The following is a 121,896-nucleotide window of genomic DNA, read 5'->3' on the forward strand; positions in this document are numbered from 1 at the left end:
CAATAGCCTAGGCCAGTGATTCTTCAGGGATTACTAGAAATTTTGGATGCGAAGGCGTCTTCTCAGAGTAGGGTTCGTTATGCAAAAGTGTTGCCAGATATTTTTAGTTGAAAAGCTTTTTTGGTCAGCTTAAGAATAAACCTAGCCTAAGACTTTTAAAAGCTTTCAAAAATTAATCCAATGCCATCTTTCATACTCATCAACTAGCCTAGTTGTAAGACTGGATACAATAGAAATAATTTATGAAAAAACAATTCTCCTCCCCTCTCTCGTAGCCCCTGACAGTGAGTATTCCTCAGAGATCTTTATCATCTTTGGAGAAATGAGAACAAATAAATCAAGTAGCTTACTGGCTTTTTACACTAACCCAGAATTTAACTAAACACAGACGATTCTTTCCTCCGATCAACGACAAAGAAATAACTGGTGAAAAAACTCCCGCTTACTTTGATGTTCCCCCGCACAAATTGCCTGAGTTGATCAAGTCAAATCTTCCAGACGTCAAATTACTGCTCATAGTCTGTGAACCAACAAAAAGGGTCTTCTCTGATTACGTTCATGAGGTAAGTCAATCATCCGTTATTCGTAGCGACACCACTTTGGTGAATATAGAATTAAAGAGTTAAAATATATCTTCAAAATAGGCTTCTGTGCTGGGTTGCCAGATACTCAAGCTATAGTAAGGCCAAATCCATTATAAAATAAGGCCAAAAAAAGGCCAAATTGTTTATTTCCTTCTAAGGTTAAATAAAAGCTAACAACTTTATTGAAATAATTTTTTGAAAATGCCATTTTACGATCAAATATGACAGATAATAATTTAGCACTGTCAGAGCATAATGACCGGTTCGTTTGCATAATTTGATTAATGAAAAATTACTGTAGTAGCAGATAAACTAGAAACCACTATTACAGTAGAACTCGGTTAATCCGGATTCGATTTGACCGGCGATTCCATTCGGATTAGGCGAAGATCCGGATTAACCGATGACGGTTCTATCAAGCCTGACGTTACCTAGATAGAAGGGTATCGGTAAAAATCACCGAAATTGAACGCATTAGTGTGGTCATCTGTCAATTCCGAGACGCGCGATCACCATATTAGCGATAGAATTCTTTTGAAATGCAGTATGCATGTAAAACGAATGTATTTGTAGACTCTGCGTTTAACGCAAGAACACACTGGCAAAAGTTATATCTTTAGGCATGCGTGTCGGAATAATCTGTAGTCACTCAAAACTTTTGAAAACAGTTACCGAAGACAAGTTTCTTTGGAAAACTTACAAAAAATCAAACAAAGTCTTCTATTGGAAAAACATCACCGACATACCGCCGAAAATTCCACCGACATCTTTTCAAGTGACAGTACGAGTTTGGGCATTTGCGCACGAATTTTGTGTTAAGAGGGATTACTGTTCATGAAAACAAGAAATCCGCAATGATTTATTGCGTCACATTAACGGAACAATTGATAAGAAATTTCTCGCAATAAGCCACGTTACGTTTTAGCATAACTGTCGGAAAATCCGGATAAAGCGATAGAGAAAGCGCAACTTTTGTCCGGAATAGGCGAAGATCCGGATTGAATAATCCGGATAATCCGAAGCCGTTTCTCAAGAAAAAGATTACAAATCATTTGTACTTCCAGTTTCATCCGGATTAGGCGATGATCCGGATTAACCGAATCCGGATTAACCGAGTTCTACTGTACTTCAATTCATGAACAGTGCTATTTGGAACATCTAGCTAAGCAATAAGCATGAATTTGTCTTATTGAGTATAATGTACCAGGGATGTCTACAACTACAGGATTGGAAACTATTTTCAGGGCTATACATGACTACAGAAGAATTATTAAAATAAAACACTGTTTGTATCACCTAAAGAATGTATAAAATTCAATTTCGCAATAACAATATAAAATATAGCCTTCACTCACATCAAAACTTATTTTTATTTGATGTATAGAAGTTTAAAACCACGAATCTAAAAAATCAAAAATAAACGAATGCAAAGATTTTCTGTCGTTCTGTAGCATTTTGCGTATTACAAACCGGATCAGAAGTAAACGTGGAGTGTTCAAAAATCAGTGAAATGTGTTGTCCTAGGCTTTTATAATAAACGTATTCACAGATCAACCCAGTACGAAATCAATACGTTTAAGATGTCATAAGAACTAAAACTAATACTCGGTTTTGAAATTATTTAGCAGCAAACAAAATACGACAAAATTGCACAAATGGAATGCAAACATATCACATTAACAAACAAGGCAAGTGTATACGTTACGGTTTACGGCAGGTGCAACTTAATAGAACCGCCCTGTCCACCGCTGACACATTCTCTACTCTCTACCAAGTACCAATGTCTCTACTCACTAATTAAAATTAAAACGAATATAGGTCAGGCTCTAAGTGATGATAAGTGATACTTTTATATTACAATTGAAATTGAATTTCCTTAAAATAATACTTTCTAAACCGGTCAAAACTTGCAACCATAAAAAGGGCCAAATAAAGCCAGATTTTCTGGCCTTATTTGCATCAATTTTTGTAGGCCAACTGCAATTTAAAAAGGCCAGTTTTCTGGAATTTGGCCTAAAAAAAGGCCATCTGGCAACTCTGCTTCTGTGCGGTAAGAAGGGTTGCCATACCGTCCTTATTTCTAAGATTTGTCCTTATTTTGAAGGGCCAGGTCTTAGAAAACTTAAATGTTCTTATTTCTAAGAAATGTCCTTATTTTCGACTTGCGTCCTTATTTTTTCTTATTTTTAACAATTACAGAACTTCGATCGTTTTCCTCTGGTATCCGGTGTTGCATAATATTCTAAAATTAGTCTAATTAGTTTCCTCTAGTCATCAGATTCTTCAACGCCAAAGTTGTAGTGCGAGTGCGTCTTCTTGACCTGCGGTCGATGCCAGGCAAGACCTCGCAAAGATCACGAACTTTATTCTCTCCTCTATTCAAGAGAGTGGCCTAGACATGAAACAGCTGTCATCCTTTTGTGCCAACAATGCACCAGTGAATTTTGGAGAATCACAGCATAGTGGAAAAAACAACGTTTTCTCTCGTCTCAAAGAGCAAACATTGCATCTGATCCCAGTCGACTGCCCTGCTCATATTTTGCATAATGCAGCAGAGAAGGGATCAGAGCACCTCACACTTGACATAGAAACAATCCTACTGAAGATTGGTAACCACTTCAAAAGCCAAACTGATAGAACGATGAGGCTCAAGCATTTCTGTGAGGAGAATTGATAGCAACTGCTCGACTCTACTAACACACACGCCGACTCGATGGACAACACTTGATGCTGTACTCGAGCGAATGATCGATTCTGGGAACTACTCAAAGCGCATTTTCTTTCGTTGAAACATACACCAAGAATATTGGAGGATTTCTTTTAATCAGAAGAGTCACTGATCATCGTATCATTCCTCCACAGCGCTCTCTCGCTCTTCCATAAACGATTGTTACTCCTGCAAAAGTCAACTGCACTGTTTCTAGAACTGGCAGAGATAGTTGAATCTTCAAGATCAAAATATTGCAACGCCAGTGTTCAGGGTTTTTCGGAGCAACAACACACGAACTACTAAGAGCAGTCGATGAAGAGCATGTCAAGGGTCTCAAAGCGAGCTTCCAGGAGTTCTACACCATTACTTTGGAATATATCAACAAGTGGTATCGATTTGAGAAGTATCGAACGCACATCAACTGGACCCTGCTGAAAGATCAAACAATCGAGTACGAGAAAAATTCAAGGGGTTGGCGAAGCAAGTTGATCCACTAATGGCGATGAAAGATGAGCTGTTCGATGAGGTCTCGGCTGTTAACGCTCTGCTCAAGAAGATCCCAGATGATGTGTTCAGCAAGGTTGAACCTGAGGCCAAGTGGATGAAGATCTTTACCGGAAACAACTCCTTTCCGCTGCTCTACATGCTGGTTAGCATCATTTTCTCCCTTCCGGTCAGCAATGCGCTTGTGGAAAGAGTGTTCTCTCTTGTTTCGGCGCAGTGAACCAAGGAAAGGAACAGACTTAGTTAAATGACAGTCAAATCCCAGCTACAAGTAAAGATAAACTATACCTGAGCTGCCGTGAAATCCATGAAGCAATTTCTGATAACAAGAAGTTGCTGAAGCAGATTGTTTCTGGCAAAAAGTATGGAATGTGATATGACAATGCTCGTATAAAAACAAAGTATGTCCAAAAATGTTTTTTAAATGCTAATCTAATTTTTCGGTTGTCCTTGTTTTTGGGTCGATGTCGATGGCAATCCTGGCGGCAAGCTATTTTTATAGCTGGAAGTAACTGACTAGAAAGCAAGGAAAACTGAAGCAAACTTAGCTTTATAGCAATAGTGGTTTAAGGTTCTTTTGCAATGTTTTCTGTATTTCAGCTACAAGATATTTGAACATCAGCATAGGTTCCAATGTCGTATCATAACTGTTGCAAAAGAACACAAGTAGTCTATTTGTATGATTTAATTTGCTTCAAAAATGCCCTATCTGCTGTCCCAGCAAACAGAGTGCAGTTATACGACCACAACGTGGCTATAAATGTGACATGGTTGCGACTTGGTAACTACAGGTTACTAACGTAACAGAAACGTTGCCACCAAAGTTGCACTTTGTTACAATTTATTATTTTACCGCATGTGATTGCATCTTATATAGCCAAGCCTAGGCCTATTGTTTGTAATACCACTGATGCCACCACAATTTAATGAGAAAACATCATCACTGTTTTAAGGTGGGCTAAAAACACTGTCAACGTCAGTTACTCAGTGGTCACAGAAATGTGGCCAGGAAAAGTCATTTCAACAATATTTCAGCAGTGTAACTGCGACGTCACTCGCGTTTCAAAGTTATAACGGAATAATGTTACAACGTTAATAAACATTTAAAATCAAAACGGAAAAGACATTACACATTGTTTTGTTGAAGCACAGTTTCTATATTACTAGAACCAGTACTATATATCTAAGTCTCTCCAAAATCCAATCTATTAGTCAGGCCCGTAGCCAGCCGTGGGCCATGGGAGCCTCGCCCCCCTGAAAAAAAATTTGCCCCCCTGGAAAAATCCCAACATTCTCGAGCAACAGCTACAATTATAATGATTTTGCACATCTTTCCCGTTGCAGAGCTACAACCAAGGCCCAATTAACTACAATTGTTTTATTTAGTTAACAGCAAAGATGATTAAACAATTTCGCCCCCCCCCCTCCTCCCACCTTCTCCTCTGGCAACCTCAACATGTTCAATTCAACCAAGGCCAACACGTGTTAAGTTGGTAGAAAAATTGTCAAAAACTGTGCAAAATGAAAATGTTTTGGGAAAGAATGATAACCTAACAAAGAGGGAATGGTTTTCCAGCAGGCCTACAAACCGGAACAAATTAGGCTATTTGATATCAGCTGTCGCTATTCTCGGTACCATACCTAATTCTAAGGGTCAGTGATAACCAATTTGTGCAGTGATAAACCAAATTTGTGCAGTGATAAATCGCAAAATGTGCAGTGGTAAAGCAAGTGGTTTTTGAAGACAACGCATAACTTACAAAATATAAACCCGTAATCTTGCAGTGTTTATTTTTTCTCTTCAATCCAATCAGTGTAAATAAATTTTGTTTCTAGTTTTCTGATCTGTGAAGTGTTTAACCTTGCAGCAGATATTGCTACATTTGGATCTAGCACTGCCGTTTGTGAGTGTGGATTCTCAGTGTTAAAGGCCTACTAAATCAAATTTTCAAACGGGAATTAAGCATTAAAATGCGTAAACTGAACACTCAAGAATACATTTCATAAAAAATTACTGAAAAAAAATTGTTTTCAATGACGCTGGCAAGGCGCAAAGTCCAATGTTTCATTTATTTTTTATTTTTTTGCAAAATCACCAAAAAGTGGCAACAATTACGTCACCAGCGAATAGCAGTAGCAATATCAAAAGTCTTTTCGCGCGTTGGCTTGGAAAGTTCAAACGGGTTGCGTTCGAAGAATTTTCACATTGATTGAAGGTCTGGACACGTTGAATCCATGTAAAAAATGATGATTACTCCACGCCTTCTGAATTGCCTAACTGAAATTGTTTCACATGCCTTTGTGGAGTTTGCCTTCAAAAACTTGTTTTTTTACATTTTCATTTTACATTGATTAAAGGCCTGAATACGTTGAATCTATTTAAAAGAGGCTGATTTACTGTTCGGAGAACAAGATCTGCCATTTGAAGCCCGATCAGCTGATTGCTAGTCGCTGGTGACGTAAACTGTATAATCGCACGCTTCGCTACTCACGCCCATTCCGGTTTTGAAAGCTCTGACAAAACGCTCGCGGAATGGTGGTCAGCCCGCAATGGGGCAAAATTATATTGAAAATCGTTTCATGGTAGCAAGTTAAACACAAAGCGTGTATAATCGCCAAGTCAGGTTTTTCATTTAGTAGCCTATGACTTTAACAAGGGTTGACGCTCCCACTAAACCAGTGTTTCTTAACCTTTTTAGCACTCGTATCCTTTGAGCTTTCATGAAATTTTCTCGTACCCCCTGTCTACAATGGCCGACGGAAGCATATAAAATTGTAATAATAGGAATTAAACTCAGTGTATTTATAACTTACGTGTTGAATGTATGCATTAAAAACAGTCTTGTAAGTTCAACAAGATTTATCAGTCAATCTACGAATGGCTTTTTTGTTGCTGCTTTTCGTCAATGATTATGTTGAAACGAGGTACTTTCTTTGAGATAGACACACGCATAATATCTCTTGGATCCAAACGATTGCCCGACTATGTTTTGATGTTTACAATTAAGAGTTATCCCAGTTTCACATGGGTAGGTAGTCGCAAAAAGCACAAGGATTTCTAAAGCTTTTTTTCTAACTGGGGAAATGTGCTGAGTTGTGCACACCAGAAGGCATCCAACTGCATTGGATCAAACTCCATTTTGCTTTTACTACTAGCTTTCATTTCAATAAGATAGTCTTTCATTTGGTTATTATCATCCATAGAATGTAGGCTGAAAATAAATGAGTCTTACATCCATCTCTGAGAAGTAGAAACCTCTCCAGTATATAGACATATACAAAAGTGACTTGTTACGTATTCTTCACACATATGCCTAAATAGCGTATAATTCCACACTGCATGTGGTACCCCCTGCTTTGGTGCTTCGTACCCCTGGTTAAGAACCCCTGCACCAGACGGAGCATGTTACAACCAAGACAGGCAAACTTGGTGCTTATGGCCTTTGAACATTCTGTATCGAAACCAATCGATTTAGACTTGTTTGTGAGACGGTTTGCATCCAAACATCCGCGGCTGCAATTGCAATAGACTAGCTCACGGGTGTATAGGCGGAATGTATTCATATATATCAAAATCCTCGGCAGTAGCTTCTTCGAGCCAGTTAAAGTTTTTGCTCATAACAAGTACCGCTATTTATACAACAAGTCAACAATTGTTGTGTTATGTTGGTCATTGTAATATGGTTGCCGTGATTTAACCAGCGAATAAAATAAAAGACCAGTGTTGGTCTTAACACTAGTCTGATATATTGCAATTTTTGTGGATACCGGTATTTAAGAGGTTAAAATGCCAAAATCATTTAAATTTTTTCGCCCTCCCCCCCCTCCCTAACAAAAAGTTGGGCCCCCTTGCTCTGCGGTCTGGCTACGGCCCTGCTATTAGTATTAAGTTGCTTTTCTGCTTGCTGGTGCTTTGCTTTCATAATATACTCTACCACCACTAAGGGCGCTGTTTCACGAGCGACGACACTGCCTTTTTCGTTATCCTTCCAGACTAGTAATATAGAGACTGTGGATGAAGTCTCAAAGTTACAGCGTAGGTAGGATAGGATTTTTTCCGGTTCATGTGAAGAATGTCGCTTTAGCTTCTGATTCTAAATGAGAAATCAAGATGGTGTTTATTTTCTATTTGCAGAGAGCACGCTTCAAGTTGTCCAATGCTCAGCTGGTGGCAAAGTATCCAACCTTTGAAAGTTTTTTAGATGTTTACTTCCCAAAAATACAAACAATAATGGCAACTCTACATCAAGCTAAGGAAGATGATGATGTCATTGGAAAAAAATTGACCAATCTTTATCGAGAAGACCCAAGACTGGGTTTAATTGCTGGAAGTTTGTATACGTATCATATTCAGCGATGGAACAGACTATTCAACGATACCAACCTTATGATAATAAATGGAGACGAGTTCTTGAAATCTCCAGGACCAATACTAGAAAAAATGCAAGATTTCATTGGAATACCAAAACTTTTGATTAAGCAAGATTTTGTGAAACATCCTAAAACTGGATTTTATTGCTTTAGCAAATTTACAGAAAAAAATTTAAATCAATCCATAGTTGTTGGGTCGGAAAATCTTAACAGAACCTTGCATTGTCTTGTTGACACAAAAGGTCGCACTAGAAACGGAGCAAAAGCACTTTTAGAATCCAGTGCTTTAAAACTAAGGAAATTTTTTAAACCCTATAACAAAATGTTTTTTTCCAAAATTGGGCGAAATTTTGAATGGAATTCTGATTCACTGTAAAGCTTTTGTAGCTTGGAAAGACAGGATACACAAAAACAAGTTATTGTAGTCTTAACGGAATGCTTTATTGTTAGTTTATTTTTTGCTGAGCTTTGTCTTGTCTTAACTATGTATCTAAAGTAACGTATTTGCAGTAATGGTTACCTGATAATCTCCAACAGCACAGCCCACATACAGACAATAAATATGTGTTATATTCATGTTTTCGTTCTTGCACTGGGTCATAAAAAGTTTATTTGCAAGATTTTTCTTGATATTACAGCATACTTGCAGAGACTGTGAACAATTGAAACAGGCCTGGTCATCCAAGTAGAGTTTCCGCATATTGAAGTGTTGGAGTCTGCGAATTATTTCATCTACCCTGTGCTACTGGAGGTTTCTTGAAGCGCTTTGTTTAAGCGCATAACTCAAGGCTCGAACTTTCGTCACTTGGTCTTGTCGTTTCTTTGACGCAAAGTCAAATGTGTGTGGTTGTGATTTGAAAGACAAAAATAAGAAAATGTTTCACTGTAGTTTAACAACAAACGTTTTGCTATTGCATTGTTATTTTGCTGCACTTATTGTAGCCTATATTAGCCTATGCACAATTGCACAATAACATCATATTTATATCAATGGCAGTCTTTCTTTCTTAAACAACATATTCTTACTTAATGTTATTAAAAGTACCGTAATTTGTGTTTTGTCAAGATATTTTAAAAGCAACTTATTGTTCTTCACCTCCATACATTTATAAGTGCATGCAAAAGCTTCTTTGTAAACATGGAGTAGGCTAACCAAAACTGATGACATGCTTTCACGTAATTTGAAATAGATTTTCATAAATACAAACATAAAATTATACGTACAATTGTGATTGAATTACTTGTAAAAGTAAATGTAAGTATTCATTGCTTGAAAACAACTGAAGAGAAACTACATTTGTAGTTTGAACAACCAAACCAACATCCAATCGCAATGTGTATTTTTATTGCTTGTTTTTCTGGCCTTAATCCCACGATGAGGATTGCCGTTTCAAATTTTTGGTTTTCACACCAGCCTGCTGTGCGCATCCTCATCGTATTTATATCTTCTTTTCATCTGCATTTCATCATCCATCACCGAAATCTTCATCAATCTCTTCCTCAGTGAATCCGGTACTTCGGAATTGAATTCAAAATGGCGGATGTTGCTACCCCCTTCTAGATCGAATGTAAACATTTTCGATTTTTCTACTGCAGTAGAAAAGTACGGCCAATTTTGCACTACCTAGAAGTACTGAAAGGGGTCAATTTGAATCCTAACGCAAATTCAATGGTTTCATAGAGGAAAAATAGGCACGCTGGCCTTGATTTTGATTAAGCAAAAAACTGTTTTTTTGGTTTTGCGTTCATTAGTGCATGCTTTTGCACGCATAAAGCTCATTTCTTCAGACTAAACTTCAAACTTACGTCAGGAATTCTCTGTTGTAATGTAATTGTTCAAGAAGCTTTTCAAATAGGCTATCGCTACGCAACTACATCAATGTTATGCAAAATACTCTCCATTGTAATATTAACCGCACAGGAAAATCAGATGCAAAATACAGATCATCCATGATAATAAAATGACGCGTTACCACTGCAATTTTAAAATATAGCCTATCGTGGGAAAGTTTTCTCATTAGCAAATCTTTCATCAACTAGGTGCTTTGTTGGTGCCCTGCAGCTGCATCAAATTCTGGTGCAACACTGTGACTCTCCAGTTGTTCTCCTTCTATTATAGTGAGCAATTTCCTGCCTCTACTATCCCTAAATGAAACGGACGCTTTTTTCCGGTTTATTGCTGACGGCATGATAATATAGGGTGGGCCAAAAAAACCGACTTTGGAATTTCGTTCCAATAAATTGGTAAAAGTTGCCATTTTCTATATGATTAGCGATGGTAAAAAAATTTTTTTGATTAAAAAACTTTTAAGGGTCCCGCAAACGCCCCAAAGTGTTCCAGTTTTGTCAAATTTTGCAAAAAAACGACATAAAACGCCAATAAGACCTTCTAAATTACCACCAATCTTCCTCATATTTGATACGCGTATGAAGCAACTGGATGCGCAGCATATTAAAAAAATTTGATGAATATGGCTCAAGTACCTTGTGAGATATTCATGCGGAGAAGATGTTTGAATATTGAAAATTTTAACCACATGGTGGCGCTGTAGTTTTGTATTTACTTAAGCTAGCGACACATTCAAGGTAGGCTATCTATGGAAAGGTAATTAGCAAGGCTAAGCGATCATGTATTAAACTTGGCTAAACTAATATTTGATGACGTCACTATGACGTCATACTATTTAAAATTGCCTTTCTGCAATTAATCAAATAAAATGTATTCAAAAAAAAGACTATGGCTAATTGACGAATCACCTTTGCTAAATCTCAACGCTGGTGTCCATAGACTTGGATTTATTGGAAAGTATCCACCATGTGGGAAGGAAGTGTTGCTTCACTTCCATGGTTATCACACAATTAAGCAAGAAGAATCTAAAGGTACTTCCCCGAAACGAAAAGCAATAATTCTAGTTGTCGCAGATATTAAACAATGGTGAAGAAAACAGGAATCGATCTTAAAACCACAGATGCTATAACTTACATGGTCAAGAAGTTGACAGACCGGTATGAAAATTTGAAAAAATGCAAACACAGAGAAGGAAAAGAAAGAGAAACAGAAAGAAATTTTTAGATGATCTGCAAGATGCGTTATGGGTTGTTAAGAAAAACGTAGAAGACGATTTGAGAACGTCTACCAACCCTAAGAAAATGGAGGACTGGAATTATCTTAAAGCAATTCGGGGTGAAAATCGAAAAGCCACTTTGGGTTCTTTAGATATTCAAGAGCAAATAAAAATGAAAAGAAAGAAAACGAAACAAGATCAAGGTAGGCTATAAAACGTAAACTTAAAGATGCTTTAGATACACCACTTCCGCAAGATTTGTTGCAATCCAGTACTTCTTCAGAAGAAAGTGGAGAAGATCCGGATCAAATCTATGTGGGGGATTTGTCGGCAAAAACAAGCAAGACAACGGAAACCAAGAAAAAGAAAGTTCTTACACCCCAAGTTTGCAGCCTGGCAGCCAAATATTCTTTGTCGAACAGGCAAGTGTTTGAAATGGTAGGTGCCGCGACTGCAGAAAATAGTCTTAATAACAAAATTCTCTCTGTAAATACTGTAGGCCTACGCCGAAAGCGGATAAAATTTTCTACTGAAGCAGAAAGAAATCTCTTAGCTAATGAACTTGCTGCAGCTACTGATTTTTTCACACTTCACTGGGACGGGAAAATATTCAAAGCTCTCACTCACTGTGCTGACAAGGAGGAGCGAGTGGCCGAGCCACCAACCACTTCTGAGGGAGACGAGATATTGCTCGGAATAATACCTGTGAAAAATGGATCTGCAGCTGAAGAGCACTCCAAAATTCTTAATCTGCTAATAGAAAAGGGCATAGAACTAAACAAAATAATCACATGCGTAAGTTATTTGACACTACCGCAGTTAATACTGGTGTAAAATTTGGCATTGTGAAACGCTTGGAAACTTCCTTATCCCATGCACTGTTGGAATTAGCTGCCGGGATCATGTTTACGAATTGCTTTGTGGTGCAGCAAGTGAATCCGTCCTCGGAAAATTGTCTACAACTGGAGATAAGAAGAAGACCACAGCACCTTATGAACCACTTTTTAAGAATCTGTGTTCTGCTTGGAATGATATTAATACAGATACACAAAATCTCGAACTCTTGGATAAGAAGAAACTTTCACGCACTTTATTCCGCCACATTGAAGAAGCTAAACAATTTTTGAAAAGTTAGTTGGAAAATGATACAGTGTTAAGGCATGATTATTTAGAAATGGCCCAACTTTGCTGCGTGTATCTTGGTGGTATTCTTCCACGAAAATATATGCCATTTAAGATGCGGGCAGCGTCTGCCTACCATCATGCAAGATGGATGTCTAAAGTTCTGTACGTTATGAAGTTAGCAATGCTTAAGCCATATTTTGGCCATGACATAGACTCCGGAGTTTGACAACATTTTACAGCGTTTACTATGCCAAAGCGTGGCTAACATGCATGTTTGCTTCCAAAGCTCCCTCAAATTACTTGGCTTTCATCAAAGCACTAGAGGAAATCTGCAGTGCTAAAGGAATGTTGCCCTATGAGTTTTTAAAGATTGTCCAACCTGCTCTAGATGAGATTTGAGATCACACTTGGTACTTGAGTGAACGGCTGGTAGGTCTTGCTCTTTTCGATACATCAGTGGATAACTCAACCAAAGAAGCAATGCGCTCAGCTTTGTTGAAATACAAAGGAAAACCTCTTCAAAAAAGTCAGGAGATGCCACAATGCTCTTCATTTTCGAATAAGCAATTGAAAGATTTTGTTGGGGCCGACACATATAGACTTTTTGATCTTCTACATTTCAATGAAGAGTTGCTAAAACTGTCAGCGTTTAAATGGCCTGAATCACCAGACTATCAATATACCATATCTGTTGTCAAGAATCTGTCAGTGGTAAATGATTGTGCCGAAAGAGCACTTGGCATGGCAACATCTCTTCATGGTCATACAAAGCCAAAAAATGAAAAGCAGCTACAAGCAACATATAAAGTGATTGATGCAGTTAGAAAATTCCAACGATCTGCAGCTACTGCATCTGAACCAGTAACCAAAAAAACTTTGGCTGATTTCTTGACTTACAGTATAGTGTTGTGCAATGTGCATTAGTATCACTTACTGTCTGTATAAGTGTATAATTACACACCACGTACTTCCGATCACCTGCATCCAAAAGAAAATGTTACTTTAAACTGGGAAGAAAATATCACTAATTAAAAGTTGTACTTTAAGAATTCGATATATTGTAAAAGGCAAATGAATCGTTCATATGAACTCAATTTCCAATATATTACGTCATAACGACGTCATCAAACATTATCATGACCAAGTTCAATACACAATCGTTTAGCCGTGCTAATTACCTTTCGATTGATACCTTGTATAGGTCGGTGGCTTTAGTGTGTCACCAGTTATTAAAGGAAATATAAAATTATAGCGCCACCATGTGGCTGAAAATTTTAAAACTTTAAACATGAATATCTCACTAAGTATTTGAGCCATGTTAATCAATTTTTTTTACATGTTGTGTATTAAGTTGCTCCATATATTTGTCAAGTATAAGAACAATTGGCGATAATTTAGATGGTATAATTGGCGTTTTAAGTCGTTTTTTTGCGAAATTTAACAAAATTGGAGCACTTTGGGGCGTTTGCGGGACCCTAAAAACTTTTTTATTCAAAAAAATTTTGTTGCCATCGTTAACCATATAGAAAATGGCAACTTTTACCAATTTATTGAAGCGATTGAAAGATAAATTTGAAAAACGATCAATTTTGGCCCACCCTAATGATAAAGGAATGAATGGAATACGGAAAATATCTGTTCTATTCCATAACACACTTCGACATCTTCAGTCCGTCCAGCATGAATCAAACGTTATGAGCTTATACATAGGCCTACAGCCTATATTTTAATATACATGAAACTTTGTATGATATTAGCCTCTTTTCCTTTGAACTCTCTTTTGATCAAAAGTTATATGTGATCTAATGATATAGGCTACCTTGATGAATTTTTTTACATGTGAAATATTATGCCAGATAGGCTATTTATTTATTGTGGTTCAAGATTGTGTACTGTATTTGCGTTGATCAAAAGTTGTATTTGATCTGCCTTTAGCCTACATGTAATTTTGTCGATGACGTCATTTTAGTATAATCGATTTTATATTGGAGGGACATTCATGAATGCATTAGAACTACTTTCATTAATTAAAATATCTGTGAATGTGTGCTCTACCATACGTTCATATTTAGCTTTCAGTCTTGAATGCTGAATTATATCATACAATTTCTATGGTCCCAGGTTTCTGAAGTGCTACCTTACATTACATTTAGGAATTGCAAATTCACACAGGAAAAAAGGAAAATGATTGGACAAGAATACAATCGTGAAATTAGAAATGCCATAGAAAAAGTTCAAGAATAAACTATAACGATTTAAATACTTTACTGCTCTCATTGACAATGTAACAACAAAACCAAACTGGAATCGGAACCAAAATCCGGGAAGGAAAATACCAAGCATCTCGTGTGCATGCAGAAATTAGCAGTAAGTGGTTCTTACTGCTCAGAGAAACTTGTTTTGCATACATATCTACCCGCGACCTAGTTAAAAGGCATAGCCGAAAAAAGAGGTGATTGGTTGTAAAAACTTTGAAGTCAGTCAGAAACAGATATCTCATGTCTCAGCGTACTTTTTTGTCTGTTCCGTTAGAACGTCTCTTTAGAAGCTTAAGCATGGCACTATTGCATACTTACAGTGTAGATCACTGACGCAAACCCAGTCATTTTGACTGTCAGAGCCACAGCTTGCTTTTAAAATGCTGCTATTTGTGAATTATTCCATTCAATAGGTGGTGCTGAATAGGGTTGTTTGTGGAATGCGACGCTCAGGCACACACCGCGAGAGTTGAACCAGCGTCCTGTGTTGCCCATTGTTTGATCACAAAGTCGGTGCTTTATCCATTGAGCTGTCGGGGTAAACATTTTGTTGCTTGTAAAGATTGCAAACCAGTTTTTGAATGCTCAACCTTCTTGTGCAGACTTCACAATGTCGATTTTAACGACCTGTTTTGCAGTGCAGAGTTTGAGTTCCACCCGGAATCTTGCTTGTTATACAAACGCTTGAGGTTTCCATTTGGATACAGTTGGAGCTCTATCACTAATAAATGACCCCATCGTTTTTTTCATATTTTATTATGAACAACTTTGTAAACAATTTTTTGAAAAACATTGCACACGTAGAAACCGCAAATGTATGCAGATGGCAGATCACTCATACGTTTGATCTGAATGTGAAAATGTCCTACTGATGTGAAAAAAGCAAAGAGATTTTAAAACGACACAGTGGCGATAGTAGAACGTTCAATACAGAGCAAGTAGCAGTCGCTGTTGTTGGTTTACGTAACTGCGGTAAACATAAATGTCCACGTCATGGCAGCTGTGTTTTTTTTACGTAAACACAACACAACTTTTTTGATAAAAAAAAATGTAAAGCTAAATGATGATGCTGCAGCTGTCGGATACAAAAAAAAAAACTAGTCAACTTTAAAAAAATGTAATGTTTTCATTTTTAGTTCTGGCTGTGCGATTTTGTTTTAACATTTCAAGGAAACACTGTTTTTCACAATTCGCTTTCATCTTTTTTTGACATTGACATAGTCACATTATGATTAATGTTAACAAAATGATGTCTTGTGTTATTTTAACGTTATTTGTGATATATTTTGGTTAACCATTGTATGACACGAATACAGCACATTCTTTTGATTTAGTTATATGAAGTGGTGTCTCCTGATTAAATCATGGAAGTAAAAGTTAATCAAAAGTGACACTTAAAAATTGTTACAATGTTCTCTGCTTGGTAAAATGTTAGAAAAACTTCACTGCTGTTACAATCAATTGAATTTCATGAAAAGCTCGAAAGTTTGCAATGAATTTAAGCACTTTAAACTTGATCAGCGTGCTTTCACCTTAAAGGTCACACACAAAAGGCATCGCAGCGACAAAAAAAAAACTATTCAAACTACGGTATTTGTTTCCCGCACGGTGGCGCGCCGGAACGGCGTGAGTTTTCCAGCAACACTGCTGAAAAAGCTTACAGAATGTTTCTCAGGTGGTGGATTGACTATTTGATGGTTCGATGCTTGATTATTCTCCTGCGATACTTTGTTTCGGTAACGAAAAGACTGAGGTGCGCGAATATAGCCAAACTCTGCAAAAAAACGTAAATATGTTGCCATTGCGATAAAGAATACACAGTGCAAGATAGCCTACGTCTTCTGGCTCAATTAGTGACAGTCGTTTTAAGTTAACCATGCAAAAACAACACAGACAATATCGTTGATAATACGTATGTACCAGTGATGTATGGTGACCATGTTTTTTTTTGGATGCTACCTTTTTTCCGCAAGCTCTAAACACGCATTAGGTTTGCAGTTTGCTGAGTAGCTGTTTAGATCATATTAATATAAACTGATGTGATATAAAGAGACACTGTGCAAATCAAACGTGTATTTCAAACTTTCTACGAAATGTAAACACCCCAAAAAACAGTCACCATACACCCCTGCAATGTTCCTTGTACAGCAATTCTCGAAATTGTAGCTACCATCATATGCATTCAGTTAATCTTGCTAGTGGTAGTAATTTTCCAAAACATGAAAGTTGAAAAAAGTTGTATCTTGGACTGTCAGTTACCTTTTGGCTTTCGTGGTGCTGTTAACGATGGTTTTTGTAGATCTTTCATTAACTCCTTTTTCATATCAGCATCACGACTTGACAAAGTACTGAAAAAACACAAACCAATCATTACAATAAATGCTTACAGAAAAACAAAAATTGACTTACAATTGGTAGGCTAAAGATTAGGGATGGGCAAAATAGAATACCGAATATAGAATAACCGGTTGTAGAGTCTAACCGGTTTCAAAATGCATATGAAATCGGATAATTGAAACCGCTTTAACGATCTACTTCGTAATGGTCCGTTTGATCGCAACGAATTCGCTGCAGCGAAAGTAGAATTGTTTATCGATTCAGTGCGATGCGGCGTCGGAAAAACGCACGAGTTTCATTGTTCGCATTAAAGAGATCTTTCTTGTCAAGCGCTTTGTAGTCCTCACAGTCTTGCGGAAGTGTGGTACGAAACAGCTTAATCCGCTTTCAGGATTTTTCTCGATTTCGGTACCACAAACCTAAGTTGTTTCTGGTAGAATACAAGAGTCGGCTTGCCTTCGCTAAGCTACCCACTCTCGTGGGCTCCCACTCCTTCCTCTATGGAATCTTGAAGAAACTCGGAGTAAAACCAATAATGATGAATTACCTGTCATTAGTTTACCACAAAACAAAAAGCAAGATAGAAATCAATGGAGCTTTAACAAAACGAATAAACGTTAAAAGGGGCATACGACAGGGTTGTCCCCTCAGCATGCTCTATTTCATAATCTGTGCTGACGTTCTCACCCGACGCATAGAGAAAAACCATCTGATCAACGGTTTTCGCTTTTCCAAGCTGACAATCAAAATCCAGCAATATGCGGACGACACCACATTCATCACAAGAGACATTCCATCTCTCAAGGAAATCAACAAAGAACTAGCCACCTACCAGACGATGTTCGGCCAGAAAGTGAACCAGGGAAAGACCCAGATCCTGGCGTCCAAACCTGACCTGGCCCAAAGAGCTCAGCAACTCTTTCCAGAAGCTGCGATCTTGAACAACGTCAAGATCCTGGGCATCTGGCTAGGCACAAACAAAACACAACTTGACAAGATGAACTGGCAGACCGCCATCAAGAAAACTCAAACGATCGCCAACATCCACAAACCACGAAGACTCTCCCTCTATGGAAAGATCTCGATCATCAACACTCTCTTGGTACCCGTCACTTTGCATCTCATTAGAGTGCTGATGCCAACGAAACAACACATCAAAGAACTAAACAAAATCCTCTTCGACTTCCTCTGGTATCCTTCACCATTCGAACAGCTCCAGAGAAGCAAGACGTTTCCTCCTGTCAAAGATGGAGGCATCAACATGGTGGACATCCAATCAAAATTTCAAACAAGCCGCATCGACAGAATTCGCCACCTCTTCTCACTAGAAGACGCCACCGAAATCTGGCACGAATGGGCCATGTTCAATTTGAGCTACAGAATGAGACACATTAATCCTCATCTGTTCTCCAACAGCATTCCGCATGCCCCAATTCCAAACGAAATGTATGCGGACATCTTCAAGTCCTTTTGCAAACTCAAAGGCTTGAAACACGACTGGGAAAATACTTCCTACAAAAATATCTACATCAATCTGAAAACGCAAAATGAAAAGAAAATTGACAAGATTGATGAAAACGGAAAGAAGATTCCTTGGAATGAGATCCTCTTGAAAAACAAGGGAATCAAACTCTTCCTTCCACCTCACCTATCCTCCATGTCCTTTCGGATTGCACATGGAGGATACAAATGGGGAGATTTTAATAGATCAATACACTCCGACAGAAAAACAAACTGCAAATTCTGCAGAAAACCAGAAGACAATGTGGCCCACGTCCTCACCAAGTGCTCCTTTGCACAAGGAATATGGGAGCGCCTGAAACAACAATATCTTGACCTAACCAACGAAGACATAGAAATAACAAAGGACATGATCCTTTACAACCAACTCCCTGGAGGACAAAAGAACAACCCGATTCTTTTGACCATGATGAATGTCGCCAAGCACACCATCATCCAAAAGAAGAAATCTCTGGACATAGGCGACACATATATACAGGACACAAAACGGTCCACCATTCAAGCCCTGTGGGTGATCATGACAAAAACGAAAGACATAACACAAAAACATAACATTCCTTTGTCATCTGACATTTCTACTCCTTCTAAACCTCCTCCTACGGTCAGAAGAAAGAAGAACCAGTCGAGATCCACTCTTCAACCGCCCTCTCAGTCGTCCTTGGTGGTAGGGATGACTGATTGCAGTGGTGGATCTCACTAGCACAGTACGGTCGTAGATCATCTTTGAAGAAGCTTAGACAGCCAAGGGCGTAACAACCCACCTTTAACCCGTCCCTCTCACTCATCTACAACAGCCTGATGCCGGAAGAGTGATTGCAGCGGGAGATCTTTAACCGTCCCTCTCCGTTGTCCCACTCGCTCTGGGATGACAGGATTGCAGCGGCCCATTCCAAGACGACTCTGGGGTCAGCGAAAGCTACCCTCTCTCTGGCCGCTCCTCTCTGGCATCTCCGCCAAATGAGGTGTCAGACTGCAGTGGCCCGTCTCCCACAAGCAGGTGCCCTTCTTGAAGCGGGCAACAAGAAGATACACACACATAAACAATTACAAATAAAATTAAAATTAACTCTCTACCAAAACGCGCTAGTTCTTGAACCTGACCCGCCATCTCCTAGACTGCTCCAAGATCAGCAAGAGGAAAGTTGAGACAGGCAGATCAGCTTGAGGCAGCCACTAACCAAACATTTACATCCACAGATTACCATCTACCGCGGTGGGTCCCTTCGGTCGTAGTGAGTCCCTCGCCTCCCTGGTAGGTATCTTCCATGTAAGTATGGTGTGCCTGCTGAGTGTTTGGGTGTGTGGACGGCTCCCGGAGCGGACGCACTAATGATGAGACAGGAAACAAATCCGTTCCATATGGACAATTTGTAAACCTGCAAGATGTAGTGGTATCCATCTTGAACTCTGAGCGTTGCGCGAAATAAAAAAAGAAGAAAAAAAAAAAAAAAAATCGTATGCAGGGCAACGTCGACCACAGGGTGTGCGAATTAGCGACCCTTCCTGCTGAAGTACGTACGGGGGCTTTGTCTTATTACTGTACTGCCGCAGAGCAAGGGGGGGGGGGGCAATTTTTTTTTAGGGGGGCCGAAAAAATTTAAATGGACAAAATCATTATAATTGTAGCTGTTGCTCGAGAATGTTGGGATTTTGCCAGGGGGGCAACAATTTTAGGTGGGGGGGCGAGGCCTCCCGGCTGGCTACGGGCCTGTAATACCGTACATGCCAGTACAGTGACATGGACGACTTGTTGAGCTGTGGGATTGAAGATGCTGCTTGCAGTAGTGAAGATGAATCAGCAAATTTGGCTTCCCCTGCTTCAGAAATTGATACATATCTCACGTTGTTGAAAGCATTCACTACATCTCTTCAAAACGCCCTTGTTTGATGGAAAGCAAAACAAAAACCAATTTTCTTGTTTCTGTCAGTTAGTTTCAAAATATTTTTGTGTACCTGCTACATCTGCTTCTTCAGAGAAATGTTTTTCAAGTGCAGGTTTAACTGCCACCAAGTTGAGATCCCGTTTGACTGGTGAAAGTTACACTGCGATAAGCAATTTTTGTGATGTTCATTGTTTTTGTAAAGTCATAAAAATCATTAAAATGTGTCGATGGTAAAAACTGTCAATTATTCTAGAATACATATCTGTATTCTATATTCGGTTTCAGTATTCTAGAATATTCTAGAATAGCTAATTATTCTATTTTGCCCATCCCTACTAAAGATAATGACATTAAAGCAGCAAAAAACAATCAACTGTTTACAGAAAACACATTAATTCTAAATACTTTGCAAAACTGTTTAATATTTTCGGTCTATGAGTAGTGTGGATCTAAGTAAGTACAAACATCGTTACAAAAAATAACAGATTCTGACGAGAAGACAAAAATAACGAAAAGAGCAACAAGTCATTTGTATTTTCTTTGCCAAGGCGTCACTTACATCTGACGTTCTTGTGTAAATGCGTTCATCCACTTGTCAAAAACTTTTTCATGCTTGCACATCATCACTGATGATTCCCCGGACACACTGTTTGTGATCTTCCATCCACATTGGGTGTTCGTGCTTCCGGAAGATGACCAATCTCCGGACATATAGGTGGAGGAACGCGGAGACGATTTTTCAACAGGAATAATATCATATTGTTGAAGACTGATTCTGCTCTTGTAATGGAGCAAGTCTTTCCGTAGAAGATCCTGGGTAAAGCAAATATAAAAAATTATCACATGATTCATTTTTCAGGCCTTTTATGAGAATAACCGACATACGCGATTATCTGCAATATCTTGCAGTTTTGTTGCTTGAGATTTAAATATTTTATTGTGATACAACGGTTGCTGCGTTTAAATAGTAAATAGAAAAGCGTTTATATCTATGTGCAGATGAATAAACTTACTTTTTTGCAAACAATTATTTGCTTGTCGAAGAGAAATGCCATTCTTAGTTTTGGTTTATTTTTCAATTGTGATGAGGCATACACCTCCCCGGAATAAACAAGTTCGTTACTCTTCAAAAGTACATCTTCACCCTGTCGTGAAATGGCACAAATTAGAATAAAGTTGTAAAACTGTGTATAACGCCACAGTTTCCTACACAAATACTAAAAAGCATAGTATTTATTGCAATAAAAATAAATTCTAAATACATCGTCGCTGGGATTTAAATATTATCATTTTTTTAAGTGTCATTATGGATAATAAAAACGAACTATCCATACAAAAATAAAGCAATACATCCGCTAGCATGTTCCATCAGCATCGGTTGTTGTACTTATTTTTTTATGGTGATATTCCACTATAGTTGTATATCAGTTTAAAGCGTCTACCTGCCAGTTGAATATAGAAGATTGCCAGAGAGAGATCTTGTTAATATTTTCCATCATTCTCTTCCTCTCATTAATCATCCTCGCAACGTCTTTCATCGCATCCAAAGAAGATTGAACTGGCTTGTGATCCGGATGATCAGGTGAAGTGTATTTCAACAATTCTGCGAGCTGTAAGCAATAAACTTTGATCATTTTCTGCAACGTTTGAAGATAGTAGGCTAGAAAACAAAACAAGGTGCCATACACGAACATACACATTTCGCCGATCAATTTTTGTCAGAACAAAGTAGTTTGAGATTTAATAGCATTGCACTATACCCGTTGCCTTTAGTCTATCACTAAGCTTAACCAAAAAAAATCTTTAAATTTTGGCAACCCTAAAAAAACAAACATTGTTGAATGAAACCGGTTTGTTAATAACAGTTGAATTAAACGAACAAATCTTGAATTACACATCACTTACTTGAAGAGGGTACTTGCATATTTTTTGAACAGGAGTCAACAGAAACCCGTCCAATGGAATGTCAATCATTTTTTGCAGAAGACGACACGCCTCGAAAAAATGAACGTATTTTTTTACTACGAGAAGTTGGGACAGCAGAGCTAAGGCTTGAGGGTGGTTATTGCAATACTCTGAGTATATAGAAAACCCGGATATCTAAAACATATAATTTGAAGATATAAAATAGGGCTAAAATGTGGTTAATAAGCTCATTTCAAGCATATTCAGCTTCATATTAATGTGTCGCTAAAAAGTGATTTTTATTAGATTTTACTTACGTGATTGAGAAAGATGTTTCCAAGTTCAGTTTTGTGAATTGAAGTTTTGTTCATTTTGGCTTCTAATTCTGAAGCAAATTTCTGCTGAAAGTCATAAATTTCTTGAATATTTCCGAATAGAATTGAAAGTTGTTCTTCACTGAACATATCAGGTCTTTTCTGACACCGAGTAAGATAACCCTGTGAAAAAAACATTTTCATGTTATACAAATTTAAAAACAGCTTTAGGTTCAGTTCAGTTTTTTTATTTCTGACCATCACATCAAAAACAATACACGTCAACATAGCAATGGTGGAAAAAAGGTAGAAGAGACAAAACACGAAAGTTAAAATGTTTTTCCAACTCAAACCAAATTTTAATATGACGAGTGTATTTTGGATCAAATGCATCAACAGCAAACCATCTAGCAATTACAAAAGTTTTCCGATTTATCAGCTTAATTCAAGAAGTACTTTTTCCTCATCCACGACAACCCGTTGATCCACAGATCAATTTCATGCAAACTGGTATTCGATTACCTAATCAGACGATAAGCTTAATCAGCCGATTAAACTTTAAGTCTTCCTAAAATCTTTATGAATCAAGTGACTTCACCAAATAACGTAACCGCCTTTATAAAAAAAACATTCAAGCTTTGTTTGTTCAAGAGAGCAGAAGTATCATACATACAGCACTTGCATAAAACAGGTTTAGATTCACAAATTGCTAATTTTGTACATTACGAAAGCGTAGCCTACCTCAATGACATCCTTCAGATGGCCGGCAAAGACCTTTTCTGAATTAACAATTTCTTTGATGACATTTTTGCGAATGTGGTCACGATTTGCTATGTTCTTTTTCATACTGTTGAAATTCACAGCAACTGTTGATGGTTTTCGGTTGGTTATCTTGATTGGATTGCGGTTTGTTGGGGATAAATCTACCCCTTGAAATGGACGTCCGCACTGCGCGCAATGCACAGATGATGTCGAACTTTTTTCTGTGCATTGGCAAATATCATCCCCGAAATTAGTCACTTTGAAATACTCATGCGATGACGTAGAAAGGGTCTCGTCATCGCTATGAGGAATGACATCACCGATTTCTGATTCGTCCCGATGTTGATTCACGAGAATCTACAAATCAAAACAACACGATTTCATTTTATTTGCATTTCACTTCAGGGGGTCATAGCAGAATACGCATAGGCTACGTCACTTCCGCAATAATGGAAAACCTCCAACTTCCATGAAGGGTTGATGGCCAAATATAATGAAAATGGTGTCGTTAAAATAGCACATTCAGGATTTCAATTTGTAATGCTCTTGTTCCATCACTTTAAAAGTCAAGTCTGAAGTTTTGTCAGCGACTGGGCGCTTTTATTTCGCGTTGCTTGATCTTAATAAAAAGTCTACTAAAATGTGTTTCTTCTTTCTTGTATGATCACGTGATGCGCAAAACTTGCTTGGCCATATCCAAAACAGGAAAATCCGTCATTGTTACATTGATTCAACGTTTTCAGACGTTGAATCAATTTAAAAGTGACGGATTTTCCTGTCTGAGATATTGTAGTGACTCGTGTGTAGCCTGTACTTGCGGTAAAATCGTGTATCCAATTTCCAAAAATATCAACGGGATTCCCCAAGGAAGAGAAAATAGCAGTAAGAATTACCGCGGAAGCGATTTACGTCACACATCGGCGAAACGTCAAACTATTCGGTCATGTTATTAGAGAAGTAGTCAAAACTTTTCAAACTTAATTGTTTGGCTTCATTCGAACGTGATTGAGAAGAAACCAACGATTCACGTTTATATTGCTTTTACAGGCTACACCAGCATTTTTTAATCGGGGGTGCTTGAATCAACTTTACAAGTTTCCGTAAAGTAGCTTGACTGTAACATAGCAAACTATCTGCATTTCTACCATGAATGAACGTCATTAAAACAACACTAACTGTAGTAATCGGGTTTTAATAAAAGGAGTGTTCGATTGTTTAGATGTATCTATAAGGCTGCTTGAGTATAAAAAAGGTTGAGAAATTCTAATTTATGCCCACATGAATTAGAAATGCATCTAATAAAACTTAAAATAATCATCTATCATTTATGAATTTATTAGCTTCTGATTGACAAGGATCAGCGTTGAAATTACAATTTAAAGGAAGTAAACTGGGAAATAAAGTGAAAAAAATATGATTTTTAAACATTTTTTGTTGAAAAGTTAAAATAGCAGATACGGACATAAAAACCGGAAAAAAAGCGATGAGTAGTTCGTAGTTGAGTTGTTGTTGTGTTGGTTTCGTGGTTCGTGACCAACATCAATTAATCAGGCATGGCGACTGAGGGCATCGAGCATATGAATAATTAATTAGTGTAGGTCGTTAGAGTTAACGTTTAAAAGACAGTTTTTGTTCACACGTTCTTGCAAGTTTGTCACGAGTGCGTTGTGTCAATTAAATAACCACAACGAAACAGAAGTGATTTCTAAAAACAAATGTGACAAAACAAAATTTAGCTGTAAGTACAGAGACAAACATTTTAACACAGAGGTTTTCAACAGTTGATAAATATACGAGCAGGGTGTAACGTTAATGAAGTGGCGATTATAACCTGCGTGATAAATGCCTATTTTCTGATCAGAAAGTAGCTAATGGGAACTTTAAAAGGCCAACATGAAAAAATTAGAGTAAAAAGTTTAAAAAGCTCTAACACTTTCTCTTTAAAGTTTAAATGCATAAATTGCAACATGAGTCGTCAATACCTGCGGAGTAAACTTACCCTGACAAATGTAGCGGGAAACCACCCCTCGTACGAATCTAACTCTCCCCACCACCAATCAGCATTCGACATGTCGATGACGCGAATGACGTCGCCCACTTTGAAGCCAAGTTCGTCGTCGTCCATTGTCACGTGATCCCACAAGGCTTCCACGTATAAACCGTTTTCGTTGGGAAAGTCGCCGTTGCTTAACTAGATATTATCAAAAATAGCTCATGGCAACACTGATATGCTTTTTCAACATAAAAAGCATAATTAAACATATAAGAGACAAGATCGGATAGTTTCATAACTGAGTTGAAAATGGTTCAATGCTACTGGGATGCAGCAAAATTTGATCTGTACACGTGATTGCTCAATGTGCTGTTTGCAATGCAGGTTATTTTGGACTCAGAAGAATCAGATCTAATTATGCACAGGCTACTTATCAATAGTGATTGCACAAGGCACGAAAACCTGATAGGATCAAAATACCAGATCGTGATATTTCTTCAAGAAGTTGCAAAACGTGCAAAAGTTTGCAAACAAAAGTCAAAAGTTTAATTATTAACACATTCAACAAATTACAGTAAAACAAAACATTAAAACAAAATTAACAATGAGCTAAGTCAATTTCATGTAATTTCATTATTAATACGTTATCACTTGTTGAAAGAAATATTTTTGCTTTGAAAATACTACAAACCATGGGTTCGGGCAAAGTCCCTTTATCACTTAAATTATAGAAGATCATTAAATGAACACACAGACTAGCTTAAAAAGATTCCAGTTTTATATTACTTAATACTTCTAGCCCATGGCACAGCCAAAATAACTGATGTCATAACAAAAAATCACTTCATTTTTAATTATTTTCAAAACGACACTTTTTGAGTCAAAAAAGGTGGTGAGAAGTAAATTAACAACACACTTTAAACACATGCACTTTCTAGGCCCAGTGGCCCACACAACTTACCCTTGCAGAATTACGCTGAGCAAAAACATCATCATCACTTCCATTGCGTGGTCTTAGGGTAGCACCCGGTCTCGTCATTGTTCCATAACCGCTTTCGTTAGAGATGCCTGAACAGCAGCGGAAAATGGTCAGTCAATGACAAAACTTAGTTTGATGGTATTTGATGTGAAATATGGTGGTATGTTGCATATGGAAACAAACTACAAAACTCATGAATAAATAATTATAATCAGTGGCTAAAACGTAATATTTCTAAGACGATTCTTACAGCCAGCAGACGACACTTTCGGTCTCTGTATTGGGAAAACCCCCATACGAGAGCTTGGTTTCGGGGTACTAGGCACAATGGCTGCATCTGTTTCCGCATTACTTGCATCCTCGTCAGAAGAAAGAACTTCTAAAAGTACGTTGCTGGATACTGTTCTTTGTTTCTTTATTTTTCCTTCTCCTCGAAACCATTTATAAGCTCTGGAACATTGGGGAGTATAGCGGTAATCTATAACAGATCTTTTCTTCTTTTCTAAGTCCCTCTTCAAGCTAAACGTACGTAACATATTGACTTCTAAATCACTGGGTCGTTTTGGCAAGGTAGATGACCAAGTGGTGTTTTTGAATTCACCAGCATCGTTGTTCGAACAAACAGCAGAGAAAGATAGGTCTATTTGTTTCTTGCTTTTTTTCCACTTGTTTAAAATTGACAATGAACTGCCTCGTTTCGAAGATGCAACTTGGTCAGAATTTTGATCAACTTTCTTCTTACTCTTTTCATGACGCTTGTTAATCATAGTCGACATGTCGGGTTGGTTTGTATTGACAAATAAGAAGCAGAAACTGAAATCATTCAAGACGATGTACACCACCAAGTATCCTTTCTATAATGTAAGGTGGAACCAATGACGTTAGAACTCTCATAAACTGCTGCTTTTTGCAGCTTATCTTTGTTGTTGAAGACAGTTAACAAGACATTAGGAAGGGTTTTGCTTTTTTACAAACTTCTTTTCTAAATGACATTAACCTTTCGTGTTTTTTTAATTTATCTGAAACAACACACAGTTATGACATCACAATGACTGACGTAGGCTATAAGATAATCAATCTTCGTCTGACATGACATGATTTAGAATTAAATCCCAGTGCTGCTGCTGTCTACCAACGACAGTGATCTTTGCCACTGAGTTTGCAAACCTTGCGTATGATGCAATTGTCATTAAAATTTATAATGCGAGTGGCAATTGATTGCTTTTTAAACTGCTGCGAGCTGCTTTTCTGAATGCATTTATGAACAGCAATTGTTGAAATTTTGTAGCCTACTTATCGCTGTCTAACCTTCATCCTGTCTAATCTAAACATCGTGAGAAAAAATGGAACAGATGTTGCAGCGTAACCTACAATCAAACTGAATAGATCTTAGAGTGGGACGTTTTTCCTGGTGACCTGAAAAGAACTGCAACTTGTCAAAGATTGTCCAACAGAGATACTGAAAACTCACAATGCACATCTTTCAAATGACCTAAAAACAACATGATGTCTGGCAGCTACCTGAATAGCAATTACTCTCACAATAGGATTTCGGATTAGGCATGCAGTGATTGGCACTGCGGGAGAACGCGTGTGGCCCAAAGCCTGTTCGTTTCATATTTAAATCCAAATGTAAATACATTGTCCACTGGCGTTAAACCGACAAAAGACGATCAACTTTGACAAGTTGAGCAATGTTTTTTGACAGGGTAACTTTTGATCACGGATGGTCTTTTCACCAGTTGTGAATTTTCAAGGCTAACAAACTATAAAGTTGCTTTTTTTCTGCAACTCACTTGCTTAATTTAACGCTGTTTGAGCACCATCACAAATGAAAACAAAAGAACAAAACTTAAAGGAAATCTTTGTGCTCGATAACCACATTTTTACATTAATGTTGTTTGGTAAAATGTTGTGGAAGTACGTTTAACAAAGAAATGTAATATAAAGAGATTCTTTATGCTATAATGACTGATTGCTGTATTTAGTTCCTTTTAGCAAACATAATTTGTACACTGAACCACTGAAAATTAAAATACGGATCCACCGCATGCGTTGTTCATAAAACTAGAAACTTATTTTGTGATAGTGCTCGTAGTTAGTCTCGTCAATATTTTAGCATGATAGTGCCATTTTCTTGACAACATGTTGACTTATACCATAAACAACTTTTGTCCGTTGAAATATCATCTTTACATTCTTCACCAGATGTATTTCGTGAGGTTTTATGAGAAATAAATAAAAAGAATGCCTGTTTTTTTGCTCAAAAAGTGCATTAAAATCACAAAAAGGGGTTCCTGTTGGTCAGTAATGAAAAAACACCTTTTTGTGGTTTGATGCCTGAGTCTCTCCTGAGAGGTTACACGTATGTTTGTCACTGCTGCATGAAGACAAGCATGACCTTAAAAACTTAAAATAAAAAAGCAGAAGTTTTTACTTTTTGTAGATTCGTTGTTGGGAGGAGTTTCAATCTCGTCTTTTCGCAGCCGCTTTTTACCATCGGAAACTTTATAAGCGCTCTTTGCTCTTCTAAGTCTTTTCATGCTGAGTCTTTTAAAGCTTGCTCTGGATGCAAAGCGATTAAACTTTGTGTTTTCTTTTGTTTCAGAATCGGAATAGTCCTCGTTCGGAAGCGAAGGCATACTCGCTGTGTTTCGTTTTGTTGATTGAGATCGCAGCATAAACACAGCCCGGTTTCGGCCAAAAGGAGAAAATAACTTTTTCATTTTTTCTTCCTGTTTGCTAGCACTTTGTAAAGTTTTAATCAGCTTATAAATATTGGTTTTCAATATCTCTGAGAAAATCAAAATATATTTGAAAATACTCTCACAAACTCTTTAAAACATACTTAGCTAACTTTGTTTTGCAAAAGCTTTGAAATCTCAACCAAACCTAGTTTGTTTTATTTTTAGCAAAGTCTACCATTGAAAATTGTTTTTATTGCTATGTCACAAAACTAAGATAAGTGATTTCTAGTATTATTCTTGTAGGCTACAATCCCTTTGAGTGGATCTGCATCTCTTCTGCTGCAGCTCCTAGTCAAAATTATATAAATGTTTGTCAAATAAAAGCTAACGTAATGACTAAAGTGTGACATAATAATTTTTCTGATTCACTTCAACAACATAATTGTTTCCGCCATCACCACATAAAAACATCAGTCAGCTATGCTTCTGAAATCGAATCTAAAATGTGAACCGAGCGTTAAATAAAATGTTAGTTTCACCTTGCATGATAGTTTCTTTTATTACTACTGTATGCTATCGCTAAACTTTTACCAGAAGTAGTCTACTACACAAAACTGCAGCATGCTCACAAAATGCAAGGTGATCCCACTCGCTTTTCATCGCTTTTGTTTACTTAATTGCTTCCACTGCGCTAAGTTTGAACTGAGTGGTCTTATGAATAAGTTCGTGCTTATCAGAGAAGCTAGATACTGAATCAGTGCCATGACAAAAAAAAAGCGTGACAAAAAAATGCACGTTCTACGCTAACCGCTTCAGCAATCTCCAGTAATAAAAGATTTTGACGTCATTTTAAGAGAAATCAAATTTCTATTAACACGTAAGGGCCTAAAAAGTTCTTTTTAAATGCTTTAGTGAGAAATAGATTTATCCAACACAAGTAATGCACAGTACACCACCGTCCTTTCTTGTATAAACAATTAGGCCTGCTCTATTTGGCATTTCAAATAAACAATACCAACATCGTTAAACTGAAACGGTCTTTTGTTGCAAGATAAAATAATAATCAAAACACAGAAATGAGTAAAATTATCAGCTATCAAAAATGAAGAAAACAGATATGAAGATAGAAGAGATAAAAATTTGAAATCAATAACCTACTTTCGAAGCAAAGGTGACTACTCGAAATTTAAATGCAACTAACAAGGTGAATTCAAACACGTGCACACCATATTTGGGTTTGGAAATTATTGGTATTGCACAAGGTTTACTTCTCATTAAAGGCTTTCATTATAGCGATTTAAATGCAAGTGATAGCCTACTTTTCCAGAAATGAAACCACCTGATAAGATTAACACGATTCTGGCAGCAACTCGAGCTAACGCTAGCTGCAGAAGCATTATCCAAAGGCCAAATCTTTTTAGCCCAAAAATAGTCAAAAAAGGTGTGCTGTAGAACGGTGCAAAAAGCATCTGTGCACGAATGCAGTAACTTAAGCAATCTGGGTGCACAGACAAAAATCTAAATAATCAGATTTTTGATTCATTTATTTTATCAGTTACGTGTCCGGAACGAAAAAGAAGTACCAGCTGTCACATGAGATCTATGCTTCCAGCATTTCAATCAACATATCAAGCTTGTCAATGAACTTTCGGCTGAGTGGTGCGAGGTTGTTAGCGTCTACTCAACGCTTGACAGAGTAATGATGCAACACTTATCGAGACAATGTTTCCGTGTCCTGACTCTACACATGATGACATGTTCAAGTTGACTTGATAACTTGGACGAACAAGAGAAATAAGACAATAAGACAGAGTACGACAATAAAAAGAATACTGATTTCCTTGTCATTCTACTTGAGCTAAATATTCCCAACCCCCAGACACCAGCCTGGATAAGTAAAAAATACGAAACAAAGAAAAGTAGCGCTTGTATGGTTCACAGCTTGCATATCAGATTAAGAAAGGTAGACTGGAAATTAGAATGTAGACTCAGGAAGCAAACTGCGCTTTCGTCTTCAGCTAACACGGACTAGAAAACAACCTTGAAGATTTTATTAATATAGCTACTGCGTGAAAGATTGCATTTGTTGATCTTGTTTCGTGAGCGCAATTTGCAAAAGTAGTCATCTGTGTGCAAATTTAAATAATATTAGGCCTAACGTGATTATTTATGTACCATATGCTCACAGTTGAAGTTGTTTAACATTTTTTTCGGTTTTTCTTTCTGTCGTTACCATATCTACAATAATGTCCGCTCACCATCATCCTGATCCATGCAAGCACTTTAAGAATTAGCCTACAACAGAGATATTTCCAATTTTAAAGTAAAACAAAGCAATTGCCCATGCTAACTCATCGTATGAAAAATCATTCGAGCTATCGCGTCTAAAGATTTCTGTGAGCAACTTTAAATCTTACGACGGATTTAATATGCAGTATTTTATTTAAAGTTTGTCGCTTCTACCTTTTTCTTTACTTTTGCTATGTTGCCATGTATTGTTTTCGCTGTGATGGCCAGAGACAAAAGAAACTGAACTGAAAAAAATTCAAGTATTTCCAAGCAACGAAATGTTCAAAAATTTGAATTTCCGAGGTTGTAATAGCCTGTAATTCTGTAATAGCCTACGCGACCTTCCGTTCTTTTGCGTTCGCTATAGTCTCATTGACGATACTGGCGGTAACAACACGATATGTAAATTTTTCCTAAAAGCCACGACCGGTTGCAAGATGATTGATTGGTTGGTCGAAAATCAACTCACGATTTTCCGACACCTTTTGTTTCAGAAAGTTATACGTAAATGTTACCGCAATAATTCTTGTACCAAAGCGTTTTCAAGAATATAATGAGTGCAATAAGTTTTAAATGAAATGGTAATGACCCGTATTTGAATAACGTGCTCAGTAGCCTACGTGCTGTAAACTAAAGTTTGCAAGCGCTAACTATCTGGCAATTGACTCTGCTACTGCTATAAACCACAAGCACAGAAATCAAGAAAAGTTCTGATGTACTTCACGTTGATCTTGTAATACAGCATGGATTGCCATTTGCAATGAATTGTAAGTTATTCTAACGCCATTCCATCACAACGCCTGCTCTATTATCTTCACCAGACAAATTATTGCTTGGAACAGATTGCAATCAACAACTCCAAACTATTTTTATTATAGCCAAACGCACTCAAAAGCCCACGTTAAATTGGATTAGTTTGCCTTAGTCACGAAATGATCTAATTAACAGGGCACCACTGCCATTATTATTTTTTTGTATCAGAGACGTAGCCTCAGGGGCGAGGGGACCAATCGCCCCCAGAAGTTTAAGTCCTCACAAAAATAGGTTTTCAATGCTGTTACAACGTTTTAATGATATTGTATTAAATGTTGCATGACATTTAATAGATATTTGGCTGTAGCCTATTCAGTAGCTATATATTTTAAACAAACTCTTTACTTTAAATAGGCTAATAAAATATTTTTGTCCCAACAAAAACTTTTTCAACGTACTATTAACAGCCTATACCCTTTTTACTTAGCCTTGAAATACGTAACGTTTTGTTATGTATTTCAATGGTTTAAAACATGTGCAGTCCGTAAAATGACAGGATTCTCAACTCAAACTGCCGTACAAATATGTTTTATTGCTTAACTGTTTAAAGTTCGTAGCAGTAACTTATGTATCAAAAATCTAAAGCATGTTTCTGCGTCTTTACTTATATGCAATCTTCCAATCTAAGATATTTTTACCCACTTGACACAAAAAAAGAAGTTAATATTAGATGTTGTAAATTAACGTAAGTTTGCAATTTTTGAATGCCACGTGAGAAAATAAAAAATAAATGTCTAAAGGTCATTGTAACCAGAAACGAGTCATACTTTATTTCCCACAATGCACAAGGCAAAAACGTCGTCACCAACTACATCTAAAAACGCCCACTCCCTAAACTATTCCTAGGATTTCAAGAAGCCAGCCGTAACTGAAGTTGGGCTTATGCAATAACTTCCGCTGTTTCAAAATACAAAATCTGGTATTATTACGACGTCTTTTTACATCACATATATGCAAAACGGGCCCGAGAGCCAGCATACAGTTATTTTGAGCGATTGGTATTGTTATGTAAGCCTACAATATGGTTTTCACGCCCGTTATACCAGCTCTGAGATATAACAAGAAAATAAGTAATATATGACGTCATAAGTACGTCACTGCGGCAGTTGCAACAAAGCAAAGGCCATAAATGATCATATATAAATTTTCTGTGTGGCTAATGATGAAACAAAAAATTATTAATCGAAAACTTTGGTTGCTTTTATGAGAAAGCATGCGCTTGAAAACAGAAACATCTTTGTCTAAAACTGTGTTGGAGTTTTGCGATTTTCTTTATAAATGGAATGTTGCTACATCATTTGTAATTTTAACAGTAAATTAATTCTGCTGCCTAGCAACGGGTGTTACCGTTTGCAAAAGAATTAGGCCAGTTTTTATGACAGCTGTCACGTATGCTATTTTGTGTAACAAAGATTAACACTTGTCGTTAGTAATTTGCAAAATCTGTTATGTCTGTTACATAAATGCATTTTTAACGCCATAAACTCTATTTTAGTCATTGACTACTTTTGATAAAAAAAAAGTAATAACATTTTCCCATTGTAGTAACCATTAAAATTTTTAAGATGATCTATGGATCATAATCTTTCACCAAGTCCAATTAAGAGTTATTTGTTTTTCGCAGTTGAGTATAGCAAGAAGTGACAGCGATAGACATGTGTTTCGCCCATGAGGCTGGGTTGATCAGTATCGCATCACTAATTCATGTTATATTTGTGACATTTTCATTGCCTCATCAAATCATATTAATTGCAAAATTACATCATTTTTTTTGAAAATCCAATTAAAGCTACAATATTTCTCTAGTTTCTCTAAGATCCTAATGTAGAACAAGGTTTTTTTTCTTGCTTGTCAAAGTTGTGTCTATTTCTGAAATAGGTATATACTTCGAGGCAGATTTAGTTTCTAATATGCTTGACGAATATAACCATTCGTAGTTATGCATTTTCCAACTAGGTCTAGAATAACCTCCACTGTATTCATCTTAAAACGATTTCATTGGATAACTATCAGTTTCGTTTACTAAGCATCCTGTTAAGGGGGGTTTTGTTGAAAATTTTTTGATTGATGTAAGGCGAATGTAAAAATATTTCCATAATTTGGCGACCAAATTTGACACTATATCTGAAGCATTCAATAAAGAATCAAAAACAAAACCTAAAATGTCATGTCAAAATCCTAATAAGTTCCCGATGTCATGGTAGTACATTTTGAGGAGGAAACAATCTTTGGTTTACTCTATGTGTTCAACAAAGCGAAAGTTACCTTACGGTAGAACATTATGAGAGGTGAAAAGGAGAAGAGTTAAAGAGTTGATATGTAGTGGTAAGCGGGAATTCAAAACTCTTTTTGAAATTTTTAACTAGCGATCAATAAATGACAAGTGGACACATAAATCTAGCCCACGTTGACCTCAGCACGCTTGTTAAAGCAATGGTTTTTATGCTAATAATGAAGGGAAATGAGTTAACAGAATAAATACCTCTCTCTGCCTCACTACCTTCAACGCACATCCTCGTGGAAACGCCTGCTCTAGCTGACGAGCATCCATTTGCGCAACTGGTAAAGTTTGCCATTGTTCTTTTGTGATAATTTTTTTAAATAGCAACAGAATGGTTATTACCTGATAAAAAAATTTCCTGCTTTGTGTCATTCAACCTTTGACTAATCCGCGAAAGCAACTGGGTCACGTGATCGGTAGTGCTGTATCCGAGTGTTGAATGCTCACGACCGTACTGCAACAAATAATGATATGTATGTGTTAAAAAGTTACTCTGATTTTGCAATATTTCAACGTTTAATTGCAGAAGATACACATTTAAGCTACGCGATTAACATAACTTAACAGTCTCTAAAAATGCTCTTATTGGTATACAATACTCTAACAGGTAGACCTACGCGATTGTACGTCATATAAGACAAAGACTGGCCTTAAACTTAGGCAGAAAATTAAGATGAAAAACAGGGAAAAAATTGATGGAAAGTGGCATTTTCACAACATGTTTCCGGTGATGTGTTGCGAGGTTGTATTTAGACATGTAGGCTACATCTAAGCCAGTAGTTTTGAAACTGTGCGCCATTACGTCGTAGCGTGACATTTAAAAGTGCTAAGGGCGTCGCGCACAATGAAGTGTTTTTTTAACTAATTCTGTAACTGAATAAACACAAAAACTAAAACCACTAACCAAAAACTGGTGAATGAGCGGCATTTTGTCAACAAAAGAAGTGTTACAAAAATTACGTAACTCAAGAGCTTAATCGAAATCAGCTTGCGCTATTACACCATCTCTTGAACTTCAATCGATGGAGTATTTCTTCAGGCAATAGAGAGATAACTTAATAAGCTGATACATAAACTACGAATCGGTGGGATTGTTGTCACAAAGTTGTGTTTTATATCGCATTTAGCAAAACAGATGTTTTTTTCTTAAAATTTTTCAACTTTTGGACGAAATAACTTTTATTCAACTTAATCGCTATTCTTTTTCGTTGCACATCAAAAATAGAGTTTTATCGACATTGCCTGTTGAACTGTAATTTGTCCAAAAGAAAGTTTAATTCCAAGATTCTTCCTGTTTTTCATATCATATTAAATGGTTAATAGATCTACCCCATTTAGATAATACCGCGTTACATATCAGGCTATACTTTTGCCCTATATTGTATGTGCAAACTAGTATATGTTTTACCATCACTACAATAATAAAGAAAAATGTATGAAGAATGAATGTAATGAAAATAAAAGCGACTATCTCGTACATTTTAACAAGATTTAATCAAGTAGATTGCAGTAAAAGCAGGTAAGCTCACACATCACATTACCTCAGTCTCTTTTTTGTTTTATTATTGTATCAAGAAATAAAGTTTGTCAGTATGCTTTTTCACAAATTAGTTCTTTGTGCATCAAAAGATCAGAAAAATTCCTTGCGTTGCAGGAAAAAAAGAACCACTGATCTAAGCAGTAATTTTGGGGTTTTCAACCGCCCTCACACTCATCATGTCCGCTACGTCCAAATGTTTCATTCCCACATTTAGATAACTGTGCATGAAAATTTTGAAACTTTATCTATGGGTTAGTTTTCCATAAACCTTCAAAATATTTATTTTTACCCTGATGGGATAAAACTTTAACAGGCTTTCAGGAAGAGAATTGACTCCTCCAATGATTGATAAAGAACGATTCAAGTTTGACTCCCGGTAAAATTCCTAAAAAAAGATGATGTTATTCGCTTACAACGCAGACAACAAATCAACCGTTTTTTCACATCGATTCAACGGATGTATACTTTGGATCCATCGTTGTTAAAAAACGTTTGATTTGCTGTCTGGCAAGAGACCTGAACAAAAAGTAGTCTTCTCAGCCATGAAAGTTTAGAAAATGACAAACATTTTCTAACTCTAGAAAACGTTAGCCACACTGTAGTCTTTCAGTTTTTACAATAGTTGATATTACATTATTGACAACATATCACATAACAAAAAACTAGAAGTTAACGTACCGGATATCAATTAGCCTACAACTTTAAAAAACAGTATCATAAAAATAGAATCGGTAAAATCCCAACATGCTTTAAAAAAGTATAGTAACTTAATTACTCAAAAAGATTTGCATTGGATTCTTTGTGTATTTTCGTAAATAAACAATAAATCATGCTGTTAGTACGTTATGGTTTAAAATAATTATACGTTTCATTCCGCTGGTCTATGGAGTGTGAGTAACCTCACGTTTTTCCTCGTTTTATACCAACATTTGAATGGTCGCATATTTTGTTTTTATTTTATGTCGGCGCTTAAAACCATGTATAGTGTACATTCTTGCAAATCAAGTTATAAGTATCATAGGATCAACAAAAGTTGCACAAATACGCAACATAAGGAAATGTCGGTGGCATCAAAAATCATATTGAAACTTTTGCAAAGGATGTTGCCAGCTAGGTAAGAAAGGCTTCGTGAAGTGCTGCTACGTGGTACAATGTAACTGATACATCCATTTCGGTGCCTGCTTGGGGACAGTAAAGATGACTTGTCCATCAGTTTGTTTCGCCTTGCCACATCTACAGATTAGCGAAAAAGCGTATCACCAGTAAGGTTGACTGGGTGTCAAGGAGGTGGTTTTGGATAGGAGTCAGATAATTTAGAAAACCGGAGTTTTTCCAAGAAACTGGACGATTATATCACACATTTTTCAAATCCTTTTATTATTTTTTTAGAGTGACCCATTTGGGGGAGTAAGGCCCTTCAATGGTAATGAATCCAAATTATTTTCTCAACAATCGTTTCTGTACTCATTTTAAGATAATATTGCAATATTTAAAATGAAAACAATAAAACGAAGTTTATTACCTTCTTGGATAGATTCGAAATATCTTCATCACTGAAACTTGATCCCAGAACAGTAGAATTAAAGCCTTCGCATACAGAGCAAGACAGCGAGTTCGATCTCAATTTATTTTCATTAGTGCTCTCCTGTGGCTGAATTGAAGTTTTACGACAATCGCTAAATGGCGCCTTTGAGCATTCTTCAGCTTTCTTTGCAGTCGTCGGACTGTTGGGTATTTCTTTGTGTTCGGGAATGGCTTTCACATCCCATCTGAAAAGAAAATGTGTTTTAAATTTCTAAGAACACTATTTATCTTTTGCTTGAAGGCACAACAATAAAACAGTATTCCCCCATCACAACATTCAGCTTGTGTTTCACAAACCCGAGTAGTTGATAATAATGGAGTTGACCAGCTTTCTTCTAGTTTGAGATAAACTTGGTAGAAACAGACAAAACAGGAAACAAATCAGTATCGTGACCCGCAGTACTGTTAACAGGGGGGTAACCTTTCCAAGGGGGGTGTGAACTTAAAACTAGAGGACCATGATTCAGGGCCCGAGAATCTCGTTCGTACCAGGCCCAAATCAGCCTCTCCATAGCCCTGCCCAGACAGCAAAAACCCATTATTTTTACATTGATTCAACGTTTGGAGAAGTTAAATCAATGTAAAAATCATGGATTTTGTTGTCTGGGTTTGTCTGCATGTAACTCTCTCACACTTTCTCTTTGGACTCAATCTTCTTCAAAAAGAAGAGACCTTACGAGATTTGCCATTTTAAACAGTGCATTAAAAATATTTTGCCACTAAGCCACTAACCTTAAGTTTTGAATTTCAGAAAGAGGCCGATGTCTTCGCCTTGCACGTCTTGTATTATTGATACCTTCGCTAGTTGTCGCTACACACCAACTTTTTTCGGAATCTAGACTAGAGATCGAATGCCTCGGTGTGTCCCTTTGACACTAAACAATAGTTGTTCCATTGATTAATTGAAATACGTAACAACACAAGTAAAATACAAGGTTTCCAAACACCTACAGCTTTTTTTATTAAACTTGTAAGTTATAAAAAAGCTAGAAGCAATTTCAATTGATTGAGGAAATTTTATCCTTGGAATGACAAAAATTCCTTAAGATCTCAATTCCGACAGTTTTGGATACTTGTAATGTAGAGGCATTGAACCACCGAAGCAGGCCCGGTCGTGGAGATTGTTAGAGTAAAGTTTCTAATTGTTGGAGTGTTTGGGAGGAAACTTATTTCATCTATTAAATGACGCTAAATGGAGAGCAGTCTTTAAATGCGTTGCTCAAGCGCACTTCTCGAGTCGAACCAGTGCCACTCTACCGATCATGCAGTTTGTCCTTGGAGACCTTGTCTGCACATGTCACTAGTTTTGTTTCAACCAACAAAACTCTTAATACACGTTGGTAGAACATTTGAAAATATCAAAGTGAGTAACGAAAACAACAAACTTTCCATAATAGGAATTTTAAAAAAGCCATTTATGAATCAATAAAACAGGAAGATGTGATAATAAAAACCATACGAAAATATAGCTTTACGCGTTCAAAATGACAGACAGCTGTTGCCTTGAACGCGCATGCTAAAGCGAAGCATTCGACCTCTATTTAACCACGTCAGAAGTGGAAGCCATGCCACTTTTAATACATACTGACTTCGATTTTTACTCAACCGTTAAAAGAAATTAATTTGTGTCAAAAACAAAAGCAAATTGATTGATTCAAAGTTCATGGAAACACTATCGATTTGCCAAGGTATGACAGACGTTTACGGATTCAATCAACTTCGTAGGTAATCCAATTGTTCGCTAAAACTAACCGTAAGGGAACAATGATTGATGCGGCAAGGCCTGTTTTGTTTCCTAAATGAGAAAGTAAAAAAATATCAAAACATCTGTTATTGTTATTGTGATCACTGGTGCATAATTAACAAACTATTAACTGAGAATTAGCTACCAAAGAACGTAGTGAATGAAGGTCAGATTAAACAAGAAGATAAGGATAAAAGCAATTGCCAAAAATCTGCAAATCGACTTTTTGGTTGAGAGGTATTCGATCAAATAAATTTTTCATAAGCGACACTGCGTCTAAGAGGGGTTCAACCTAAAGAAAACTAGCCTGCAATAGATTTATCAAATCTTTTTGTAACTTGAACAGAATATGAAGAATTACATCATATAAAGAGGCCCAGAAAGTCGAAGAACATGCCACACATAACTTACTTTAACTATTGTGTATTTTTAGCAGTTTAATGTTGCTGTTTTTTTGCCGGTAATAGTCATCGGTACGGGCACAAATTAGTCTCTCAACGGCCTGTATGTGAGTTCATACGTGTGATAAAATTTTCTTGTCCTTAGGAACATCCAACATTTTCTGTATGGCCTGGCAGGAAACTAGGCTTGTACATACTTGCTTTAGATGCGTGCTTCTTATCAGCGCGATCATATTTAAAGCATTCTATTGAAAAAACTAAGATTATGAAGGCAACAATTTAAATTGCCGATGAACAGTTTTTGTGGTTTTTGGAAAAACATGTATCTGTATGATGTATTTCTACTGCACCAGTATTGGAATGATGTTCTACCTGGGTAGTACATCAACTCAATAAACAGAGTTGCAAAAGTGGTTTGGAAACACCACTAAAAGGCTTCAAAACAAATACGACCTTTAAAGAAAACGCGTATCAACACAAAAAACACTTTTATGACATTCCAATTGAGTCAAACAAAACACCCCAGCCAGTGTAGCGTAATAGCTGGTTTTACCATAAGGAATATCAAATTAAACGCCATAAAGATATGTGATGTATTAACACGATTAGAATGAATTTTATGGCACGTGTAAGCTAATGAGTAAAGTTATGTTGTAAAAAAATCGGTCTTTTTCGTCTATCACGTGACTCATACAGCCAAGCATGAGAACATATTTTATTTTTAATGTCGTTTTTAATGGTATACGCACAATTGCGTTGCGCTACACACAACCAAACAATAATCATACAATTACGTTATACGTTTTGTTTTAAAATCACAACTTATGATTATAATAAACGTAATCGTTGTTTTTGTAATTTTTTTTTAATCAATCAAGTTCTTCGATATTTTGCATGCATAGAGGTTTAAATAGAATCCACTTTCAAAAATAAGATCCCGATTATGCTTTAACAATATACGTATTTATTCCGTTTCAAATTTGTTTATTTAATTTCAAAACCAACATGTGTTTACTCATGGTTTACTATATTTAGAAAATCTGGAAACAGACCTAAAGACCAAATGAATTGTAAAAATCACTTTTTACGGAGCAATTATTTACTACCACAATTGTACAATTAATTATTTTGGCATGTTGTGGTAGTCTGTTTAATGACGTTGTATCAATAGGAAGATCTTTTTGTTCATCTAGAAAAACAAAATACAGCGTTTCGCTGATATACTCAAGATAGAGATCTTTTACCTGGGAAGGCAAATAATCTTCATCTGTGGCTTCGCTTGTGCTTGCAGAACGACAAAGTTGTAATGACATTCGACGGAAGATTTGAGCGTTTTTCACCGAAGAATAACCTCGTACTTCAACAGCGGTCTCTGCAGATGTTTCTGGAAACATGATACAATACATTACTACAGTATAATTTAGATCGTTGTTTCCTAAGCAGTTGTGGGTCATAGCACTTCATGCAATGTCGGCTTTTGGCATAATACGAACAACAATTTTCTACACTTCAGTTCACCTGGGTTTTGTGAATAAGGACATAACGAAGCAATCACTTAGTACCCGCTTTGCTGTATAATTTATAGGATAATGACGGGTAAGCTGCCTTCTTTTGAGTTGAAAATTGGCACCTACCCTCCAAAAGTATATTACTGTTACCCAATAGAGTTGCTTGATCCAATGACATCTCATAAATGAACTAAACTGCAATATCTTGTGGCAAAAAGAAGAAAAAATTTATAGAGGCACTCCTCAACAACCCCAAACTAAAGCGTGGTTCCTCTTAGACTAGTTCTTCATTGCTGCATTAGTCTTTTCCAGCAAAACTTATTTTAAAATTTAGTTGCACTCTTCAAACTCTTATAGATCATCTGCTACGATTGCCCCTTCAACCGTAAGTGGTAATCGATAACAATCGGCAACACATTTTTATGTAATCGTAATGGGATACATTAAACAAACCATACCACAGAAGTAACCACAATTCAATCTAGGCTATTGCCAAAGTGGTGGTAGTCGAAAAACACATCTTCCGTTGGTTGTACAGTCAACTATCTCGTGGGATAAGAGAAAAAGGTCTCATGGACATCAACATCTTTTTTAATGTACTAAAAAAGTGTGGAAACATAAATTACCTTGGCTAGATGCAAATCGACTTGATAATGCAGTTTGATGGTCCACTCTAGGATTAACATTTTGTAGCACCGGAAAGGTGAACATATTCAAGGAAGAAGTACTGCTGGATGAAGTGATTTTTCTTGGTTTCGGAGTCGTAGGTTTATTCGGTCTTTTGTATGAAGATAAATTTTTCAAAGACTGATTCCTACGAGAGGAAATAGGAAGCTTTGCAGCTGCAACCTCGTGATGACTTCCAACAGTATAAAACACGTTGTCGCTGAAAGATGGTGATGAAGATCGCCTGTCTAGGGGAGAGATAGTGAGCTTTGTGAATTTTGGGTCTTTGCAGACAGATTTTGATCGCCGAACAAGCAAATTACTTTTTGTATTCATCCGCGTTATGGTCCCATTTGTATCAGCTTCCTCTTTTGTATCCACTTCCGCTTTTGTATCCGCTGACCATTGAACTTTAACCTCAGAAAGATTAGGAAGTAATTCTTTTCGTAAAGTATTCTTTTCGTAAAGCGAATTCCGACTAGAAGCTAGACTGGAATTTACGATCGATAAAACGCTGGCGGCAGCTGATAATTCCAAGACAGAAGAAGCTGGGGTGTGAAGATCAGTTAGGCTACTCTCGCTGTCATCAATTGCAGTCTCTGGTCCTGGCAGTGATGCTAAGAAAGCAGTCATATCACTGAATGGAGATCTTGTATTACAACCTAAGTCCAAAAAGCGTCTGAAAAAAATAGAGGGTAACTTCAGTAGAGTGCAACAAACTAGTGTTTATGCAAGGTATTGTGGGCCAGTAAAAAAGATAGAAAGACAGTTACAATTACGTTTTTGGAATAAAAAATAGCCTACTGCAAATGCATAAAATTTAAACAAGTCATGGTTTTTATGTAAAGCACATAAAAACACTTAAACCGTCATGTATCACAAGAACAGCAGAGGAAATAGAATAAATTATTCATTCCTCAAATACTTATTCTTGTCTTTAATCTTTTATAATGATTTACGTTTTCAAGAAAATGTGAAAGTTAACGCATGAAAGGTTGAGTGTTTACAAAGCTGACTTTGCTGGTATCAAATAAAACTGAAAGATTTTTGTTAAAGGTGATACTCAGGTTTAAACATCATTGATTAAATCATTGATTCAGTAAGTACTTTCAAAGGTGCAAAAGGAAGCGATTGGCGAAAAACAATTTGTTTGTTTTTTTATAAAACAAAACATATACGGAACATTAAAACTATCGCCATTGTGTGGTGAAGCGGTGGTTTGATTTTTTTTATAGTAAAAACCTGGCTATGTTATACTTTTGTTATCTTTGGTCAGGGCAATAAAAACAAATCTGAAAGCTTAACAGGTCACCGATTTTTGCCAAGATCTTATCTACGCAAGACTGGAAAAGTATTCACAGTCAAAAGCATCATTTTTAGAGATTTCTATACGGCCATACCTATCTCTCATCAGCTGACCGTTATAGAAGGATGCTGCGTCATGTTGTCGAGTGACATCACTGTTGTCTGCAAATTGACTTTGCATTTCGTTGAAACGTTGAGTTCTCATCGACTGTTGATTACTCGTGAGTTTATGGTTGTGGCAGGGTTCCTTAAAGTCTACAACATCTGCAGGTGTCAAGATAGCACTGGTACCGTTGTTTGAGCTTGACAAGACATTATGCTCGCTTGTATTTTTTTCCAAGTTTAAAATAACAGATGTTGAAGATTGTCTACAGAGACATTGGATTGGTGCGTTTTCACATCTTGGTTTAAGATCTGCGCTTCTTTTTCTTTCGTCTTTCCAAACTTGAGATACGTCACAGAGCGGAACTTCCGCCTCTGCTACACGGTTTCTTTTCCCACGGTCACGTGATGATTGGGAAATTGATGAAGATTTTGAATGTGGATCTGTTAAAAATAAACCTCAGTGTTCATAATTTCAATTTCAAGCTAGTGTATTACTTTTCATACTTGAAAATTCGTAAACGGTATCTCAACTTTCATTTTCAGGTTTATTTGTCGTCAAGCATTGAATCGCTTTAAAAGTGGAAAGTTTCCCAAAAATATCGCAGCGGTTTATTTGAACTGCAAAAGTGGCATACACCGTATCAAATTACTAGCTGAAAAGAAGCCTAAGAAAGTTGCAATTTCCAGTATTTCACACTTCACGCTAGATCATGACGTAGGATTTGTTCTTTTCAACACTGCCTTCGCTTCAGCATGGCAACCAACAGTTATGATACCAACCAGAAAGTAGACTATTATACATTCAACGTTGCCATTAATTTAATGTTGCAACTGCACATCAGAAAAATAAATTTTGCACAAAATCTGTTCAATATAGACTAACTAGGCTAGTCTAGATCAACATCTGATACGATTTGCTCCAACGATTTTTTGGAAATTCAAGCCACCTTGCATGCTTCTATACACTGCAAGCATACATTTGCAAGCATACACTGCAAGCATACACTGCAAGCATTTCCAAGCATGCATACTCTGCAAGCATACACTGCATGCATTCTATACACTGCATACACTTCTATATACTGCAAGCCTTTACCTACCAAATCGCGTTACAAAACAAGTTTTAGAACAGTTTTTAGAATCAACGCGATTTGGTAGGTAAAGGCTTGCAGTATATCCCCTTTAAAAAGAAAAAATTCTCCAAACCGTGTTGATCTCTAGAAGTTTTTCGCACTCTCGCAACTCTAACAGCGTAGTCAGCATGAATATTTCTCTGTTCCTGTTTGAGGGAAACCTATAAGAAAAAAAATAATCCATTAAAATTACAATTACAATTAAATTTAAGTAGCTTCACTTTTCTGCTTGAAACAGCAAATTTATGAAAGACTTACTAGCATTGTTTTAATTTATTTTATTTTTAGGTTTGTGCTCAGTGGTGAAGAATTAGATCGAGTAAACGGAAGACAAAAAAGCTAATTTTCGTGACAAGAGTATGAGGGTCTTTCGAAGACACAGCCGCGTGCTTTCTGCATCGTAAACCGAGGTCTTATTGACCATATGACAGGTGCTTTCACAGCTCTGCCGCGCAAGGACGTAGACCTATTTTACTGCTGAAGAGGTTATTCTGTTTTAACTTGCAATGTTTTACGTTTTGAAAGCAAGTAGGCCCCGAGAGCCAAGAATTTATCATCTACGTTGTGTCGTAGTCAGGTTGTTGGCTCGCAATAAAGGCTTTTCTTTTGCACTAACTAAATAGAAAGTTTTAGCTTCGAAAAAGACATGCCTGCAATACAGTAGAGCAATTCACTAATCATGCTGTACTTGCTGTAAGGCAGTGGTCTCCAACCTTTTTAAGAAGCGACCCCAATTTAAGCGAAAACGAAATCAGCATTTACATGAGACCCCATTTTTGTTTTTGTTTATTTTTCTTATCTTTATCCTGCATTGAGAGAAAGCGACTTGAGCGCTATGCATCGCTGTACGCCTTCCGACGTACACCTGACCCACGCTGCAGCCGACGGCAATGTCTGTTTCCGGTTGTCTACTCTACTTATGACTTAAATTTGGTACTACCCATTACTCGAAATCGATCACTGGGTAAAGGCAATTATCGTAAAGTTTCTTGCCCAGAGAAACAATTTTCCAATACGGAGAAAAATATTTTAAGTAATGCTGAAACTAAATAGGCCTAATACGAGTAAGTTTGCAGAATTACATAGAAATGTGGCTACACAAAAGTATTCCAAATGATTGTTTTTAAGAAGTTTTACATAACACATGAACGTGATTTCACGAACACAAAATTGTCAATTTGTTTCAACATTTAATTTGCACTGTTAATGCGATGATTTCAATTTGGTCAAGAACGTCATTGGACATATCTTCAATCCTACGTTTTACTGATAGTGAAATTGAATTCAAGAGATTGCAATTTACGTTCAAAAAACTCAGATGGTTTATCCATGCAAGCAGCCTGGATGATTTTTTTTCAAAATGACGTTTAAGTTTATTTTTCTTCATCGATTCTTCTGCGAGAACTTTATGACACTTTGGTTTGCGATTTGAATCAGTAAAACCAAGTTTTAAAAAAGCCTCGTCATAGCATTTTTTTATGGTATTTTTTGCTGCAATTTTTGTATAATATTTAGCTATACTTACTAGCTACAAATTACCATTACTAACTGCAAAGCAAACCAAAAACAGCCGATGAAATGTCTGCACACTACACCTGCATAAATAACTATTCGCTCGTTCTAGAGTCACCATGAATAACAAAAAGTTAATCTAAACTAGCATCGTAGTCTTTTTTTTTCGGTAATAAATTCAATATGGTGAGTTTTGGAGACCCCAGGAAAAATTAAGGCGACCCCACTTGGGGTCGCGACCCACAGGTTGGAGACCACTGCTGTAAGGTAAACTTGCTCAGAAAAACACGCATTGTTGTTGAAAAAACACAACCTGTGGCAACAACTGGATGGAGATTTAAAATGTCGTACTTTCTGTAAACGAAGTTACAAAAAACAAAAACAAACAACTGTGAAAATTTTGACACCACCAAACCAATTCACCTTTAAAAACCGTCTCAACACCCCATCAACGTTTGCAACAAAGGGAAACCTAGCCTTTACATCAAAATTACACATCAACCACAATTCTTCTGCAGCTTTCACTGGGACTATATTGGTTAATGTGAGACGCTTATGATTTGTAGTAAGTTGTTATCCAAGCACAAAACGTCAGGTAATGTAAAAGTAACGTTAAAAGTTGTCCGTTCACCAAAAAACATATTGAGTTTACAAAGACCATTTCTCCTTATAAAGTGCAGTTAGACAGTTTCGTTTCCTTTTACAAAAAAAATTTGCATACCAACAAGGTGCAGAAAAGATTTTAATTTTTCTATGTAAACCTCCCATGATTATTCATAAAACAGCAATTGTAAACTAATGATTTGAATCAAGTTTTATTAAGTTAGTGTTTTTGAGAAAAAAGTTTAAAAAGTAAAGCTTATAAAATAAATTAAGAAACCATAATCGATTTTTATTTCTGAAATATTTCACTTTGAATAAAACAGCTTCAACAAACGATTCATTTAAAGTTTAAATTGACTTGTTGAGTTGTTTAAAGTTAAAACTCAGTTGATATAACTAACCAATAATTAAAAGTTAATTATTATATAGTAATTATTGACAAATCGCCAGCTTAAAAAACTGCTGCTGATAAATGGTTATAATTATCAACAAAAAGTGGAACCAAATATACAAACCCAACAAACACCATATAGTTTAAGTCTCATCTAAACACAGCCCCATGGCATACGCCACGTGTTCTTTTAATCACAGAAGTCCCCAAGTTTGTGATGGGCACTTTCGTCCCCAAATTGCCTAAGAACTTACAAGCATGTAAACAAAGAGTAATTTTTAAAATGTCAACGTCCATTGGTGCACTTTTGCAATGTCTATGCTTACCCAGGCAACAAAATCTGTCATTTTTGCATTGAATCAACGTAGAATTACCCGTTTGAAGGTGGTGTGTTTGATGAGACAGTAGGCTACAAACAATACCTATCAAGATTTTTCGTCGTTTCAAGCAATAATTTCTTGTCAAAGCATGTTTTTAGATTTCAATTTAGCTTCTATAATAATTATTGCATCTTATTTGTCAATTCAGTATCTCTAAGAGTTGCTTCAAAAATAGCTTCGATAGCTTTAACTTAAACAAAAATAATAGCGGTAAAGATAATTTCAAATAGTTTCTCAAAATTGGGAATGGAAAAACTCATGACAAAGTCAAGTCGTTGAGGTTTGTATCGTAAACTAACCAATTTAGCAATTACTATTAAAGTCAATAAAGATTTAAGCTCATCGTTTTCAGAACTATAGAAAAAAGCCTAAAATGATAATGTAATGTCAGTAACAATCCCATAACAATGTCAAATACAAGTAAGCGTGTATATGCTTTGTTTCAGTTGCTAAGAGAGTAAACAATAATCTGGTTTTTAAACTACACAAAACGATTAAATTTTGTGGAAGTAACGTCTTGAAAGAGCAATTACCAGAGTGAATATATGTATTTAGAAGCCATTGGTATACCTAGAGGGCTTGTAAAAAGAATTCAAGTGGTGATGAGTAATAGAGTTTACACAAATACAATGCTAAAGACAGCATTATCTCAAGTAATGTTTTCTTTTTCTTTATATGCTTTGCAATGAGATACCTGCAAGACTTAGCATATCCCTACTAATTCTAGCAACGTATTCATTTTCACATAAATATAATTATGTGAGTCAGTGTAAAAGTGCATGTGCTCAAGTGGTCTGTCTGGGATACATTGTTTGTTCAATAATTGCAAACTTTAACTTATGTTGGATGTTGAAACAATGTCAATAAACAAATCACCTTTAACTTTTTAAATCCAAAGCTTTCGATGTGATTTTGAGCTTCCTTTGCCGTTGCTTCTAGGGTGTTATTTTTTACTTCTAGGATGGAGAAATCAATTTCCTTTTTGTTTTGCTTGAAGTCACTTGAAGTGTTTTCATTTTCTACAGCTTGAGTTTTAAATTCCCCTGCTTGGCTAGCAATAGCATTACTTTCCCTTTTTTTGCCTTTCCACATGAACGGGAAGAGGCTTTTGGGCGGCTTTGGCACTTTTTTCATTGATTTTGTTTCATTTACGTCTTCTTTGCGTTTCGACAACGCATCGGTAATCAATGTTTTCCCATTTTTCTTTTCTTTTTTGTCGTTCGTGAAGCCAGTCGAACTGCGAGTGTCACTGCAATTTTTGCTTTTTACGGCAAGTGCGTACTTCTTGTTAGATAAATTTCTTACATGGTTCGACATAGCGTCCTTTGAATTTGTCTAAAAACAGCAAATTTCAGTACCCTATAACGTACAAGAAACAAAGGCCATAGGATCATATGTCGCCAATATACAGTAAACTTAATACAGTGGAGCTATCACAGTTAATGCAGTAGTTTGTATCTACACTATGCAATATGCATGTACTATTATTATGCCATTGCAAAAAACTGTTGTCGTATTGTTGCTTTTTCATAGAGCGTAAAACTTTTTAATTCAGAAATAGTTGTAAACTACTGACCCTATCCGTCTTACAAAGCGAGATTGTTTTAGAAACGTACTCTGGATAAACTTAATACTAGATGAGCACTGCTGCACTAACGTTTAGTTTAAAAAAATATTATTTTGACTGCTTGTTATTAATCTTACTTTAAATTCCATGAAGGCCAACATTAATAGTTTCCCTTCTTTTTTTTATAAATATATAATACTTTTTCACTATAAAATATACTATACAAGTATGGTAACGTCTCGATTTTTATTTGAGGGATGGATACAACAGTAAATCTCACGCTATTGTGTTGTAAACCTCACGCTATAATAGCATCATAAACTGTTTATAAGCTTCTCTGAACTAAAACAAGTTGTATACTAATCCATTTCGTTCACATACGTTTAGGCAAGACGATTTGTAGAGACTTTTTTCAAGCTCTTTAACTGTTTGTAGAGAAAACATACTACAACCTCGTTAATATTTCCACTCCGACTGATCAATGGCTTTATAGCTTGGCAAATTCACGCTACTCATACATAGACTTAAGAGTAGATTTAGACTTATCAAATAAACTCTTCACTGCAAGACAAGGTCTTTCTCAATATCAATGCTCCACCTGGAGCAGAACTAACTCGGAAGGAATGGATGAAGCTTAATCGCCTGCGAATTGGGATGGGCTGTTTCAATAGCAACATGTTCCAATGGGGCCTCGCCGACTTGCCATTTTGTGCATGTGACTTAGATTTTCAGACTGCATACCACATTCTCTACCAATGTCCTGTATACTGACCCAAGGATAAATAATTATGTAGACCTAACAACGCTCGATGAACACACAATGCATTGGCTCTTGCGCCTGGATATAACAACGTGACCTGCGGCAGCCTCAAACGCAATGAAGGCTACAAGACTTCAATTAACGACTCTAAAACATTTCGTCAACGATAGCGATACGGTTTAATTTTTTAAGACTAAATTGATTGATAACCTAGACTTTAGTAACTTATACTATACAGTATGTATGATACAACCTAGATAATGTAATATAATATTTTATTGCACAACACAACAAAATCAATTCTTTACACAACTTTCTTAAGACGACGCAATAGTAGCCTATACTGTACAGTATAGGTTATGTAAGCAATATGATGACATTTCAATACCCTCTGGTGTCTATAAAAGTAAGCCGTCTGTATGACTGTATTGAAGGACAACAGAACTATATAAATTTTTTTCTGTAACATTATCACGTTTTGTTTGGAAAATGGTGCTGACTGTTTATCAAACAACGTGAAGACTGACAAATAATTGATACATTGAAACGCAACAGTTGGGGAAAATTATAATGTAAAAAAAACTTGTATTTACTGTATAATATAAGTTATAGCCTACCAATTATTCTACATTTTTAACTAAACCAATGCTTGTTTTCAAGAAGGAATATGTCAATACTTATTGACATCAATAGTAGCCTAATTCTGTGCCGAGTCGGTCTATACCGCCTGTCAATAGACAAGATAATTTTTTTTCTGTGGCTTCCTATCAAGCACAGTAAAGAACGTCTTCTATCTAGTATCTTCAGTGAGCTCCTTTGTAGCTCTTATTAACCATGACAATTTTAATCATTTAGAAAAAAAGTATGGTAGCTTAATAGAGTGAAATTTGCAAACTTTATATTAGTGCAAAATAATAAGCAGTTGTTATGTTGTTTTGCCTTGGTTTGTTATCAACAGTGCTGAAGGTCGTGAGAAGAACAATCTTGATGCGTTAACTCATCATGGAGAAGACCAAGATAGACAAAGAAAACCCCACAAAAACCTACCACAGACAAAGCCATTTTAAAACAAAGAAACTTTATTTTACGTTTAGTAAAAGGAAGAGAGTGCTCATCTACCTTCCTCATAAGTTGTGTATTTGATTTTGCTTATTTTCCAAACTTTCTAAAATTATTCTTATCCAATAAGCCTAAACATTTGCATTTAATACAGATAAACCCTCCGCTGTGAGCCTATTGTGTACTGGCTATTCACTTTCATAGAGATTGTTTATTCTTGTTGGCTTGCTAAGCTTTCCAGCTTAAACTGAATCTGGTTCAAGCGCTTGTTCAAATATCATACGAGGCCTTGTGGGAATGACTAGAACCTTCGTGCTCAACAGTCCTCATAGTAAAGAAAAAATAATCTTCAATTTATAATGAGTAAAAGATAATCCTTAATTTATAGTGGTAGGCCTACTGTTTTGCATTCAACAAATGCTGGCAATTGCACAACAATCTAACCTCATGGTGCAATTTATTAAGAATCGATTTCGCTACAGTAATAACATCTTCAGCTAGCACAATCATGTAAAAATAAAAAATAAATTGAAAAATATGTAAAACGAACTAATAAATAGTTAATAAAAAATAATCCACATTCAAAGTGTCGCACATCATAATACAAAACTACCTACTACTAGTGATTTTCTCGATATATTCTACTTCTTATAAACTTTTCGTTGATTCATCAAAAGTAGACTTAGGCTACTTATAACTTTTCAGTTTTGGCTTTATCGCTTTTGCAGAAAAACAAACGCTTTTGTAAGCTAAGACTAGTCTAAATTATGATATTAAATTTCTTATGATTGCGCTACTGTAGCCTATTGCTTTTGTAAAAACAGCGGTGTTTGAAAAAGCACGTTATTACAACTACAAGTGCGACAACAAACGTTTAAATTAGATACATGAGTTCTTCACTCTTTTTTTATTTTAGGAAATGCAGTCTAAACAAGTGACATTAATTTCTGTGCAACATCTCAAATATGAAAACTCTGTCTTTTCAGTGCCAGCTAGATCAATTAAAATGTAATAGCCTACGTTTTCTATTGTTGCTAAGCACTCAGTACTAAAATTGTAGACTCTCGAGGCTCACAATGATCGAAGTTTCGTGAAAGGATTGCAACAGCGGTTGACTGCTTTGAAGTCCCTGATGCTTTTGTGATTGCAAGTTGGAGGGTAACGGTTTGCGATAATTTCTTTCTTTGTTTTTCAATGTTTCTTAGTTTTTTCTTTTTTTTTGCATTCGGCAATAAAAGCTGTCACTTCAGATCAAGATACGCAGTCCGTCACGCTATGCCTTACCTCATTCTGCCTTATTGGGTTCTCGATGCTCACCAAACTGAATTGAAACAATTCACAGTAGACAGCTGAAAAAAGCGTGTTAGGAATGCCATTATAAATCAAGACCGTGTAACTATTTCTGTCTGGTGTCGCAGTCAGCTGAACTTAGCCTAGGCTGCTTGACGCATGTGTTTTTCTCTCGTAGCAGCTAGGTGGAGTTGATGACGACAATGTTATTGTCGTCTCTTTTTTCGTGCTTTGCGTTTTAACTCAATTTTTATCTTGTCGTAATCGTGCAGCGGCAAAAACATAGCTTTCGCTGTCATAAAGCAACCTACATAGGCTTACTCTGTAACTAAATCAGGTCTTGAAGTTGAAAATTGAATGAGGCTGTTCACCAGGCACTTAGTTAAATAACATAATGCGTTCTTCTGGTACTGCACTGGCACCAATAGAACGCTTCGTGTTATTGAATCAAATCTTGATGGTTAGCCTACTTGCAATAGTATTGCGTTAAGCATGCTTACAAGTTTCTTTAGCAATAATAAATTATTATATTTACTCTTGACAAGATACATTTTCAGAAAAATTGACACAGCGTTAATGTTTCTTTCCAAGTAGCAGCTTATTTTCTCTTTATAGGCTATGTTAGGTCGCCATTTTCCGTTCTTTACTCTGTTCGAGGTGTTATTGCGCTTCTCCGTCCATGTAAAGAACATATTCTCTATGAAGGAGAGAAACAAAAGCAATCTGAAAATCTATAAGTAGGGCAGCCTCATAAACCACCAATTCGGCATACTTACCAGTCGAACTCGCTTGTTTGCATATCGGATAATCGTTTTATTGCAGTAGGGTTATAAATCCCTAACCAGAGCCAATCTCTCAGTAGATTAACAAGTGCACTTTTACTCAAGTTACGTTAAGAATGGCGGCAGTATGTTATTATGTAGTGCCTAAGTTAATTTCATAACACAGTTTATAAATGCAATAAGCTTAGGCCTACCATATTTTCATCGCCTAAAAAGAGGACACGTTTCGCCAGCATGTACAATTTTACGCTTGAAAATCTTTTAGGCCCTACATCTTTATAGATCATTACAGTAGCCTATAGGCCTACGCAGCAAAAGTTACCAAAAAAAAAAAAGAAAAGGAAAACAGATTGACTGAACGTTTAACTTATTTTTTTCTCGTTTTTAGTGCTTCCTTAAAACAACAAATAACTTTATATTATTAAGAATCAGCAAAAAAGTGAAAAAAAGACCTAATTTTTAGACAGTTTCAGTCACAGCAATGATCGCAAAAATCTGCAAAGTGTGACAAATCAGGCACGATCTCCAGGTAGCCAAGCCTTAACTTTTTCAACAAGGAATGGTAAGCCTTAACGAATTTGTTAAATTATTTGCAAAAAATATGATTAAAACAGTAGGCTGCACGAAACCGTTATGCTAAAAACGGCGTGAACTAAAAAGCTGTTACTTTCTTTGCAAAGCTGTACCCTATCCATGCCACGATTTCTTTTGCTTTAGGTTAGGTGTTTCACACATTGTTTCACACATTAGGTGTTTCAAGTAACAAACGAACCAAACTGAGTTGGTAATCAACAACATCTACAAGCGTTGTATCAATATAAAACGTATGTAGCCTAAGTAAAAAAAATTTTTTGTGAAAATGTGAGTATGGCCTTTGAAATGTCGTCTAATATCTTACAGTGAACCAGGCAATGAACGTTCAACAGCAGTTCCATAAAATGTGCCAATTTCTTGTGGAATTTATAAATCAACATGCTACATTGGTAGGCCTATTATATACAAAATGTTTAGAAAACAAATAGCCCACAAGCCGTCCCTGAAACGTCATCAAGCAATATAATCCCGTTGAAAATATAAGCATGAAAACCGAAACTGTCGAAAAAGAGGACATTTGAGCATTTTTTAGTGTCCTCGGAGGACAATTCATATTTCTTGAAAAAAGAGGACAAATCCTCTTAAAAGAGGACGTATGGTAGCCCTAAATAAGCTATATGATTGCTCTCTTATGTTGTGGGGTTGTTCCAGTCCGTGAGTCTAATACCGTGTGACGCCATTTTCTTGATTTCTTAATCTCCAATATGACACCTAACGGATGAAATAATTTAGAGACAAAAACAACAGGACAAGTGATGCTTTTAAAGTAGCCTAGGCGAAATTTGCAAAATTAAGCTTCGAAAACGGCTTTCTTATTTCGAGAATAAATAAGATTACACTATCAATCAAATACAATTAGTTGCAACCCAACTTAACCTAAATGACGACTTAGACCACCTCTCCACCGGAAAGCATATGCTGTGTTCAGCATTTGTTGTAAGAGTCCCTTTTTCGAGCAGCACTACTCTTATCTGTCAGCGAGAGACATGAGTAGACAAAGTAGTGCTACTGGAGAAAGGGAACGATTTCAGGTGAAACCAGCCAACTTTGCGTCAATGGAGAAACTTGCAGTAGAAAGATGCAACCGAAAGTCCACGACCAGTTTTGGAACTAGCTTTATTATGTCAAAGCCAGTTCCATACCAACTGAACACTATCTATTACAATTTTGGTAAAGAGGTCACTTTCTTCAACACACTTTCTTCAACCTTCAACCAAGAGGTCACTTTTTGTATATGTCTGTGGTTGAACACTATCTAGTGTCCAACAAAAAGGCGCTTTAATTTTGAGTACCGGTAGCCTATTTAGATTTGATGAATTCTGAAGTTTAGTCACGATGGTGTCAAGAAAAATATATACACAACTGTACAATTCTCAAATGAGTCTTTGGCATAAGCAAATGAGATGAATTATGTGTAGATATAAACAAAAATACTAACTTACCGTACAAAAAGTGCTCAATGCCAAGCAGAGCAAATTACATTAAATAGTGTTGCGTCGGGGCCAATTTTCTTTTAACTCATTTCGGTCCCAAGCGCGATATAACCTTCGCGTTCTGACGCTTCTACTGTTTTCTAGATCTTTGCTCTGTTCGCGTGTATTGTTTTCGCTGTGATGGTCAAAAATAAAAACAACTGAACTAAGATTACAAGGCTTAAAATGAAGAGAGGTAGGCATTTTTTATTAGAAAACGGCTGAATTGTGAAGACGCATAATGACATGTTTGAAAGTGGAAACAATTCTTGGCTTTCTTTTTTTAATTTCAACTGAAAATTTTCTCCAATCCCAACATAAACCTGGATAAGTCTTAAGTGACGTTGTAACAACAAGTGAAATTTTCCAAGTGTATGAGCTGCTTTGGGATGCCCATAACCAATTTATTAAATTTTCCAAGCTCTGTAAAATGGAAAAAAAAGAAGATTTTTTGCAACTCCATCTTTCTCTGGTTAACAGCTCGAGTCTCCAAGTAAGCAGTTGAGAACGGAGCAAGCGACAACCGAGCTCGCAACATTTTAGCAAGTGGCTAAAGTTGGAAAATAATGAAACTGAGAAAGTAATAACTGAGCAAGCACGTCTGACGTGACCACATAAATCTTATTAGCCGACTTAGGAGTAGCTGAAATGTAATTGCTGAGACCACGACCGAACAGCTCAGAAAAGTATAGCCTCAACCCTCAACAAACACTTATTAAAAGACAAATATACCAACAAAGTAACTTACCTCTTCCTTTAATCTAATTTCTTGCGTTGATGCTTTGTTGCTAGAGTAACGGTTTTTGAGGCTATACTTGCTAGAGTAACGGATCTTTGCTAGAGTAACGGTAGAGCGTTTACCTTTTATCGACTGGTAGCAAGGAGCGCCGCTCTTTTGGCATATTGTAGCGTTAGCACATTACTTAAAAGTAGCGGATACCCACCTCTGCTTGTTCATTATCTTTGTGCTAAGGATACCTGCTTTATGCCAATAAATTACTAATATTTCCTTTTGAAAGCTCCCGTTTTCGTTTAAGCTTCGCGTGGTAGCAAAGGTTGTGTTTTTAACCGTAAAAAATGAATAAACACAAAAAGGTTCAAAATACGGTACAGTAAAAAAAATTTAATCATTAAGACTAACAATTTTTGTCACAACGCAATGTAGGCCGTTTACTGATTCGCACACTTCTAACAGCTTTCCTGGGCCTCAAGTGAGATACACAATCAATAGAATTTAGCTTAAACCAAGACGCATAGGCTACCTTTCATAACAGACATAAGTAGTTCATCAGAAAATTTTATTAGCAATTTGCATGTAGGTTTCAAATGCTATTTTCTGTCAATTTACAGAAACTTAAGTCGCAAATCGAAAAATAATTTAATGGTTAAAAACATAAATGGCGTTTTTACTTTGAACAGTAAGATAATGAAGTCACTGGTGACAGCATACACTGCGTCAAAATAAATTCATGTTTTAATAAAAAAAAAAAGATTAAATACAAAAAAATATGAAAACAATTTAGCAATATGGCGTCAGCAACCTTAAGAGTTTGATGCTTGAAAGAAATTAGTTCTCAAACCAGAAACCCGGTAACAAAACAGTTATATAAGTTAACCTAAATTTTTGTCATAAACTAGGAATAAAACACTTAAAAACCAAATTGCATTTCGAAAGGGGATTACCTGCAAAGACTAAAATCATGAAAAGATACCAATTAAGATATCCAACACGAGATAAGTGAAATCTTAGCTCTGCTGACAGAAAAAAACAGGCTGCCGATAAATCTTAGTAGACTTGAAGACAAACACAAAACTGCTAAGGTATTTTTTTTAGAACTGCAAAAGCAAGGAATGGTCATACCCGATTAAGTTCTTTGAGAGTGAGTGTGTTGTTATGCACCAACTCTTGTTTGCTAAGCATGAATAACATGTAAAAGTCTTCATATACTTTTGTTCAGAAATTCTTTTTAACAAGCAAATAAAGGACAACTGGGCAATAGAAACAATGAGATTGGCAACACTAAACAGCACAGTGATTATTTTGGGATTGGACATTTCAAATTAGTCAGAACCACGCACCGTGATAAATACATCAATGAAATGTTTGAAGAAATTGTCCTCTATTTACCAACACCCAGACATAAAAAGTAATTCTTTGTCAAAACGATGCGAAAATCAGTGGCACAAAAATCAACAAAAGCGCGGGAAATGCAGAAATTAATCAAAAAATCTTAAAGTTTCGCGAGAACAACTTTTGAATGCCATTTTATATTTGCCTAATTGTTTATAGAATATAGATACTTTCGGTGATAGCACGATCAAGTGCTTTAGCGCCACTAAGACTTCTGAGGTTTAATACAATTCGCAATACGATTGTCAACGTATTTCTGAAAACACAGGATACAACTACAAGTACAAAACGTCTTGCTGAAAATAAGATGCGTTAAATAAAAGTGTTGGCAAATGTTCCTTTAGCCCTAACAACGTATGCTGTAACTTAATAGCAACAAGTGTTGCCGAATATTGTAATCTGTAAATTTATAATTTTGTAATTTCTTTTCAAGTGAGAAGTTCCACACACTAAGCAGATTAATTTTACAGCTGCAATTCCGTTGATTCATCAATTATTGTCATATACAGGCATATGGCTGATTGGTTAGTCAAGGATAAATTTGTAAAACTTTACTAATTTCCAGGTTGTTCAAGATGGACTGGTGGCTAGTTAGAATATCTCAAACTTTTGTTTGACGCTAATAATGTTAAACTGCGCTATAATAGACTCTTGGTTACCCAACTTTTTGAATACAGAACATCCCAGCCAACCTTGGTAGGATTTACTTAAGGGTTTTGTGGAAACAGAAAATGTAACAAACCATCAAAACAATTGTTACTTTGAACGGAAGTTTTTAGCAACTTACAAGGAAAATACACACAAGAAAAAAGTAACAATGCATAAAACTCTTTCCACTGCTGTGCTGTTTGAAGTCTTCCAAAAAAATTTAACCGACAAACTTAATGTGAATTTATCACTTGCGTTCTTGCAAAATCCAAGCGTGCAAAACACAGGGCTGTGGAGCAGGGCGAAAACTCCGACTCCTCGGTTTATAATATTGACCGACTCCGACTTAAGTGTTGCCAGATTTTTTTTTAATTTTGGATTTTCAAATTTTTTTAAATTTAATTTAAACTTGTGATTAAAATTGAAGCAGCGACTTTCATTATAACAAACCAGAAAAAACACTTTTGTTTTTCGATGAAGTTGTTAAACTCAATACGGAAAACAAGAAATAATATTGAAAAAAAATCTTACAAAATTTTTTGTTATTGTTTATCGTTTTGTATCTAGCCGGAGTAGGAAATACTTTTAACGACTCCGACTATGCCAAAATCCTTCCGACTCCACAGCCCTGGCAAAACGACAGGATTCAAATATCTGAACATAAGATAACACCGCAAACAGATAAATGATGTCTGTCACATTTTAAACCTAAAGAATTTAAAGCCTATATTCTTCCCTGAACTTGTCGAAGGAAATGATTTCACTTGGCGAATACGCCCGTTAATTTGAACACACTGAGTGTTTATGCGGACAACTACCTGGCATTCCACTGTGTGCACCAAGATACAATCTGGTCAAGATTTGTTTCCATCTCATCAGGAGTGTCACTTTTTAATTCATGAACGATCTCTTGATCATATGAGTCACGTGCTTCATCTAAAATTGTTTGAAATATTTCACATTCGATATTGTTTTTCATTTTCGCTTCATTGTAGCCTCTGAAAAAAATAAAATAGTAACATTGGCTAAAACCATTAATGATATGGTTGCATAATTATTTTTACCAAGTACAAATTGAGTCATTGATATTTAAAACGTAACTTTGTTAAATAAGACACAGTAATGAAAGTTTCAAATTTACTGTTAAATTCCATAATACAAATTCAGTCAAAATTTATATTTTCTGTATGTACTGGTACTGCAAATTTAGTTAGAGTTTATACTACCTTTGAGCAAGTCTGTTGTAGAGGATGGTATTATCAGTACGTAAGACAAACACAATGTCAAACCATCTTTGTGGAAAGAATTCACAGCTATGGTAGTCGACTATCACCCCACCATTAGACATTTGCTCTTCGAGTTCATCTGAAAGATACATTTAACTTGAAATGTCAAAACAAAGTAATTTCCTTTTCTTGGAACAAAGTAACATGAACACCAATAAAAAAACTTCTTTTTAAATACAGTAGAAACCGCCTAGCTCGACACTTGAAGGGGAATCGAAAAAGACGTCTAGTTAAGCATCACATGATTTTCCACCCAAATAAGGCAAATCTTGTGTATTTTTGCTTATTGGTAGACGCTGTCTATCTGTGCAAGGTAGAATGAGTTTGGGATAAAAATAAGTTGCTACTATAAAAACAGACATCACAGAACATCGCGTCTGGAAAGAGGAAAATGATTACGTAAAATTTCATTAATGAGCGGATTATCTCTTGTTATTGAAGACAACAGCTGTTTGGATAACCATGACGCTAAACATGTGATAAGTGTGAGAAATGAGGTTTAATCACAAGAAACTCAGTCAACAGCCAAAAACCAAAATACAATGCAAAAACAAAAATGCAATCCTATTCGATTGGCCTCTGATAAAGCTGCGAATCTATTCACAGAATGACGTTCAGTTTGACATCAAAATCGTCGACTTAAACGAAATTCTTTTTGTGGGATTGTAAGTGTTGAAGTTGAATTAGAGCAGGGGTCACCAACCTTTTTTGCATGCGGGCCACTTTGGCACTTAGGAGAGCTGTGGCGGGCGCACTAATAAAATTTTAGGTAGGTTGACTCTTATGCTAGAAAAGAACGCATTTCGTACCCAGTATCCAGCGTTACATGTTGTTAATATTTATCTTAGAATACCGCAGCAACAAAATTAGTTGAACAACGCTACTGCCAGGCCAAGCTCCTTTAACAACACTTTTGACTTCTTTAACAATGCCTAATAAACGAGGCCACTTGTTTCGCGCACTTATAATGAGGCGAGCGGTTTCATCAGAATATTTATCGCCAAGCAAGAGTGGTGTTGTCACTTCGCTTCACAAAAGATGTCTTGCCATTAACAATTTCAGTAAACATGGAAATGTTTGCCACATCGCAATACAGGCAACAATAGTGACCTGCAAACATATCTGCGAAAAATAGGCTCCAATAACAGGGAGAAAAAAACCAGGCACCATGAAACAAACGCTTGTGGAAATCACCGAAAAAACGTTTCTATCGTAACTCATGAACAGTGCTCCCTCTAAAAAAGCAATGAGTTGGTTTTTCACCATTTTTGTGAGAGTCTATAAAACCGTCTTTCCTTGATTATTAGACAAATGTCACTTGTGGACTTGTGGTGCTTATTAGCATAGCAAGAATTGTTGATTAAACAACATTTTGCAGTACTAAGCTAAATAGTTTCATAATACCAGAAAAAGTCTTTAAGGTTGTATATAATATTTTTCCAATTTATTATAAATTGAGTTGGCACACCGACCTATTTTGCCAACAAAAACTTGCATAAAGGAACACTGCTCGTGAAACCCCATAACGGTGAAACGCACATTAGTGTTTACAGGACATTTACAAACTTAAAATAAGCAAACCTATAGCTCACCGACATTTTAGAAATTCGAGAACAGACGTTTTAATCAACCACCAGGACAGTGTGGCTGGACATCGCATTGGAATAACTTTAAACGACCCCTACCTAAAACTACAATCTGATTGGTCGGTCGGTGGAATCGTATGCAAAGCAAAAATATGCTTTTCGGAAAGTATTTTTTGCCTTCATGCTGTTTAACTCCTTAAGAAAAGTATTTTTGGTTATACTTGTGCACTGATACCTTCCGCGGGCCGCACATAAAAGCGTGACGGGCCGCATGCGGCCCGCGGGCCGCCATTTGGTGACCCCTGAATTAGAGGGAAGGTCGGGATATCCGGTGTCGAATGAACCAAGTTGGCTATGTATGAAACCAATGACATTTTGCTGGGACCGGGGAAAAAGCATCGACTTAGGCAAAATGTCGAGTTAGCTGCTGTCGATTTAAGACGGTTTCTACTGTACAACATAACCTTAAGCAAGCTTCTTTGTGTAGCCATACCAATAACTGCGTCTTCATCCAAAATTGGGCAATCTAGTTGTTCGTCATATCCAGAATAAAAATCATTTTCTTTCGCAAATTGTCCGACATTGATCACAGAAAAATCAAGCATATTTCCAAGTTCTTGGGAAAGTGTAGATTTTCCTGTACCAGGAGTACCTGAGTTTAAACAGTTATTGTTAAAAGATAACAAAGAATAAGCTACAAAGTCTAACACTTGGAACAAAAGCTTTTAGCTCATTATATATTACCATAAATCTAGGCAAAAAAGTTTAAGATAAGCCGAACCATACTCATTCAAAGGTTTAATTAATAAAAAAGGGCTGCATTTCAAAAGATGATTTGCAAAATCTGAATTTTAACACCAAACTGAATAATTAGTTTATTATAACTTTTAAACAAGACATGGCACACGATGAAGCTTAGGTTAGCGCCAACACGGATGATGATAAAGAAGATGAATGCCCTAATGATCAGTGTCTTCGGCTTTGCTGATTTAAGATTTGTATAACAAACCTCATATACGATTATTAGGTACACTGAAGTGTATATATTTATAATGCATAACCACAAAGTTTGCACCCACCACTTAAGTTTGCACAAACTGTTGATTCAAGTTGCGAACTTAACCGAGATATTACTGTACAGCCAAGCTGAATATAGTGAGAATTGAGATGTGTCTTAATCCGAGTCTCCTACAAGTCAGCAGTTGTTAACTGAGCAAGTGATAACTGAGCTAGCAACATTTCAGCAAGTGGTTAAAGTTGGTACGGTATATGAATGATGAAACTGAGAAGATGAAACTACTGAGCAAGCCATAACTTGGCATATTACAAGTCAGCAAATTCAGTTGGGCAAACGATGGGTGCAACCTAGTTCGTACCCTGAAAAGATTGAGAGAAAAATTTAAAAAAAGCCGAAGTCGCTGTTCGGAGTTTCCGCAAACAAAAAAACTAAACTGAAAAAATTGATAAAAAAAATAGAACAAAGCCGAAGCCGCTGATTGCAGTTTCCGTTTTTCCGCAAACATTTTAAAATTTCCGGTAATGATCCGAAGAGTTTGCTGAATTCGCTGATCGCAGTTTCCGCAAACATTTTAAAAGGGTTAGGAAAAGATCGAGAAGAAAAAATTAAAAAAAGCCAAAGTCGCTGATTGGAGTTTCCGCAAACAAACAAACTGAAAAGATTGAGAGAAAAAAAAGAACAAAGCCTACCGGTAAGTCGCTGATCGCAGTTTCCGTTTTTCCGCAGTTTCCGTTTTTCCGCAGTTTCCGTAAACATTTAAAAATTTCTGGTAATGATTCTAAGAGTTTGCCGAAGTCGCTGATTGTAGTTTCCGCAAACATTTTAAAAGGGTTAGGGGTTAGATCGGAGTTTCCGCAAACATTTTAAAGTTTCCAGTAATGATCCTGAGAGGGTGCAACCTAGTTCGTACCCTGAACAGTTCGTACCCTGAAAAGATGGAGAGAAAAAATTAAAAAAGTCGAAGTCGCTGATCGCAGTAATAGCACAAAGTCGAAGTCGCTGATCGCAGTTTAATAGCACAAAGCCGAAGTTGCTGATCGGAGTTTCCGCAAACAAACTCGAGATTTAGGATTAGCGGAAACTGTAGTTAGCGGAAACTGCAAAAAAATATTTGCGGAAACTGAGATCAGCAAGGGTTAGAGAACATAGATTACTCGATGCTTAGAGTTAGGGTAACCGGAAACTGCGGTTAGCGAAAACTGCGGGGAAATGTTTGCGGAATCTGCGATCAGCGAGGGTTAGGGTTAGAGCATAGATTACTCTATGGTTAGAGTTAGGGGAAAGGTTAGCGGAAACTGCGGATAAATTTTTGCGGAAACTGCGATCAGCGAGGGTTCGAGCATAGAGTACTCTATGGTTAGAGTTAGGGTAAGGGTTAGCGGAAACTACGGAAAAATGTTTGCGGTAACTGCAATCAGCGAAAGTTAGGGTTAGAGCATAAATTAGTCTATGGTTAGAGTTAGGGTTAGCGGAAACCGCGGAAAAATGTTTGCGGAAACTGCGATAAGTGAGGGTTAGTGTTAGGGTAAGGTTAGGGTTAGCGGAAACTGCGATCAGCAACTTCGGCTTTGTGCTATCTTTCTCTCAATCTTTTCAATGAGAAACTTTTAAAATGTTTGCAGAAACTGCGATCAGCGACTTCCGCTTTTTTTATTTTTTCTCTCGATCTTTTCAGGGTACGAACTGAGGGTACAAACTGTTACAAACTGTTCAGGGTACAAACTACTGTAGGTTACATCCATCCTGAGAGTTTTTGTTTGTTTGCGAAAACTGCGATTGTCAGCGACTTCGGCTTTGTGCTATTTTTTCTCTCGATCTTTTCAGAGGGAAAATTTTGAAATGTTTGCGTAAACTGCGATCAGCGACTTTGGCTTTTTTAATTTTTTCTCTTGATCTTTTCAGGGTACGAACTAGGTTGCATTCGCAAGCGATTACCAAGCAAGTTCAAAGTGAGCATTTAAATCTAATTTTCTGACTGGGCAGTAACTCAAATATAATTGCTGATTTGTCGCATCCTGAGTGGTCCCATGACCTCTTAATCTATTTTGCAAGTAAGTTTAGGAAGAAGCTGGTGCTTAGATATAAATTCTAAGTCTGGTACAGTAAGACATGCAGATATCATTTAAATCTTATAACCATCTTTTTAGAAACCACCATCACGGTTCATGCAAACGATATGAAAAATACCAACCTGTTATCAAAATATTCGGCTTAGCTCTCATCTTTATGGGGTTGGCCACAGTGGCTGGATTCAACTGTTTACGATTTCTTTTCAACAATATAGACGAATTCAGTTTGTTTTATCCGTTAAACATCGAATAGCCTAAATTAACTAGAAGATGAGCAGAGAAAATAAAACAGCCATCAAAATGAACAACTTATTACAATTTTGTTGCTGTATTGGTTGTTCTGTCTGCGCCTCTGCGATACGTTCAAGTTCAACTGTAATTTGCTTCGATTCGAAAAATAGCTTTGTTTTTTTTGCACGTTTTGATTGTTTCCACGTGTGACGCGTGATTTCTGGTATCCTCGCTTATTTGAAACTTGAAAAACTGTGCAAATTTACATCAATAAACCACTGATTGTAGAATTTTTTTTTCTTGGACTTGAAGAGTTTTGGGAAGATTAACCACGGCAGTTTCACACTTCACATGATTAAGAAGTCTTTAATGGTATGTCTTTAGAATGCTGATCAAAAGACTTCGATAATTTTTACGTACAGGATAATTTTGCGGATCAACTTAGTTGTTTAATCTTTATCCTCGGACTGGGAAAGGTTCTTTGAGAGCCGAATCCTGGCAGTTTCGCATACTTGTAGAGGCTTTGAACCAGTGACGCAAGCCCGGTCACCAAGATTGACAGAGTTAAGTTTCCGAGGAATAAGTTATTCCTTTCATTATATGCCGCTGAATAGAGAGCAGTGATTAACCGATGTCCTGTGGCACTAGAACTAGCCTATTTCTTCATGCTCAGTAGCCTACGACTGTTCAAAACAAGAATACTTTGAAATGTTTTCTTTTTACATAAAAAATTGTTTTCATAGACTTGAAACAATCAATCGATTATTTCATGCTCACTTGCTTAGGGAACGTTCAAATATTACGTAACGCCTTCGAGGGGGAGGGGGGGATATGCACATACTGATATTTTTTTCTCACACAACGCTCAGTACTGATATTGCAACAGTTTATTACCGGTTTTTGATCTGATGTACAATAATGATCAAGCCAAAAAAATACATGTAGCTTTATGGTGTAACAGTAGGCTAATATGCACATTCGATAAATCCTGTCAATTAGTGCCCAAATGTAGAGAGAAAAGTTTTATTTCTTCTGAAAATAGTAGCCTTGGGTAAAAAAATAATTGGTACGAAACACTAGTACCATGAAAAACCTAATGATTCAAGATATAGCAAGCAACAAAAGACTATATCAGTCATCAAGTCAGCTGCTTCCCGCGTCCTCAAGCTGAAGTTTGTTTTGATATTCAGCCGGCTACGGTAGCCTATTCAAATAGCGTAAAGATTTAACATTTCGGAAGCCTAGGCTACTCAATTTTTGCTGAACTGGACAACATTCATTGAAGTTGGCCTATCCAGACATAAAATCTAACATTAGGCCACCCCAGCCAACATGTCATGAAAATTTTCTTTAATTAGGTCTGATGCTGGGCATAGTAAGTTTATTGATTGAAACCACGATAAAAAAAAAAACTTGGACCCAATGTCTGTTCATTCATTTGTTCCTGTTGTAGCAAGACATTTGGTACCGTAATGAGATAAAATGTGGCATTTATAGAATAGGCTATCATGGATAGTAGCCTAATTTGTCGCAAAAACTGTTTTAACAGTGTGACAGAAACTTTCAAGACATCGCATTGTCTCGTATTTTACTTTCTGATAGTATTGCAAACCTTTTTGCCGTCTGGAATATAAGTGAAAGATGACAAAATTAGACTTAGAAATAATTTTACGCATTAAACATTAGGTTACTTGCCTTACCGAACAGAGTATGACTGAATCTGGCTGATTTAAAGATACAAACTCTTCAGCACAAATTTTATTGATTTTCACCCAAACTGTACTTCAATCTTGCGGTGATACGACGTATGCACTCTGCATATCGTTCAAATAATACACGCACAAAGTTCACACAAATATAAGCCAACTCCGATGGCGCCTGTACAAGAAAAGCCGCGTTGCCAAGGCATTGAGGTGAGTTACGCAAGTGGCAAAACAACTTTATGTCCGGAAGCATCCGGATACACTTTGTTTTTCTTGCAGGCATCGTTCTCTGCATATCACACAAAACGCACTTTCTCTTGAAAATGAAAAAAAGAAAGTCTGATTCTTTCTGTTTCGATATGACGCAAGTATCATGAGTTCAATTTTTTTTTTCTCAAAAATGATCACAACACGGCAGGCCACTTCTCAGTTGGCTCGACAAAAGCAATCGGGTTTAATTTGTACAAAATATCGAGGCATAAGTCGCACAATGTCTGTTTCTAGTTTAAATTGGTTCTCACTGGAGCATACAATTTCTGATTTGGCATCCAATCATGTCCAAGAAAATCAGTCCCATTTTTACATTGATTTAACATCTACAAAGGTTTATTTTCTGGTTGGAATTCGAAAGATCTTTTTTCCTGGAGACAGGTATTGTGTGATACGCATATTACTGCACATTCTGACAGTTGCATATCCCAATCGTAATTGATTACAAAGTTTTTGTACAAAATTGGGGGGCATGTTACGTTGGTCTTTCCCTCAGTATATGCCATGAACAAGCTGGTAAAGTTTGCGCGAGAAAGAAAACCAAAATAAAAATAATGACCTTAACATCTTTTGTTGTTTTGACGTTTTAAAATGTTTTTTAAACGAGTCAGCCGTCAGTATTTCAACCTTTCAAAAATTATGTAAAGCAATGCCTTGACACACCACGGATGGATATCAAGCAAATAGATATTCTTTTAACGCCAAATATCAGTGATCAATTCAAGTTCAGTAAATCCCTTTCGTTTAAAAAGTAAACAATTTACCAAAACAATGCTATATAGAGTGCTGCTAAGTAATCAAATTAACAAAACTTGAAAATTGTTAACAGCTTTTCATCATCTGAAAATTTTGTGCTGTATATCGCAAGCCCCAAGAACCTGAAACGTAAAACGGACCAATAAAGAAAAGAATCCAGGCAAAGTAATGGTCAGCCATATTTGTTGCATGACAAAAACAAGCAATGAACAACTCAACGAAAATGCAACGTACTTCAAAGCAATGCTAAGCTAGTGAAATTGTCAGTCATATTTTTCAGCAGAAGAAATATTCACAGAAGCTGCCTGACGCCAAGACTGCAACGACGTGTTTATATGTCATCAATGTCGACATCATCGTCGTCGTCAACATCGGCTTGATCGGCATCACCATTTCCAGCGTGTTTAGGCATCGCTGGTTTGTCTTCGATTTTCAGCTGCATACCCGCTTTGTGGCTGTACTCGATTTCAATCTGGAAAAAAGTCGGATGAATACTCGACAAGTTTTTACTAAACCGTTCGCAACAAGAACGTTAAGTATTCATAAGTTGTGCAAAGCTGAAAGTGCATCGAGATTCAATACTTGATAAATAACTTTAAATACACATAACTACGCAACAACACAACATATTATATTATAAAAACAAAATAACAAACGTTTTCGGCTATGCATATAGCCCTTATCAAGTCGTTTTTGTTTTTATGAATTTAATGTTGTGTTGTGGTTGTGGGCTTGTTGCACAATTATGGTTGCTTATGATTAAAAAAGAGAAACCACTCTACTAAAATTGTACAACAACTTATTTCAGAAAAATGAGTGATCAAGAAATTAAACTTTGTCGAGGAACGACAAGAAAAAATGTCAGCAACACATCTCACTACCCATGAATCGTAATTCATGAACTTATCACTTCTTGTTTATTAAAAACTGATTCCTTGCAAAATAAGAACCACTTGCTCCTACCTCTTCTTCATCTTCTTCACTACTTTCCTCTTCCGCCTCCTTCAGCCAGTTGATGACCGGAGCAGCTTTAGCGTGGATTGTTTTGCTCAGATCTTTGGATACATACTTCTTACTGGCATGATCACCCCACTGGATCAATATTTCTTCATCAATGATGTCCAGGTCGTAAAACTCCTTTAGAAGCATAAAAAGAGTCATTAAAGAACTCAAAATAAAACAGATCCAGTGAAGGTCTATATTCGAGTTAAAACATATTAAGATATAAATCTTTAAAACAAGTTTTAAAAGAGAACAAGTCACGCTAATTTGACTACGAGGTCGTAAAATCTAACTGGTGTCTGTGACTAATTAATTAAGTAGGGTCATGCGTTCTCTCGGCACAATTGTTCCCATCCAAGTTGGAACCAAACTTCCACAGTAACTATTACTGTACATTACACAAACACACCTTGACAATAAAGGCGACTTTAGGAAGCAACGCTTCACGGTGAAGTTCTACCATCTTCTCGAATCCTCCGAGTAAAGCTTTCTGTGCCTTCTGGTTGCCATGGCAAAGCTGTGACGATTTTAAAGCAATAATTTTAACGCAGTGATATTCAACCAATGGTAACGATACACTAACATAACCTCCGAATGGTAACAATGATTTAACCGTCAGTCAGCACGTAAATGTTCCTTTTTTTACATTAATTTAACCTACGAAGACGTTAAACCAACGTAAAAACAGGCTCGTTAGATACACAATTGACTTCTCGATGATACGTTGCAAGATGGCCACGTGGAAATCAACAAGCATGCAGGTGAAGATAAAATTAGGCTTTGACATTCAACTAAGTGCTTTCTTGTTGGTTGAGTGTGATTTCCTTATAACTATTGCACACTGCACAGTCTCACAACGTTAGACCAATCCAACAGGGTCTGTTTTCGACTGTTTTTTACACTTTAAGCACAAAACTTGCATTGTGTTGAAGTTTTCCACTATTGTTCTCGGAATAGCTCAACGCTAGGTAACATTTCATCAAAACCACAATTTATCGTCACGGCCAGGCTTAATTATCTTTTAATCGTATGAAACGATGAAAACTTATTTGAGCTACATAATCCTCGCGTTTCGACTACAGCAACTTTTGTCTCAGCCAGCAAAACCTGTCATTTTTACATCAGATAAACGTCCGCTGGCGTTGAAGGGACGTAAATATGGCAACTTCTGTTTTCTGAGTGTACAGTAAACATGTGGCTGCTGGTTAATGATAAACTTTTGATAGCTTGCTTTAGTAACCATAAAGCACATGTTCATCTAATCAACATCAACGGATGTTAACACAACATCAAAAAATGTGCTGGCGCTGTGCAAAATCTTCTCAAACTGTGGAGAAAACACTTTAACTAAACAGACAACATTTGAAGTTCTTAAAGTGAAAAACCATAAGAGCAATGTTAAAGTCATTAGGTGATTGTACGTTACCAGACAGCAAAATCCATCATTTTTACATTGATTCAGCATCTGCAGATGTTGAATCAGAAAGAGCCCAGGAAGAACTTCCTCATTGTACAGAATGATGGAATGAACTTACTCGAAGGAAGTGGTTCCTGTAAGTCTTCAACTGATCTTTCATATTTTGATCACAGAGAAGCTCTACAAGGATAAGAGGAGCCTTGCTTTTCATGTCCAAACGCTCAGCTTCATTTGCTATTTCCTTTGAAGCCTGCGTTGAAGTGTGTTTCGATCAATTGATCTTCATTGAAATATTCCGCGACTTTGATTCGTATAAAATTCATAAAACTATAGCAGAATTCGGTAGTGACATTTCGCTATACTGCATAGTGCTAGTGGTATCTGTTGCAAAGTACCGTTTTTAAACTACAAGTGGAATTAGGCTATACTTATAGTGACACTTTTTCGAAGGTCCCTTCAGGTGTCAATATGGGTGAATTCTACTGTGCAATAAAAAAAAAAAATTGAATTGTTTCCATCTACTTGTATATTATGGAAAGATTATGATTTTTTACTTGCATATCTGTCAACTCACGGAATCGATGGTGCCGGTGCTGATGTGCTTCTTAATGAAAGCGTAAAGCATGTTGGCGCGTTCGGAAGGTGTTCGCTCCAGGTCGTTAGACAGGGTCAAGGTGGCCGCCCCTGATGTGATCTCGGTCATCCTAGCTGCTATTGCTTCTGGTGATATGTCAACTGACCAATCATCGTCATCAATGCCATTGTTGGTCGTCTGCGATGTGGCGACAATCAGTACAAAGATGAAGCTTTTACATAACAAGTCGCCATCAAGCCGAATCGAAGTTTGCTGACGTCCAACCCTTACAATACGGGAAGTAGGGAAAACCATGTAGGCTACCAACACTATCTAACTGTCACCAGACGATACTGTTAGAGGAATTTTTAATATCGTTGATCTGTCCCGTTCCCATCCAGCACATCAGTCGATTTTTACAATGATTCAATGTCTGCGACTGATGTGCTGAATGGAACAGCGGAGTTGATTTCAAGGGCGGCTTCGCGCATGAAAAACCGACAAGATCGGGCAATGCGGGTTTAACGCTAGGGGACTAGGGGTATGCGCTTGAACAACGCACTTCTAGGACAGCTCTGTTGAACAGCAGGCTCACACGGTATAGTAGCCAAAAAAAAATTATGAGCAACAACCTTTCAAGTTTCAGCAACAAGTGGAAAACTTAACTCAGTCGGACTGGTGACCTGGCCTGTATCAATCAGTGAATCAAATCCTCTACAAATATGTAAAACTCTATCAGAAGTATTTTTAAAAGGTTTTTTTCAGTGCTTTCTCATGCCTATGTTGAACCTTGATCAAATGTTTTCCATTTCTGCGGTCCTCGCTTTTATCATCTTCACTGGAGCTGTTTTGATCCTTCTTAGTCTTCACTTTTTTTTCTTTCTTCTCCTTCTGCGGAGGGTGGTTAATGATGTAAGTACACAGTTTGTGACGTAGGTCGACTAAGCTCTGGTTCCCGCACGCCTTGCAAACAAGCCCAATGCTGCCGCGTTTCACAATCTACAAAAAATAGAAAAATCTTCACTTTCAAAGTTCTGTGACGTGGTGTTACATGCTTAGAACCACTGCGGACCGTTTCAAAGAAGAAGCCAAAAATGTTACATTTAAAATGTGTCACTTTTGTATTAAATCAATGTAATGGCAGGATCAATTGGTGTTAAGAAATCTGCTACCCAAAACACAAATTTAGACAATAAAAAACGTACCAATGATGTCATCTAGTAAGAAATCCAAAAATGTAAATAAAAGTAATCTCAATATAAACTTGAGAAAACAAACCCTATGACGTCAATTCAACCAAATTTTCAGCAAAGAAGTGCAGTGTTGTAATAGCTGCTTTACAGAAAAGAACTGAAGAACTACACACGTGACTGCTGAATAGAAAACATGTGCAGGGTAATAACACAATACCCTACAGCTGCTTCTATGACAATACAGAACAACATTTGGTGTACATTACATTATTATAACCAATGTTATGTTTTCAAAAACTAGTTCAACAATCAACAGTGTAACCAAGAAAACCATCAATGCACTATACAACATTGCGGCTGCACAGCCGAGTGGTGAGAGCCCAGGTATGGAACTCCAAAGGGCGCCGGATCGACACTGCTCAAGAGCATGTGCCTAAATCTTTAGCAGGACACTTAAAAGCATGCCTAAACAAGTACGGAATGGCCCGTTTCGGTGAGTCCGATCCCTTAACGGGGGATTTTTTCAATTTTTTTTTTTAATTATCGGGTACCGTAGCCTAATTATCATTGCCGTTTTAGAGTTAGGGGTTTGGAGTTAGGGGTTAGAGGTTAGGAACTCACCGAATCGGACTCACCGAATAGTAGCAGACCCAAACAAGTACATGAAGATTGGCTGCCTTGCCTTCTTCATTAATTTAAATCTTTAACCACCGGGCGTAAGCCTAGAAGCCCTAGATACATCCAAAAAACATATATAATATATTTTACCATTGTTGTCTCTGGATTTTCGCATTCTTGACAAAGAATGAATTTCTTGATAAAAACATCCAACATGTCCTGCAGGCGCATGCTGTCGTGAGACCCATTCACGATGTAGCGGTCGTTTTTCAAATCAAACTGAGTTTGTGCTCCCAACTCACACCCAAAAAACTTGCAAGCATCTAAACAGGTAAAGCAGATAAACGTATGGACATATATAATTATATATACAGTATGCCAGCACAAACTTATCCTGTGGGCAGCAAGCATCATCTCGTATGGCGATGGGTAAATTCAGTTCATTGCCTGGTCAGTGGTCATGCAAAGTCAACAATATCTAACCCAAAACTGCAAGTCAACATTCACAGTGGAACATAGAGATAATCTGAAGACTGTTCTTCAAATGCCAGGATTGTTTCCTCCAGAGATAACTTCTGGACAAGATAATTAATTCTTGAAGGACTCAAGGAAATGGGCAACCTCGTTCCCACCAGTTTAGACCAAACCGTGAAGAGATGATGATGGTATGCCCGCTTCAGGTTAGACTCGCATGACTTTTTGTTGTTATTGATCATGCAATTCAGTTGATCTGTAAACTTACTCCCGGTTGCAAAATATAGATGGTGTTTTAATAATGCTGTTTTAAAAGCTCAAGAATTGTCTGTCATCGGCATGTTTTCTTATCATTTTCTGCAGAATGCAATTTCGTCCATTTTTCTCTCTCATGATGAGTACAAAACATTATGCTTGCTTCTTTGTTTGTCAAATGGTGTCAAAATTGGTTCCTTTTGAAAACTGATAGCAGATCCTTGTATTTGTTGCATTGAGGTCATTCAAGTGCCTTTGTTTCAATGACTATATTGCATACTCAATACTCATACTGTAAAGGTGGTCTGATACTCAGTCACTGAGGCTCGGGGAGTAAGATAAGATTCATCATGCTAAGCTTTCGGCACTACTCTAACGAGAGTAGGGTGGCTACTGGCTATAGTTCCTTTCTATCGGCCACCTTTCCTTCAACAGCTACACCCATCCAAATTATTACACTCTGTGTAGATGTTAACGGTGTTTATCAACAACCACTCCAGCATATGCTGGGTGTTGAAGTGTTGAACCAGGTTTGCATTATTGGAAAGCCAACATCTTATCTTCTGCGCCATCGGGAAATGTAACATGTCACAACTTATTCCATTTACCTTTCAAAAAATTATGATAAATCATTGAAGGCCTGGTTTGCTCAACCTATTCTTGCTTTGATTTTCTTGCACTTTTTATCAGCAATGGTAATGACGAATCTCAAATATTTGCCATTCTTGTACAAGTTTAATAAGCAAAAATCATTAAATCTTAACAGTAAAGAATTTTCACAAACAGATTTACTTTTTTGTAACATCTTTGCATGGCAGCACAAATCACAGGGCATCCTTATGAGTTCAAAACGAAAAATTATTAGCATCATAAAGCAATGCAAGCACTTTTACATGCAAAAACAACTCAAGTCATCTTAACTGATTGGAAAAATGCGACTCTGTTGTTAGGCATGTATCAGAAGTCAGCAACAAAATAGATCTTTATGATGAGAGACTTACATGTAGCCGGACGACCAAGAGCTTTAGCAACATCACTCATGTTGACTATAACAGTTTTAACGCCATTTCCTTTGCCCTCAACCTACAAATAAAAAATTCAATGTTGACAAACTATCATATACGGTTAGATACATTTGAATTTTGGTAGAAGACTTGCTTTGTTTTCTCTTTATTATTATTATAAATCATACAGTATAATATGGTATACAAAATTATATTTCTATTCTGAAGCACATTTGTGAATGAATCTTCAAGGTTTTAAAAGTTGCTTGTTTATCACCTTGTTATTCTGTATGTGTCGGTACTGATTAACTGAAGATGGCTGACACAAGAGAAAAAACATGATCAATCAACTTTTGGACAGAAAAGCTTTCAATGGTTTCAATACTAACATATATACTGCATGTAAATTTTCTTCACACCAGCACTATTTTAGTACAAAATTTACAAGATGTTAGCCCAAAGCTAAAATCAAGACAAAGATGAGTGATCACAATCAAGATTTAATCCAGGGTACCACCAATGTCTCAAAAATGATGCAAGGTGGAATCTGTCGATATTCAGACTGGTGAAGACAGTTTAACTGTAATAGAAACACATACCCGTATTGCACGCTAATTTGTTAACTGCTGTGCTGAACAAGTAGGTCAAACCATGGATGAAAAGTCCTTGATAAATATATTTTTATTCCAACCTATTCCATCCACTTTCCAGTATCGTATACGTTATTTTCATAACTTTGATCACACGAAAGGGTATGAATACAGTTATATAATATATAAATACACTAACATAATAAAATCTTTACCTTAGCTATGATTGCTGGCATTTTGTAGCGATAGAAGTCATCCTGGACGTCTCTATTGACATTGTATCGAGCCATTGCGATGGTTTATTTGATGTTTTGAAATTTTTAAAAGGCTGTCTAAATTTATGAATGAATTGGAATGATTTTGATTTATGACTTGACTTTTTTACAGTTCTTAAACATCCACATATACAGTCATCGACAGATATTTTTGAGGACAAAAACACATCAACGGAAGAATCAACTATTCTTTGATTGCGGAAATTTTTCCCATTCAGACAATGTTTTCTTCTTATAGAGGTATGACATGTAGAAAAATACGAACAGTTTGATATCCACTCCCGGCTTTTATGCAATGGAATTGCGTTATGGTTTGTACTGTCTGAAATAAAAATAGACAAATTTATTCATTAGCATACTGCTAACCCAAACTATGAACCTCAACATAAAAAAAACAGTTTTGACATTACAACAATTCAACTATAGATCATTAAATTTGTATATACACACAAAAAGGCCTTTTTAAAAATCATTCTATGTTGTCTATTGAAACAAGCAACCGCAGTTGTATCGATGCTATAGCCATTCAGTTCTAACCAGGACAGGAAAGCAACAAAATGCTGTATCCTGTCTGTTGTACTGCAAACACAGTTATCGCCACAGCTGCCTTCAAAAGAAAAAATCAAACTTGCATCAATTAGAAACCAAGAAAGATAACTTTGTGTCTGTCGTTAGACATTTATCACTTATATATTTCTGTTGCAATATCATCACTGTGAACAAATCAGAAAAATCACTTTTAAAAATTGAGCAACTAAACACTTGTTCAACCAGACATGTCAGATTGATATTTGCTACTCGTTAAGTACTGTTAACATGATTGAAAATGCCTAAGTGTATGCTTTTCTTTACATGTATACATAAACAGGATAAATAATGGAACTTACCTCTGTTGATGGATAAATACATAAACACTGTGGGTGCTCCGTCAGTGAAAATAAAAACACCTACCGTATGCACTAAAGTAATAAAGAAATAACCTACAATTAACAATAAAATAAATTTAATGGTGAAGTAGGCTAAGTGCATGAATGTTCTATGTGATAACTTTGTCATGTAAAACTTGACAAATTTAACATTTTTTCAAGTAAATTCCCACCAAAGACCCAGAAAAAAATTTCAGGGCAAAGGCAAAAATGATCCTTTTACGACAAAAAAAGAAAACTATATTTTTGCATGTATCTTTCTATTTGTTGAACTTTAAAATGTTCATCTCTCATAATGATAAATTCAACCTTTGAACTTTAACAATGCTAAGGAAATAATCTGAAATGTATACCATGTGCATTATTGCGTGTCTATACAGCTGCATTGGCACTGCTTTGTAAAGGACTTAAGGAGCAACGCATACAGGACAGGGTGAACAGAAAGTCCTTGGATTTTTTTTTGTTTCATGATTACACATGTTGAATGTCACTTACATGCCTTTCAATATGCTAAATATCTTGCTAAACTCTATAAAATTTAGGTTTAAAATGAGCCAAAGAGAAGCCATCATTCAGCCCCATCCTGGTTTCTTTTTTCACTGAGACTTTTCGGTCATTTGTCCGAAATGACTTGAAAAAATTCGGTCATTTTTTATGATGAAAATATTTCCTTTCAAGTACAAATTGCTGATACAAACCCACACCTCATTACTACAAACCCACAATAGCTGATACAAACCAAAAATTGCACTTCCTGACTAGCTACAACATCAAGTTTCGCTGAGAAACGTTGCTTTTTTCGGACATTTTGACTGAATTGACTATGTATTTTTTCGGACATTTTGACCAAATTGACTATATTTGTTTCAGACATTTTGCTAAAAAATTTGTCAATGACCAATAAATGACCCAAAAAAAAAACGAGGCTCTATTGCGTGGGGAAAACCAACTCTGAGATACTGTAATTTAAGCTCTTAAAAGTTGCCAAATCTACTGTTTACAAGTCTACCGTTTGCCATGTTGTGAATAGATTTAAGAAACTTGGTACATCTGAAGATCGTCCTAGGAGCGGAAGACTCTGCACTGCTCGAACAAAGGTAGCCTAGTGGTTAAGGCTGTCCAAAAAAGGGTGAGGAGAAACTCAAACAGATCCATCCGTCAAATGGCCAAAAATATGAATGTAAGCAACACTTGAACAATGCAAACCATTGTGGAAAAGGATCTTAAGAAAACAGCAGTTCCTTACACCTCTCCAAAAGAAAAGAGACTTGAAGTAGCACAGATTCTTCTCAGAGAACTGAAGGCAGGCATGGCAGGGCAAAAGATCATTTTTTCAGATGAAAAACTCACTTGAAACTCATTTCAATAATCAGAATGATAGAATTTATGTAAAGTGTTCACTGTTCAGCATATATTAAAGATTCTGTGAGAACAGTTTACCACCATCAAAAACGTCTTTTGCCATGATGTGGGCCGCCATCTCCAAAACTTGAAGGTTTCCTCTGATTTTCATGAAACAAGGGGTAAAATCAATTCAGATCACTACATCAACGATATTTTGGTTCCAGCCCTTGAAAACATGAAGAAACACTACAAAGATCAGCTCTTCACAATCCAAAAGATGGTGCAGTTGGTGCACCATCCCACACCTCAAGAAAGATTCAAGACTGGTGCTCATGTCAACTTCCAAAGATTCCGGAGCAAGGAAATGTGGTCTCTCCCATCACTGATTTGAATCTCATGGACTTTTGTGTGTGGTTGTTATTGGAGGCAAAGGCCTGTTCCGTTGTTAACCCAAGTAATCACTCAGACTGCAAGGATAGGCCAAAATACCCCAGAACAAGCTAAGTGCTCGGTTCATCATCATCATCATCATCATAATCCATCGTCGGTTTGTTCCCCACTAGTGGGGGTGGCCGATTGTTGCATTGCAGGCCGCACACAGCTCCGATATACTTTCCCTTTCATCCTTAGTGAAAATTTTCTGCCATACAACATTTCCCCACATTCCCTGAACTTTGCCCAGCCCAATCTTGCCCTTGTTGTCACCGCTGCTTCACATCCACCACTTCCATTTATCCGATCACCCAGATAACAGAAGTCTGTCACTGTTTCGATGCCATGGCAGAACTCATCATCATGGCTTTCCACTTCATTCCTTCCTTTACTGCATTTCCCACAAACAAAACACTTCGCCAATCTTGTTGCGGCTCTCTTGACATTAGCACATCTTGCATGTACCCACTTTCCACAATCCTTGCATTGCATTGAATTTCTCGGTTGAACAGTTCAAACAATTGCGAGAGTTATCCAAGTGAATACGGCCATATTCAAAATAAATAAATTTATTCCTAGTAATGTAAGCTCTCATCGTGATACCTTTTTGATAAAATTTCATTTATTTTCTATTAATAATAATAAATCATTTATAGGGTGGTTCAAGGACTTTCTGTTCAGCCAATATATATCTGCGATGGATACAGTGCTATATAAAAAACACCATTTGGTTGACTTCTAACAATTTTTACAAGAAATTTTAACCACAAAGAAATTTTATTGGTTCTAAATATTTTCCATTTCAACAAACGTAAGCATCAGTCAATAGCAAATCCGGTGTAACGGTCCAGGAGTTACCAGGGGTGCCATTTTTTTATGAAAATAACTGAAATTCCTATGCCTCAAAAAGTTACATTGACAATTTAAAACATTGATTAATCTTTAATGAATAGGTTTGCATTAGTTTGAAAGTGCTCAACTCCTCAATTAAACTTAGTTGTTAAATTTTTGTTTTTGCATTGTTTTCGGAAGCGCTAGGCAGCTCTGGTCATTTGTGGTCTGACGCTGGTTTTTTTTTTTCGGTCATTTATTGGTCATTGACCGATTTTTTAACAAAATGTCTGAAAAAAATATAGTCAATTCGGTGAAAATGTCAGAAAAAATATATAGTCAATTGACTATATTATATGACCAAAAACGACTAAAAATGATCGAAATAAATAAAAAATGGCCAAAATTTTTCAAGCCATTTCGGACAAATGACCGAAAAGTCTCAGTGAAAAAAAAACCCAGAGTCGTCATTTCTAGACTGCCGCGCTGCAGCACGGTAACTTTTGGACCGCAGTGACTCCTGGACCGTTACACTGGTACATATGGAAAAGACGAAAAATTTGATTCATGGCAAGTGTTGCCAGATCAAAAATTGTTGCTAGCCTAAACGTAGAAGAAATTTACAAATCTGTATTATCTCAAATTCCCTTGTTGCATTATCATTTCACCACACTGTTTTTATTATATTAAGTCCTTACAAAAAAAGTCCTCATCTTTCAGGTAGTTTTTTCTACCAATGTCACCTGATCCAAAAAAAATAATTTAAATGTCTGTTTTTTTCTAGGCAGTGGCTATTTGACCGGCGCCGGTCTTTGAATCTGAAACACTATTTGACCGCTCATGACATCACTATACACAGTATACAGGCACCCTTTTCTTTTTCAAAGCAAAAGACGAGAAGCGCGTATAGAAGTTTTAAATTAGATGATTTTATTCAACTCGATCCATGGCGCATGCGATACTTCGCTGGCTTCTATTCTAGAGGGAATGAGTTCGATACTACCTGGAAGCGTTCTTTATTCTTTTTTTTTAATTAAATTTTGACCCGAAGTGCATTTTTGTAGTCAATTTTTAATTTGAGTTGCCTACAGCCCAATTTTTTATGTCTTTTCAAATGTGAGTAATAAAGTTGGAGTTTTTTTAATTTGCTGGAATTTGAGAATTTCTCTGGGTAATTTTTCGTTTGTGGCCGTGCTAACTACTGATATACGTGTCGTATAGCCTACTACATAATTTTTCATTCAGGCACGTTTTAAACCTTTCAAGGTTTTGCCACCTTTTCCCGTTCATTAACGTGCTGGTAGGTCTATATCGATTTTTGTAGTTAGTATCTTTTTTGTCCCGGACGCATTAATGACGAAAAATAAAATGATTGATTGTCATTGATTGATGTGACCGTGTTTGCCGAACGAAGCATTACATTTTTGCTCTCAACAAGTTAGTTATATACAATGCTTCTTTTAAAAAAATGGCAATGGTATGTAAATGTAATGCAACTCAAATTAAAAATTGACTACAAAAATGCACTTCTGGTCAAAATTTATTTAAAAAAAAAAAAAGGAAGAACGCTTCCGGGTAGTATCGAACTCATACCCTCTAAAGTAGGAGACGGCAAAGTATCGCACGCGCCACGGATAGAGTTGAACAAAATTGTCTTATTCAGAACTTATATACGCGCTTCTCGTCTTTTGCTTTGAAAGAGAAAAAGAAAAAAAGTGACTGTATAGTGACGTCATTACCGGTCAACTAGTGTTTCAAATTCAAAGACCGGCGCCGGTCAAATAGCCACTGTCTTTTTTTTATTAACAGATTAGAATTTTTTTTACTGCGTAAGATTTCAGAAGTTTCCAAACCAAAAATTCTTTTCTCAAACACCAATGGTGTTTTCTTGCAAATTGGGATACAACTCTTTGTCTGGCAACACTGCACCGCTTTAAACTTTTTTTATGTCAATACCTGGGTGGTTTGAAAAATATTTTTTTTGCAATTTTAACATGGGGGGTTCTGAAAACCTGGCAAACCTTTAAAAAATAACATCTACACAACTTTTTTTTGGTAGGCTCCAAAACCCAGCCACCTACCCCTCAATAAAGGTCACAAAAGGTCAAATTGAGTAAAAAATCTTCTAAATTGCTAACCACTCATAGTAGAAAGTCAGTCTTGGTGTCAAAAAATGTAGAATACCTATGTTTCTATGTGTCATAAAAGGAAAAACATGCATTTTTTAAGGTATATGAGACATTCCATGCCAAACGTCCTGAAAATCATAAAGTTCCCAGTTTGACCCACTTCAATTTTGCTCAAACTAGGTCAATATGTTATTTGGCATGATATAGCCATGCATTACAAATTTTAGCTCAATATCTATTGTAGTTTGGGAAATAGGATGCTTTAAAGTTTTAGGTCCCACTTAAATTTTTCCACATTTGTTTATTTGGACCATTTTCAATTAACCATATCTTTTGCTCTAAAGGTTTTATAAAGTTTATGTTTGGTAAAATGGTTTACTCTTAGCAATATTACATGATTGCATTGTCAAAATGCAATTAATTTGCAGCATAGTGGAGTAATCAAAGTAGCTACCATATTTGGAAGTCTGTAACTTTTTTATGAAAAGTAGGATGGTTATTATATTTAACATGAATATTCTTTCCTACCAGATAACAACTTCACCAAGTTTGATAAGTAACACTACATTTATTGGAAAGTTACAATGACCGCCGGAAAAAAATTGTTTCGAGGCTTGCTGCCATTTTTAAAAGTCTCTGATTTCATTCGATTACATTTTAATAATAATAATAATAATAATAACAATATTTATATAGCGCCACATCCACAGTCAAACTATGCTCCTGGGCGCTGTACATGACAATGGTGATAATTAATACGGTAATTTCAGTCATAATGTTCAATTGTTCATTGAAGTAGAACGTTTTCAAGCGAGTTTTGAATTCATTTAAATTTTCTGCTTCTTTCACACAAATAGGCAAACAGTTCCAGCAACTGGCAGCAACAACTGGGAAGGTACGATTTCCTTTAAAAATTTTAAAAATAAAAATTAATTTCTAGGCTACCGGTAGTTGTTTTTTTAGATATTCGCTAAAAAAAAAGGTGACAAAAATTTCGTTTCGACTTGAAAAAGTTCTTTTCGAACAATCCTAATTTTTACCTACATTTAAATGACAAAAAAAATTAAACATCTGGCAACACTTCTTTCTAGGGACCACATCGACGCGGGACGACATCAGCATGAGACAACATCGGGGGGACGACATCGGTGGCATCCCATTTTGACAATTGCTGACCTCATTTAACAATCTGTAACTTACGTAAGTCGGCAATGAGTTTGACAACATAAAACTATGCTAATTTTAAAGGCTGATACCATAAGAATGTTTTTCTACAAAGCAAAGCCAATGTTAGTACATCAATAAAACTGCAGAAAAAACCACCTTCTTAACTTAGTGACATACAATGCAATAGCCATGTAGTAGAAGTAGATGAGCTACCGGTACTGTACGGTAGGCTACACAGCATATTGGAATTGATAATAAATCATAATTGAATTGATAAATTGACTTGGAAGTACAAAAAGGCCAACGATTTTGTACTCACATTCCCAAAGACAACCAAACTTCATTGCAATGAAAATAAGACTTGTCTTCTAATTTTTTTTTGTTTATTTGTCATTCGTCAACTGAAGAAAAAGAAACTTGCCACTTTGGCTTTGCTCTCTGAAATCTAAATTTTCTCCTCACCAGAAGTGTTGCCAAAGGTTTTAAAACTCCAACACAGTTTCATCACAGTCAATTTAGAGTATTTGTTTCAATAGCGCCACATATAAACAAACAAGCAGAGCAAATTAAAAGTAAAAATAATACATTGTAAGTCACAGTTTTTGGTTATATTATGGCACAATCAGGATCGTAGCAAAAGACCATAATCGATAATGGTCATCTAGTCAGCCACCACACCAAACCAAAGTCAAAGCAAAATTTAACATTAAATATTTGCAACAACTATTGATTATTCAAATTTTCTTTTATCAGCATGGTTTACTTATACAGTCATAAAAAAAACAATCCAAAAATCTGCAATTCGCAACTTTGCAACTTATTTTTCTATTGGCTCCAAAACAAAATTAGCTCAATTGCACAAAAAGCTTTAAGACTGGCAACTTTAGCAGTGTTGCGAAATAACAATTCAAGGTTCCATTTTATTTGGCAAGAATTTATTTTTAAAATATAAAAGAACCAAAGGACATTTTGAACAGAAATTGTGTGTGCTTGCCATGCGTCTTATTTTAGCCGATTGAGTCCCGATTTTTAAGGTTTTGTTCCGGTCAGTCAATCAAAAAGTGAGTCCTGGTAATTCAATCAACCAATAGTTCATTTGCGAAAGACAACTTTCAGTTCAAATACTGCTTCTTGTGTTTTTTTGTTTACAGAGGTTCTGCAGGGTCTGCAAAATTTTTCCATCCTCTTCGGCCAATCGCCATCTTTCGGTGAAGTGGTGGCGATGTGCTCCAACCAGTTGTTTTATACCAATTCATTAGACCGGATCGTCACGCTATTGTCTGTTTGTTTGTCTGCTACTTTTTTTAACGTAATATGACGAGTTGGATCACTTTTGTATTTAACGCGTAAAACATACGGTATTACGGTAACCCAAGTTTCTCATACTAACCTACTGTGACATGCCACTACTACATCCCGGCTAGCGGGGCCTGCCGTTTATGCATTGATTCAACATTTGCTGACGTTGGATCGGTGTAGAGGTGACGAGTTTAGCTGGCTGGGGTCAATTAATCGCTTTAGCCTATCGACGTAACTTTATATCAAAGCACGCTTGATATCTGCAAGAAATAGCCTAACTTCTTTGGTTATAATTTGATTTCCGCAAGATGACCATGTTGTTTTTGCTTGTTTGTTTTATTTGTTTTTGTCATTCTTTCGTGTCGCCAAGTTGTAACTATTTTGTGAGTCGTGCATAAGGCCTCGTGCGCTGCGCTTGAAATGGCTTTTCCCGTGGTAGGATTTCTTTGTGGGGTCTTCTTTGCGTGCCTTGCTCTTCTTTGCTATGAGCTAAACGCATCAAGATGTGTTCTCTTCACGACTATCAGCATTCTTGATAACGCAACATGGCCGATCTTCATAACAAATGTTTATTTATAACTTACAATTCTTGAAAATATCAGCTAAAACTAAGTTATAATAGGCTATTATGGGCTGTTTTTGTTTTTTTTTATTTTTGTTTGTAAGTTAACATTTTCTTTGATTTCCCTTTCTATTCTATCTTAAATTTTTCTGAAGGTGTTGCGACCGTGCCAAATTTCTTTCAACTTAACCCTTTGAAGACCATAAACTTTTGAGACACTTTTATTGAAATATTGATGATTTTTACTACAAGTTTATCACTTTAAAGAGATATTTGAAAAAAAAATAATTTTGTTTTATTTCAAATAGAAGTTACGCTGTGGTAGCCTCCATATGTGTACCATTGGTCCTTAAAGGTAATGTGTTTAGTATCATTGCTGGTATGGTTTTACACAGAGGCGGCTGGTGCTGTTTGTGAGCAGTGGGGCTGCAATGAATAGTGGGGGGGGGGGCGAAGCCTGCCGCTGAGTTTGCCGAAGGCGAACGACTTTGCGGAGGGTCTGGGAGGTCTCCCCCCGAAAAAATTTGAAAAATCACATTAAATTTGGTGCGTTCCGAGCATGTTTTTAACCCAAATTTTGAAAAAATGCATTCAAACTTTGTTAAAAAGTTGATATTCCTAAGCTGTATTTAAAAAAAACTATCAGTAGGCTATTACTTTGGAGACAAACTTTACTAGTATTGAGCTTAGTCTTGACTAGCCTAGCCGTTGCATACAAGGTTCAAGTAATTTTGAGATGCCCTAGGCTGGACTAGCACTTCCTATAACCTGTTGAATACCCTAACTCTACAGCTAGCACTTCTACATTCATGGCTCATCGCTACTCTGCGAAATAAAAACTAGCTTCAAAAAGTCTGTAAAGTTTTTCAGTTAGGTGGGGCTGTTTTCAGAGGCTCACACGGCGACGACGACGAAAATCATAATTGCTTGTACAGTAGGCCTATTGACATAGGCTAATTCGCGCCAAATTATAGAAATTTTTCAACCGGAAGTAATGCTATCAGTTAAATTTACCTTTGCATGTAGATCTAAAATGTGTTATTTATATTAATATTTATATTATTTATATTAAAATTTCACAACAATAGTCTTAATTTTCAAGTTTTTCCCACATCACTATATCCCTCCATTAGACTAATAGAATTTACCCTTCAGGACCTTTGGTACATATGTGTACCACAAAAGTTTAGCATTGTCTAGCAACATGTTTTTTAATTTTTTTACGGTTTTACTGATGGGATAAGTCAGATTAATCACTAAACATTGATGTAGAATAAAAATTATATATTTTTTTTATTTTTTACTTGTCTCGTTGATCTTTAAAAGTTTACCGCTTCAAACCCTGACCAATTCACCAAACAAAACCAGTTAAAGTAAGGTTAAAACAAAATACAATTTCCAAACTTTTTTTATTTATAAGCTTAAATAGATTATCTATTTAAGAAACGTTTAGAGACAAATACTTTTTGATAACTACAAGAAAATGATTAGACATCGTGGAAAAAGTTCATGGTACACATATGTAGCCTACCAACGGTCCTCAAAGGGTTAATAACTTAGCCTACTTCGGTCACAAGCACGTTTTAACGCTCACGTTTTGTCGCTTCTACCTTTTTCTCGACCTTTGCTATGTTGACGTGTAGGCTATTGTTTTTGCTGTGAGGGTCAGAAATAAAAGCAACTGAACTGAAAATAAAAAAAAATACTTAGGCCTATTTGCTCCCACCGCACATATTGTGCTGGCCATAGGGCCTCTGAGAGAAATTTTCACTAAGGGTACGAAGAGTCATTCCGGGCCCCCCTCTCACTCCGGGCCCCCTTTGTCTTGGGCAAAACACGTAATGTTTGCTTAGGCATATTGCACACCAGTAGCGGCGCCACGGGGTGGACTGGGGTGGACATGTCCACCCCACTCCTATTTAAGGTCAATTTTGTAATTCGTCGAGATCCGATGAGAAAACTTGGGGGTGTATGCAGGGGGTTAGGGGGGGCCTAGTGACTGCGTCATAAATTAACTTCAACTTCTTATGTATGAATTACTTTTGCAGCATTGACATAAGAAGAAATGAAGAATCTTCATTGTTATCGCTTTGTTGTATTGATTGATTGTTTGTAGTAGGCCTATAATTTTACCATTTTGAGGTGATGGCTTTTATCACAGCTGAGACACAAGCTTTGTAAGACCTAATAGGCAAAGGTTTTGATGGGGCCACCAACATGTCAGGCAAGGATGACGGTGCACAGCAACACCTAGTTGCAGCGGGTGCCAAACTGTCGGTATATTTTCATTGTTTTGCACACCGATTAAATCTTGTGCTTGAGCACAGTGTTGAAAACGTAGCGACTAGCGACAGTCAAAACAATTTTTAAAACAATTGGTAACATCTACCACTTTATGGACTGTTCTTCCAACAGACATTTTTTGTATAAAGAGCATTTGAAAAAGGAGGGAATCATGTCTGGAAAAATTGCATTGCACTCGTTAGCCTATATCTGATAGGCTACTAGATGGTCTGCAGGTTTAGATGATCTGGATGTTGTTATTAATGTAGCCTATATCCAGCACTGCTGTCAATGTTCTGACAAATGTCAAACGAAGGTAATGGTGTAGCTACTGGTTTGTTGTTCCGCATCAAGCAAACTGAATTTGTTACTGCTAGTCTTATTCCTCATAAATGCTTTTCGTTAAATAAACAGGCTTCAGATTATTTAAAAAGTGAAGAAATAGATCTCACCACTAGGGTTGCTGCTATCAACGACTTGGGGAACGTTCAAATATTACATAACGCTTTTTTTCCGAATTTTTAACCTCCCCCCTCCCCCATGTAACGCCAACGTAACGCTTTTTTCAATCCCCCCCTCCCCCATGTAACGCTTTTTCACTACGCATTCAGCACAAAAAACTACCATTCCGTACTCGAAAGCGTTACGTAACGTTTTGCTTGAACCCCCTCCCCCCCGATGTGACGCTAACGTAACGCTTTGCATAAACCCCCCCCCCCCTCCCCCTCGAAGGCGTTACGTAATATTTGAACGTTCCCTTGACAAGAGCATTTGACTCACTGCGTTCAGAGGAAGATTTTAACAAATTGGTTTTCAACTCATCGCTGTTTGCGGATAGAAATCAAATTACCAGTGAAACCACCACGCCGGCTAAGCGATGCCGCTACCCACCAAACCATTCCCGAGATGGTCAGATATTATTGATAGGTTGCAACAGTCTTCCGTGGAGTGAATCAGAATCCATTACAGAAAAGTTGAGAAGAGATATTTCTTTACCCTTTGACAGAATGCTAAATGAACTTAAAAAGCGTTAGGCTACTCGGATCAAGCTTGTGAATTAATGTCAAATGCAGCTGCATTTTATTTCACGCACATGTCTCTATCAAATTTGCCTAAAGTTGAGTATTTAGTCAAATTCTATAATTTCCATGAAAATCAGGTTGAGCAGCAATAGGATCTTCTTTTCTTGAGATCAGCTATAATTGTCACAAGTGGAAACTAGAATTTAAAAAGCACCAAACTGGATTGACCAAGACCGCGTGGTTAATTGTGTTTGCCTTTACTTTTGAAATTGTGTGGACAAAACGACCTTAAATCATTTGTACAGCGATTTGTTTCAAATTTTTGCTACTTTGCCCATGACTGTGGCATCTTGTGAACGTATCCACAGCAAAGTTAAGACAATAAACAATTATCTGCGACCTGCCGTGTCATCACAAAGACTTGAACATCTGGTGCAGATCAGCAGTGAGCGAGACATTGCCGATAACACTGGTCCTCAAAAATTGGTGAAAGCTTTTAAACTGACCTGCGAGCGCAAAATAAACTTTCGTGCAGTGATTCTTAACCTATAGCTATTATTGGGTAATACTAATAGCTAAGATTTTTAAAATTGATTAAATCTTTATCCTCGGACTGGGAAAGCTTCTTGCAGAGCTTAATCCTGTTTAAGGAGCCACCCAATAAATTTTTATGACGCCGCCTATCATTGCAGCAGCTCCATGACATAAAATAACGACAAGCTTGCTAACATCAAGATCGTAGTCAGCAATTCCATGGACCGCATATAGGAAATGTATGGGAGCGTTTGGCCCCATTCTATTCTTTTGTTCATAATTTAGAGTGCGCTCAATGGAAAACAAGCTTTTGCCCCCTTTCAATTTCCTTTGTTTATTTTTCAATAAATTTCACAACCGAGCTGCAGTGAATCACTTCGCAATCGGTAATCTTAGTGACCATATTGTACGGTAGCATTTTACCTCGAAATATTTTTGTCCACCCCACTCATTTTTGGCTGGCGCCGCCCCTGTTGCACACCATACAACATTTTACTGCAGAATTGGACATTTGTGCGCAATAATAGTATCAGGCTGTGATAAAACCATAAAACTATTATTTAGTGTTTTGTGTTGTGCATATCATATGATCTGTCCCTTGCCAATTTGTGTAGGCTACCCTGCATTGAATTTGTGTGTCAGCTGTTGATGGTGCTGTTGAGAGGTGTCGCTTGTACAGCTTTAATGTCAAAATTTCAAATTCATTTATTCATTTCTCCTAAATGTAGCCTATAATTATTCCTGATGAGGACACTATGTGGTGTTGTGAACGTTGGATTTATTAGTTTTTTCTAGCTTTTTTGTGTGTTTAATAAAAAATGTTAAATCCGTTACGTTACTGAGTGATATATGTATCTGGTAGTGGTAGGCTACAACAAGTCAATCTCTCTACCAAGGCTCAAATAAAACATCTTGTCAAAATATAGGCTAATCAAATTAATCATTTGACCAATAACCTTTCTTCATTACCGTAACTTTTGCATTCACCACGTGCCTAGCAGAGGTGAACGAAGTCACTTTTTTCACTCCGGCTGAGCCTCTGCTCCGAAATTCATTTTGAAGTGAAATAAGCGTGAAACTACCTTTTTCGAAAAGTTTTTAAAAAACACAAAAAAGCCCAAAAATACCCGGGTTTTAAAAAAAAACCTAGCGTGTTGGGTTTTTAAAAAAAAAGCCAGGGTTTTTTTTAACCCTGCTTTTGCTATACTATGCCCCCCTCCCCCCCCCCCCGGACAGAAGAATGACTAACTTTTATGATTTAATTTAGGGTGTTATTAACAAAAACTTTTTGCACGTAAAGCATTAAATTACCACTTTGGGCACCGCAATGCATTCAATTACCTCTCCGGGCCCAATTTCTATATTCCGGGCCCCCTGAGACTAAAGAATAGGCCTAACAACTTTTATGCTTGAACTTAGTCGTTTAGGGTGGTTTTAACCAAACATTTTTGCTCGAAAAATATAAAATCACAATTTCGGGCCCCCCAACAATCACAGTCCTGGGCCCTCAAGGGTACGCCGTACCCTCCGTACCCCCTCTCATAGGCCTTGGCTGGCTACGCCCATAATGACTATGTTAACAGTCAACCTAATTTTTGTTGTTTTTAGTTTCTTTAATTAGTTTGTTTATTTCGTCTTTTATTGCATATATCAACCTTAGGTATGATGATTAATGTTCTTCACAATCTAATTGGTGAATCTGCTATAGGCTATGGTCGATTGCTGAGCCCACAGGTTAACTTATCGATGTCTTGATTATTTCACAACAGATATTGAGAATCAGAAGTGAAAATTTTGTTCTTGCATTTAAATATTAGACAAATTGTTTGAGTAAAACCAGGGATACCTAAGTAAAACAAACAAATATTTTTGCATTTTGTTTTTGTTTAGAAAAATAAAACGAGAGCGAAAAACGACTCACATCCCTCGCACTGGCATGTCAAACATGGAGCGCCTGCATGACGCGATGTCTGTAATATTTTTTTTCTGATTTCAGATGTCTGTTGTATTGCAGCTGCAAATATGCTGTCACGCTGTAGCCTACACTAAAGCAGAAGGTCAAAGCTTGCAGCGATTTTTGTTGAATTGTCTTCTGCATAAATAAACACCCCCAGAAGTGTCAAAAAATAGCCTATGAAAAAAAAAATTATCGAAAAATTAAAATTCCAACTAACCTGTCACCTGCCGGTTGGACTATTTACTACCTTATAGGTTTTTTTTACATCGGTTATGTTTATTGAACACCTATCAACTTGTCGGCTGCATAGCCGAGTGGTGAGAGCTTTGGAACGGCAATCGAAAGGGCGCCGGTTCGACGCCACTCAAGAGCATGCAGTTGTGTCTTTGGCAGGACACTTAAAGGCATGCCTGAAGGTGGACACGAAGATTGGCTTCCTTGCCTTCTCGTCCACTTAATCTAAATCTTCAACCACCGGGTGTAAGCCTGGATACGACAAACAAAAAACAACCTATCAACAGAAATTAAATAAATGGTAGGTATGCATTGACATTAGTTTTTTTGCCAACTCACCATGAAAACCATTTCCCATACAAGTGAAAAAAGAGATTAAACTTGATGTTAAGTAAACTCTATTATCATCTTGGATGTCCGCAGATTGATCCAAGAATGGTACCGATAATTCTTTATTTTTTCCTACTGCCTTTCCATATTTTGTGCTTCAAACTATGTTAATGAGAAAGAATAGTATTTTACCTTGCAGGGTAGCCTATTGATGAACGTCACCAAAATACGTCTATTACAAAACAATAAGCTTCAAACCACAATGAAAATTTGTAGTATGCTTCAGTTGATATATGATTATAAAAGTTTCAAGTTGATTAAAAAATTAGCTGCTTTCAAATTTTGCTTGGATATATCTTATTGAAAGTTTTTTTCTCTCTAAATATCTCTGTAGCCTTATAAGTGTGTGGGCTGAGCTTATTTTGTACTGCCTGATTTCAAACTGATTTTTTTCTTGAATTTTAATATTAAGGTTAGGGTTAAAGAAAAAGTGCTCTGTAAAGCAGCCTATTTTTGCAAAAGCAAAAACACTTTGTAAAATATTTGACGACGGTCTTACGATTCTTATGACAAACTTCGAGGATAACTACGAACAATGCATCCCTGAGCGTTTAAAACAGGGGAAGCTGAAAGAAATCCCGTGGATTCTTCTGTTCATTATTGCTATCAGTGGATTGGTGGTTTTGTCTATCTTAACTCTGATGTCTTGCACTCCTACAAGATTTTATTTTGGCATTGATTCTTGGGGCAATATTTGCTCTGGTTATCCCAATACCGTTTCTATTGTTTCCGGAATTAACGGCTCTGGAAAAAATGTATTGGAATTGCGGTACGTGTGGTTGCTTAACTTTCACGCATCGTCAAAATATAACTGCTCGACAAACCAATCGTTTTCATCTAGTATTTCGAAATCTTTTATAAAAATTTGTGTGAAAAATTGCCCTTCTATTTCATCTAATCATATCAACAACCCGAATAAGCACTGCCTGGAAGTGCTTGAAGAAAATCGGTACAATACTTTGCAATACAGTTTGGCTGCAAACACATGCAGAAGTTTTCCTACTTCTGAATCAATCTGTGCTTCAAATCAGACCGGAATTCTAACACAATCAGAAAAAGCGTAAGTAAACTATAAAGTCTTCTTGGTTACCAAACATATTTCATCATGCCCAAAAAGTTAAGGAGCTTACAAAAGTGTTGAGAAAAACTGCCCGGTCCAAGAGCCTATTAGGATAGTTAAAAAAGCACGACTCGAAACAACGCCATAATCCGGCGACCTTGGTTCACCTTCCGAAGTGTGCGCTTCAGCAACGCAGGTGTACAGTACTTTAAGGACAGTTTTCCATTCAGTGGCACCAAGTAGATGGAATGGCAAAGGATTTCAACAAGGTAAAACTTGCCTTTCGGTCGACGATCAAGGTCACTAAACTTAGGTTATTTAATTCTGATTACAAAGATCGATGCAATAATCGGGCCTCCGTGAATGTTAAAGCTTCACTTAAAAAACATCAAGGATGGAAATTCCAATCAAGCTTTCTCTAAAGATAAGGATTCCTAAAATAACAATTCAAAATATTGTATCAAAACTGCAATGCAGCAAAAGCGATATAACCGGACACAGTGCCGGTCTTTGGGATGTGCAAACCGTGCGATCGCACAGGGCCCGCAAATTAGGGGGCCCGCAATTTACTTAGAAAATGCAGTAATTTTGCCATTTTTAAAGGAAAAATTCAACAAGTGAATCCAGCAAAGGAATTCGCAACAAGAAAACATAGAGACTCAACGAATTCAACCTATTTCGTCGCCTGAATATTTCGTACCCTGAAAAGATCGAGAAAAAAAATGACATAGCCGAAATCGCTGATCGGAGTTGCCGCAAACATTTCAAAATTTCTCGATCTTTTCAGGGGACGAAATAGGTCGAAATTTAATTTTGTTACACGATTTCAGGGGACGAAATAGGTTGCATCCAGACTCAACATACTGTAGAGACATAGCTTTATTTCCGAAAAATGCCAAAGAAAGCATGATCTTATCCTTTTGCTATGCCACCGGACAGCACCATTTCACAGTAATATTCATACCTAAATTTTTGTTGAACATGCTCTCAGAATGTCCCAAATTCAAAGTAATTTTTCAAAATTTTCTGGGGGTGGCCCCCCAGACCCCCCGCCGCTGGTTGTCGTCTTTGGCGATCACGCCGCCACCGCCGCCCCTCCCCTTTCAAAGTACCTAGCTACGCCACTAAATTGGATTATTGTCATTGGGGCCCGCAAAAGCATATCCCGAAAAACCCTAAGACCGGCACTGACCGGACATGTAGGCTACACTGTACGGGACAACCGTTTAATATTAATTTCAAAAAAAAAATGGAAACATTTTTTCAATTACAAAATTGGACATTGGAGTAACTATAAAATCTTTTAATATGTCGGCACACTTTTTTACGTGAAAATCAGTTGGTTGGTTGGTTTTGAATCTTTATCCTCGGACTGAGAATACTTTTCATAGCCAGGTTTTTCCTGGTAGTTTCGCATACTTGTAGAGGCGTTGAACCACTGACGCAGTGGCGTACGCAAGATTTTCTCAAGGTGGGAGGCCATTGACAGTAGCGTAACCAAGAATTTTGAAATGGGAAAGGTTTTGACGCCCAGCGGGCGTTAAGAGGACACCCATCGGCGGGGGGTCTGGAGGGCCTCCCCCAGAAAATTTTGAAAAACTGCTTGAATTTGGTGCATTCTGAGAGCATTTTCAACAAAAATGTGGGTATAAATATTCCTGTAAAATGGTGCTGTCAGGTAGCGTAGTAAAAGGATAAGATCATGTTTTCTTTGGCATTTTTCGAAAATAAAGCTAAGTCAATATGTTTTCTTGTTGCTAATTCCTGGCTGAGATGTTTGAATGTTTGGTATTGGCAAAACTCGCTCTTTTAATGCAGTTTTGTTTAAAATTAGGCAAGTTTTTTTAGACTGAAAGCATCATTCCCTAGCATAAAGAGACTGAAAGCATCATTCTCAATATCGTGACGCCACACGCGTGCCAAAGGTGGGTTGTCACTCCCAACCCCCCCCCCCCCCCCCCCTAGCTACACCACTGGCCATTGATATCCCAGAGGTCTTCATGATATCCCAGTATGGTTTTAGTTTAGACTTTATCCATTTCTTTCTCACTATAATAGGCTTACAGAACACTATGCTACATTGGCATACCTGGGGTGGGGTAGGTGGATTGGGCTATGTATTTCGTATTGGCTTAGTCTACTCTATAGAACAACATTGTTAATTGCTTTGACAGTGCAATTCAAAACATATTAAATGCTTTAATCTACGTCATTAACTACTAAAAAAATTTTAAGGGGGGGGGCATGGCCCAATGCCCCCCTGCGTACAATAGTGCACTGACGCATGGCCGGTTACCGAGATTGAAAAAGTGATGTTTCCTATTGTTGAAATGTTGTTGCCAGGGAATTATTCCGCTCACTAGGTGCCGCTGGATGGATAGCACTCCTGAAATGCATAGCTCAATTAAGCGCACACTTCGAGAGCCGAACCAGCGTCGCTCCATCTTGAGTCGGGCGCTTAACCACTGCGCTAACTGGGCAAAAATAGGCTACAATGGGAAGCGGTCAAAAAAATGTTGGTGACAAAATGATTGTTTGATGCAACTTTTTCTGTTCGTAGGCTAGTCTAGCGGCTCAAATCTACTAATTTTGTTAAAAAGATTATTTCAAGTAAAGTAAGCTAACTGTCCCTGCATAGGCTACATGCTATAGTTCGTTTAGATGCCAAATATGTTTTAAGTTAAATGTTTTGTACTTGTCTTTTCCAGTAGGTTAGGCCTACCTACTGCGGTAGCTAATCTAAACATTTTACTTGGTTACATAGTGTTCCAGACAATGGTTCACCTATTCAAACGTCATATAAAAACCGTTCAAGTCTACTGAATATTACGTCATGGAAGTTGCTAGAAAATGTGCCAAAATTGCACCATCGTTCATAGACTTGTGTCAAACCTGTTTGGACTTGTTTGGGCCTGTTTCAGTTTGAAACCTGTTTAAACAGGAAATATTACATCAGCTTTAAACACCTGTTTGAATGACTTCATAATTGTCTTTCATTATTGCGTCACAGTACTGCATATGTGAGTTTGAGATATTGCTATCTATTCTGGTCATTCGTAAAATGATTGTTTGAAAGTTGGCCGCACATTTAACTGTTGGCTTAGTGCTTGCTAGCTGGACAAAGGTTCCGTCTTTTATTTTTTATGGTCACCACGGTAAACCATAATCTCTTCGTGGGAAAATTGTAACATAAGATTCCCAAATCCGTTCGTCTGTATATAATGACCGAAGAAACACACACTTGAACTTCTTTTTAGTTCTTCTGCACTAGCTGACAACAAACACGTCGTTTATTTATTTTTTTTTTTTTATTTTTTAACGGAGCAAGATACTTTTATTATCTTCGCTTGTTAAAAACCGGAATACATAGTTTATTTTGCTCTAAGAGTGCGCATTACTATAGTGCACGAAATGGTAGTGAAGCAAGAAAAACATTTTCCGCCCCGTTAGCTCAGTGGTGACGCGCGGCTCCAGATCACGGTTCGACTCTCGGAGTGTGCGTTTAAGCACCGCATTTCAGGACTGCTCTCCATTCAGCGGCACCTAGTGAATGGAATAATTTCCCTGCAGCAACACTTCAACAATCGGAAACTTCACTCTGCCAATCTCGGTAACCCGCCCTGAGTCAAGACTCAAGAGCTTCCACAAGTATGCGAAGCTACCAGGAGTAACTTATCAAGGCTTTGTCAATCGGAGGATAAAGATTCCAAACCAACCAACGTAGCCTATGTTTAATTATGTTTCTGCTATTTATTCTTTCATTCATTTGGTGAACGCTTCAACCAGTAGCTTATTCTTTACAGGAGAGTTCAGGGATACTTTTGAACCCGGCCAGGATGATATTAGGAGCCTGTAGCCTACCCTTTCCAAAGGGCCTAGGAACTAAGAAATTACATAAACTTTGGATACTGTGCTTTTTTCTTAGAAGTGTCTTGATTTAGAGGCTGAGAATCTCGTTGGTACGGGCCCTAATCATCTTTTCAATGGCCCTGGTTCAAACTATTCCTGGTCTTGAGAAGCAAATGTGAACATCCAAGTTTTTCATTTTCTAACAAGATTTAAAATGTAGTTTTTGACTGACAGTCTGTTTTTCTTAGAGTAGCGAGAAGGAAAATCAGTCCAACAGCATCATTCTTGGAAGATGTGTCCCTACTCATTTGCTTGAAGATGGAAATACTATATTACCGGAATATCTTACATATTGGCATTACGTCGTTCACGATTTGATTCTGAGTGCTTACGTGATAGCACAATCGGTAGCCCTCACCACAGTCGCATGTATTTTACTAATTTTTCTTATTCTCACTCAACCTGATTACGCATTTCACGTCTGCCACTGCACTGGTTTATTTCTTTGTCTTGTTTCAGCTGCATTCCTTTCGTGGAAGATTTTCTTGACAATTCAAACAGCAAGCAATCTGTTTGCACTGAACAGCAACTTTTGGATGCAAGGGTTTGCTTTAGTTGTAGCTCTTTTAAGCTTGACATGTGGAATAATATCTTACATAAAACACAAGGAGCAAAGAAATCGTTGCAGGGGATTTATCTCGAGAGCTTCCAAATGCATTCATTTTCTTCCAAAGATCCTTAGCCAGGCTATTTGGACCATTTTTATTTCCGCAGGGCTTATAACGCATTTAGCAATTTACCTTTTCTTTGTTTTCAACTGCCATTCCTTGGAGGCGTCAGAAGACAACACAGTAGCGGTTTATTCAAATTCAGTATCACTTTTTAGTTATCCTGGTTTTTATAGTTCCATGGTATTTATTACTTTGTGGATGCTGATCATTACAAAAACTTGTCAACAAGTGGTAATTGCTGGAACAGTACGTGAGTGGTATTTTGCTGAGTCACCCAAAGAGTTGCTTCATCCCATAACAAATTCGTTGTGGTTCATGTTGTTGTACAACTTTGGCAGCACTATTGCATGCTCCTTTAACGGCAGATTGCAGCATCGTTTAATACTTTTTTTCAAAAATAATTTTGGAAGAATAAGATCTATTCCTCCTATGGAAGAAGAAGAAAACACTTTTTCTAATTCGTGGTCAAACCACTTTTCTCCTTCGTCTCCCATTTCAATTGGTGTCTACGGATGTGTCAGACTGACGTGCATATGCGGCGATTCATATTTTGACAGAGCGTACTTTAATAAGTTGTCAATGCCTTGTCTTGATCAACATTTTCGCGAACACCGACTGATATCCAAACAACTTTCTAAAACTATGGCCACTGGAGTGTGTAAATCCCTTCAAGCTTCACATGCTTCCACCAGATGGTGCTTTCGAGTGGCGCAACTTTCTTTTTTGTGCACGTGTATGACTTTGTATATTTTTCTGTCCGAACAAACGAACTCATCAGTTCGTGAAAAACTTTATCCTTTTGCTGTCATCACATTAATTTCGCATCATACATGTGACGTTTGGTTTAGTGTTCTTGCAACTACTGTTGACACAATCGCCATTTGCCTTTATGAAGACTTAAAGCGCAACAATGGAAACGAAAATCTTTATTTTGCATCCCGCAGTCTTCTCTACAGAATAACAGGAGCGAAACTGCCGCTGTCTGCAACGCACGGAGGCCTACGACACGTTACAAAAAAACGTAGCCAGTACGAAAAGAAAAAGTTGAAAGAAGAAAATAAACGAGAACAAGAAGCAAAGATGAAAAATAGAGCGAAATTATCAACTGATGTAAAGAAAGTGGAAAGCCCTCAGCAACTGAGGCACGCTTCTTTAATACATAGAATGCGTGTAAGCAATAAGATGGACCCTTTTGAAGAGAACGCAATTAAAAAAGCAATTTTACAAAATATTCTCGACTCAAAAGTAATCAGTAAGGCGGACGTGGACAAAGAAGTTGACAAACAGTTAGAAACGCTTACACTAACAAATGAACCTGATAGAGAGCAAAGTAATTCTCAGCAAAGCCTTAGATCTGTGGAAAGACACTCTTCTGAAAACTTTGACGTCCCTTTTGCTTCTAAGTCTTTGCCATTGACGAGTGATTCTCCTCCAAACAACGAGACAATGAAAGAGTCTCGACAAAGATCCAGCCTTCCTACATATACAACAACAAAAGAAGAAGAAGATGTTCCCAAAGCAACAACCCAGGATGAAAACGATTTTCGTCTTATTGATCTTGATGAGGAGGAAGACAACATATGGAAGAACTCTTTGTGGTAAAATGGCATTTAAACAAGTTAGAAGCATATACTAAGCTGGTTGTTTTGTGAGTTTATTTCGCAATAAAATGTGAAATTGAGAAAAAGAAGGCAAATTGATTCTTGCGATTTTTGCTCCAATATAATAGCTTAATATCGTACAGTATATCTAAAAACTCTGCAGGTTTAATCGTGCTCTCCATTATTGAGAATTTATTGTAGTCAAGTCGTAAAAATGCAGTGACTCTGATAAGGCAAAGTAAAGTAACCTAGTCCTCCATCAAAAATAAATAAAGCTAAAATGGATAAGGTATAAAATGGTTGAAACGCTTGGTCATCCTGATAAAAAAAATAAGTAAAGAGCCCAAAAGATAGAAACTAAACCTATGCTAGCAGATGGTTTGATAATTAAATTGTTTTCAACTTCAGCGCCATGAATGTAATATTTGATTTATGACTAATTTTATTAAACATTTTATCATTCAACAAATCTAACATAAAAATTGCTGCGTTTTCAAAATATTTTGCTAACATTAGATTAGTAACAAACTTTCGAATGCTTTCATTTTTGATTTGATAAAATGCACTTTAAAAGTTGTATTCTTTTGCATTTATAAACAAGGCCTCTGCAAAGTTATTAGCGATTTATTTTCATTTGTAATTTCTTGTATTTAGAAAACCTATTATTTTTGCAAATGCAATCAAACCTAAAAATAAATTCATTGTAACAAAATTTATGAATATGGTAAAAAGACGAGTTTCTAGACGATTTATGACAAACGATAAACAGCTAGTACGCAGTTCCAAAAAAACTTCTATATACGAAACAGCACGGAATTAAAATAACCTATAGCTAAGCCTCCCTAAAAGCAAGCTATACGTTTTAATTTGAAATAGAGCTAGCAATATTTTTATCGGTTACTGTTTGTCAATGCTCCGTCGCGGCTCACATTCCACTTTGGTGGATTCGATTTCGTCGCTGAAAGACTCGTCATCAGTTGATATTATTTCATTTTCTTCATTAAGAGAACTACAAGTGTTTCTGAAATGATGATTCTGTTCCTCTGAGTGCGGATTGAGAAGTGGCTGTTTGACTGTGTCATGGAAATGAGCAAAATCAACAATGTATTTTTGCTCGGATTTTGAAATGATGGGTATGAATCTGAAGAGAGATAAAATAATGAAACAAAACCGAAGATTGGTTTTGAAAGGAAGACTGCTGAGGTTTGTGAGAAAACGTCTTCCTGTTTCTTTATTTTCATAAACAAGCAATAGGCAACAAACGCTCGAAGGGGTCATCTATTTTAAGGGCATGCTTAAGTTTAATTGCGTCATATAAATGTGAGGCCAGAATTACCGGTACCGGTAACAGCAATGCATCGTCTTCTAAAGTAAGTCAAAAGGTGTTCAAGGTTCAAACTAGTCAAATAAGGCACAGGCATGCTGCAACTATGTGCTTAAAAACAGCTTTGATTAAGATGTGTGGATCGGATTGCTAAGATCAATAAAACATCAATTCATTCTAAGGACAATTTAGAATAGACTTGAAATTTAGGGTAAAAATGCATATGATATAAGCGGTTTGCAAACGGTGACTGTTCAAATTAATTTTTAGCGTTATCACATGAGACTTACAATTAGGAGAGGCTTATAATTGAATAAATAGGGTAGCAAAGATTTTGTTTTAAAAAAGTTTACTTCGATGATTATAGGCTATCTTGGGTTAGGGGTATAGCTATAAGAGCTGTTGGCAATTTGGTTAAAGTGTTGGAAGAATGCAATCGGTACGTACAATAAGAGAATGTGGTTCTCTCTTGGCAAAAACATATCACATAAAGCATTTAGGTGGACATGAAGACTACTTATTTGACTTCCCTCTAAAATGGTCAAAATCTCGATCCACCAGACACCAATATAGATATCTCTGCATGCTGTGATATACTTATGAAAACTCTACATGTAGGCTACAAGTATTTTTTTTTATCTTTTTATAGTCAATAAAAGAATAGGCCTACTGGTGAAATACTGAGTTGTATGGTTCATAAATACACGTGTCAATTTTTGCCGATATAACCTACTGCAAGATGGGCTTACCTGTAACCATGAAGTATCTCTGTGCTCAGGTACGATGTTTGAGCTTGCATTGTAAGTCCGGTGGACTCCAAAGTTCCCGTAATAATAAATATCAGCTCAAAATAGTTTTCATCATTCGCACAATTATATAAACCAGGTTCTATAGCTGAAACAATACGATAATTTGATGTAACGTAATGTCAATGGCTTTCGATCGAGAACATGATTTGAAAACAGGTCTAGTGTTGAGGCTCAAAATGTGACTGTAGCTTATGTTTGAAACGCGGCATAGTCCAAAATAATGGGACAGTCAAATTTAATCGAGATAAAACAAGCTCAGTCGCTCTTGAGGTGTCAATCATCTCTTGAGGTGCCAATCTTCTCAATTTTACAATTGTGTGTTGAGTTGTTCTTTCAATCTAACAAGCTACGGTAGGCTAGATGTTTTCAGTCAACGTTGGCCACACGAAACCTTACCGTAAAACGGGCTATCTTCGTCGATGACGTGTCGATATTCTATCGGTGCTGTTAGCAAAGCTGAAGATTCGTTTTCAAACGTTACTTGACGTTGTTCCAACATTCCTTGGAATCCTACGTCTTTTTCTTTGCTCTGTGCAGCTGTAATGAAAAATTTAGTCCATCTGTGACTTTATGTTTGATATTATTTGTTCCGCGCAATGATTTCTAACTGTCGTTCAACTCAGAGTAGCTATAGGTGACCTAAAATTCGGACAAAAAGATAAATTGGCCTGATTTTATATACTGTGTCCGACGGTGAACAAATCATTCGGACATTTTCTTCGTGCAAACCTTTAATTTCCTGCGGTATCAGTGAAGTGTTGGAGTATAAATATAACATTTACATTACTTGTCCTAAAATGTCCCATTTTCAAACAAATACTGTCCAAATTCCTTTAGGATTACCTGGCAAATCTGGTTGGCATTCTTGCCACCCCGTCCATTCAACCTAACTTATACCTTCAACTACCGGGCACATTGTAAATCTGGGATGGTAAAAGGATGAACTCTCGACTGCAGAGACTCAAACGACGAAGAAAAACCGCTAGGCGTCAGGCTAGATACGACAAAAAAGATGAGAAGAGCAACTAACATTTAAATCATTACGTCAATTATACGCCCGCATCAAAACCAAAAAGTAACATTTTTTGTTTTATCAAAAACCTAAGAAAATACCCTAACAAAAATACTAACTTCTTAATGTGATCAGGCGAGCCCGGACAGATACGCTGAGGAGAAGACTCTTTCGTAAGTTTGCAAATCGAACAAGAAGACACCTAAAACGTATAAACAAAATCGCAAACATCTCTTTTACTTCCAGCGATGTGGAACAAATTTTTTAGTGTGGAAGTTGAATATTCATTTCCCATGAGCTTAATAACTGCGAGTGAATAAATCAGTTGAATAAAACTTCTTTAAGTTTCGATTCCTGTTGATCGACTACTCTCAGCCCTTTCAAAACTAAGAAAGTGGCTTAAGTTGGTCACAATACCCTACTGTAAAGCATGGCAAGCATGGCGAGTGTGATAGTCCCAATTTGAAAAAAATGCAATTATTGTGTAAGTCTTGCACACTTCATTAACACAATTTTGAGATCTCACTTTTTACCATCTCTATTACAAATCACAGCTTGACGGGAAAACATCGTGGTGTTTATACGAGCGTCAGGTCTCGCGAACTTCGAGAAACACAAGCCGATGACCCAAGTATCAAAAATGGCGGCAATAATGCATTGCAATGTTAAGCATGTCACTGCAGCTGGACAGGCAGTGCTGATTGTTCTTTTTCCATAACCTGCAAGTACAAAACGAAATATCAACCAATAGTTTTTTGAAATTATTGTACACTGTTCGATTGAAAGGCTTGAAAACATTGGATTAAAGCATCATTAAACTGCGTTGGTAAAAAATTTCTACCCAAGCAGAGACCTATGTGAGAAAGAAGTCACTGAATTATGAGTTGTCAATGAAGTAGGCCTACGTTGCTCAAGCTCACATCTCCAAAATTAAACCATCGTTGCTTGATGTTGCCGGTTTGTTAATTGCAAAGCTGAGTATTTGTGCTAACGGGCTAATGTTTTATATTTTAAATAACAATTTCAACATAATTTAAAAAATAAATCCTGTTTCAGACAAATGTTATTTCTAATCATGCTTGGTTTTCCTACATATCAATGGCATGATAAGATAAACAGTTTATTTCATGTTGTTCTGTTCAGTTTGTTTTTATTTCTGATCATCACAGTAAAAACAATATAGGCTACATCAACATACTAAAGGAAGTGTATAGAACAAAACTGAGATCAAAATACATTGAGTTTTTAAAAAAAATTGACTCGGTTGCAACACCTTGTGTTAAAGCAGATGTTCCAATAGCCCAAAATTTTGGTTTGGCTGAACGAAAATGATAAAGCCTAAATTTGAAAAGATTGTTAGACAAAACAGAAAGTTAAGATTTGTATGAGCAACTGTGTTTGCCAACGTTGCAGTCTCTGATCACTTCCACTTTGGATGGAAGAACCAATCGGGATCGTATTTTTACACTGTCCAACGATGCGCGTCAGAAACAGCTATATGCTACTTGCTGAAAACGTCAGTGTGACATTACGATATGAAAAACGTCTTCTCTTGAAATTTTTCTTGGTAAACGAAATCTTTTATCTCTACATTCTGTTGGTATTTCAACTCGAAGAACACTGTACAATAGGGTGGGGTGAACCAAAAATTTTGCTTTGTCTCGTTGATATTTCTTGTGGAACAACATAAAACGATCAGAAACCGAATTTGAGGAAATTTTGACCTTGGGAACCTACCCACTTTTTGGGTTGAAAATTCTGCCTTTTTCGAAAAATATGCGAAACATGCTTATGAAAATAGAACTTTAAAGACACTTTTTTTGGCTAGATCTTCAATATACTATTTTGCATTGCACTAATAATGACTTGGACTAGCTTCTAATACAAGTTTTTTTTAGGTTTTGAGATTAGATTGCTTTAATTTTTTTGCAAAAACATGCAACTTTTTCCAAAAATCGAATTGCCTACCATTGCATTTTAAAATCAGTTTTGGGAATATAAAATGATAGACATGCAAAATCAACTGGATTCAACAGTCACTAATTCAATTGTAACACAAATATACTAGCACTTGATTTTAGTGTTAACAGTATCTACAAATGTGCTTGGCTGTAGTGCGCCTTTGTGTCTGCAACAGGAATCAGATTCCTGGAAGCTATACCAGCACGGATGAATCCATGTCTTCTATCAAACCCACACACTTTGTACGATGCATCAGTCACCAATTTCACAATTCTTTCTACTGATTGCGAGTGATTTGGATAGCTTTTCAATTCTATTTTGCTTTCACGACATGAGATGATGTCATCAGATGTAATTGTGGTTGTGAAGATAGGTTCATAACATAAATATACGGTGATGTCGGAATAATGGTTGGCCTCATAATTTATCGTTGGAACAACAAACTTCCGAACGGATCTATCACCAATATTTGCCTCATTGCAAATTTTCAATATAGCCATGACTGAATTTTCTCGAACTTCTCTGGAGTCATCCGCAAGCATTGCCATTATCACATTTTCAGAGTGTGCTGCGGTCGTAGAAGTAACTACACTCCGTGCTGGAATGCAGAGTGCGAGCGCCTCTACCAATCTTTTGTTAGCTCTTCAGATGGTCAAACAAAATCCCTCAGCCGCCAAGGCTCTTCTGGAAAGACTCGATGCAAAAAGAAAAGAACGCTGGACAGAGACCATCCAATCTCTCGCACTCAAGCCGTACAGCGTGGAGCACACTCAATAGCCTAACCTTACGGGACGATCAAGACAATCACCCCGACAATGTCCCATTCCTGCTAATAAGATCGCATCGCAGGTAATAAAAAATGGGAGATATAAGCCGTGTGACCGTACCCCCGATCGGTTTGTTACCAAAGAAGTGACAAAGCTTTGGAAGATCAACACACCCAACCAGGAGAGCATTTCTAGCTCCTTCTCACGGAGCGAATTCAATGCTGCCCTCAAGCACCTAAAACCTGGTAAGGCCCCTGGTCCAGGTAGGATATGTCCAGAGCTTATCATGCAGGCTGGTTATGTTCTAAAGTCCTGGTTATGCGATTTCCTGTCGTCCTGCCTGCGCCGCCTCAAGATTCCTAAAGTATGGAGAAGATCTCTGGTCGTCGCAATCTCTAAGCCAAACAAACCACTAGACGATGCAAAGAGCTATCGCCCCATCTCCTAGCTCTGCATACCTTTCAAGATTCTTGAGAGACTGATCTACGCCCGTGTCGAACCAATAATCGACCCACTGCTTCCCAAAGAACAAGCTGGTTTCCGACACGGGAGGTCAACTGTAGACCAAGTCACACTACTAACTCAGGATATTGAGGAGAATTTCTCGGCAAAAAAGAAAGCGGAGGCTGTTTTTATCGACCTAACAGCAGCCTATGACACTGTTTGGCACCGTGGCCTAGTCTACAAGCTACTCCGCCTACTCCCTGACAGGCACATGGTCAAAATGATCATGGAACTCATCCACAACAGGAGTTTTACCCTTACCACCGGAAGCGGAAAACCAAGTAGACTGTGGCGACTCAAAAACGGTGTCCCACAGGGATCAGTCTTGGCTCCCCTTCTTTTCAACGTCTATACGCACGACCTACCATCAACAACATCTGACAAATATACATATGCTGATGACTTGGCCATCTTGTACTCTGCGAAAGACTGGCAATCATTACAAACGACGTTGAGCCAAGACATGACGACCATGTCTGGATACCTTAATCAATAGAAACTGAAACTCAGCGAAAGTAAAGCTGTGACGGCAGCCTTCCATCTCAACAACAGGTAGGCAAAACGTGACCTGAAAGTGACCGTTAACGGCAAAATTCTGCCGCCCTGCCCAGAACCAACATACATTGGGGTTACACTTGACAGGTCACTCACATACCATTTACAGTCACTACGCAAAAAGCTGACATCTCGTGTCGCCCTGCTGAGACGTTTGGCAGGCACAACTTGGGGTGCAGGTGCTGACACCTTGCGCACTGCAACCCTGGCTCTGGTTCACTCCACTGCTGAATACTGCGCCCCTGCCTGGTGCCGCAGTACCCACACCCGCTTCATCGACAGCCCAATCAACGACGCATTGCGAACTGTGACTGAAGACTGAATGCCTGCGCCCAACTCCAACAGAGTAGCCTACTTACCAATCCTTGCAGGCATCCAACCTGCTGAGCTCCGCCGAAAGGGAGCCATCATACACCTGGCTCGCCGGGCGGGGGATCCTAACCACTTGCTTCATGCAAAACTCAACATCTCACCTCAGGAATCCCCCTGGCAACTAAAGTCAATACACCCCTTTGTGCCAGCTGCTGTTGAATTACTACATCCATTCAGCGATCATGCCATCAGCGCAGCACACTTCATGGAAGATACTTGGAAAGCAGCGTGGTGCGCCACCGACACCAAACTACATGGTTTTATACCCCACCCGGTGGCGCGCCCCCCTGGTATGGACCTGCTTCGGCCGACTTGGGTCAAGCTCAACAGAATCCGAACCGGAGTCGGTCGCTTCCATTCCAACATGCACAAGTGAGGTCTGGCTCCCTCATCGGCCTGCAAATGCGGTGCGGAGGAACAAACTGCTGACCATGTCGTTCTCGAATGTCCCATCTACAAGGCACCAAATGGAACGCATGGTATAGCAACGCTGGACGAAGCTACACTCACCTGGCTCTCCACCACATGCCCTGAAATTTGATCTAGTCTCAAACAAAAGAAGAAGACCGCCTCTATCAAATTGTCAGACAATCACGAAAGGGTAAACGACTATTCGACGCGGAAACTATTGAATGCGGGAATTATTGGCCTATACAAAACTAAATACTGTAACTTTTGACTTTGGTAAATTTTTAGAAAAAATCCAAGATTTTTACACTTTTTGTGATTCATTTCCCTACTTTAATTTGCATCTATTGGCCCCATATTGGGAAAAACACATAAGTAAACTAATAGTTTTAGGTATAAAAGAAATATTACAATATTATATCAACTTTAAATAATGCGAAAAAAAATTTGAAATTTTAGGGATTTTTTGAAATATTATGAAATTTCAACTCAAAAAGTGGGTAGGTTCCTGTTGTCAAAAATCGCTGAAATTTTTTGTGTGATGTTTTCTCAAACCTTCACAAGAAATATCTGCGAGAGAATGCTCAAATCCAAAATTAGTACTTTTTCACCCCACCCTACTGTACAACCGAGTTATCGATCGTTGCAACAGCAGTACAATAGATGTGAATTTAGTTGGCTTTCAACTTTACGTGAACTCATCAGCATAACTTCTCACGATCCAATGTGCTTCACGGTTATTACAAAACTTAAAACAGATTCGCAGTTCATCCCCGGAGGCGGCTAAAGAGTTTATCGCCCTTTCACTAGTTTAAACTCTTGTTTAAAATTTTGTAGTCTACGTGCATTGTGCATATCCGCTTTGTTTTTATTTGAAAATTTTCAAAACAAAAACTGGAACACGTTTAAAAACAAATTAACTCCACAGGCAAAGGGATATGTTTGCAGGGGAAAGTCTAAAAAAGCCTACAGATTTGTCGGTGTAGCCTACTTCGACTGTGCGTTTCATGAGGCTAACTGTATGCAAACAATAAAAAAATATATATCAGTTGTATTAGATCTGTAATGACTCAAGGTTTAGTTCACTTCTTCAGACCTTTGAGGTTCAAACAGTATGTAATTTTTACTATTTGCGGTTAGTTCGTGGCTTCTCGCATTGAAAAAAATGTAGGTTGCCTACCAAAATTGTACGCCTGCATGCGGTAAGCTTACCCAGCTATCAAATTAATTCACTTTTACATTGTTTTAGAAGCATATTCCCAGGATTTGAAAGAAGACAGACTTTTAGAAGCATATTCCCAAGATTTGAAAGACAAATTGAAAGCTGAACTACCTCAGTTTTCAGAATTCGTAAAGCACATTGCTATTGATTGCTCCTCTCCAGAACTCAACTATTTCACTTTGATTAAAGAAAACAATATTGACACCACGTTTCCAAACATTGACAAATTGTTGCGCATTTATCTATGTATGATGGTAACTAATTGTAATGGAGAGAGATCATTTTTAAAATTGGTTAAAAACTATCTTCGAAACACGATGAGGCAAGAGCGCCTACACTATGTAACTCTTTTGAAGATTGAAAATGACATTCTGAAGTCACTGAACTCATCTGAAATAATTTCCAAATTTGCAGAGATCAAAATGCGTCGAAAAGACCTTTAAATGATATTGTTGAAGCTTTATATTTCTCCTTGCCAATAAAACATTACATTAGACTTTTGTTATTTTTGTTGTTGTAGAATGTAGATCAAATCTATAAAATATTCAACTACTTCCCGGGTATTATCTGTACATCAAATCAATCTGCTACAGGCCCCGCACTTGGTTAATCCGGCACTGAATGCCAATGTGCGTTATAAAGTTTAAATGAAACTGACCTATCGTTGTTTCAGATTCCATGGAAAAAAGAAAAGCGCTGATCCCATCATAAACTTCATAGACACACGGATCTTCTGTTGTTTGAGGAAAACTTGAATTCGTGTCATTTGACGATGAATTTTTAGACAGCATGATTTTTTCGTAGTCGTTATTCCAAACAGCAAAAAGCCAATAAAGAAGTCCGAATATAAACCAATGACCAACATAAACTGCACTTGTTGTTAAAAGCACCCATATCCAATTTGAGTCCAAAAGCGTGGTGAATATATCGCTGAAGTACCGGCCACATAGGTCCACGCGATCGATCCCCTACAAAAACAAAATAAGTTTCGGAAACTTGCGTCATCTCCTCTTGAAAAATTTGATTTGACAATTTCAGATCAGGAGACTATGTCTTGATCAGGGCAATGGAATCTGAGTCGGGGGATTTTAACGTGTCTGGAGTCGGATTCGGCCAGTTATAAACCTAGGAGTGAAAGTCGTATATACTTATCGCTTAACTCCACAGCCTTGGTCTTGATGACACAAGTTAACGACACGTTTGAAAGTAGGCAAGAAATTTTGCTTCCTTGCTTTACTTTCAGAATTTAAGTCTGGAACCATCGAGTATTAACCGGGATAGTGGATACAATAAAAAGCTCCTTTATGCTTTTCATCTTTTGTCCCATGCATTCAGATGTTTACAAAATCTTTCTCTCGCACAACATCATAGTAAACACAAATAACTATAAATAACTTAAAATTTCTTTTTAACTCAAAGAAATAATAATTCGCACTGCAGCCATTTTATGGAATCTTTAAAACAAAAAAATTAACTCATCACAATGTAGTAAAAACAGGATAGTGTCATATTTATTAAACATTTCGGTTCTGGTACCAAGTTGCTCAGCTTATGGTTAAAACGCTGTTGTTTAGCATTAGCGTAGTCTTACATGGTGTAGTTGTTTGGCATGATCACAATTTGTGATTTAGGCTACATTTTTTAACTTAGCCATGCATTTAAATTAACTTTGATTTGGGTACAGGGCCGTAGCCAGACCGCAGAGCTAGGGGGACCAACTTTTTGTTAGGGGGGGCCAAAAAAATTTAAATGATTTTGGCATTTTAACCTCTTAAATACCGGTATCCACAAAAATTGCAATATATCAGATTAGTGTTAAGCCCAACACTGGTCTCTTATTTTATCCGCTAGTTAAATCACGGCAACCATATTACAATGACCAACATCACAGCAATTGTTGACTTGTTGTATAAATAGCGTTAGGCTACTTGTTATGAGCAGTAGCGTAGCCAGGAATTTTGAAAGGGGGTGGGGTTGACGGCGAGTTTCGCTTATCGCGACACCCAGCGGCGGAGGGTCTGGGGGGCCTCCCCCAGAAAATTTTGAAAAATTACTTTGAATTTGGTGCATTCTGAGAGTATTTTCAACAAAAATGTGGGTATGAATATTCCTGTAAAATGGTGCTGTCCGGTGGCATAGCAAAAGGATAAGATCATGTTTTCTTAGTCATTTTTCGGAAATAAAGCTACAAGTCTCTATGTTTTCTTGTTGCTAATTCCAGGCTAAGATATTTGAATGTTTGGTAATGGCAAAACTCGCTCTTTTAATGCAGTTTCGTTTAAAGTTAGGCAAACTTTGTTTTAGAGACATAAAGAGACCCCCCCCCCCCCCCCTTTGGCTACGCCACTGGTTATGAGCAAAAACTTTAACTGGCTCGAAGAAGCTAGTGCCGAGGATTTTGATAGATATGATTACATTCCGCCTATACACCCGTGAGCTAGTCTATTGCAGTCGCGGATGTTTGGATGCAAACCGTCTCACAAACAAGTCTAAATCGATAGATTTCGATACAGAATGTTCAAAGGCCATAAGCACCAAGTTTGCCTGTTTTGGTTGTAACAATAACATGCTCCGTCTAGTGGGAGCGTCAACCCTTGTTAACACTGAGAATCCACACTCACAAACGGCAGTGCTAGATCCAAATGTAGCAATATCTGCTGCAAGGTTAAACACTTTACAGATTAGAAAACTAGAAACAAAATTTATTTACACTGATTGAAGAGAAAAAATAAACACTGCTTAAAAGATTACGGTTTATATTTTGTATGCGTTGTCCTCAAAAACCACTTGCTTTACCACTGCACATTTTGCGATTTATCTCTGCACAAATTTGGTTTATCAGTGCACAAATTGGTTATCACTGACCCTTAGAATATGGTACCGAGAATAGCGACAGCTGATATCAAATAGCCTAATTTTTACCGGTTTGTAGGCCTGCTGGAAAACCATTCCCTCTTTGTTAGGCTATCATTCTTTCTCAAAACATTTTTATTTTGCACAGTTTCTGACAATTTTTCTACCAACCTAACAGGTGTTGGCCTTGGTTGAATTGAACATGCTGAGGTTGCCAAAGGAGGGGGTGGGGGGGAGGGGGCGAAATTGTTTAATCATCTTAGCTGTTAACTAAACAAAACAATTGTAGTTAATTGGGCCTATAGGTTGGAGCTCTGCAACGGGAAAGATAGGCAAAATCATTACAATTGTAGTTGTTGCTCGAGAATGTTGGAATTTTGCCAGAGGGGGGCGAAATTTTTTTCAGGGAGGGCCTGTTTGGGTACAAAGCTGCCCTGAAAACGATCGACAATTGTTGTTCTTTTCTCTGCCTATGCAGCTTCGCCTGCTGCTGTGGATGTATTCAACCCATCATATGTTTTGTCAATTTGTTGTGCGTGGTAAAGTTTACTTCTAGGAATCGTTTTTTAAACGATAGTACATAACCATAGTAACCGCACTTTCCATTGCAACTACGTCCCAGCTAGAAGTTTCACGTGTATTACACGTAGATTCTACGTACCTTGGGTCGTGTATTATACGTTAATTTTCACGTATAATACACGCATATGTGTAGACACTATTTCACGTGCATTACACGTATATCTGGTGGTGGATTTTACGTGTTTTACGCCCGCATTACACCTAATTTCCTCGTATCTGACAACACTAATACACGTGTTTTCCACGTATATTTGGTAGTGGATTTTACGTGTTTTACACCCACATTACACCTAATTTCCTCGTATCTGACACGTAGATTCTACGTTCCTTGGGTCGTGTATTATACGTTAATTTTCACGTATAATACACGCATATGTGTAGACACTATTTCACGTGCATTACACGTATATTTGGTGGTGGATTTTACGTGTTTTACGCCCGCATTACACGTAATTTCCTCGTATCTGACACGTAGATTCTACGTACCTTGGGTCGTGTATTATACGTTAATTTTCACGTATAATACACGCATATGTGTAGACACTATTTCACGTGCATTACACGTATATTTGGTGGTGGATTTTACGTGTTTTACACCCGCATTACACCTAATTTCCTCGTATCTGACACGTTGATTCTACGTTCCTTGGGTCGTGTATTATACGTTAATTTTCACGTATAATACACGTATAAGTGTCGACACTATTTCACGTGTATTACACGTATATTTGGTGGTGGATTTTACGTGTTTTTACACCCACATTCTACCTAATTTCCGCGTACCGTATCTGAAATCAACAATTTAACACATTTGTATTTATTTAACACATATTGTTATAAGAGGCTACTGTCCAATTGTGACCCTTCTAGCACTCATTCGGAGAGTTAACGCTTGTTTTGAACTTTATTTGGAATTAGAGAAGAAAAAGAGCAATAGCAGTGGTGGGAATCGAACCCGCGTCAATGAAAGCCAACCAGCTGACAAAACCCCTAAGCCAACCAGCTGACAAAACATCCATCACTTAATTTGCTTTGTATCATCTTCTTTTCGCCATTTTTACGTCACTTAAACCGGAGCTTATGATTGGTTGGCGGTTTCATTCTAGTCATTTTTAGTGGCAGAATTTCGACTTGTTAAAGTGTCTACCGTACCAAACCTTAGTAAGTAATTGTTTAATATCAGTAAGCGAGACCACTTAAATTTACACTAAGAACTATCGTTAAAAGATCACATTAATTTGCGACTAAAAAATGTCATGAAGTTTCCTTTTTACATAACGTAATAAAAACGTGTAAAAACACCTACAAAAACACATAATCTAACTTATATCCTAAAAAATGCGGAGGAGCGTGGTTGACACCAATCCACTTGAGTGGAGAATTCTTTCTGTTTATACCGTCCTTGGGAGGTAGTTTTACCTAACACAGATTAAAAATTGCCCAAATGAACGAAAGAACTTCAACACGTTTAATATACGTGGAAAACACGTGTTACTTTTCAACAGATGGAAACGTGCAATACACGTGGAAACAACATATAATCAACATACAAAAAATTCCGGTAAAACATCCTTCTGCTCGGGTAAACATTTCTTCTCTTTTGTATGCCCTCTTCTGGGTGTAATTTTACCTTATATACCTTAAAAATTAGTCAAATAATCATAGGAATTTGAACACGTGTAATATACGTGGAAAACACGTGTTATTTTTGCAAGAGTTATATTCAAAAAAGAATCCCTGATAAAACTTCTAGAATCATATATACACACTAGTCATACTAAATGATAGCTAAAATATGTCTCTAAAAAAATGTTTTTTAAACAAGTGAATTTGTGTTGGTGTACACAAACTCCTTAATAACACCTGAATTCTATCTAAGATACCATACTACCTAAAATCAACCAAAAATCAACGTGTAATATACGTAGCTTTCTAGCTGGGGTATTTCAATAAATATAATTGCTTTCCTCAACTTACTGTATCAAGTATGTTTGCTTTTCCGTTTTTTTCAATAAGTCTTTGTCCGTAACCCGTGTTTTTAAAAACTCCGTTTTCATTACTGGATCCTTTAATTGCACTTATATTTCTAATAGAAGATACTTGAAAACTTCTTCGCCGACCTATAAGAGCAAATTTAATTCTTTTTTCCGCTAAAGATTTTGAAGTTTTTTTTTTTTTCTGATGCTCTTGGTAAGAAGGGTCTGTAAAGGTCACTGTCTTTTTGTTTGTTTGATCATGAAGGATAAGTTTCTTTTCATTGTTATTTGAGTTTAAACTTTTTGAGGGTTGTTGTTTTTTTAAAGGAACGTTGGTTTTAGCTTCAGAGTTGACATCATGTCTGACTGAATCTTCATTTTCTTCTTCATCTTCACTAGATTGAGTGCGGCTTGCAGAGGAGTTGGCCGAGTTGAAGTTCTCATTAGTATAAACAACACTGCCTCCTTCTATATGAACTACAGGTCTTAAAATCGTTTGTCGAACGTCATCTTCTTCTCTTTGGAATGAAGGTTCGGAGCACTTTTTTTGCAGGATATCAGATTCTGTTGGTGATGTTGGTCTGCTTACATCTTCCTCTTCATTGGAAGACTGGTTATCAGAAATTTTGTTTACGATTTCAGTCGCCATCTTTCAATTTTTTGATTTATAAAGTTGTTGTAAATCTTCTAATTCACAACACGTTCTTTTAAATATTACATAAATTAGTAACATAAGTTATTCTTTCGTTTATGACTGCAAATGTTTCCTTAGCTTTTATTTCTTTAATCCAAGTCAGAATTACTTCAAAAGTGAATCAAATAATGCAATAGGCTACTCTTCTCCGCTGGGGCTTTAGTATTCTTGATGAATAAAGTTACTTCTGGTGCTTTTGCGAGTAGGCTAATCAGCTTGTCAAAGACGATAACAAAATTCCCTAAACAAGGTTCATTGCTGCACAGGTTGCTTGAGACCTATGCTTCTGTTAAAGATACAACAAACATAATATTAGAAAGTTTTACGATTTTCTAAACTCAAAAGGCATAACAATATTAGATGCTTGACTACCTGTACTCAAATCATCTACAGACAATGTGAAATGCAAATTTATGTCTAAGGCCTATGTAGGCCAATTGTTGTAATGAGTAAGTTACAGGACGGTAGCCTACAACATAACGGACTTTACAAGCAAAATCAGCTCGCTTCTTAAACAATTAAGTCTGTTTGTGACTCATCTCTTCTGTTTTCCCTATCCTGGACTTTTGCCTCTTGCATTGGTATTGGATTAATAACGTGAACTATGCAATGAAATCATTAAAGTCTAAAATGCAAAAGGTAGATCATAAACTACTTGAAGCTACCAACCTACACACCGACTGTTCTACAGCAAACTCCACTATGTTGTCATTATTTTTGACAGGAATAACGTCATTTCCTAATATTGACTTTAAAACGGTCGTTTACAATGAATGGATACTCCGAGAAAGCTAAACCTTGTTTGAGTGTCCTACAGCAGTTATGGATTGTTAAATCCTTGGATGATCCTACAATTGTTCACCAACATGAGATGGAAGCTTTTATAAATTTCAACTTTACGCAAGTTTATTAAATGTCTTGGCTTTCTGAGGGTTAGGTTACCATTTAAAATAATGTATTTAAGACTTTTTTGTGAGTAGCATAAAAGAAATTTAGGTTCATTTTTTGAATGCTGGAAAATTAAGCTTACATTTAACTATTAGGCCTCTACTGGACATTATGATTATACCAAAGCATCTTCTTGTCAGAGCATTGTAGCCTGTTGTTCTATGACGAAAAACACACCTGACACTGACAATCGTTCACGAGACCTCTGGTCCCTAAAAACCTGTTAACTGACAGGACTGTGTGCTAGTTACAAATACTTAGACACACCGTGCGGTTTAAACAAGCAAACTATATGTTCTACTGTATAATATATCTACAATATTCAAAAACTTAGCTGACAAATCGAAAATGTTTCTAACACCATAGTTATTGCTACCTAATCAACTTTGCTCGACTTCTCCAAAGCATAACTTTCTTAACATTATGAGAAAAATAAAAAAAATAAATTTATTTAACGATCAAGGCAGACTTGCCTGATTATTACTGCACTGCATTCTAACGAGATGAAAAAACAACACCTTTTTTGTGTTTCCTAAATGATTTGGTTAAGTCTACATTACTCTAAATCTTGTAAAGATAGTAAAAGTCACATTTGCAAAAATCTTTTAACTTCAGTGCAATGCTGTCTTCCCTTTGGCTCTGGAGCTAGAGAAAATAACTTACAGAAGCAAATAGGCTACGAACGGAACTAGACACGACAAACTCAAGCATGCCAATGTCAAAGAAACAGTAAGAAAACTGAAATAAAACGGCTTGTTTTTCTTCTCAAAAATAAATTCTTAATATACGTCTAAAATGGTCTAAGCGCATGACAACGTTACAAAAGTCTTGATTGACTGATTGTTATCACGCAACTTTATTCTTTTCTGAGAGTTAGCTTGATTTTGCAATTTGCGCAAGACCGAATTTGCAAGAAATTGGTCGAATTGCACTGTCTGAGCTTGTCGTGCCATAATGAGTGTTATCTAAATCCTAATTATGCCCGAAGCATTGGAAACTGCAATAAAGGATGGAAATAGTTTTCACATTCTGGGCTTTGTTTCTGGATTAACAACGTGACTGCTGATCCTTAATAGGTTACGTTTGGAAAGGTGAAAAATAAGGTTTGCATCTTTCTAAATCTTTTCGTTTTTTACGTTTATACAGTTTGAAACCTCAATGAAAAACATAATAATTTTTCAACTTTGACAAGCTAAAACAAATCTTCTTTTGTGATTGCTATTGTAAGTAATTCGGTTTCATAGCGAAGTAATGTATTACAGAGAAAACACAGGTCTTTCCAACCCAAGACATCTCTGACCTTTTGGACAGAAATATAAACAAAAGAATCTCTCGACTTTCTTTTTGCTGTTAACAATATGCTAAGGTGAAAACAATAACAGAATCAGATATGTTTTGAAGATATCGTATGGCACAAAGTTTTGGGTGGGTGTGTCTTAATTAAGCAAAAAAAACTTTTCAAGAAAATGTAGCCTACAGTCTATTAATAACCTAACTAAAACAATAACCAACCAAAAAAACACGTGATTCACAAATCACAACCCTAGCTTTAAAATATATATTTAAAAACTTCGATGTTGTAAACTGTAAAGCACCAACAGAATCTTCAGAAATAGTTTTAAATCAACACAACGTTTGAAAGAAAAACATGATTCTACACGAGTTGCAGTGAAACGCATAACAGCCTTTAAAAAAGGAAACATCTTCCGTTTTTTTAAATCCATCTCTAGCCTAAGTATAACTACCCGAATACTAAAATCTTCAAAATTCAATCTTTAAACTGTCATTACTGTCCTATGACACAAACAGCCAAAGCGGCCTAAGAGGTCCGATACTAATATACAAGGGAAAAAGCAAGTTAGTTGTATTTCAGTTTGTTATTTCAGGTTTAGTTGTTTTTTGAACATAATCTCGAGGGTTAAATAACAGAACGAGCCAAGTCACCCAAAAGTAGTTTTGAGAAAATGGCATTTTAAAACTTTAAAATTTTAATTTCAAATTTGGAGTCAAACCACTCTTTTTTACTATGTGACTATATTTTGGACCTGTGACGGCAAGTCGGCAATGATGACAAAATGAGCTATGTCACATTAGCTCATTTTGTCAATAGAGATGGTAGCCTGTAGATGCAGAAGCGGCACAATGAGCTATGTAGCAATAGCTCGTTGTGTCGTATAGCCCTCTGGACTTAGTTTAAAATGAGCAGTCAGTTCTGAGAAACCTGTTCAGGCCAGAACTTAGCTCTTTCTGTCAGTAAAAATACGGGGCTTGAGAAACACTTTCCAGTATCTAACCACAAAAAATGCAAAAATGGACTTAGCTCTTTCTGTTATTTAGCCCTCGATCTTAAACCAAACTTGCCTATAATTAACAACGCCAAAGGAGCTACATATATTCTCCCTATCCTGTCAAAATCAAAGAACCGTGATAGCCTAATTAAGAAAAATATAGGCTATAGAACAACTGCTGATCATCAAAACCCGTAAAACGTATCAAGGCGATGAGCCGATACTGTGGCATGGTAGCTTTGAATTTGAAGATCCATGTGCCAAGAAGTTCTAGGCTACTTCAAGTGACCACCAGTGATAGCAAGCCGTTTAAATGTAGGTCAGTAATTTTGTTCTGTCGGTCAACCTTCTTCTATAGGCTACAAGATATCCGTTTTTTAGCAAAATCCCGCTCAGCTTCTTTGTTTGTATGAGTTACAATGATGTCAAGAACTTTTACCAAATAGGCTGCGTAGCCTGCAATCGCAAAGCTTGCAGAATATCAGTTATTATTCCTGGTATGTTAGTTGGCTTTGCACGTGAGTAAATGATAGTGTGTTGCTGCATCCTTGTTTTTTTGAGATGGTGTAGGCTACACACTGTAGAGTGCAATATAGCCTACATGCAGTAGTTAGGCTACATCTCGTTCAGTAAAATTTAGCCTACTGTTGTATCACCAATTGCTTGTGCTGAATTTTCTTCATCTGAACCACCTGCTTCTTCCTAATTCTTTTACTTAAATCTTCCTCTTGGCTAGTAAGCTAGATCTGCTTCTGAATGAGAACTATCAGATCTCAGATCTACCAGCACCAGAGCCGAAGGCGAAACCACTCGGCCACTGAGCTGGCCTGCAAAAAAAGTTGATGTGATTCTGGTGACAGCGCTAAAACAAAAACAAAAAAAAACTTGAAATTACAGGATAACACATTGCTGAATTTGAGAATCTCACCATCTCTCACGTTACAGGAACTTCATCTTCATCCTTACACTTCTTGCATTATAAATTTTACACTTCAATAAAACTTTTGCCACAAAAATTTAACTCTTGCACCACTCGCCGAGTTCAATGGAAAACATTTCCATGCTTATTGATAGTAGGTTATATTGTTGTAGTAGGCTATACAGGTTCTATTCTGTTCTTTTTTCAGTATAAAGCATCAATGAATGCTTTATACTGGAAAAACAAGAATGCATTACAAATTAACCAGTTCCTAATTTCATTGCTTTTTGTTAACGATATAACTACCCGTTGACAAGTCTCTCACACAGTGTTGCTTTGATGTCAAAGATATTTAAAGCTGACATTTGATTGAACTTCGTAAGGTAAAGCATGTTCCCCTTAATATTCCAGCTTCGAGAAGATCTGACGTACAAAGCTGCCATTTCAATATCGTTTCAACGACGCAAGTAATTGATACTTGTTCGTTCAATTGAAACGATGTAATAATAGAAATGTTTGATAACTGGCAGATTAGCTAACATTACTTTCCAAATAAAACTACAGATGAACGATATGAAACAGTTGGGATTTTGGGAATATCCTACTAGATATTTTTATTGTAGGCTACTGTAGGGTAGGCTACAAGGCAAGCATTGCAACACATATTGTAGGCTTATGCATGTTACAGGGTCCATTGCAATCACTTATATTTGCTCATTAATTGCCGATGGCGAGGTCATGTGATGAGAAAGTCTCAAACTATTCAAAACTCAGAATTACCTGTGTTTCTAACCCATTGAAAACATTCGACTGTGCTAACTGTTAACAGCCTATACTTAGCCTATTAACATGCTTGAAGATGCAAAAGGAATAGACCTCCACGCCTTCCGGTTCAATTAAAATAATTTTTTTAACCATGGTTGAATAAGCCATACTAAAATACCTAACTTAGACGTATTCAGAGACATTAGAATAGAAAGAATGGTGGTGCTTTCGCCTTTCTCTGAAGTAATCGAAATAGCATTTCAAACCTGTTTTTTCAATTTAATTTGGCTATTTCTTTTCATTGCCTGTCGAAAACTGTTATACTGTTTTGATGCTATTAAGACACACGTTCTTCAACCCTTCACAGTAATGGTTATCCTTTTTTAAGTTAATTTACTTTATTGGTGACTGAGTTAAAACAGGACATTGCTTTTTTCACAACACTTTATCACTTTCATAAATCATAACATTACCTTGAACAGCACAAACTCAAAAGCCTACAGGCTATACCTAATAACGCTTCCAGAGCAACATTGTTTCTGCTTTTAGGTCTGAGTCTGATTAACAACTTGTGCAAAATTACCGCTAAACAAAACAACAAATATAGTCACGTCGGAACAAGTGTTGATCTTAATACCTCTTGATGCTCATTGCAATCACAAGATTAGTTTTTGTGCTATGCCATGCGATAAAACACTGAAGCAATAGTAAAATATAAAAAAGTGCCACTTGTCAATGTTGGGGAGCTTTATCATTTTCATGAGTGCTTCTGCCTTATCTGCCTGGTCATTAGTTTTACAGGGCTATGTAAAACAAATCGTTTTGGTTAAAATGAAGACAAGCGAAAGTTTACTCCATGTAAAAATGTTTGAACTTCTTTGTCAAAATATATCGAAACGAAATCAAGAAAATAGAATTCTGCTACAAAAACGATGAAAATTTTGATGATGCGGCGCTATTGTTTTCAATTCTTCGTAAGCCTGAGTAATTGCTAATTCTATGAAGAAAATGACACACAAAAATCACCTGGTTTTAATTGTACAATCTGTGTTTGAAGATTCTCGAGGGTTTCACTTTTGCTTCGAGTTGAAAAGAAACGAAATTGATTGTCTTTTGCAGCAAAAATTTTTTTCGAGAAAACCGCAATGCGAAATCAAACGAAAAGAAAGTAACGCCACGAGTTCTAAATGGTATCAAAACTGAGTAGGCTGGTCTGTTTATATTTTATCCAAACAACCTTTCGTCTTATTCAATGAACATAATTATGTACAATAGATATGGACAAGCAATGATTCTTTATCGTACACCTACTGTACTGTACTGTATTAATCATCTATCTGCTCTTTTTACAAGCTATTCTCGTTTAGACTGAAGTGATATCTAATAAGATAGTTTGCTGGCTATGTAGGGTAAAGTTAAACGTCGAAACGGCCATAAAACTAAGCGCTTGTTTATGTAGTAACCCATTTTAAAGCCTTTCCATGTAATATTTATTATTTTATATCAGTTGTAGGATAGATGGTAAAATTAAAATTTCATTTGCCTTGCTCAGTTTTACGAGAGTTTCAGCCATCGTGAGGTTTACAGACGAAGCGACCATTAGACGCCATAACAAAACATTGTTTGTGAAAATATTTTACAAGCGTTCAATTCATTAACCGTGGACCAACATAGCAAGACTGTAGTTTATTATTGATTCAAATTTGAGTATAAATAGTATAAAGCTTTGGTGGAGAGTTTGTTTGCTGTACTACAAACATATAAAACAAAGTAACCTTAATGGATTTAACATATTTTGTTTTTATCACACAAAGAAAATGTATAGGCCTAACATACTTAAAATAAACTTTAGAACGCTTTCAACGCAACATTCTGTTCTCATCAGGAATAGCTTAAATTGCATCTGCAACATAAAAGGGAGAGGGGGGAGGGTCAAAACTAGAAGTTCAATGCGTATTAGGTCGTCATGGGTGCAGCGGAATGACCTCGTTATGAGTAGTTTGACCCAGCAGTGACACGAGTTTGTGCAGTGCGCACCCTTGGACTATTTCATTGCAAAGTAGGTTACATGTTTTGACCTTCACAAAAACATGGTAATCAATTGCCAATTTTTTTTTCATGGTTGTATGTGTCATCTCATCTCACATCTATCCAGATTTATCTCCGGTGTTTGAAGATTTAAAAGATTTAAAACAAGAAATTCCCTCATCTGGTTAACCTTCATGCATGTCAGGCTTGTCAACAACGGTTTTTTTTTTTTTCAAGACATAACTGCATGTTTGCAATAAGTGTTAAACCGACTTCTTTAATGTGTACTGTAAAGTAGCGTATTTCAATATGCGACTGCTTATCTAAGCCTCTACAAGTATGCGAAACTACCAAGAATAACCTATCAAGGCTTTGTGAGTCCGAAGATAAAGATTCAGAATTAACCACTGCACAAGCTTTTTCAAGAAAGATTATAGTTGTTGGTCTACCAATTGAAACTGAACGACTGTACCAAATCGTCAAGGGTGGCAACTGACAAGATTAAATAGCCTAACTGCTAGTTTAAGACAGTGAAGAAAACTGGTTGAACCATAAACTTGCGAAAACAGCTCCGTGCGATCAACAGATTGACAATTTTTAGCGGCATCGTAGACTCAAGCCAATAAATGATAGAACGGCTTTCAAGTAGCCTATGTCCTAATTAACTATTTAAAAAAACAATTTTGAACCATAACAATGCATTCCAAAATCTAAAAGTAAGTAGCCAATTGCTGAAAGTTTAAGTTATAATGAAAGGCCTGGGCTATTTTATCACCACTAAAAACCACTGTCCTAAATCGCTAAAGCTTGCGCAGACTTCAAAACATGACTTTGACCTTGTAGCCTACAGTAGATAACAACCAAATCATAATATTTTTCTATTGACCTGAAATATAGCCTACGGTTGATCAAATTTAATCACAAAAATGAATCAATTGTTTCGATTGATTGTTTGGCATGAGTGAAGACATTAATCCGGCCTTGTTGACTTGAAAGAGAGGACAAAGAAAGCTTGTCTTTTCCTTTCACAGCTACCAAAATTTGGTTGATTCAAACAACGCAGACGTTCAATATACCGGTATTTAAAAAGAACGGATTTTATTAGCCCGCCATCGTATCAAACTGCTTGCTTCAACTCTTCACAACCAAAACACGGCGTTTAACTTAAGCAACAATCGACCTATCCACCTCAAAAAACTTGGTAAAATATTCCACTAAAACTAACCTTAGGAAAAGTCTCCTCGCTTAATACAAACATTGAAATTACGTTAGAGTTACAAAAACACCAAGTGTAAAAAGCAAACTGAACACCGCCCTTCTTATAACATTTGCATATTTCTAATGCAAACGTAGCGCTATTGTTGATGCTTGTAATGCTATGGCTACTCTGAACATTGCAGTGCCAAAATCATCAAAAAATGTTTGCACGTTAAATCTAATCAAAGAATAAAGTGCCTAAAATGTAGAAACTAAACTCATGTTCAGCAATGTTTGCACGCTTTTAGAAATATAAGCCTACAAGACGACCAGCTAGCTCTAAGCTTTCCTGGCAGGCTATGTATTATGAAAGATTTTAGCGAAGATTATCTCCCCGTTTAATCTAGCCATTTATATACAAAGTAAATAGCTTCTAATCCTCTTTGCAAAAAATATGTTAAAATCTACAACTCCAGTGAGTTGCGGAACTTGTTTTGTATATGGATTGCGTTTTACAAAGCTGGTTGCATTCGGCTAACGTAGTCTACCCCAAATTATATTGATAGACTTTAAGAAAACCGTCTGAGAAAGTTATAAGGTCACTGGGTGAATCCAGGTACGCATGCATGTACGGCTAACCCTAATAGCAAACAGTTAAAAAAAGCATGCGTATCATGGCGTGAACAACATCAGAGGCATGACTGCTAAAAAGCAAAGTCACGTTCACAGAAGTCATAAAACAAAATGATCGATTTTTGCCCTTCAAAAGTAATCATTGCACAAATATAATTTTTGCTCTGAAATAAGATGCTCTCAAATGTTTTCGTTCTTTTCCCAAAGACCTTCGTATTTCAACAAAATAAACTTTTTTAAAAAACATCGTCAATTAATTAATCAAAGAGAATATGTTCTCAAAATATTAAAACAATGTTCTCAAAAGCAAAAAGAGCAACAACGTCTTTTGTTCAACCTTCATTTTGGATCTGACAATCAGTTTTTTCAGATATTCAATTTCGAGTCGTTGCGAGGCTGCTAAATCTCTTTTATTAACTTAGATGCCTTTTTTCCGTCCCGAACACATTTTAGCGTTCAAAAGTTGTCGCGTCTAATTTTCTTGACTTCTGCTAGGTATTGACAAGTAAGCCTCTTGTTTATGCATTTATATTATAATAATTATAATAATGTTAGTTTTTATATAGCGCTGTATCCATCACAGAATGCGTTACTCCTCAGCGCTTTACAAAGCAGTTCAGAAGCAAATCAAACTAAATTGAGTTTGGTATGTTTGTTTGCATGTCCTACGACCGTATCATGGTTTAGTTTTGATTCTTTATTCTCGGACTGAGAAAGCCTTTGATAATTTAGTTATCAACTGGCAGTATCGCATTCTTGTAGAGGCTTTGATCGAATCACTGACACAAAGCCGGTTACCCAGATTGACAGAGTGAAGTTTCCGTTGGTTGTTGAAGTGGTGTTATCTGTGAGTTATTCCACCACTAGGTGCCGCTGAATGGAGAGCAGTCCTGAAATGCGCTGTTCAAGCGCACACCCCGAGAGCCGCACCAGTGCGGCCTAATTTTGAGTAAGGCCCTTAACTAGCCTACTAAGCTGACGGGGCGAACCACATTATCTGGCATAACCTATAGACAGACTAGTCGAGTCAAGTCAAGTAGCCTACCACAAAAAGCCTTGTATGCTTTCCCATTATAAGCTATGATCATTAAGCAACAGCCTACCCAGTCTACCTTGTTGTGTGAAACAGAATCATAAAGCAGAAGTTAGTAGGCCTATATGTAGCCTACAAAACCATTGGAGAAAAAACGAGAAATAACATTTACTCCACCATATTTTAGCAGGGTCAACGGCGGATCTGCTTCAAAATATAAACTAGCTTACGACTTAAGTAATAGGCTAAGTGTAGCCTATATAAGGCTTATCACAAATCGTAAAACAATATTCGATATATTTTTTATAATAAATTTTGCAATTGGAAATATTCAGTTCCAGTTTAAAGAAAATCAAACAAATAAACCAAAAGAAATTAGTGATTAGGCACGTAATTTAAGTAGGAATAAAATTTTAAAAATAGAAATAAAAAAGATAATCTTGCAAGTGCAAAATTGCCAGAGTAACCTACGTAAAATACTATCGAATGTTGTTTTACTGCGTCTTTTTAAGCATTGAACTACGCCAAATAATCGAATTGTTGTTAACCTTTAACTTGTTCTGGACAAAAGTATAAAGTATGCTTTTGTAGGCTATTAGTGTTTTGCAGTTGGTGAATAATTTAACACCACATAATTAAGCTACAAGCTAACTGAAATTAGCAAGTCAGCAAGCCATAAAAAATAAAATTATAGACGTCTGAAAAATGCTGCTTTTTTATCTGCTAAGACCACGCATGTTGCAAATAACGAACGGTAAGTTAGATGTCATTAGAATTGATGGAGCAATTTATTTTTTCTTCCCATTATTGATATATT

General features: G+C 36.9%; 7 protein-coding genes across 8 annotated transcripts in view; 2 read left to right on the forward strand and 5 right to left on the reverse strand.

The window, feature by feature from the left end:
* Window positions 1–9,317, forward strand: part of LOC145773879 (heparan sulfate glucosamine 3-O-sulfotransferase 1-like) — a 20,537-nt gene extending 11,220 nt beyond the window's left edge. The window contains exons 4-6 of the mRNA XM_082585002.1: window positions 389–563; window positions 4,129–4,146; window positions 7,934–9,317. Coding sequence (XP_082441128.1) covers window positions 389–563; window positions 4,129–4,146; window positions 7,934–8,545 — 805 coding nt within the window. The 3' untranslated portion in view covers window positions 8,546–9,317. The remainder of the gene's footprint in view (window positions 1–388; window positions 564–4,128; window positions 4,147–7,933) is intronic.
* Window positions 9,318–15,366: 6,049 nt separating this feature from the next.
* On the reverse strand, window positions 15,367–43,458 carry LOC145774380 (uncharacterized). The gene is made up of 17 exons (XM_082585618.1): window positions 43,225–43,458; window positions 41,785–42,503; window positions 40,895–41,034; window positions 38,238–38,380; window positions 37,444–37,690; window positions 36,211–36,306; window positions 34,724–34,835; window positions 26,294–26,400; window positions 25,339–25,530; window positions 23,319–23,696; window positions 22,581–22,760; window positions 22,264–22,458; window positions 21,801–21,968; window positions 21,372–21,503; window positions 20,918–21,171; window positions 16,877–16,965; window positions 15,367–16,391 (listed from the first exon to the last, which is right to left on the reverse strand). The coding sequence occupies exons 1-17, from the start codon at window positions 43,332–43,334 to the stop codon at window positions 16,198–16,200; spliced, it is 3,456 nt and encodes a 1,151-aa protein (XP_082441744.1). The 5' UTR covers window positions 43,335–43,458; the 3' UTR covers window positions 15,367–16,197.
* Window positions 43,459–44,375: 917 nt separating this feature from the next.
* LOC145773880 (uncharacterized) lies at window positions 44,376–48,570 on the reverse strand. Its single transcript, XM_082585003.1, has 2 exons — window positions 48,130–48,570; window positions 44,376–44,528 (listed from the first exon to the last, which is right to left on the reverse strand). The coding sequence occupies exons 1-2, from the start codon at window positions 48,568–48,570 to the stop codon at window positions 44,376–44,378; spliced, it is 594 nt and encodes a 197-aa protein (XP_082441129.1).
* Window positions 48,571–56,064: 7,494 nt separating this feature from the next.
* On the reverse strand, window positions 56,065–63,884 carry LOC145774134 (adenylate kinase isoenzyme 6-like). Its single transcript, XM_082585296.1, has 4 exons — window positions 63,638–63,884; window positions 60,922–61,080; window positions 58,783–58,921; window positions 56,065–58,554 (listed from the first exon to the last, which is right to left on the reverse strand). Exons 1-4 carry the CDS (start codon window positions 63,666–63,668, stop codon window positions 58,371–58,373), a joined length of 513 nt encoding a protein of 170 aa, XP_082441422.1. The 5' UTR covers window positions 63,669–63,884; the 3' UTR covers window positions 56,065–58,370.
* A 2,757-nt stretch (window positions 63,885–66,641) lies between these two features.
* Window positions 66,642–89,088, reverse strand: LOC145774083 (eukaryotic translation initiation factor 5-like). The gene is made up of 10 exons (XM_082585231.1): window positions 88,937–89,088; window positions 73,818–74,199; window positions 73,010–73,091; window positions 71,430–71,602; window positions 70,258–70,467; window positions 69,469–69,666; window positions 69,013–69,144; window positions 67,887–67,994; window positions 67,439–67,612; window positions 66,642–66,947 (listed from the first exon to the last, which is right to left on the reverse strand). The coding sequence occupies exons 2-10, from the start codon at window positions 73,890–73,892 to the stop codon at window positions 66,807–66,809; spliced, it is 1,293 nt and encodes a 430-aa protein (XP_082441357.1). The 5' UTR covers window positions 73,893–74,199; window positions 88,937–89,088; the 3' UTR covers window positions 66,642–66,806.
* A 201-nt stretch (window positions 89,089–89,289) lies between these two features.
* Window positions 89,290–96,432, forward strand: LOC145774389 (choline transporter-like protein 3). 2 transcript variants are annotated; one of them, XM_082585630.1, is made up of 2 exons: window positions 89,290–90,047; window positions 94,147–96,432. In XM_082585630.1, the coding sequence occupies exons 1-2, from the start codon at window positions 89,494–89,496 to the stop codon at window positions 96,227–96,229; spliced, it is 2,637 nt and encodes an 878-aa protein (XP_082441756.1). In that variant the 5' UTR covers window positions 89,290–89,493; the 3' UTR covers window positions 96,230–96,432. The 2 variants fall into 2 exon arrangements, with proteins under 2 accessions (XP_082441756.1, XP_082441757.1); XM_082585631.1 differs by having other exon boundaries at window positions 94,150–96,432.
* A 22-nt stretch (window positions 96,433–96,454) lies between these two features.
* On the reverse strand, window positions 96,455–111,474 carry LOC145774390 (ATP-sensitive inward rectifier potassium channel 10-like). Its single transcript, XM_082585632.1, has 7 exons — window positions 110,576–111,474; window positions 105,822–106,131; window positions 99,900–100,092; window positions 99,493–99,575; window positions 98,758–98,898; window positions 98,302–98,446; window positions 96,455–97,369 (listed from the first exon to the last, which is right to left on the reverse strand). The coding sequence occupies exons 1-7, from the start codon at window positions 111,221–111,223 to the stop codon at window positions 97,126–97,128; spliced, it is 1,764 nt and encodes a 587-aa protein (XP_082441758.1). The 5' UTR covers window positions 111,224–111,474; the 3' UTR covers window positions 96,455–97,125.
* Window positions 111,475–121,896: the final 10,422 nt, after the last annotated feature.

The sequence above is a fragment of the Aplidium turbinatum genome, chromosome 7 (genome assembly GCF_918807975.1).
Source record: "Aplidium turbinatum chromosome 7, kaAplTurb1.1, whole genome shotgun sequence".
Taxonomy (NCBI): Eukaryota; Metazoa; Chordata; class Ascidiacea; order Aplousobranchia; family Polyclinidae; genus Aplidium; species Aplidium turbinatum.

Bases quoted from the DNA above. Each gene is read 5' to 3' on its own strand.
- LOC145774380 (XM_082585618.1), bottom strand. From the start codon at position 43,334: ATGAGAACTCAACGTTTCAACGAAATGCAAAGTCAATTTGCAGACAAC. The intron at 42,504-43,224 runs GTATGGCCGTAT...TATTTTTTTCAG, and splicing joins GGTCAGCTGATGAGAGATAG to ACGCTTTTTGGACTTAGGTT. The intron at 37,691-38,237 runs GTTAGTGGCTTA...TTTTCTTTTCAG, and splicing joins TCTGAAATTCAAAACTTAAG to ATGGGATGTGAAAGCCATTC.
- LOC145773880 (XM_082585003.1), bottom strand. From the start codon at position 48,570: ATGTCGAACCATGTAAGAAATTTATCTAACAAGAAGTACGCACTTGCC. The intron at 44,529-48,129 runs GTGATTTGTTTA...TTTTTCTTATAG, and splicing joins TTGGATTTAAAAAGTTAAAG to GTTTCCCTCAAACAGGAACA.
- LOC145774134 (XM_082585296.1), bottom strand. From the start codon at position 63,668: ATGAGAGCTAAGCCGAATATTTTGATAACAG. The intron at 58,922-60,921 runs GTATGGCTACAC...TGTATCTTTCAG, and splicing joins GGATGAAGACGCAGTTATTG to ATGAACTCGAAGAGCAAATG. The intron at 58,555-58,782 runs GTAGTATAAACT...TATTTTTTTCAG, and splicing joins TACAACAGACTTGCTCAAAG to AGGCTACAATGAAGCGAAAA.
- LOC145774083 (XM_082585231.1), bottom strand. From the start codon at position 73,892: ATGGCTCGATACAATGTCAATAGAGACGTCCAGGATGACTTCTATCGC. The intron at 70,468-71,429 runs GTAAAATATATT...TATTTTTTGTAG, and splicing joins AAAATCCAGAGACAACAATG to ATTGTGAAACGCGGCAGCAT. The intron at 69,667-70,257 runs GTTCAACATAGG...GCCACATCGCAG, and splicing joins ATGGAAAACATTTGATCAAG to ACGACCAACAATGGCATTGA.
- LOC145774389 (XM_082585630.1), top strand. From the start codon at position 89,494: ATGACAAACTTCGAGGATAACTACGAACAATGCATCCCTGAGCGTTTA. The intron at 90,048-94,146 runs GTAAGTAAACTA...TTTTTCTTAGAG, and splicing joins CTAACACAATCAGAAAAAGC to TAGCGAGAAGGAAAATCAGT.
- LOC145774390 (XM_082585632.1), bottom strand. From the start codon at position 111,223: ATGGCGACTGAAATCGTAAACAAAATTTCTGATAACCAGTCTTCCAAT. The intron at 106,132-110,575 runs GTAAGTTGAGGA...TTGTTTTTGTAG, and splicing joins AAGCAAACATACTTGATACA to GGGATCGATCGCGTGGACCT. The intron at 100,093-105,821 runs GTCAGTTTCATT...TTGTACTTGCAG, and splicing joins GGAATCTGAAACAACGATAG to GTTATGGAAAAAGAACAATC.